This window comes from Musa acuminata, chromosome BXJ2-9 (assembly GCF_036884655.1).
Source record: "Musa acuminata AAA Group cultivar baxijiao chromosome BXJ2-9, Cavendish_Baxijiao_AAA, whole genome shotgun sequence".
Lineage (NCBI taxonomy): Eukaryota > Viridiplantae > Streptophyta > Magnoliopsida > Zingiberales > Musaceae > Musa > Musa acuminata.
In genome coordinates, this window is record NC_088346.1 from 47,199,321 (window position 1) to 47,322,804 (window position 123,484).

A 123,484-nucleotide genomic window follows, 5' to 3' on the forward strand; every position below is an offset into this window, starting at 1 on the left:
CAAATGTCTCTTACGAGCTCCAAAAGACGAATCAAATCGGTTTCACAATTCATTTTCAATTTGGAAATACACATAATGTCGAGTGAAAACCTATAATTAATTTATTAACCTGTTAGTGTCTCTGGGGAGTCAGCATGGCTAGGTTCAACTCTCGACGAGTAAGATTGTTCGGTCTAGCACTCGGGTCTCAGGGGTGGGCGTCGATCTTCACAGTCCGACATAGCCTTTTGTCTTCGAGTCCTCTATGCACAAGGTCTCCCACGTCGACGCTCGAGCGTCGGGTCGAGTTAGTTTCAAGCCTCATCCCCCGAGCGCGGTGTTCTCTCTTAGCAAGTGCCCCGCTTCTCCATTGTTGAGCTCCTGCACGTAGGTCCAGATCGGGAGGGAAATTTTCGAACTCAACCCTCTGAAGATTAAATTAGCTTTATATGGAATGAAAAAGAATTGAGTGTTCGAGAGGAAAAGCCTTGCAAGCGATGAGTTTTTATACCTACACATAGGGGTCGATTGTATCTAGCTTGTTAATAGCCACCGACCTCTTAAGCAGCGAACCCATACTCTTCATGCACATATCGATAGACCTGCAAGGATGTGATAGGTTAGGTTTGCACTGGGAAATATGTCATATTTGATCCTATTGTTCGGTGGAAATCTAATCAATCAAATCGTGTTTGTCTTTAAGATTGGGTTTGGCTGGGATAGCCTGGCCCAAGCTAGTATTAGCATCACATTTGAGCAGTTCGTGCACCTGTCAACGTTGAAGTACGTATATCGAACTAATCCACACATCAAACACAAGTCTTTCAATCAAGTTAATGCAGTGCCATAAGGGTAATGCAACGTAAGAATTCATGCGATCAAGGAAGAGTAGAGTAGTGATGGTCTGCGAGACAGCGAGCCAGAGAACACCGAAACCGAAGAAGCAACAACAGCCATGGGGGGAAGAGATCGCAGGCGATCAACACCAAGTGTTCGCCAATGGTTGTATCCCAGCACAGATTTCAGCGCAGGCGAGTAGAGTGGGAAGCTATAGGCACTGTTCTCGGCCTTCGATGTCATCGTACCAAGAAGGAAGGAGTCAGGGGTTTGATAACACAGAGAAGTGGACGAGGCTAGGTTGTGTTGCGCCCTCTCGACTCCTAACGATGTGCGTAAATGATCTATTCGAGTATTGATTCTGGAAGAACTTTCTTTGGAATATTTGTGCCTAATTTTGTTCGAGTTGAGATGGTATCTCCTTAAAAGAGTGGGCTGCGTTTGGGTGTCTATGAACTTTGATCACCATGGCAGTAGCTTATATGCTGGTATTGTTGATATTAATGTGTTGGTATTTTATGAAGCGTTAGAGACAATTTAAAAAATAAATTATTAATTAGTTTTTAATTAATGGGTTATGGAGAAAATATTTAGAAGCATTGTTGTAATTTTATATTGAATGAGAATAATTACGTAATTTGTTTGCCTCCTTTTATCTTATAATCCAAATCTAGTTCTATAAATCCAATATTCTTCATCATATAGTATCAGAGCCAAAGTCATTCTCGAAGACTCAAGTTACTAGGAAGAAAAAGGTTCATGGAAGATCAACCCTTTCCGCAAATGATAGCAACTCAAATATCAACATAAGACTCCGATGTACTAATTCGTAATGATGAGAACTATGATTTCTGATTCGTGATGATGAGAACCACATTTCTTTTACTTGATTTATGATATTTGACTGAGAATTTTTATAATGATTCTGATAATATGAGAACCACAATAAGAGATCAAATAATTAGATTAAAAGAAAATTAATAAAGAGATGTAATGACTCTCAGTAAGATTCAATAGGGTCTGTCTTTCAGATGTAATCTTTCCTAAGATTATGAGATCTTTTGTAAAAAAATTCAAGAAGATATAAAAGTTACAGTTATCAAACTTCAAACCTTAAAAAGAGAGTTAGAGAACATGGAATGAAAAAGAAAGAATGAGATATTGAATGACTTCTACACAAAGCATTGTTGGCTACTTCATTACAAAAAGCTTCATGAAAAATAAGAGTAAACCTACTTTATACACTAAAATAGGAAAAGATTTAGGTATAAGTACTGTTGCACTTTATATTGATGATTATAGGAAACAGTACAAAAATGATATGGTGAATAAATATGAAATGAGTGATAAGGGAATGCTAAGTCACTTTCTTGGCATTGAGATATATCAAGAGAAAAATGATGTATTTATTTCTCAAAAGAATTATGTGGATAAGATTATGTAGAACTTTAATATATCTGAATGTTATATTGTCACAACACCATTAGTAGTTGATGAAAACCTAAAGATTGATGCTACTCTTTATGTTTTCTAGATCCTAATAATTTATTTTGGAGCTGTTATGCATATTTGATTGTAGGTTATAATTTTGCCATCAATGTCAACAGCTAATCTTTGTGAAGTAACAGTAGTTAGAGAGAGATTGTGCAAGGTTTTGCAGGAGTGCATTCTAATTATTTAAGTTGAGGTTGACTCCACTCATCGCTTGGTGGACATCCTCAATCGCAAGTGTACTCTTTCTTGATAGTTCTTAATGTAATTAGAAGATATTTTTAATTTATTATCTTCTTTCGATGATGTTTATGTTACTATATAAATAAAAATTTATATAGTATACTCATCAGACTCATATAAATCAATTATATATTTTTTTTTTTAATGTAGAACTAATTTAGGTGTTACAAAAACTTATCTTTATTTGAACAATAAAAACACTTTTTTCCTAAACAGCTGTGGAATTCCAACTGAACTGAACCCACCTGCAAAATAGAAGACAAATTAACACTAATTTGGGTCACCAGAAAGCATATATATATGCAATATCTCATTCTTTCTTTTTCATTCCATGTTTCTAAGAACAATCTGAAGCCAAAACCAGAAAGCATTAATGTTTCTAAGAACAATCTGAAGCCAAAGGCTTTCGCCACTGCCAATAATCAATTAGTTTCTTCACCATCTCTCCTCAGTAGGATTGCATCAAGTTGATCCCACGTTATTTAAGGATCTTTGACAGAAGGAGACAAAGAGGACTCGATCCTCCATGAACTCAACATAGTTACATGAAAGCATCACCGCTTTCCTGTTCAGAAAACAAAGGCTTCAAAAAACAGCTACGAAAGGATCACGATCGAACACCTTCCAGTGCTCGCCCATCTCCATTCATCAGCTGAAACCTCGAGGGCTTGGGCTGGAAGTTCCTTCGCCGCCGGAGGTCGTGACTCGAGGGGTTGATGATCTTTAACAGCACAGCCCTCACTGACCTCGCCTTCGCTTTCGCTGCTCCTTTCAGCTCCTTCACAGAATGAGCCGTCGACTGGCTCGATATCTTCCGAGTGCTTCTATGGAGGTTGCACCTGAATGACCCCGGATGCGTGGTCGGAGCGCAAAGGCAGGTCCGGGTAGAGGAAGAGGTACTGCGAGGTGGTCTGGAGGAAGGGGATGAGTAAACCGAAGCCATAGGCAGATTTCTAGAGCTTGTAGTCATTTATGTGGCGTGAAAAGCAAACTCCGTGGGCTTGGTTTGGGGTGATATATATATGAAACTTCCATGGATGGGCATGACGACGAAAATTAGAGCCGCCGCCATGACTTTTTGTAAAGGAAGGTGAATCGACTATGACAGGAAATGAGTCACTTGGCACACTTTCTTTGTTGGCAGATGACGAAGACTCGGCCTAATCATTTGTCCTTTGCAAAGATCCACTGTTATCCATGACATCAGAGTTATCTAAAGATGTTTCTAGTGGATGAGGACGAATCGAATCAGACAAAGAGCAACATGAAGATTTCATATACGGAAAATTCACCTCCCAACAAGTGGAGGCCCAAAGCTATCCATATATGTGAGACGATCAAGTGCCTCCAACTTGTGGAACTATCATAACACCTTCAGCTCGTGACCGAAAGTGACGACGCCTTGAGCATTATCCCTTGGCTTAGCAAGCAGCGAGACTACATGTTCATCCTCCCTCTCTAGGACAAAAGAAACAACAAATTAGCAGGCTCAGGTCCGATTGACATGAGCTTCCTTCTACAACTCTCTCGGGAGGGTAACACACAGTCGTCTCCTTCATGTGATGGGCTGCGCAACACATTGGATCTTGACCGGTCCGCGGTCAAACGCCAACTGATGCAATGCACCATACGGTCGAGAAGCTGCTCGTTAGGACGGACGCATTAGAAGCTTAAACGTATGGCGACGTGACGGCCATTTGATAAAGACCGATCGTTGGCACGATCAATACGTATAATATTCGTCGACCCTAACTAGTCTTCGGAGATTACGTGTCTTGATAGAGCTGATTGAGACAGCATCCACGAGTACCACATGGATGGCTATAGTATTATATTCTATAACGAAGGTCTGGATGTGGTGGCTGCCGTTCCAATAGTAGCAAAGAAGAGAGAGAGAGAGAGAGCATGTGTTACGATCAAATTAAGCTACCTAAGTCAATGCATGGGTAGCAGCACATGATTATGATGAGTTGGTTTGGAGATCCATTTTGTTATATATATATATATATACATATATATATATATATATGTATATATATATGTGTATATATATATATATACACATATATATACACATATATATATATACATATATATATATATATAAATATATGATTCGGCTATTAATTCGATAATTTTTAAGTTGGTTTATATGAGGAAAGAAAAAGATAACTATCTCACATTCAATCAAGGATTTAAATCTCAAATAATATAACTTTTTAACAATCAATATATCTATAATTAGAGTATCAAAATATGGAATGACATATAATAAGTTAGATTTGGATTCCTCAAGATATAGAAACTTAGATTTGGATTAAACTCTTGATATTATCACAAGTTTGGATGTTAGGAAGATAAAAGGGTTTGACATATGACTAAAATTATATCAATTCATTGATATGCTTGATAAAGGTTCATTCGATGTTTAAGTTAGTAATAAGTTAAGAGGAGTCGAAAATTACGAGAGGATATTTTCTTAAACAAGATCAAGGATGGATCATTAGGTTTAGAAAGTGTTAATTCTATAAAATGATTAAGTAGAATAGTCAACCGTCATTCAATCATAATATCACGATCCAAATCATAAAGTAACTATTCTCGTTAGCACTAGGTTACATTAACATTAGGGATCGACTAAATGAACCATTCTATTGGTATATGACTCGTCATCTCAATCAGATTATGATTCAACTAATTAGTAAGGTTGTTTATATGTTAGAGACTTATGTATAATATCATCAATAATATAAATAGAAAATAAATAATAGTTGAATCTGAATGGCATTGATAAATATCAATTTTGGATAGCATCGATAAATATTGGTTGATACATATTACTTCGATCATATTTAATATCTTAAAGATTAGGGTGAAATGCCACAATTACCCTTACCAAAGCACTTGTCAAAATTTTGGTAATTCACCTACAAACCCATGAAAGAAAATTATAAGATATTTATTTAAGAGGGAAAACACACATGTCTTTAGAAGAAATCAAAAATTAAAACACAAAAGTGGTTGTGTTCTTGAGAACATGCAAGATTGTAAGGAATTGGAAGCCATCTACTAACTCGATGGTGGGACTTTAGTGAAATGACATCAAAGATTTGGGTTCATAAAGAAAGAAGTGGCAATTCAATTTCTAAGCAATTTCCTGAACATAATGGAATTATATAATGTGCATAATTTTTCCTCTTTTTTTGTCCAAAAGAAAAAGTAGAATATATTAGCTCAAGTCATGAATATTTTTGTATTATTTTTTACATGTATGAATAAAAAAATAAATAGTTACTAGTTTTTTATTTTTCATGATAAAAGATAAATGATGAAGACTGAATTCGAGGTCGAAAACTTATGATATAATATCAAATCTTTATCGGTCATACTAGTTAATATTTTAATTTTATAATTCTGCACGACCTAAGATAAGCAAATTAAGCACACCATTACCAGATTAATCATACTATTATATTTCATTAAAATAAATTAATTGCATAATCACTGCCAACCATAAGAAGAAGATTTTGATTTCAAGTACTGCAGAATTTGCATAGCTAATAATATGAGATCAATGTGTACAAACTCAATTGAAAATTCTTTTATGGTAGGTAGGTTTGATATTTTTCATAGAGACTGGATGTTGATGTCAATTCAAAAGTAGCATACTTCAGTTACACATATTATAAGCTTATTTAAATGTTTGAATAGATATAATGAAATAATTCATTTGGGTACCTCACTACTTAAATGGTGCCATGGAGAAATATTTGATACATGATCATCATGTAAGCCTTTTTTAGTAATAGTACGGAGAGGCCATTAAATATTTTGGGTTTTTCATATCAAAGTTACTCATGACAGTCACTGCAATGACCTATTTGTGGTCATCACATATTCTTCATGAAGACTGCATTAGACAACTCTTGCTTTATTCCACTTGAGAACATCCAAACAATATAAATAACATGTACAGAAAAAGAACATATATATACTTTGAATTCATTTTATTCAGCTTGGGTGGAAGTCTCTTCACCTCACAAAAATGCAAATGCTGAATAATGTCAGCTTGGGTGATGGAGACTTATATAAGTAAGAGGCAATAGCGGAATAGGCCACCGCGGGAAAGAGGCAAAGTTGGTTCGACCACACCGTCGCTTTCGGGTCAAATGCAATCGTATGGGTTCAATCCAAGCCCAACTCATTTCATGGCATTGTGGTCTCTTTCGGGTGCCTCCGATCCTTGAATCGACCACACCGTCGTGTTGCTTTGCTTATGAGTTCGGTTCGGAATGTGGCGCTGCCGCCACCATCTATTTATTTATCCGTTTATTGGTTTCTGAGGAGAAGAGAAAAAAGGCGCCCTCTCCTCTCCGCTTCTCTCTTACCCCTTTTTAAGGTTTCCCAGCTTCCTTTACCTTTGGATCATTATCTAGGGCCAGAGCCAGAACAAGACCCAGAACGAGAGGAAGATTAATGGAACCTACGGCCGCTGCCGCCCCCTCCTTTGCCGCTGATCTCTACCTCCGCAACATCTCGTTTCTCCTCTCCAACATACTGCTACCCTCAGGTAGGTGATCTACAGCAATGTTCCTCCCGTTATGCTCGAGTAATGTTTGGTGTAACAAACTCAGACGGCGTTACCGTTCCCGGCGTGCTCGAGTTCCTCAAATGGCGCGAGGGCGGCGAGTTCCTGCGCTGGATTGGGGGCATCTGGCGGGAGGTGCGGCCGCGGGCGGTCGCGCCGGCGCTGCGGGTCGCCGTGGCCGTGTGCTTGGCGATGTCGGTGATGCTACTTGTCGAGGTGGTCTCCATGGCCGCCGTCAGCCTCGCCATCAAGCTCCTCCGCCGCAGCCCAGAGAGGCGCTACCGCTGGGAACCAATCGCGGCCAGGGATGACCCGGAGGCGGCCAGCCTCGCATTCCCCTTGGTGCTCGTCCAGATTCCCATGTACAACGAGAGAGAGGTAGGCCGGTGATGCAAACGGGCTCGTACGAATTTAAATTCGTTTGTAGTTTAATGGGATTGACGGTGTGAAGAAATCCGCAGGTTTACAAGCTCTCAATCGGGGCCGCCTGCGCGCTCTCCTGGCCGTCCGATCGGATCATTATCCAAGTGCTAGACGATTCCACAGACCCTACCGTCAAGGTATTGTTACTGTTTGTAACAGTTTATAACGCTTTCAGTCTCTTCCTGTGGTGATTATTCATGTACGGGCATGGGTGTCTCGGTTCGCCGGTAAGGGACGGTCCATCGTGTTACACATGTCAGCATGGACAAAAAGATACAAGACAACAAATAAGAAAATATTCATAATGGCTATTACTAAATATACTTTTGACTTTTAGTTTGACAGTTTTAATAAAAATAAACAAATTTTAATTTTGGTATAACCAAATTTCACGAACATATCTCTGAATCTTTATTGTTCTGATTAATAATTAATGTTTTTAGTTGCTACGATGTTAGGTTTCGCAAAGAATGATTATTATTTTCCAGTTTTATAACTGTTATAATGGTAAGCTATGAAAGGTTCTATTTGGTATTTAAAACTATACTTTGGCAACCCTACGGACGGTATGGGGAATATTAATTTATCGAGTGGCTGTGGATCGAAGGCCAAAGTAAATACTGTTGTGCTGTTTCACATGGAAAGCGTTACTGCTACACTGATCGGTCATTCCACGTGAGGCTGGTGGCCCATTCACGTACAGGCTGTGTCTTGGAGCGGAGAATACTCTAGTTTTTGGACTTCGGTGTTCGTGCACATAATATAAAGTAGGAGTGGATTGGCGAGCTCTGGCACCTTCTACCATAGTTTTTGGACTGTCTTCGCAGTCAATTATCATACGATTTGGCGAGATCTATCAGATAACTGGTGCGAATTACGAGACATTCTACTTCATTCTTATTAACTGTTAGTTAATTATTATAGATGAATAACTGATGCATGCGGCGGTTGTTATTTTCATATATGCATTTAGTAACGCGGACACGAGGGAATACTCTGGATGTCGCCACGTTGATCAGCACTTGAAACAATCTTCCATTGTATGAAGTCTTTAGAAGATGTATGCTATTGGCGTACCGGGTAGTAAGCTGAATTTTCTTAGTATTAAAAATAATAAAAGAAAATACTATCAGTCTTTAGTGGGGTTGATAAATTCTGATCTGTAACCGTGCAAATGATGTTTGTAACCATAGTCATCAGCAGCATATTGATTCATGAACCATGACTATATTAGATAGTAAGCCTAATGTATACTTGATCATTTAGTTGCTTGGATAATATCCTTGCTTTTGTTTTGCTTGAAATTTTGCTATATATTATGCTTTCTACATATAATATATATTGGATTTGGATTAATCAGTTTCATTAGGTCATAGAATTGGAATTGTAACTAGGAGTGGTCAGCGATGAATGATTGGTAATTATCGGATCCATGGTATCGAATTAGATGAGAAAAATAATTTAAAATTCAAAAATATAAAATTACAAAATTAAAAAAAAGAAATTATAAATTGTAAATTTTTTTTTTATAAATATGTAAAAGCACTAAAATAGAACATGTAGAAATATTAGTACTATGTTAAATTTTCATGATCATTTATTTGAACTATATCACATAGCATATTTGTAAACAAGTTGATAGATTGAATCAAATTATAAAGCATAATATTGGACAGACTTAAATGCCACAAAAATCAAACTGTTTGCAATTTTAAAAATAATTTAAACATTTTTTATTTTGTTCTTTAACAATAAAATATTTAATACAGTATTTTTAAGATTATATAATTTTTTATAGTAAAATATTCTATTTAGTCGTTTTAACAATTTATGTACCTTATAGTATTTCTAATGATATAACTATTCTTATAAATGTTTTATATGTTTTATATATTAAATTGTAGTTTTTGAATCTTCGTTTGTTTACCTTCTACTATTTTTAATGCCCAAGAATGGTATTGCTGCACCAAGTTATCTTATGTTGCTGCCATTTATTTTCACTAGTATTCCTACATTTATTTTTGCTAAATTTTCATTTCAGGACATGGTGGAGGTTGAATGCAGCCTTTGGGCAAACAAAGGAATCAATATAAACTATGAGGTTAGGGAGAACCGGAGAGGGTATAAAGCTGGTGCCTTGAAAGAAGGAATGGAACATAGCTATGTCCAACAATGTGAATTTGTTGCTATCTTTGATTCTGATTTCCAACCAGAACCTGACTTTCTTATGAGGACTGTTCCTTTCATGGTGCATAATTCAAAGATTGCACTTGTTCAAGCACGGTGGCAGTTTGGTAAGCCTGTATTCGATTTAAATATATTTAAATAAGAGGTTGTTTTACGTTCTAGGGCTTTCAACAATTTTAATTTATTTCACATCTTTTTAGATGTATTCACCTTGGGTAACTCGGCACATTCAGTCTAGATATTTTACTGGTCAAAATGAATGGTTCCTATATAAAATTGGGCTAGAAGACAAGGTAGAAGATACTTCCAGCAAATTTGCTCCTTTAGATCAACCTTGGTTTGTATAGTCAAATCTGTACTAGATTCAAGCAAATTCAGTCAAAAGAAGTTTAATCCATATCCGTAGAAGCATGGATGCGTTGACAGCATATGATATAGCTTAGAAGACCTCCCCCAAGTTGAACTAGGGATCCCACATGGGGTGTTTGATCATTTCGAGTAGAAGGGGACTGAAGCAAGGTTGCGATTGATAGACAAGAGTGATACTATCACTACCTTGCACGGTTCCTGTGATGAGCCCTTGAGTCTCCTTTACCAGTTTAGTAGAGTAATGAAGTGGGCAGCGGAAACACCACATATTAGGTCTATTTGATTGTTTTTCCATTAATATTATGTTATTTAATGGATTATTCTAAGCCAGTTGACATTCCTAATTAGATTAAGAGATTTACGTAAATAGACAAGCATGTAAGCTATTAAAGTCCATGTCTTGGATTGTTTTCTACTTTATTACAGTAGAAGTATCATTATCTAGAAGTTATCTGTTCAGGTTTTTTTAACTACAATGAAAGATTGGCAATCTTTGCTAATGTTGGAAAAATAGTTGTTTAACACGTGGCTAGTTCATTTTACCTAAGTTGATTCTTTCATTTTTTAGATGCTATAAATATCTGAAATGTGTGATGATATATCTTATACCATACAGAATCCAATTAAGATAAAAAATAACTTATAAAATGCTATTTGGTTTTAGATTGTCAGTGATTAGCACAGATAAGAAACTTAAGCTATTTATATATAACAAAGTCGTATATATTTGGCAAACTTATTGGCTGTTCATACTGAAGGATGATATTATCTGCTTGATGACACTATTATTTAATTGAGCATAGAGTGTAGTCCTTATGTGGACAATCGATGTTAACACTGGTAGCCAGATAAACAGGATTGGAAAAAATCATTATAAAAAACTGAGCTGCCTATCAAAGAGCAAAAAAGTAAAAACAAAATTTGATATAACAGAAAAGAAAAAAACTGCGATTATTTCAGATGATAAGCTGGAATGCTATGCTTTAAAACTTTCTATTAGAAAATATAAGTCTATTTATTCTGATATGTCCTCTTCCATAATGACAGGAAGTTGCTGACGTGGCATTTCATGGACGATTTTGCAGTGAATTTCAGTGACTGTCTTATGACAAGGATACAAAAGATGACCTTGGATTACCACTTTAAAGTGGAGCAAGAAGCAGGATCATCCACATTTGCATTCTTTGGCTTCAATGGTAAAGCACATAAACCCATGACACCAAAAATATCAATTGTCATGTCATCATCCTAAAGATTCTCTTCGATCTATTTATCAATTTAAATTACACCACGAGTTTGATTCGAAATTTTCTGGCTAGTGTATATCAAGGGAAGTTATTCATTCTAATAAAAAAGTACTATTAGCTAGTATTTGTTTTACTTTTCTAAAAGGCAGTAGCACAACCTTGTTTTCATTCTCATGTTCATTAAAACACAATTTGATAGGGACTGCTGGTGTTTGGCGAATATCAGCAATTAATGAAGTTGGAGGTTGGAAAGATAGAACCACTGTCGAGGACATGGACTTGGCCGTACGAGCAAGTCTGAAAGGCTGGAAACTATTGTATGTGGGTGATCTAAAGGTATTCAGTGGTCACCTTTAATGGCCATTCAGATCTTATCTATGCTGCAGAAAATTTAAATGAACTTTTCTGGATTGTAAACATTGATGTATTCATGCCTGCATAAAGTGCTTCACAAAATCATCTACAACCAGATAAAAAAATGAGACCAATAAAGGCCTCCTAGTTTACTACATGAAGCTTTTAATGGTAGCCTATTGTTGCTATTGTTGTTGAAATAAGATGGTTTCAGAAGTTCCTACTTGGGATATCACTCATTGTTGTACCAGGATGGCCATAAATGAGCTTCCTTTAATCCAATCTTACCTTTAAACAAACCATTTGTTATATTGAAAATCATCTCAAGTATGCTTACCATGATTAGATCCTGACTACAGGATAACTTGTTGATTCTTCAATCTATTATAGGTCAAAAGTGAATTGCCAAGTACTCTCAAGGCATACCGGCACCAGCAGCATCGTTGGACTTGTGGAGCTGCACACTTATTCCGAAAAATCATAGTTGAAATTTCAATGGCCAAGGTAGTATTTATTTGAGGCAGTGTAAGAGAACCATTATGGAAGCGTGCACTCTCTATCTAACGTTTTCCTTTATGTCAAGCAGGAGGTATCATTTTGGAAGAAGTGTTATCTGATCTACAGTTTTTTCTTTGTGAGGAAGATTGTGGCCCACACAGTCACCTTCTTTCTATATTGTATTGTGATCCCAACATCTGTTCTGGTTCCAGAAGTCATCATCCCAACATGGGGAGTTGTGTACATTCCAACAACAATTACTCTTTTGAATGCCATAAGAAATCCTAGGTTAGATACTGTTTAAATTTCTTCAGATCCTTGCCTGTCATTCTTGTTTTTCTTCTCATTAACTAGTCTTCATTAGTTGCTTTTGGAAAACATCATTCGAGTTACGTAAATATAGCCATTCAAATACTATCATGCTTTCCTAACTACTCAAATTTATATGCTTGTCACAGCTCTATACATCTTATGCCATTCTGGATTCTGTTTGAGAATGTCATGTCTATGCACCGGATGAAAGCAACAATGATTGGTCTATTTGAGGCAGGAAGTGTAAATGAGTGGGTCGTGACTGAGAAGCTGGGTGATACTCTCCTGGAAAAAACTAAAATCCCGATACTTGAAAAGCCATCGTCCGGGCTAAGGGAGAGGTAACAACAAAAGCTTGTTTGACGTGCACTTCTGGTTTACATAGAGCTAATATCAGTGTTATTGATAGTCTTTGTTTCCTTTCCTCAGAATACACTTACCAGAAATTGGATTTGCTGTCTTCCTCTTTCTTTGTGCAAGCTACAATCTTGCCTACGGAAAGAATTCCTTTTATGTTTACATCTATCTCCAGGCTGTTGCATTTTTGGTAGTTGGTTTGGGTTATGTCGGCTGCTTCATCTCCAACACATAATGATTTTGATGCAATTTGCTGTGCTTCTCTAACCATCAACTAACTTGCTTTTTCATGTGAATTCAAGGCGCGATGATAAAAAAAAAGCTGCTGTCCTCGAACAGGTTTCATAGGAAATTCTCACCCAAATCCTTTTTAGAAATATGTATTATGTCACATTATGATGGCCAAGGTTTTGTAGAGGTCTCATTGTATCAATTGTACTCAAATATTGAATTACAAGATTTTACTGATTTCATGGGACCCTAAATTTGGATCAAGCGCCAGAAAAGTCTACGTTGAATTGAAATTTGGTATTCCTGTTAAAAGTATCTTTCATTCATCTCTCATATTGCCTGACTTGGTAGCTTATTCATGTTGGATTTTTTAACTGCAGCTCGTTTAGTAATACCACAATTTCAGCTGATCTTTGTAAAACATGCTTTTGTGGTTTGCCTTATTATTTGCATGAAAAAATTAGTCTCATTTTTAACTATTTGTATTATCACTGTTTGGCAAAAACAGTAAGATAAATTTTGAGCTGGCTGGAAGTCTTCCGAGGTTAAGCGAGAGTAATACTCCTTGAGAAATTGGGAAGTAGATGCAAAATAAGAAATACTCCATGGACTCGATATAAATGCTTGGAAGGTTTGACGATTGCGAACAAGCTGCCAATATTAATATTATATTGTAACATTGTATTCGGTATTGGATAAAAAGTTGAAAGAACATATGTACTAATTGTAGGATAGTTTCTGTCATGTGTTGGAATTTTTTTTTTCCACATGATCACATTATCCTAGAGTCAAATAAATAAATATTTTTTTTATTTTATATATATTATAAATATATATTATAAGTTAATTATTTATCAAAAATAAAAGTAAATAGATAGTTATAAACTTTATTCAGAAATATAGTACTAAAAACTTAAAAATAAAATTCAATCGATTATACCTAGTGATAGAGAAAAGTCTACTCTCTATTAAAATTTGATTTAGTACTATTAAAAAATTATTTCAAAAAATAAAAAAAAATAAAAATTTTCAGTAATATGAATCTTTATAAATCAATTATAAAATAAATATATATCCAAAAGTTAATTATCCTACTAGTGTATATTAAATACCCGAGGAGCATTAGAACGAAGACAAATCCATATCATACTTGTAACGATGGATAAGTGGTGTTTCTCATTTACCAATGTAGAGATATGTTTCTGGCGTAGAGGAACTATTCAGTCGTTATGTCGTTACATTTGACGGCTCGTTAATCTATAAACAAAATCACCTTTGCCAAAAAAATAAAATCATCACATACTAGTCATATCTATATCAAGATGAAATAAATATTGAAACATCTCAATTTATCTTTCAAGCATCATTAATGTCAAACATTTAACTGGTTAAAACCACTTGACTGGTATAATTTAGATTATATTGGGATGCTTGCCCCATTTAGGGGCTGAGTTGAGCTAGTCTATGAGCTTGAGTATTGGACTTGACTTGAATTATAATCAAAACATCTAATCATTAGCATTGAGTAATTAAAATATAATAAATAATAATAGATTAAAAATATAAAATTACATAAAGAAAGAAATAATATTTTTAATCAATTATTGTATAAGTCTAATAGAAATCAAGTATTAGTAAGCTGAAAATTTTAGAAACTACATATAAGATGAATAATTATAATATATTTTATTTAAAAATAAAATTTTAAATACTTGAACGAATAAAAGAAAATTTTAAAAATTACATATAGCATGAATAATTATAACATATTTTAATCCAAAAATAAAATTTTAATTACTTGAAGGATTAGAAAAAACTACATATAGCATGAATAATTATGATATATCTTAATCTAAAAATAAAATTTTAAATAAAAATATTTATTTTTAGGAAAGATAAAATAATTATCTCTCCTCAATTTTTTGTTGGCTTGATTTGGTAAGAAATGAAGAATAGAAAGAGGTGAGCCATCTACCTAAGATAATAATTTTTTTATTTTTATTTTTATATTTATTTAATTTATTAAAAAATAATATCACTCAATTTAAAATATTAAATATTTATTTTTTCAATTTTTATTAATAATAAAATAAAAAAATAAATATATTTAAATTGGAGGATTTGATTACGATTTTAGTATATTAATAGCTAAACTTAAATCGAATGTTTCCATAACTTGTCTGGGCTAAGATCTTCTTTGGATTTGCTTGAACGATTCTAATAGTAGAGACAAACCAATTACCTTCTACCTAATTAATTCTAATCTTCAAGCAGTGGATGATCTATTTTTTATTTTTGTCGTAATTATGACTTGGATTACGTCAGCAACTGCGCGACGCGCACCTGTTACGAAGAGAGACAGGGTCCACCCTCACGTGTTGGGGCCCGCAGCGTAGCAACCCACCCAATTCTTTAACCGTTCCTGTCCAGACTTCCGATTACTCGCTGAGAATTTTGCTTGACGAGACGTGAGATGGCGGCCGCCTGGAGAGGACGCGATGAAGCGGTGGACGACTTCGACGAGTACGATCCGACGCCGTACGGCGGAGGATACGATCTCAGCCTCACCTTCGGGCGCCCCCTCCCGCCGTCAGAGGAGATCTGCTATCCCATCTCCTCTGGTGCCTCCGGCGTCGACTACGAGAGACCTCACTACTCCTCCGGCTCCGTCCCCTCCGCCTATGAAGCTGACTACGGGGACCCCTACGGTCGCTCGAGGCCCAAGCCGCAGCCGGCTTACGGCTTCCGACCCCAGCAGGAGGTCGAGGAAGGAGGAGTAGGCGATTTCGGCGCCTACGGTGGTGGCAGGCGCCCCCAGCCTAGACCTGAGTATGGCGACTACGGATCCGAGTATGGTGGGAGGCCCAAGCGCGACGAAGAACCTTCATACGGATACGAGGGCTACGGATCTTACCAGACCGACGAGTATGGCTGCGGGGCGCAACCAACATATGAGAGGCCCGTTTACGGCGGCGAAGAGGAGACCGGAGGGTATAGTAGGCCGAGCAGATATGACCCAGATCAAGGTGAAGGATATCGCCGCCCTAATTATGTAAGTCCTGCTCTTACCTTGTTCGGTCCTGGAGAAGTAACCTATATATATAGTTCCACTGTTTTGTGCTCACATGTTCATATGCTCTTTTGTGATAGTTTCTGTTCAATGATTGCTCATGGATTCTTGAAGTTTTCTGCACGACCCTCCCGATCGACACTCTTGCTATAACTTTGACTTCCCTTTCTACCTGTCCTCGTAACCACTGTTTTCATGGATCATCTTCATATGCAACCTTTTCATATAATTTCCATCATATGAAATCTTTTCATAGTGATTTCTTCGTCTGTAAGAAATTGGCCTTGATAGGGAGGGGTAAAGGATGAGTGAAAGAATCGAAATCTTAGTTACTCATTAAGGTTTAATTTGCTTCGATAATTAGAGTTAGATGGGAATATATAGTTCGGAGGCATCAAACAAAAATTTGTTTATTTGCTTCAACCTTTAGAGGAGCTCATTCAAGACTTAGTCGAACAATTACTCAATAGAAATGAGAGTTTTGGCTTCCTCTCATCGAGATAGAGGAACATAAAAGCAGCTGAAATCAGCCTTCGTGAGCTGATCTCCAATTAAAATGGCTGATCCGAGTGGAGGAGGTGAATAGGGGAAGCACAAAGAAGGTTGATGACTAATAAAACATTTACAGGTCATAGTTTTTTGGTTGGTCAACAAATGCTAGTTGATTGTTTGCCAATCATTCCTTCACAAATGGTTTGTCATCAATAGGTCCATCGATGTCATCGATTAATTAGTTACCACCAACATATTCAAATGATCATAGCGTGTTGGTGGCAGCTTCATGCTTGAGGTTCATTCTATTGCTACCATATCTGATAGTTGACTAAACAGGGGTGTCTGCCTCGGTTGACCTAAGCTCTCAAATCGCTTGAAAACTGATCAAAGGTTGGTTGATTCTTGGCGACTTTTGACACTCTTTTACATGGATTATACTAATAACAATTCTTACATCTTTGGCATGTTCATCAAGCCAACAAAGTGAACACTGCAAAAAACAGACTCTAGTTATTTGAAATCTGAAAATTTTGAGACTCAAATTCGTACCAGCAAAAAAATGTATCGATGCTTCAATGACATTACTTACACGATAAATGCTTTATAGGCAAGGTGTCTTCAATTTTTTTCTTTTTATTTTAAACCTCATAATTATTTCAAATCATAATGAAGTTATTTTATTATTGTTTAAACTAAAAACTGTTCATTCATTCATTCATTAGGAAAGATGGTTAAGAAAAACAGGTACAGAAGGTACAAAAATCGGTAGGTAGAGAGATCATTTCTGTAGGAATGACAAGTACCCTAAGCAGAACAAAATGAACCAAAACATGAGCCTCCATGTTAGCCTTATGTATAAATGGCCAGCCGATTACATTTGTAGGAGACATTTTATGATTCGTTGTTGTCACTGTATTTAACTTATATTTGATAGAATTAAGGTTTTGTAGCTGTTTTTATTTGTTATGGATGAAACTTCGTTTGCATCGCAACTCCGGCGTAAGGTAAATTTAACACTTGAATTTTGGATCCTTAAGCAGGGTGATGATTCTGATGAGGAAAAGAATCACAACTATGGTAAGCATCACCATCACCGCAACTATGCTGATGATGAATGAACGGTTAATACTGTTCGCTTCGACGTCCTCAACACTTAATAGTAATAAAATGAAGTTGAAAAATCTGATGTGTTAAATGGTTCTTATTGTGAGACGTTGGGACCAATGTCTTCTCTAATATATGTATGTTCTGTGGAGGCACTCCTCATATTTGCTAAGGTGATTGGACTTAATATTTACTTGAACATGCTTCATGTTGCTGTTATATATTTGCGTTTGGTCATATTCCGTCTATTGTGATTGGTCTTAAATAGATGTGAACACATCTAAAATGTTCGTCAACGTTTCATTTTGTCTTATAGTGTTTCAGTTTTTTTTACTTTAAACTTAATGCTGAATTGCGAATTTCTATGGTTTTAGTTAGTTAAACCGACATCAAAGTTCTGAGAACTCTAAATTTAATGGATTGTTCAAACAGTTGACCACAAGCAACACGTCAAACTTCTATGGTTGACCAAACGTGCCACAAATCTCTTTCGCAACCAAGACAGGAGGATTGCACAAAAGATTGGTCAACCACACCCATACGGTTCAACACGATAACTTATATGAAATGAGTATATCTTCTTTTTTATTTGAAAAATATGTTTAAGAATATTAGAAGACAAATTCTAGCGTCAAATAGTTACAGAGAGAGTATAAAGGATTTTTCTGTTTCTTTATTTTTTTTATTAGAAAAATTCTTTATAAACATATCAAAATTTTGTGTTTTACTAACTCCCCATTCTAGTTTATTTATGTAGAGCCCCTGATACTAAATTAATTGCTCTAATCCCACCACCTCCCAGTACCTCCGCCCCACCATCACAATTCTTCTCTCTCCATGCATCTTTCTCCTTGATCGAATCTTAGCACCATTGGCTCCCCTTCGTGAGTCCTCCCCCTCCATCAGATCTTAGCACCACCAGCTCCCCTCCTCACGTCCTCCCCCTTCGTCGTATCTCGACACCATGGGCTTCCCATCGAGCTCGCAACTTTGTCTCTACCATTGCGACAGGAGCAGCGTCGCCATTGTCCATGGGCCTCACCGCACAGTCTTCGACTATTAGGGTAGCTTTGAGAGGCATGATGGTGAGGGATATGATGGAAAAATGGACATAGTGGGGGGAAAGAGGAGGACAACATGGGGTTTGCAAATGATAAGGGGAGGGGAGGGCAGTGGCTATCATGGCGATACAGAGAAAAGAGTCGATTGACGATGGAGAGGTTGCTCCTACTGTTATGGTGAAAACGTGACTACCAACTCCATGGGGAGCCAATGCTGCAAGAGTCGATAGAAAGGGAGGACACGTGAAGGGCCTCCTTAAAGAGTCAATTAGATAAGATTATGTGAAGGACCATAGACGAGGTATTAGATTAGATAAGATATATTATAAATCAAATGATATTCTAATTATGGTTATCAATTAACAGAATGGAAGTCAATAAGATTCCTTAGGAGATGACTTGATATAAAGGACTTTCTCAATTATTTATTTAGACTTTCTGCTTTTGCTTATAAAAGGACAGCACCTCCTAGGAACTTAGTATAAATATATGAATATGTGATATTATTGACAGATTATAGATCTATCTTCTCTTATCTCCCCTTACTCATATGAACCGGTTATTGAGATATTATAGATATTCTCTCATCTCTCCTTTATCCCTAATCTATCGAGGAGAATGCGAGTCTAGTTATTCTTATAGATCGACATCACACTATAGCTTTTAGATCGGATGACGATACACTCGCATATCAAATAAAAGCTTTTGTATCAAAAGATAAATATTATAAATTTGATCTATTGTTATTTGACTTTAGACTTTGACATTATTTAACATCTATTTGTTAGTATCTTTTGCCAACTAAAAGGTGTTATTCAGTTTTTTATTTATGATCCATTTTTTATCTGTTTTTCTATCCAATCTATCCTATCGTCTACTTACAAGCAATGTGAGGTTCCTTATGCTTTATTGATAGACTACTGATAATATCTTACTGTTGGCAATAGTATTATTAAGGGCGATAACATTTGGTGGTCACCAACCTAATCGTGGGCAATGATTGTGTACCTAGTGAAAGTACTATAGGGTTCAGCAGCCTTGCGGTGGCTACGCAGCGCCACCATGTGCGATGGTTATAGGAATCACAATGATCCGTTATTGTTTTCACAAGCTATAATAATTCTAAAAAGTGATGATGTAATAAAAAAAGTTAAAATCAATACGTCAGAATAGTATTTAAGAACTCATTGGATTGCCTAATAATTATAAAAGAGTCTATTATATAAACATACCTACAATTATAATATCAAACGATATAACGAATTCATAAAGAATTCATCGATTATAACAAGATATTTAAAAAAAAAAATTAAATGAATTCATTAAAAATCATTGTGATATTAGTGGCTCATTATGATTTTGAGTTAATCATATGATATGTAAACAAGTTTTTTTAATGGGGCCTTAGATTTATATGGCTTAACCTAATATATTTATAGAGAAAATAAAAGAAATATAGAATTTGATATATAAATTTAATAAATCTATTTATGACCTTAAATAAGCTTCTAGATAATGGTATATAAAATATCTTGATATCATTACTTTCTTTAGATTTAAAATAAATACTATTGATTAGTATTTATATTTAAAGATTAGTGAAAGTAAATTTATTATATTAGTCTTATATATAGATAATATTTTGTTTACCAATAGTGGTCTTAGTTTATTATACTAGATAAAAAAATTTCTCATTAAGAATTTTAAGATGGTTGATATGAATGAGATATATTATGTTATTGGCATTGAGATATTCAAGAATAGATCTTAGGATTATCTTATAAAAGATATATTAACTAAGTCTTGGAGAGATATAGTATACAAATTTGTTCAATAAATAATAAAAGTAAAAAATTTTAATCAATACAAGTATTTTTAAATTAAGTTAAAAAAGAATCAAATTAAAAAATATTATTTGTGTATGTGTAGTTTAAAGTCTATTATATGCTCAAACTTATATTAGATCAAATATCAGTTTTATAATTAAAATACTATGTTGATATTAGAGTTATTTAGAAATAAAAATACTAAATGACTATAAAGAAATTAATAAGATATTTAGAAGGGACAAAAGATTATATGCTCATATATATGAAATTATATCACCTTAAAATTATAATATTTTCATGCATTGATTCTATAAATTACCTTAATAATAGGAAAACCACTTTACGGTTTATATATATATTAATTGGAGGGATAATTTATAAAAATAATATATTATTATATTATTAACAATAGAAGTTGATTTTGTAAAGGTTTCTAATTAAGCTTTATGAATGTAAAATTTTATCTCTGAGCTTAATATAGTCATACTTAAGTATTAAGTCGCTGAAGATATTTTGTGATATATTATAGTAGTGTTTTTTTTTAAGAAATCTTACACAAAATACTTAAGTATTCTGTGAGGTCACTGATATATTATAGTACTATTGAAACCTTATATATTATGAGATAAAGTACCTTATGATTAGATAAAAAGAGTCCAGATATAATTAATATCAATTAAATTTTTTAATTCTATTGTATTGATTGTTGACCCATTCACTTAGAACTTATAGCCTAAAGTATTTGAACAAACATATTTTTATGATTGGGTTTGTGAGCAATGATGAAGTATGTTTGAGTGAACATTATAATTAACATTATTATTTATATAATTAAAATTATTTATTTTTACTATCTAGTATTATGGTTGAATATGAATAATATGATTATTTTGATAAGATAGTCATTTTGGACTATTTTAGAAAATACTAATAATATTGTATAATATACAAGGAAGTATAACATTGATGACATACGATCGACTCGTATTGCTAATAAGATTTATTACTATTACATTTATTAGACTTATTGGCCCTTTTTTTAAAAATTCATGTATGTATAAATTATTTTCAAAATTTTAAAATTTATTTGGGTAAAATTATTTTTAAATAAATTTATTTTATTTATTATTTATTTTGAACCCTTTTATATTTTATCAATTAATAGATAAAGTGGAAGAATATTATATTATGTGATTCTATCTAATTTGGTACGATATATTATAAATCTGATTGGATTTTAATTATGATTATCGATCAATAGAAAGAAAGTTCAATTATGATAAATTTTCTTAGGAGATAATCTTGATTGGAGGAACTCTCTTAATTACTTATCCTAGACCCTATACTTTGTCTATAGAAAGTAGAACCTACTCATCTTCCATTTATATATATATATATCTAGAGACGTGATATTATTAAAATATTATATATCTTTTCTCATCTTCGCTTAATCATGTGAACCAATATTATAAATCTACTCTCATCTTCCATTTGTTCCTAATCTATCGTTCATAATGGCTCTATGAAAAATAGAAATATAGAAAAAGACGAGTTTAGTTTACCTCAAATTAGATAAAAGCTTTCTGAATTACGTGGAAAGATACGCATTATAAATTTGATTTATTATTATTTGATTTGAGATATTAATATTAAAATTTTGTATATAGCAATAGCATAAGGATGATTTTTATGCTAATACTAAAAGTTAAGGATGATTTTTATGCTAATACTAAAATATATTAAGAACAAGATGGACAAAGATGTGGCAATAGTGATTGATGAGAGGAGAAGGCCATTGGGCAACAAGACAGATGTAGTGACCTACAAGATGTATGTAGGTTAATGATAATTTCATCTTTTATAAAATAAGAAACATTATGTATGAAGAAAATAAAAAAGAAATATTTTATCAAAATAAGTGAAAAATTAAAGTTTTTTGGAAATTTATCCTATTTTATTTACATGATATTTATTGCTTACATTTGATATCTACATAAACCATTTTAGTCATAAAGAAATTTAAAGATCTTTCTCATATTAACCTTAATATTGTATATTTAGTATCTTGATATTTTAAAACTTTAAACCCAAGAGAGTTGAATTGAGTCCAAGTAGAGTTTGACTAGTTGGTACATTTACATATCAAGTTCCACAAACTGACCATATAGAATACAACCGTGTTGGAATTCTATCTTACATACCTATCTTGTCACCTAAGATCATAAATACACATGTGGTCTTAATAGCTTCATAAAAATAGAACAATGTAAACATGATGGCTGCTCGCCAACACGGACAAAATATTATTATGGCGGCTCGTCAACAAAATTACCCTGTTTGACCTTCCAAAGGTCAAGTCAAGAGACTTACTCTTTGTAGAATGGTTGTTTTGATTAATTTGGTTGATTGTTAGGTGACACTGTTACTGTAACTTAGTAGACTTAGTAAATGTTGACTAAAGTTTATCATATCAGTAAAATATAACATAAAATTAGGAGTAAATCATGCTCGGCATAGATATGAATGCATGCAGCAAAACATGTACATCTATCGTATGTGTATGTTGAGTAGTAAAATTGGTGATGTGATCGATTAATTAGAACTTGGATATTATGGTCACTTACATGCAAATTAAGAACTAATATAACAGGTGATTAATTAGGTAGGTCTTGGGTTCCTATATGCACACTGTACAGAGGTCTTCAAATATGTATCATACGTATGTTCATAGTTCAACCTTTAATTGTCTCTTCTATAATAGATTACCACTTTTCACAGTGAACTAAAATGAGTTTTTTGACCACCCTCAGTATCTTTATCTGAATTCTTTTGTTGACAACATAGGCGAAAAGATCATTTCTCTCTTTAATAACCTTCACAAAAATAGTAGAATCAGTATGTCCATAAGACTCATTAATTTCTTCCAACAGTTGATGATTCTTATTGATTCCACTGTCTACATATGTATCCATGTCAGGAAAGTAGAGGGAGTGATACAACAAATCTATGTAATAAAAGAATACATTAATTTCCTAAAGTACATGAATCTACAAGAAATCAATAAACCATTCCCGAATTTGATTTCTGATCTGTTCATCACGATTTCATGTGAACTGCGGACAGGAAGAAGTGATCAAAGTTTCAGCTGATTTGATGCCACCCACACACATCCAACTTTGTCACAGAGAACGGCGCCAATATGATTTCAAGGCGATTTCACGCTTGGAGATCGTAATTCACGGAGCCGTCTCTCATCTGACAGAATCGTAGCAAACCTTTTGAGTGCATCTTCGTTTGTTCCTTCTCCGTTTCCCACTGGCTCATAGATGCCCGTCTCTAAGTTCACCCTTGAGACCGGCTTCTTCAAGAGCTGCTCTCCTATGTTCACGAGATCCGCAAGGTTCTCTTTTGTGGAGATATCAACGGACGACACTGTCCCAGATAAGGTGTCATCCTACGAAGAAGAACATCATCATCAGTAGTGTCAGGTATACCAGATTGAATTCAGACAACACCAAGAACAGCTCATACCTCGATGCGAAGGTAATTCGATTTTGATTGGAGAGCTTGAAAGACGACCGAGAGATGTATGTCAACCATGTCAGCACTCGATTGCATGAACACATCAAACAAAGGATTCGATCCACTACTAAGCAGCCAACCCAAAACTCCCCACTTGCTCGCGCGTTTCGCGCTAAACTTCCCTTCGACCTTGGCCGATCCCGTACCTAACGATATCAGCAGAATCTTGCGGTAATCCATGGGCTTGTAGGGGAAGTAATCCGGGTTCTTCTTGTGTAGCTCCTTCGTCACTTCTCCGACAGCAACCAGTGCCTAGAAAATCCAGTTTGGAGTGATTAGCACTAGTAATTTCTACGCGGATGAATGTCGAATGATTCAGGAGGAGCTCTTACAGGATTGTTAGCGGCCACTCCACCGTCAACCAGGTGGAACTCCCTAGAGCTTCCTTTAGAACATTTGGTTTCGAAATAATGGGCTGGGAGGTAAGTAGGAGCTGCAGTTGTGCCGATACAGATGTCGGAAAGGCGAGCATCCAAAATTCTATTACGCTTCACCTGCAAGAGATTCAGGACTTCAGATCTCCGGCGAAGGTTGCCGACGAAGTGCACATCCATGCACATTCTAACCTTTGTTTTGTGTTGTTGCAGCATGCATAGACTGGTAGTTAAGATTGCGGCTGCGGTTTGCAGCAACTGTAGTTTTATTTATTATACATTCATTGTCACCATATAAGCTATCTTAAATAAAGAATAGCAATATATATATATATATATATATATATATATATATATATATATATATATATATATGAATCTAGAGTTCATACCTCGTAGCTAGAGAAGATGATTGGGTGGAGCTGCTTGATATCGAAAGTTGGAATTATCACGTTGGTTAGGGTTTGATGCAACCTTACACCTCCTAGTTTTTCCTTGATAAGCGAGTGCAAATACTTCCCATTGTACTTTGGTCCCCATACAGCTTGAAACATCCTTCTGACTCCAGCCAGTAATCCTCTGAAAACGAAACATAAAATAGTGAGATTTGTGATCAGAACCACACACACAATCGAATTCATTCGTTTGAGATAATTCAAGTACCCAATCTGGGGAAAAATTTTCGAGCTGTGTTCCAAGTAAAACGATTTTATGTCTTTGGCTGCGAAGAGCGGTCGATTGTTGTCATCAGGTGCAGTTAACATTGCCGTAACGAGACCTCCAGTGCTTGTTCCGGAAATCACGTCAAAGTAGTCTGCAATCCTTGCATCCTCGCCATCAAGTTTCTGCATCGGTTATTGAGCGAGTTGTTCATGGTAATCAAGATTACAGTAATTGAATTTGGAATCGATATGTCGACTGATGTTTGATGCGTTTCATACCTGAAGCTCGGACTCCAAGAAGCTGAGGATGGTGGCAGGGATGATTCCTCTTATGCCTCCTCCATCTATGCTTAGAATGGTGATCAGGTTCCCGAAAGTAGGGGCCTGTATCTGGTTGATCTTTGATTTTGATTTCTCCATGAACACTGAAAGCTGTTGATGAGCAAAGATCTGGATCGACTCCGCGAACCTGCAATTTGTTCCAATCGCTGCAAGGCTTTTTCTTGCAGTGATAGATTTACTTTTTTTTTTCTTGTTATCAGAGAAGAACAAGATGAGCATTTATATAGGGGAGAGGGGAATCGTCCATCAGGCTCCTTTAGGAGTTCCAGCTGAGGCAAACTATGAGCTAGTACGAAATTGACTTGTCGAGATTTCGATGAACCTTCATGTAAACGTGTAGTCATCGCCGCCAATTCATGATCATTCCAATGTAGCACATCCACATCCAAAATGATTTCAATGATTCTGAGAGGTAGAACGAAGACCAAAGAAAGTGCTGGACTTGCAGGTAGATAAGACATTGCTGGACGTTAGGTGGCCTGCATGATGTTGATTTGGGTCTTCAAATGATAACGTATGCGGTTCCTCCCTCATCTGAAGTTAGAAGAGTCATTGCGCAACTTGTGCAATACCCCCAATCTCTTTGCTGCCTTTGATCATGCTTATTCAAATCAAGCAACCACAGCTGAAGCCACCCATGCGTGCAAGGCGAAAGAAATCATAAAACACATTCACACATCAGTATTGTTTTGAGATTTAAAAGAAGGACTCTTCTTTTAATTCCAGGATGAAACTGTCCTAAGCATTTTGAAAGCTTATTCTGAAGATAATGTTCTGAAAATAATATGGGAATTATCTGTAAGAAGAATAATAAGTTCTATGTTTCCTCTTGGAAGTTTATAGCACGGCTTCTGGAACAAAAGAAGAAAGGTCGACAGTCTTGTGGGAGATTCTGTAGATGTTACTGCTAAGCTACATGACAACGAAGAAGACCAGAAGTTGGATCGGGTCTTTCTATGATTTTTCTCATCGATATTTCCTTTGGTTTATTTCAGTGTCTTCTGAGGACCGGCATGAACAGTTGATTTTGGGTTGATGTTTGTGGATGCATGTTGGTGTTAGGGTTTTAGTGTGACTTGTACGGGTGCTGAAGATATTTAGTTGTGTTAGTGAACCTTTACATCGTGGTATCGTGGTCGAGGTGTCAGCACAGCTTAGTCCGATTCCAGATGTGCAAGATTACTCACACAAGGTCACTCACTTTCTTCGTAAGAACGAAAAAAGTGAGATATAAGATACACGAGTGTTTTTTGTTTCATGCTAAATATTCTTCCACTCACAAGTCATATTCTCCATTAATTTTTTAATAATTATAAAAGATTTTGATCGCCGTTGTCTATTTATCCGTATCTATGGTCAATAATATATAGCTGTATACCTATTTATTCCGCGTTATTTATCACGTGGACGTGTCATGGCTCGATGAGTTCTGATACAAGATTTCTTTTTCCTTATTAGCCACGAAGGAGAGATCGGTCAAATAAAAGAATAAGATTTAGATACAAGCTGTTCATCGTCAGCGGATGGATCTATCTCATACGTATCTTTGATCGGCCACACCATCTACGGCCGACGTACGAAGGCAAGCACGACCCATGCATGGCAACCATGACAGTGCCTAATCATACCCTTCGATCTAAGATATCAATAAAATAATTGATCCACCCAATGCACCATTTAGACTATGCTTGTTGTAACATTAAAATCATGAGTCTCTTTCGAGACATCCTATATAAACTTGAAACGATATATATAGAAGATTAGCATAACCGTACACAAATATGACATGCACAAATCAAAAAAATGATCTAAAATTTTAGTAGGTATTAGCTTGCTTGATCATTGTAAGAAAAACATTATGTTGTTAACACAACGACCGACATGTTTAGGAATGTTGTATGGTCATATTTGCTAAGATGCTGATACATATACTTTAGTCACCAAATAGGAAGTCAGAAGACTCTTTCCATGGGCAAACAAAGAGCCTACTGACACACTTCCTGAGATGCCACTGACCGATGTAAGTCATTAGAATCATGAAGAATAGGTGAAGACACACCAGTTCATGAAAAGAACCAACGGTTCTTTACAAGAATTCAGATGAAATCGGAGTTTCATAATTGCATCATACGATCAACGTCAGCTTACACACAAAGAAAGACATCAACTTTTGGAAAGTCATCGAGAATATCGTCATACATTTAGTGCTGCTGTCCAAGTATTGAAAAAGTGCATCAGGATTGCCCCACTTGATAGATAACATTAGCTAGCAGACGACATCAGCCTAGTCTTGCTTCTCTACGGAGTACCTGAAAGAACACGGAGAAGTATGGCTGATATCCATTCAGCTGAAACTTTAACGTGTAGCACAGTCTAGCCATCTTGGTTCAACCTTCAAATAGATTCACACATTCTCCGTAGTCACATGATATCTTATAGCCATTGACATTCTTAATTTCGTACTACCATAATTATGATACATCTTGTTGATTTCTAGGAACTGTGTTATTTGTTAATATTTTGGTATATAAATTTCTTGCTTGCAAATGATATGTAGTATTGGGCTTTCTTTTTTCTCATTTCCATTATTTACAAGAGCTTTTGTTGGTAGCTTTAGATTTTTCATTTTTTTCATTTCTCTGATTATGCATTCAGAACATCTAAATGAGCCTTCAGTGCTATACGGAAATGAAGACTATAGGCATCACATTCTGATGAAAGGAAGTTCATAGCAAAAGAATGTGTAACTGACCTCTTCTGCAAACTTTATCAAAATTGTAGTTCGTGGTCGCTGTTGGCCCTCCATAGGGACAAAGTGCGCCGTCACGACAGCAGGAAAACCTGCATTATCTAAGACACCCTTCGTAACAATCAAAAAAAGAATAACAGATAATTAGTCACTGCTTACAATTTAGTAAACTAAAATAAAATACTATTCAGCAGGGTATCATACCTTGACAATTCCAGCAACAAATGCCCCACAATTGAATGCTCCCATGTCCTTTGGTATGGATATAAATCTTATAAACCAGTACAAAATTCGGTTTAGTTTTCTGTACTGATGGCAGGCAGCAAAAGAGCCACAATAGTGATTCATTACCGGTTGACCAGAAGCTCCTTTTCGCTTATCATGTACTCATCTTCGTGTTCAGTTCCTTTCTCAAGCGAATCAGCCACCTAGTTGCATGATATAGGAATTATTATGTAAATAAAACAGTGAAATTTCTCGCTCAAAGCCCAAACAAAAAGATTTAATATGTTATTCTGAAACCTTCATAATCACCTCATCATTTTATGATAAGTCAATTTAACAATTTAAAAACATGTAATAGGAGGATGCAGCTTTTTGATAAAACCAAGGAATACCCTGGGGTAATCACTCAATCATTTTATGATTATGTCATCCATCTTGTCAAATAGAAACTCCAGTTACATATCAATATTTTCCTTTTTTCTCTTTCTTTGTTCTATCCTAATGCTTATTTTTCTCACTATATGTTTTTTTATTTATTTTTAAAAGGAATTATTATTTAGGTCATATGGTTGTCCACATATGTGCCTTTATATATTTGGGCATCATTTATCTACAGATACCTACCTCTATCGATACCAGTTTCATGGTGAAAATTAAAGCAGCGATGCAACACAAAAAAATTTAAAAAACTTAGGTAAAAGATAAGTTTTGGGAAGGATTTTAGGATGATTTGGAAAACTTAAAAAAAAATTAAGCCTACCCACCTATGTCAGTACTCTAGGCATATGGTTAAGATTGAATGGTGCACTAATATTAATTAGACAACTGTCATATGTTAAGCAATTAATCCAAGAGTTAACAATGATATCATAAAGCATTCTATACATAATCAATAGAAAAATGGCATCTTAAGTATAATTATGTAAAATTTTTCATGATGGAATTACAAAAAAAAAAAGGTATATCTTAAACCTAGATTATCTTTCAATAAACAGACATTTAAGAATATTTAAATTTGTCCACCGTTTTTAATGTATTCTAGATTTTGCATAACGCTTCTTTATACTTATAAACCACCACTAACTCTGTGATTTAACCTGTGGCTATTGCAAGCACCATGTTGGCTGGTTAGAGTTCATTCTACTTTTAAGTATTTTTAATGGTTTCTCATATCCTCATCCATAAGCCCTCAAAGATATATACATGAGTGTGTTTACGAGTCAGCATGTCAGACACCCTATCAGCTTTATAAAAATACTATTTCTATAATTTTTTATTCTAAGCTTTTATGAATAGAACTTCCATTGTTTCACATACAACTTTAGGTCATCATATTGCTGTCTATTTAAATTATTCTCCATCCAAGTGTTTCCATATGTCCCTTCTGTCTCCTTGTAGAATAACTGTGCATTTGTATGAGATCCCCCATGTCCTCATCCATGCAACAGCGGTGAAGTGTGCTTCTAAAGCTCTAATCACCATAACTCAAATTTCAAAAAATTTCTTTGCATAACTATATCAAAAAATCTCTTCAGAGAACAACAGTCATTAAACAAATAAAAAAGGTTGATATAGCTACCTTTCCGAAAAGCACCTTCCAAACTGTGCTATGCACAAAAGATAAAATCCCAAGTAATCGTGTCTCCCTTCTGTTACCCTATATTCAAGGTTAATACATAGTCAATAAGATTACTTGTACCAAGTAGTCATACAACAGAAACAAAAAGTCAGTATGTCCCAATCAGTCATACATTACCGAATTGCTAAAGTTATATTTAATATCTCAAAATGAAAATCAAAAGATGAGAGTAAATAATAGTCCAAGATCAGATTATTTTCAGAAAATTTGCAGAAAACCTTTTTGCAGAAAATTTGCTAAGTGTACCTTCAGTTATTAAAGACTTTGCTAGTAGTGTATACCAAATTATTGTCATGGACAACTGCTTCATTGCCTAGGCTAATATCTAGGCAATAGGCACGTCCCAGGTAAATACCATGATTCATATTTACATTATCTTATTCGTTAATTAATAGCTTCTGCAAGCTACAATATATGGTGAAAATGCTAATTTTCCAAAATCCTAGAACACGCTCATGACAGCATGTATTGACTAATCAAGACGATGATGAAGTGACTGCTCCTTGATTATTTATTTCCTTCACTGCATTTACTGCCTACACGATCACTTGAACGTTAGATCATTGCCTAGGTTCATCTAGGTTATTTGACTACTAAGGAAAAAATATGGCCGAGATAATGGTTGCATATATAAAATATTTAATTGCACAATCACACAAATTATATTGCAGGTGAAGGGTCTTTAACATAATATGTTGTATATTGCCTGCTGCAAAATAATACAAAGCTCTGCCTGAAACTAAAGGAGAAGTTTCTTGCTTTTCCAATTCATAGAAGGTTCAATATGATGGAAGTATTCAAAACATCACAATTTCGTTTACACGGAGCCCACTGAGAATGAAATATTAGGATTATGAAAAAATCATAAACTATCTTTTATGTAGGTTAAAAAGATAAGGGTGAAGAATAACTTCAAGTGATGCTATAGTATTATATCAGACAATGAAGAATTTGGTGAGTTACAAAAAAAGCAGATGTATAGAAGACATTGGGATGGAAAAAATCTCATGAAACATCAGAATGCTTAAACTTCAAGATTTGTAATAACTGATGACAAAATTAGCATGAAATCCAAGATATCATGGTTCACTGGATGTGCCAGATCTAAATAAAAAAAAGCCGAATATTGGGGAATTGGCCAAATCAGAAAGTTTTGTTAGGTAATAACTCAATGAATGAGGTGGTGGACTGGAACTAAAACACAAAGGTTCAATAAAATTTAAACAAACTTAAAATATAGCAGCTTATCATATTCACATGTACTGATGTGAATGAATTCTTCAGTTGTTCTTTTATTGGCCCATACATGGTTTCTATTATTGACAGAAGAACCCATCCACGTCGGTCAAATTCAACTTAAAGGGCCAGTCCACCTGATCCTGCAGGTTCCAAGTATTTCTAGCTGCTTCTAGTTGATTCCAACTGATTCTAAATGGTCAAGGAGCATCTGTGGGCTACTGTTGTTGCTCTTCAGATTCTAACATAATTTTTCTGATTTCCTCAATTTTTATCAATTTTAGCAGTTCATATAAAATTTCGGCCAGTTTCATGCATATTCTGTCCATTTCAGGGCCAATTTCTGCCAATATAATGTCAACTTATAATAAATGAAAATTAGCCTTCAATATCTGAATCGAACAGTTAGATCAATCTGATTAAGCCTAAACTAATATGTCTATTTCCAATCCACTTCTGATTAGTGACACTTGCAATGTACAAACAAGGAATAGTTGTTCAAACTTGCATCATGTAAGACAGAGGTTTTCATTGCTAAAACTGAAGAGAGATCTTACGGCTTGATGAAGACCAAATAGAAACCCCAAATCAAGCCTACTTTTTTTTTAAAAAAAATATTACTATCTTGATCATCAAAAGGTATTGATACTATGATAGTAAGATCGCAGACCTAGGGTCACTAGTAGTTTGTTGGGAACCTCATTACTGAGTTTCTATAGCGATTGAACAATGTTGGAATTAGCAAACTTGAGGTTCTCTCGTTTGTATTTTTATCATTAGACAATTACAATGCTGATGGTTGCTTGATGAATCTCGTTTATCTACATTACTTTCATGGTCCACTTAGATGCTAAACAAAGGCAGGTCAATAAGACAAATAAGGTTATAATGATTGTACTCATAGAGGCAAACATTGATAACCTAAATTTGATAAATCGAAATTGTACGGTCGAAGTGCTTTCTGGTTAGTTTCTGAAGCTGATAATGGTCTACGTGATGTGTAGAGAAAAGTTGAAAGTTGTTAATTGCCGGTAATGACGGGTAAAGGGGGAACAGGTAAGAGCCAATCAGCATAACTAGCACTATTGAATCTACAGTGTAGCTTAAAGTGGGAACAGGTTTGGTTCTTGATGGGCATTTTAATAGCCTAAGGATAATGTCAAGACAAAAGGGAGACCAACAAAAAAGCCTTCACTGTTGTTAACAACAAAAACTGGAGAAAGAATTACAAATTCAAGTTGGTGCAAAAACTCAGTTGGGGAACTTACAACTGTGAGAGAACACCAAACATCTAAATCTACAACTGCAGAACTGCTATAAAATGGTTGCTTTTAGTCAATATTTTTTTAATAGAAATCACACCTTAAATTCTTATCAGTTTAACACCTTAAATTCTTATCAGTTTAATAAAAACTTTCTCGGCCTTTTGGCTAAGATCAAGTGTAGTATCTGTTCTTATCAGTTTAACACCTTAAATTCTTGCATGCCCTAAAAGAAATCATGGTGTTGCTAATGGAACACAAAATATTTCATAACACCAGCAAATCTAAAGTCATCTGTAGATGTAATACATGAGATTTCAAAACAGTTCAGCTGAAGACAATTTTACTTTTGGGGGTCTTACAACTTACAAGCAAAAAGAAACAAGCACATTATCGATATAACAGATCAGTTTCATTTTCATTTCCAGGGCTGTTTTAAATGCTTCTAAGAGATCCTAAGCAACTCTTCTAGTTAAAGGAAACACATCGTTTTTTATGTCATTGTTATGATCATATAAGAACTAAAATTTAAAACTAAATCTAATCATCAGAGGCACCGACAAGAAAATGTTGGAAGTTTCAAACAATTTCATAATAATAGGAATAACAAGATAAATCAAACACTGATGGTCCTTTCTCATATCTATATGGTTATTACAAATTAAACAGAGGGAAGAGTTCACAAATTCAGAAGAAAGAAAAAAGAAAAACACTCACAAAAAACCATTTGCAGACAAGCTTTTATCTGTGAAAAATATGCTTTTCTGAAGTCATATTAATCATGACAATCAGCAAAGTTTGTCACTCATCAGCATGAAGTTATGCTTTTATGTCCCAAACAGTTTGAGCAGAAAAGAAGTTTATATTCAACAATCTGAACATAATCGTCAAAATTACACATAACTCCTCTGAAACGGAGCATCTGTACAGGCACAAGGGCACAACTCATACCTTCTCTCTATGGCAAAGAAGCTCAAGAACTCTTGCACCAACAGCATAGCCTGCATCCTCAAGCCTGCAACATTTAGTGAAGTTCTTTAAGGATCACACATGATAACTGAAATTGACCAAAAAGAAATAACCACAAATGTCTAAAGAATAGCAAACAAGAATAGCTCGAAAATAAAGAATGTCCATATAGAAAGGTATAAAGAATATACTAATGGTGAGTGTTCTGTAGATTTTAAAACAATTATTCATCCATTCCATATAGTTTTGTTGTGTCCGTTCACCATTGTTTTCATATTGTTAAGGACACGAATTCTTAGTTTTTAATTTATCAACGAGATCATAATAAAAGGTAGCGTGGTTAAAAATATGAACCACTTCCATATATCTTGAGATTTTACTTTAGCATATGATTTGATTTTGTTCCTATTCATAACAAGATGTGGCTGAGAGATTATGGAAACGTTGTTAATGAATGACAGCAAAAGAGAAATAGAAGAGAAGAAAAAGAAAATATTTAGGTAACAACTTCTTGTGTGGGGTAATCGAGTCAAGTTACAGGTGAAACTGGAAAACTTCAAATGACATTCCTGTTGCAGAAAACTTGTATTCTGCAGAATCAGTCATTGAATATATTTTTATTCAACATTTTGCCCACTTTCCTGCATCAGTTTATTCTGTCAATTTTAGGGAAAATTTTGAACTCAGTCCTCTACTGCTATGTTTTGTAGCACTTGCAGATCATGGTAAACAAAAGTCACACATGGATGGTAAACAAAAGCTAATTTTCTTCTCCATGAATGATTACTTCTAGAGGATGTGTAGGATCACTAACTCGTTAAACTGTTGAGCCTAAACCATTGGCCCAAAATGTCTAAGTTATCTCCCACTTCTTATGTGGGTATAAATCAGGATATTGCACCTACAATTCATAAAAAAATTTAGCCTTTATTTTTAGAGACACTTCAAACAACAAATTGCTTGTACCGAATGTCACAATTGAGTTGACCACAACACATGAAGATCAGAAGTATCGTGCCTTAAAACTTATATAACCAATTTGTTACCAGCAGCAACTTCAAGTAGCATTTACCTTCTCTCTAGCTCTGCAATATTATCAACTTGAGTCTGGTTGTACTGAACTAACTCTGAGAACAAGAATGCAAACGCACTCAAGCTGACCTGCAAGAAACATATTTGGCTTAACAATCACAATAAATCACACCATACGCGTGCATTTCCACGGCATAGCGTTCGTTGAATCACAGTAGCTGCCCTAAGTTCAGTTGAATATTGGCTAACAACAAATGAAAAAAAAAAAGAAGCCAAATCTCTTCAGAAACTATTAACATCTTCCAGCACGAACTATGCCACACTCCTAGATCGTGCACTTTAACTTGCAAAATCACAAAATATCTATCTTGCGGAACTAATTGATCATAAGGAAATGAAATATTTAATGATCAAAGAAGACCCTTGAGTTCTTGAACTTCGAAGACGAGATCTGGATATAAGAGGGACCATTTCGAGGGTAGCTCGAGAAGAATCGACCAATGGTGACTAATCAATCAAAGACGAAATGAGGGCGAAAAAGATCAGGGGTCGAGAAGCGAATCTAACCTCCTGACGGCCTCTGCTAAGAGGCTTTTCGAGCACGTTGGCGTACTGCTTGATCTTTCCTACGCCGATCATGGCTCTTCGCCCTCTCTCTCTCCCCCTCGATTTCGTCTTCCAAGCACACAGAGAACACCGCCTCCTTTTGTATATGATCCCAACATGATCGACCCGGTGAAGGGTCCTTAACGAATAGGTTCACCTCCCGCTAGTTTCGGGTCGGATTGGTAGATTCGGATCTAACGTTAATCTTGGAACGATTCGATCTCGGGCCTAGAATCCGACCCATTACAGATATATTGCCTAGCAATCGAGTCCAAACGCAAGATGCTTTATTGCTATTATACACTTAATCGTAATGGACTATAAACGGGTCTGAATTGAGGTTGACCCGCCACTCCAAACCTCCGAACCTCTTTCTGATCGTGACAGGGGTAATAATATATGTTCAATTTTGAAGTGAAAATTTGAATAATTTTTTATAAGTAGGAATAAGATTTCATAATTATATATCTTTAGAATTTTTTAAAAAAAATTAAATTATTAATTTTTTAATAAAATATTTAGATCTCAAATATTTTCTAATAATATTACTTATTTTGGTGTTTCCCAAATAGTATCTTAATTCAAAAAATATATATTTAACTATCCACTTTTCACCATTGTCCCTCGATCATCATCGTCACTCCAATTATTCTTTATTCTCATTATAAGATTTCATTACCGATATAGAGAGGAGGACAAGGAAAGAGAAAAAAATGATACTATAAGAAATAATGAAAGAGAAGCGATGAAAAAAAAAAGAGAAAATAATTGATGAGAAGGAGGGGAGAGAGGGGGGAACGATGGGCTATAACGGAGGAGGCAACGAAAAAGGAGGGTAGTATGAGAGTTTTTGAATTAGGATATTGTTTTGAGAAATACCTAAAATATAGGTATTTTATTAAAAAAATTATTTTTTTATTTTCTTTCATTATTCATTAGTTTTCTTAATGGAATCCATATAATTTTATTACTGCATATTGGCAATGTAAGGTGATATCATTGAATTTTAAATGAGGAACTAATAAGCAATGAATCTGTTCAAAAATTATTTATTTTTATAAGATCTGGATTTTTTTGTATTTCTTATAAATTTAATGTTTATTTTTGCATGAAGGTAATATACTTTTGCAACTTTTTTGAAAATGTTTAATTATTCACTATTCTTTTAGAACAACTCTATTTCAATATCAAAAATTGAAGAGTGGCAAATATGATAAAGGATCCTATACAAATTTCTTAGATGGTTAAAATTATCATTTTATTGTTTTTAAGTTTTATATTAAAACAAATAAAATTTTAGTTGAATGTCTTACTAAATATTTAAATAAGACTAAGGTGAGACATTGGGGTATAGACTTTATCTTAAAATGAGTCATCCAACAATCAGAGTGCATATATAAATATAAAATAGGATAAATTTCATAAACATAACCTAAAGTTATGAAAGAATTGGGTTGCTTTCATATCCAACCTCATATGTGTTTCCTCTTACTAATTTGACTCACATTCATCTGATTTAAAAAGTTTAATGTCATATTGTAGCTAAGGTTCACCAAAAAAAATCATAAAATCTTAAAAAGTAAATTATCGTTTAGTTTATCCTTATGGATAAGATGGGGATGATTGAGTCATAAATGAATGTGGTCTTATAAGTACGGTATTGACAATTTAGTTGCATAGAAAATATTAAGAAAATATTCATGAGGGATATGATGGGGATATAAAGAGGAATAACCTTTGTATATGAACAAATACTAGAAGACCATAATACGCAGCGGAATAAAATGGAAACACAATCAAACAAAATACCAAGATATACGTGAAAACCCCTTCAATGTGAAGGGTAAAAACCACAGGCAAACTAGAGATAATCTACTATGAGAATAATGAATATACAAATCTCAATCTCTTGCCCAAAACCCTAGCAACAACCACAAGAGAATAACTAGGATATAAGGATTACGTCACTACCCACAATATCTAAAACCTCCCTAAGTAATCACAGCAAGAGTCTACTGTAGATTTGATCTAACCTGAGATGAGAACACTGCTAGATGATTGAGAACAGTCTCTCTGCGTTGTCCTTGTCTTCTTCCCTTTCTTCTCTCTTTATTGCTACGAGGATGTCAACGTTGTTGCCCACGTTGCTATCTTTTTCTGCCTATTTTCTGCTTCTAAAACGTAACCCCCACACCCCCCTTATATTCTTATATTGATCTAGGGTTAGGTCAAAGGGGTGTGGATTGTGGGCTGATAAAGCCCACCATGGGCTGAACCCACTTTGGGCTGCCAGCCCAACATGATGAAGCTTAAAGAGATAACTAACAAACGTCTTATATTACTTAAACACTATAAGAATTGACATATATTAGGAGATTAATGTCCAATGTGATATAATTCTAATTTTTTTACTCAAAAAAACTTTACTTATATGTTCTATACATGGTTACTTTTATAAGAATAAAAAATAAACAAGAGAAAGCTAAACTCAGAAATGGAATAGCATAGAACTCTTCATGGAACCTCAATTCTGCTGAGAAATTGAGAAGAAACTATGTTATTGGGTATAGTAAAATGTCTAGATCTAAAAGAAAGAAATGAAACCCAAAAACCATGAATATTGTTTTTACTATTTCTCTTCATGTTATTTTTTATCTTGTATTTTTTAAATATATTTTTATCTAGGGCTATTTCCCTAGAAAATAGCCATATTTTGGGTATTTCTCAAAAGCTACCACCTCTTTTATTTTTTCTTAAATAGTACCCATAATTTAAAAAAAAAACCCAAAATATCCCTATTTTTTTCATCAATTTTTTTATCCATTTTTATCAGTTTTAAATTACTAAAATATTTTTATTTGACTCATTACAGTATTTTAAATAATATTTATATTTTTTATTAAGGTATTGAAAATAATGTAAATGCCATTGAAGAACACTATTTATATTTTTCATCGTAGACCATTAAGGTATTACATTTTTAGGCTTATATAGTTGGTTTGATTAAGGTTAAGAGTCAATTTAGATCATTTATAATATCTTCGAGTAGAGATTATAGTATTTTTATTGTGGTGGCTAAAACATCGTAATAAGTTAATTTTTATTTTATTTTTTTTAGGTTCTGTTTTTTTCTAAACTATTATAAATAACTATTTGAATCGTAGTATGATATATCAAATAGTTTTTAGTATGTTTTTTATTTCATTTGACTTATTTATAATATTTGTAAGTATGTTTCATAGTATTTTTGTTATGGTAGTTAGAACATTGGACTAAAACATTGTAACAAGTGAAAAAAATTTTAAGGATGGTTTAGATTTTTTTAAAATTAGAGGTACTATTTAAAATAAAATAAAATATCAATTGAAAATTTATCTAAAATATAAATATTTTATGGATAAATCGCCCCTTTTATCTACAAGTAAAACAAGTAATATAAGGTAGAATACAATTAAGGTGCTGTCACACTCAACAGGACCGAACACAAAAATGGACTGAGTGCAGGTACTTCTCTCGGACATCAAAGGGTCTCCACCCCTACCTTTTTACCGTCCCATATTTTTCATCGTCATGCATGCATGAACGTACGTGATTTCTTCGTCATCTTTTTCTTTGCATGGAATCAGGCCATGGAAAGCCTTTCACATGAAAGGAAAAGAGACTCGATAGTGCATCATTGATGACTTCTCTTCCCTAAAAACAGCTCAGAAAAATTTGGAACTTCTTTTTGGTGAGGACCACGTACTCTTTTCGTGCTAAAAGAAGCACATCAGAAGGAAGTCACTGAGCTTAATGACTGAACTACAAGTCTGTCAAAGAACCAGTTTAAGTTACTATTGTAGCAGGCGTTGTGGAAATCACACTGATTTTTTCCTTTGTATGAGTGTTAAAATTTATATTCATTATAAAAACTTATATATGTGATGCATAAAACATTATGGTAGATCAGTAAAACCCATGGAACCAACTCGAACTTGTGTTGTTCCAAGGCATTTAGTTCGACAGAAATGAGTCCTGTTGGGAGAGGAAATGTCATGTGATTGCAACAGTACAAAGCTTTACAAAAATCCAAATGACTGGCGATCATTCTCAGCTGTAGGAAGACAAGATATGTAGCAGTCTAGCATTCATCAAGAAGTGTAGGAGGTTCAGCGAAAGAGGGATAAGATATTGACTGGTCGGAGCTGACCAGCGAAAGGATCACATGCATGCTACAGCATGTTGAGTGCCCAACTCATTAAGCTTTTACCAATGGAGGTACACTCTCGAAAGTGAGATTAAATGTCAGCTACTAGATTGTTTCGGACTCTCAGTGACAACCAGTACTCTTCTAGTAAATCTCCAAGTCACTCCACAACACCATCAGTACATTAGAAGACAGAGAATGATGTCTTTTACACCAAGAACATGGGTTGCATGGAAGCTTTGTACCTCCTCCACATACACTACATTTTATCTCTCCGGCGTATCCTGAATGACGTTGTGGGTAAGTAACTACAATTCTTGAGAGAGAGAGAGAGAGATAGAGAGAGAGAGAGAGACACACAAACCTTTTTACCTGGGGCAAGGATACACGGCACCTTTTGTAAGCCTGTGCATGGAAACAGGAACCTATTCATGGACAAGGATTTCCGTCCCCGCCGGTGCAGTGTCTATGTGCGCTCCTAGTTGCACCAACCAACCTTTATTCCTTGGTCGACTCTTCAAGTGTGGGAGTGTCATTTTATCTACTTGTTGTCTCGCATGGGGCCATTGTAAATAATGAAAGTTCATGTTCTTAATATGTATCAAACTCTGAGAAAATTGGTGAAAAATAATAATAATAATAATAATTTATAGGCACAAATTATTTAACGAACGTTACGTAAGCGGAATTTAGATCGAGTCGACCATTTCATGGCTACTTGGATAAGGTTGAAGGAGCCCCAACTTTGCTTCTGCGCTGCGCTGAGCTCGTACTTCCATGGCAGGAGAGAGCTTTTATTGTCAGGTTGTAACCGTCATCGCAGGGGAAGCAGCCATTTTTTCACCACGGTAAGAGACCACGGGAGAACGTTGCCGTTGTACTCTGCAGCATGGAACAATCCGTCCTCTTCCTGCACAACAAACACATCCGTCCATGGTAAGTGACCGCGGACACCCATGCGAGAGGCCAACCGGCTAGTGTTTGCCCCTCCTCACTCACCCCTCATTTTCTCAACTCCATTCGTTAATTATTGGATTATTTTCAGAATTTACATGCACATTTGATATATATATATATATATATATATATATATATATATATATATATATATATATATATATATATATATATATATATATATACTGCTCTGACCTCCCCCAAATTAACCGACGGTTCTTTCCAATCGTACGGTCCGAGTTGTTGCTATTCGAAACAGGAATGTGGGGCCTACAGAATGGCCACTCGGTGGCCCCCACTGTCAGGTACCCGGAACGCCGGGACCACCAGGGCCGTGGTCCCCAGTGGACGGCTGGTGTGGATTCCCCCCAACCACCACGAATCGCGTCGCGACCTTTTTAAAGCAAAGGCCAAGCTTCGTCATGATTACGCCTCTAATCCATCTGGGCCGTACGATCATCTAGACGGACGGACACGTAACGCACCTAACGGCTAGCGGGTGTGAAAAATGTCCTTAAAGCGGAACGACGTTAAGTATGCAATTATGTAACATCAATGCAAGCCGTTAATGTCGGTTTAAGTTCTTTTTTTCTTATGTTATTGTCGTCGTTTTAAATCGAATCAAAGTATGTCACAGGAAAAGAAGGGCACTTAGCGGTCGCGAACGTGTTGTAGCCGTTTGATGTGGGTTAGACGGAAGGAATTGCGCGAGTTCACTTGACCGGTTTAATCCCGCCCGATCCATACCATTCGCACGGGACTCTATGCGAATCTCGAATCAGCCGATGGACCAGAAATGGGCACTGACCCGCACACACGTCGCGTTCCACTTGTCTCAAAATCCCAACGGCAAGATCCTCCTAACGGTGCCGTAGCGCTACAATTAACGGGATGAGCATTCAAAAGTAACGGAAACCCAGCGGGAAGCAAACCTAACCGTCAAGTCGGATCAGAACACCTACTTCTTCGCCATAGTCCTCATTTTCAGTGTCAGAAAATTAGGGTGAGGGATGGGGAGGTACACGACGAAGTGCAGTAGAGCAGTCGATGAACTCGCGGTTATGGAGGTGACCCAGGATGTGGGAGCGAGGACGAGAGCGAGGACCCTGGCCCTCGCCTCCGCCGCGGCTGTAGCTGGGTCGAAGCGGAGAAATGCGGCTGCGCCGCCCCCAGAGGTGGTGCAGACGTCGACCTACCTCCAGCTCCGTAGCCGTCACCTCGTCATGATGACCCGGGGGAAGACGCAGCGACCGGCGAACTCTTCTGCCTCTTCAAATCCCGACCCCTCGGTGGAGAGGGTCTCCCGTTGCTGCAGCAACGCTTCCAGCGAGGTGGTGTTCAACGAGCAGGCAAGTCGGAAACGTAAATTATGGTGTAATTCAAACTCGTCGTCTCGAATTGGCTCAGTGCTCGTTTCTTGTTTTAGGATGGCGAGGTTTTGGATAGCTCGACGTGCAACTTCGATTCCAGACGAGCGAGGTTGGTGGCTTCCAATTCTTCAAAATTCCCCACCCCTGCTTCGGTTTACGCCATACTGCCTCGATTTCAGGAGGGAGATGCCCCCCTCGAACGAGGCGCAATGCGAAGCGGGTGATCTGGAATCGATGACGGAGGCGTGTTCGAGTTGGAGGAAGGCAGAGGCGACGCCGACGCAGGCAGAGATCGAGGAGTTCTTCGCTGCAGCGGAGAAAGAGCAGGCGCAGCAGTTCGCCGACAAGTAAGCTCCTCTCACTACAGCGCACGTTAGCAGGGCGGGACTCTCCGTTCGTCGTCATAAAATTGAAGCCTTATGATGCTTATTACTTTGCCCGTTCCGTTTCGCCGCAGGTACAACTACGACGTCGTCCACGACGTTCCGTTCGACGGCCGCTTCGAGTGGGTTCGAATCAACTAACCAAGGGAAGCAGAAAAATAAGGAAAAAGGAAAAGAACTTTTATCATTTTATCTCTCTTTTATCTGCTTTTTGTATAGCATCGCGAGCTCCACCTCCTGTGCGACGAGGCACACGGAGCGGAAGAAAACGAAGCTTCCATATTCTCTTGACAGACCTAATAAATTCTCTTCTCCACTGCCCCATCTTATTTCCATCGTCTGATCTCGATCGCACGGCCCTTTATGGCCGATTATTTTCGATAAAGGGCGGAGAAACCGAAGGAGGCACGGAAAGGGGTAGCAGCTCTCGGCGGGTGGTGGCGTGCCTGATCGTTGTGGGGCGAAGGGTGCGATGCACATTGTACGAGCTCTCAAGAAGACCTCCGCCGAGCGCCGCGTTCCGCCACGTGACGGCGATCCTCGTGGTGGAAGGCTTGGTAGAGCGCCGCGATGCACGTGGTGAGCGCTCCTTCCCCTAATCCTCTCGTCGCCTGCCTTTTCTTGTTTGTTTTCTCTTTCCGCTGGTTTTATGGCGACCGATTTAGCCGGATCTTTGAACCACTCGTTCCTTTGTTGATTTGCTATTCTTGGGGGTGCATCGGATCCGGTGCATGGGTCATCATGAGGTAGAAGAATGGCGGCCAGGATGGAAAGAGAGGGGTGGACGGGAGTGGAATGTTAACATCTTTGAAATTAGTGCGCGTCGCGTCCACCGAAGAATGAGATAGAAAGTGATGATTAAAATACAGAAAGATAGAGGTTTATCAAAGCAGAGAGAGAATCATGGAGAAGAAGACTGAGATCCGTGCTTTGCGGCGGGATATACCGCATCCGAGGTGATGAAACAACTTTGAGTTGCGGCATGGAGTTTGCCGTTGGACTTTTGGGTAGAGGCAGGGGACGACGATGATCCCTAAGACGCGTAACATTCCATGAATAGCACAGGATAGAATAGTAGCCTATATCTTCTTCGACGTGTTGACTCTGTACGCTGCTTCTCGATCCGCCAGGGGCCTCGAAAAAGGGTTCATTTCTCGTGTCAGTGGTGGTGACTGTAGCTTGATGCGTACAAATGGAGAATGAGAGCATCAGCAAGTTTACTGTGTGAGACAGGTTAGTTTGTCTATATCAATGGAAAATATATGACGATTGGGGGTGGGGTTGGGGGATGGTAACGCTGAGCAAGTTTTGATCAAATGAGTTGATTTGGACATTGTCGAGATGGAACTCATTATTCCTATAAATAATTGCGAGGTGGGGATTGTTACTTGTGGTAGTAAGTTAGATTTGATGGTCACTGATTAGCATATAGAGGAAAGAAAGTATTTAAAATAGGAAAAAAGAAAATAATAATCAAAGAAGCTGCATCTACTAAATGCATTCTAATTAGTAAGAAAGTTATGTAAAGGTTTTCTCCATTCATCAAATTAGTGTTACGTTTGGTTGAAGATTCCTTGGTGTTATGAAACAAAACAAAGATGATACACTCTTGCAAAGAACAACAAAGGTTTAGAGAGAATACAAAGATTGAGGAGTAAACAAGGATAAGATATTGAGATATGAATGGTAATGTTTAAGTGCCAATAAGAATCATGAATGTTCTATTTGTTGAATCCACAAATGTGGGAGAGGGCATCAATCTTCGTTGAATCCACTTAATTATCAAATTAAAAATAAAGGTCGAGTGGATTTTATCCTACTCATATCTATCCCAAATTTTATCTATGAAAGTCCTATTACGGCTTAAAGGAGTTGGATGACTAAGGTCTAGAAGAAACATGTTAAATAGTTCATCACATTTAGAAATAACAATAGAATTCTTCCAAATATTTGTAATTCATGGATGCGTACATGTTGCTTTATGGGCTCGTACAATGGGTTCCCAAGGAAAATTCCGTTAGGAATTATACATGAGCATCGTATACTATAGAATAGAGCACCTATCCACCCTGCCCAGATTAGGCATACAAGCGGTTTTGATGGGATCAAATGATTTTTCATGTATTTTTATCTTTGAAAACTCAACCAGAGATTCTTTTACTTGTATATATTTTCCCATATGATCAATTATCTCACGACATTGGGATCATATTTGCGTACCAACTTAAGATATGCATGTAAATACTAATACCATTAGCTATATTGTTGGAAGCCACAACACGTGACATCACATGTTAGATTAGCTCGAAATCGATGGATAAAAGATAATTTTGACAGCAATGATCATTGTGTTGGGAAACCTAGCACATTGCATTTGTTGTAATCCAAGGTGAGCTAAACAACAAACAAATCACCATCCAAGGTGAGCTTCTAACTCTTAAATCGCTTGGCCCACTAAGTTCTAGACATCATACTCCACTCTCCTAACTAGAATGTTATGATTGTCGTTGACATTCATCATATACACATACATCCTCACCCCTCATCAATATCACAAGAACACATGATCCCATCAATGCTAGTTCAAGGTTTGTAAGCACCATCATGTTGGCCATATGCAAATAGGCCACCTTTGTTTTCTTGAGAGCCCTTGAGATCGCCTTCATTACTATCCTATGGTCGATCACATTGCTAGTGCTCGGATGCGTCGATTATTCCTTCGACCACCTATTTGTTTCCGAACCCTTTCTATTGCAATCCATGTTGTGTTCACTCCTTTAATCATATAGAACTACTTTTCTTCCTTGCAACAACTATCATCGAGCTCCTGCGAGATATTAGTGGAAGGCTCACTGTTGTTTTGCGGGTGGTCCCAATGTAGCCCCTTCAGCTCCTCTTAGGATGGCTAGATGGAGATTGGCGGGTAGGTAATTGGTGGCATCGAGGCCATTGATGGAGTTGCTATTGGGATTAGTGACCAAGTTGAGGTTGGCGATGAGGTTGGCAACTTTGCTGCCATCCGAGTTCTTAGAGGTCTCAGGGGGTGTGGCTATACAGCTAAACTTGGTATTAGTTATGGAGAGGTACTTGGTAAAGCGATGGGTGAGAATAGGCATAGTGTAGTTGTGATGGGCATCGCTGTGGATTGGGAGGCACTGGGATAGACTATGATAGGAGCATAGTGGGGAGAGGGGTGACGACGTTGGCGTCGGAGCTAACGAGGTAGGGCACCTATGAGCCGACGTAGATAAAGGAGTGCCCAAGGCCCTCGTTGATAAGCTCCGAGGTCACAATGATCGTAGTAGTAACGGTGTCGACGAGACAATCATTATCCTGAAAGTAGTCGTCCTATCGTGATTTAAATTATCTTTTTTTTCTATCAGTTTTGTGTTAATCCAACATGCGATGTCATATATTAGATCGTTCATTAGTATAATTGACGATGTTAGAATATTTTTTTATTATATAATTATAAAGATTTTAATTTACTTTTTTAAAATATAAAATTCGTGATATTATATTAGTGTAAGTACATAGGATAACATGAAATTACGCTGGTATTTGATGATTATGTCTACATGGTATTCGATCTGAATCAGAGAATAGTGGGATTCGGATCTTCAACTCGATCTTATGATTCTTCCACTCGACTGTGGTCCGGAACCGTAGGTGCGTCGGTCTCGAATTCCACGCTCAGCCAGCCGCGGAAACACGGTGTCTCCGGGGACTTCTTTCTCGTGGGTGCCCAACCGGAATGGCATCACCTCCGCCCCATGTCGTACCTGTAATCAATTAACTCCCACATGTGGCTGCCTCACGCACTGCCCTTTTGTCACATTCAACTCAGGTGAGGCCCATCTCACGAGAAAGTTGTGCTCCACCGTCACTTCAGTGATTGATCGCTCACGCTACTTGTACGTTTTATCATTTTCTATACCATAATGGTTTGCCATTCCTGAAAAAAAGGCATTCTAGAGGGATTCGATTAAAAGTGGAGAGAGTTTTCTTTTGGTTTCCGTAAAAGTTGCAAATCTTTGCTAGAATCTGTGGCTTTCTTTTAACAATCGGATCCATTTCTAAACATAACTATGATAATGATGTTTGATAAAAGAATCGGATCCATCGTTTGATATTAGAGCCTTAATATTTTACTTTGATTTATTCACAAAAGAAAATAAATTGGGTATCCTATTAAGACTAATTATAAATTAATTTATGTAGTTAGTTATCTTTAATATTTTAGTTTTTATATTTTAAAAAATTATATTGATAACCTTATAATTATGAAAATGAAGTATCTAGGCCTTCTTATCCTAGCGATATTGGTTTTACTAATATAAATATAACAATAAAAAATTAAAAGATAATTTTAATATTCCAATTAATGATGACAAATGACATTAGTGGTGGTGGACGATGGTACTGCTAGGGGTCACGAGTGATTGTTGTAGATGAGAAGAGTGACGATAAGAGGTGAGAGTCACTCTATATCGACGTCGACACTGACATAGTTGCTGAGCAACTCTTTCGTCGCTCCACATCTGCGTTGATGTCAACATAGCTATCGAGTGATGAAAAGATCATTGATGCAAATGTCGAGCGATGCTGCTCAACAACTACATAGACGCTAACACATATGTAGAGCGGAATTACTCGACATCTACATCGATAACCTTTTCATTGCTTGACAATTATGCCGACACAAATACAGATGTTAAGTAGCCCTTTCATTACTAGACAATTACGTCAACATCAACACAAATGCAGAGCGGCCCTCACCTCTCGTCACCACTCTCTTTATCCACAACAACCACCCCCGATCCTTAGCAGCGTCACCGTCACTCTCGTCATGACCCCATGAACGGATCCATAGATTTCAATCTCTCCACACAATACGTCAGGTGGCCGAGGCCATTAGCTAACAACATGAATATATATTCGAGTTCATGGGAAAATATTTTATATGTTGTTTATTGCGATGAATAAAATGTATTTTTTTAAAAAAATAAGCATCAATTTTTTTTTCTCAAAAAATATCATCTTTCACTAGGCATATCGATTATAATTTTCAAAGTCCCATAAGGAGCATGAGGTTCATTTTAGGTTTCCGTGGGATGAATCTCAAACAGCTACTTTTTGATGCATACAACTTTCAACATTTAGAGGAACATTAGGCTCATTTTGTAACTATTTTTTTTATGACTATCAATGAATTTTTCCCACACATACAGCTGAATATTCTCATGTTAAAATTTTCTTAAAAATATATATATATTACTCAACTATTATAAATACAGAAAGAGATATGTTGATCGAAGAACAAAAATGATATGACTAGAATGCTACTCTTCTTTTAAAAAAAAATATAAATCTAATTATCCTTGTATATTGAGTTAACTAATTCCTCGCCTTTCTATACACTTGAAAGATTAAATAAAAATTAAATATATTTTAAAAAATATATTAGATATCCTTAATTTCATTACATAGAACCCATGGAGACGGGATTGTCTTGCATGACACCATAACTAGCATCTCGGAATCAGACTCCACATGAATCCTTTTGACTCCGTCTTGTACAGTCATATGAAAGCCATCTCTCATCACTATAGCCTCTCGACATTTCTGCGATCAACCGATATCATCTCTTAGCAGAAAAATCAATACCATCGGACTCACTATTCACTACAGAATCATCAGAGTTAAATTTGGTTCATTCGCAGTGAGGTCTATCAAAAGAAAACCTGTCTTTAAACTAAATCTTACCTACATAACCATTATGTTGTCTGGCTATGTCACCAAGTTAAAGTTATGTTGCTACCGAATTATAAGCAGAGAAGGTAGGCCAATGAATTTTGTTCTGATCGGTCTCTTACAAGCAATAATTCAAGCATGCTTCTCACATGACTCACTTTTGGGAGTTTGTGAGGAACACGATCACCAATAATTTTGATGCCATGGAGCCATACATCTCTCCCTATTCTTATCTTCAGATGATGCACGATGTTGATTCCTCCTGTCTCTTACTCAGCTTTATGCCATCTTATCCTCTTCCTGGTGTGTTGGTGCATGGTCAAGCTTTTTGCAGTCAATCCAAAGCAGTGCAGTGCAGTGCACGCATGTCTTTTCTCTCACCAGGCAAACTCAAAAGACACCGCAAACGAGTTCTTATTTTGCGCAGTATGTTAAAAGGAAAAAGAAGTGGAATTACCAATGGAGAAATTACAGCTTATGCAGTCAACATAGGAATCTGGATAACCTAGTGATCGTGAGATGCCCAGTAGGCCTTTGCATGGAGCAGTGTCATGCATGTCATGTTTCTTGGACATTATCAAGTGAGAATAAAGGCTCCGAGAATATTTGGTCAGGTGGTCACTTCAGTATCTTGTTCTTCCTGCCAGTTAACCCCCCTAGCTTGAGAACAAGCATAGAACTGACAAGTAGGTTTTCTGGTTGGCCAACATTATTTATGTTCGGTATCTATGATTTGATTTCACTCCTCCATTTCTCTCACTCACCTGTTAGCCAAACATTGTAGAGAAATAATATCCAGAGACAAAAGTAAGATTCTGTTGGGTTAATAGATCTAAAACTTCATGGAGGAATAACCTGAAACATAGTTAGAAGAATGTTGCAGGTTCCTTTTGGGATGAGGATGAATACATGAGTGGGAGCACTATAAATAAGGTCGAAACCAAAGAGCAGATCATAGCACATATACCACCACCACCACCATATATCTTTCTTCTTCGTTCAATGGCGACCGCTCATTTTCGGACTCGAGAAATCGTGGATGCAGTTCAGAACAAGAATTTTCTTCAACGAGCTGACGCTAACAACGATGGAGTAATAAGCAAGGGTGAGATCCGCAAAGTTCTCGAGGACAGACACTTCCATTTTAAGAGCATTAGGACTCACTTTGCGATGAAAAATGCTGACCTTAATGGTAATGGTGTCATCGATAGTGAGGAGGAAAAGCACAAGTTTTTGGAGTATGCTGAGAAGAAGCACTTTGCCTAAGCTGTTTACGTTCAGCCCGATCAAGTATATCGTCTACGACGTAAGACTCTCTATCTCTATCTCATGCAATAGCGTTTAAAGGAAGAAGGTCATATTCCTATGTATCATTAGATGTCGAAGTGTACTTTGTGCTTCTGATACAAAAAAATAATCCAAGGGCTGTTCTACCTTTTCTCACGTGTCCTATGGGGAAATCTTTGTTGTGTCTCTCTATGAGTATTCAAAATCACTTCTAACATTGGATTGGGTTGCTTCAATTCAGGAACACCAATCTTGAATCCTGTAATATTGGATTCCTTGATTGGTTTTTTACTTTCTTTCGAAAAAGAAAGAAGTTCTACAAAAGTTCAATCTAAATATGACGTAGATGATTGATCGACGAAGCAAAACCAATGATTCTAATGGATGGATAGCAATGCTTGACGTTGTGTTCATCATCTATTGAGATGGTTAAGAGCCCTAAATTCCATTTGGCTACATGGTGGAGAATCTTAAGGTGCAAAAATCACAATACTAATAATTTGATATCTTATTAAACTTCTTTTCTGTAGTTATCTAAGTCCAAAACCAAGAAAAAATACACTAACAAAAGTTAATCATCAAAGGATTGTGTAAACAACTTGTAGGCATTCCGAAAAGAATAATTTTACATTTCGAAAAAGATCTAGAAATCTTGAGATACAAATATGCTATGTTATCGTCACCATATCGTATTGGAGTGACACACTGTGAAGTGTAATGACAGATTTTGATCTATATTTTCTCTTTTTATTGAAGAGCTATTTTTGGCATCATGATAAGATTATGATGACATGGGAATTTGGACAATAGAATGACGTAATAATATGCTTGATATATAGTCATGTGCATGAAGGATTTCATATGGGTTATATTCCTTGTGAATTATCAAATTGGCACTCATAGAATGAACATGTTCAAAAAAAAAAAAAAAAGGGGAAAAAATAGGACTTTATATTAATCTTTAACCTCTTTATTGTTATTTGATCTAATAGGTCATCATGATAATAACTATAAGTATTTGTATATGTATTTATTGGTCATCAAGCAACTATATACCATTTGATGGCCCAATAAAATTATACTTGCCTTCACTACTCTTTCATCTTTTCTTCGATTTTTAATTTTTATCCTTTTTATTATAAAGAATAAATGATAAAGACGAAAATGAAATTTAGGATATTACGATAATCTGTCAAAGTCTTTACCAATTAAATTAAAATAATCAGCATGTTCAGATTATTCCTTGCTTTAGTGAAAATATTTCATTAGCATATTGAGCGGCTTACCTAAATTAGAATTTTAATTAGACAATTTTGTATGCATATGAATACTAACTCTTCGTCTTTTCAATCTATCACTTACCCTTTGCCAATAATAATAATAATAATAATAATAATAATAATAATAATAATAATAATAATAATAATAATAATAATAATAATAATACTAATAATAATAATAATAATAATAATAATAATAATAATAATAATAATAATAATAATAATAATAATAATAATAATAATACTAATACTAATAATAATAATAATAATAATAATAATAATAATAATAATAATAATAATAATAATAATAATAATAATAATAATAATAATAATAATAATAATAATAATAATAATAATAATAATAATAATAATAATAATAATAATAATAATAATAATTGAAAGTCCGAGGTTTCCAATATACCGCATTAAATGAACATATAAGTAATATAAATGATAGACATGATGAATAATCTGAATCATGAAGTAAATACAAATGTAATCAGTGTTGCAAGTAGATATCACAAATACAGGAAATGGTTCAGGGCAATGCTATTGCTGAGGAGGAGGGCAATCGGCTCAGCTTCATGGTTCTGGTCATCATTGCCATGAAATCATCCATGCCCACGAGCCCGTCGCCATTCTTGTCCATTTCCTTCACCATTCTCCGGCACTCCTCCAAGCTGCAGTCCTCGCCAAGCCTCCCCATCATGTCCTTTATCTCCTTGGCGCTGATTTGTCCGTCGCCATCTTGATCGAACATCTTGAAGGCACTCACTATGTCGCTCGTCCACACGCCTCCCTTCCTGTGCACCGCCATGAAGTCGCCGAAATCTACGGAGCCGTCTTTGTTCGAGCCTACCGTCTGCAGTATCTGCTTCGCCTCGTGGGCTGCATCGTGAACCTTCAACCGTTCCAGCAGCGCCTTCATATCTTCGAACTCGATCTTCGCCTTATTGTTCGACATTTTGTCGAACACCTGCTTCATCTCATCCTCGTCGGGCTCGTACCTGCGCATCAGCCCCAGGTCGGAGACTTGCCTCTCTCTGGTCGACATCATCTTTTCCAGCCTCAGATTAGGCTTCTTGGACAAGGTTGACCGAAGATTAAGGCACAGGATCATCAAGCATGACATTTGCCTGTCTCCGATGAAGGGGAGATACAAATGAATTAGCACCTGCTGCTGAAGTGATGAGCATTTTTAGTCTCCATCCATATCCATGAAACATATATGTGATTGGCGATAGAGTAGGAGTCCTGAAAGAAGCATAAAGGTTGAGGATTCTTGTCCCGTGCACCAAGGATGACAAGTTTCCTTAAAGCTCGCGGTAGGATGAAACATGAAGCATGCAGATATGGAGGGCAAGAATAAGAATCTCTGGCAGCCTTCAGTAGCTTCGAGGTTTCTTCATGCCTTTCCTCTACTTAAATGCCAGTTCCGCAAGATATAGGAAGGTAGAAGATGTTAATCCTCAAAGATCATTATACAGCATCAGTTATGTTCATAGATCTGCAAACTCTCCATTGGCATGCAGCAACGTATGCATCAAACTGGTGTGGAGCCTTGCATCACCTTGGAATCCTTGCCACTTGTCATATATTATCTCTGTAAGGTCTCTTAATTCTATCAACTCTTTCTTCATCCTTAAATCCCAGCAAGCAACCAGGGAGATTTTTTTAAGTTTGTGGAGTCGACGATCATTAACGGATCACTCGTTGGTAGGTATAAAAACTAATCCCCTAACCAATATCAATGGGAGGATTTTGAGCACTCAACTTCTTTTTACTCCGCTTTACACTAACGAGATCTAATAGAAAAATCTCTCTCCTCGATTTTGACCTATGTGTAGGAATTTAAGGACGAAGTAGACAACCGCCAAAGGAGAAGACTAGCTTCGGAAGATAAGGCTTGAACCCAACTCGACGTGACGCTCACTTTCACTATCCAAGTATTCGCATGGACAACTTTGTACATCTGGGATTAGACCAAGCTATGCTAACACCTCGGTCACAACGTAAAGATTTCCTAACACTAATCAACATGTACCCTTGTAATGCATAAAAAAAAAAAAAAAGATCGAATGGGGTTCTTTGCCACATATTAAACTCTTATATTATAACAAATGCAGAGATATATAACTATTCTAACAGCAGAAAAAAGAGTAACACAAAATGACAAGGAGATAAAAGATTTTGTTAGATGAGACTGTTATTTCGTGATTACTACTCTTTATTAGCCAATAAAAGAACAAATTCTCTTATTTAAGTAATTAACCAAATAACCAAACCGTTTGAATTTTATATTTACTCCTTATATTTAAATATAATACATTTATTCCTGCAAATCACAGGAAATTGCATATATATATATATATATATATATATTTATTTATCTACATATACTGTTGTAGCAATTCTCGGTGCTAAAACAGACATATTTGAGACGTTAATTAATATTAATTCCCCTTCAAAATATCTCTTAAAATATAAGAAGCGAGAATACACAGTGAACGAGAGGGAGGGGGATGCCGATCGCTTCTACTACTCTACCCCCGTCTCCCGCCCCAATGGAGCCGTGCTCACCGCCCCTTAACCCCTTTGCTGCCGCCGCCGCCCCGCGGCCCGCCTTCGCGTCGGCCTTGGTGGGGGCGCCTACCGCGCTCGCTCAGGGGAAGCGCGCGTTCGCCCTCGCGCTCTGTCCGGACTTCGTGGCAAAGACGCTCGCCGGGACGGCGATGTACACCGTGAGCATTCGAACAACGAGTTCGTCCTGATTTCCGACCCTAACGATAGCCTCCGGTCACTCGGGATCCTTTGCTCTCGGCAAGAGGATGTCCAACTTCTTCATCCTCTCTTCATTCTCGGTATCTTCTCCTTTTAGATTCCGTCTCTTCTTTGCTCCTATTCTTGATTTTGAGGTTCTTGATGTTCTGTAGACGTGGAAGCTCTCTTAAAGTTTGGAAATTCCTTTTATTTCCCCTGGTTTTCCAGGTTCAGCTTCGACAGCCCATTTTGGGTAAGGGAGCAAGAGTCGTGGCCTTGACCCTCGATCAGGTTATTTCTTAGTCCTTGTTTGTTGATTCATATTACCAAGATCAATCTTGTTTGCCCTGCTATGTGATTTAGTTGTTCTAAATGTATTTTTGGTCCTTGAAGTAGAATGGCATTTTGTTGATCGATAAAATGTGACAAAGAAAGTACACTGTCTTTTCTGGAAACATGATTGTTCTTAGGGTGCAAACACTAGACTTCTGAGTTTAGTTATAATGGTTTAAATTTCCGATGTAGTTACTTGTTCCTTTTCCTTTAACTATTTTAGGAAAATTGATTGTAGTTACTTGAACTTGAATGATTATTTATATCTTGTATTTTTTTTTTGGTTCAAACTTCAAACACATCAATGGATTGTAGATGGATAAAATGTAAAGGATTATCATGATAAGTAATGAACCTAGAAGCTTAAAGTAGGTTCATGAATTGGTACAGGGTGTTTCCTTCACATCTGCTCATGTTTACATGATAGGGGCTTATGGTTTATCAATGCTTAAAAAATATGTTTTCATAAGATTGTTCAACCATTCAGATAATCTTTGTAAATTTTATGTATCCACTCCTTTATCAAATTTTCTGAAATTTAATAGCTACTTGTTTCATTTTTTTGCTAATGCAAGAGCATTAATTTTGTTGAAACAAACAAAGGGAACCTTCCCATAGTTATTTTTAACAGATTTTACTGTATCTGTTCTTTTAAACTGCAATTGTTTGTAATAAGTTTTGGAAGGTTTTCAGTTGGACATAAGTTACTTTTCTGGTTCTTTTAACTGTATATTTTTCTGCTAACCTTTTCACCTGCACTTTATCACATACTTATTATCATTACATCTGGTAGGTTTATATGCTAAAGGTTGAAGGAATTGGATTTCGCTTTTTACCTGACCCTCTTCAGATAAAAAATGCTCTAGCAGTATGTTTTTTGCCTCAGTTTTACCTAATCTTATGTTAAAATATCTTCAAGTTACCCAATTATGCTAATTTCAGCCTTTAATGGTTACATTAGACTTTTTGTGAGATTTACAATCTTGATACCTAAATTTTGTTTTAAATGGTCTAATGTAACATGTACATTTGGTCAAGGTATATATTGTATTTTTACTGCCTATTGCAATGGAAATAAATGCCTTTTTGTTACATGTGCCTGTTTTATTGCTTAGCTTATTGAGCATGGTTCATTCTCTATCGTTATTTTCTTGACATATTTATTCTTTTTTTTATATTTGTCTTTTTTATATACTCATCCTACTATAAAATGTTTATAGTTTTCTTCTTTTATAGTTTTTTTTTTTCACTTTTCTAAACTAAAAGCTAGCATGGAAGCAAGCGTTGGAAAATATTCTAGAGTTAGTGAAGCACCATTTCTTTAACTTTATAAAATAATATAAATTATATTATAATATTCTCATTTAGTATATTTTTTTCAATACTATAATTAACCCATTAGCTTGGTGAATGTAGGATCTCACTTCATGCTCTATTACTCTTATAGAGCTGTGTGAACACATGACTTTTACAATGAGATAAACAATACATGCAAAATGTTAAGCACAAACATAATATCAAATCACCAACTGGCTTACTTTCAACACTTGATGACGTGGTAGAATATAATTAAGAACCGAGATTTGTATCTTTTGGCTTAATATATATTATAGTGGTTTAAATAGGTGCCCGAACGCTCAGGTGAGGCGAGACGAGGCCCGAGCACCTTAAGGGTGGACCAGGTGACACGCTTCAGTGATGCGCCACCTGGGCGCTCGCTTGAACCCAAGCACCGGGACCTCGGGCGAGTGCCTGATTCAAATGAAGCAACCGAACCAAACTTTTAAGTCTGGTTCGGTTCAACAGTGGCTAGTTGGTTCAATTGAACCAACTAGCCACTTTCTTACCTGCAAAAGTCAACCCCTCGCACTCCCGCATGACCCCGAGCCATCAACCTTAGCGCAGCTTCTGCTTCTACCGTCGACGCTTTCTACCGTTGCCTCCGCCATAGACGTAGCGGATCGAGGCTTCCTCTGTCGTCGATGAACATGTATGACGTTCTAGTCTTCATCTGCAACTTCCTTTTGCTGTTGCTGCTTCCTTTTGCAGCTCCTTCCACCATCGAGGGAGAGGAACAAAACTTCCTCTGCCATCGACGAACACCTATGAAGCTTCCTCTGCCCACGATGTCGCCGTTCGTAGATTCCGCCATTGTTGCCGTCCAGAGCTTTCGTCGCTATTGTTGTCCGTAGATTTCGCCGCTGCCGTTGCTGTCGTTTGCAACTTCCTCCATCGCCATCACTATCGTCCTAAAGTTCCATTGTTGGTGACATTTTTCCCCCTCTTAGCAGTTCTTTTCTCTCACTCTAATTACTATTAATAATAGTTTAATATTGTATTTTTATTTCTATAATTATATTTATCAATTATATTATATATTATTTATATTTTAATATTTCAGAGCGTCTCGCTTTGCTTGAGTGAGTATCTAGGCAAGCGCCTAGTGCCTCAGACATCTTAGGACTTTAGCGTCTTTTAGCACATAGTGCTTTTTAAATCACTAATATATAAATAGTTAGGGTCATCTTGTTCTAAGCTACAACAGGTGTCCTTGTCTCGTTATAAGTCCTTTTATTATGTCCACGGAGTTTATAGTACCACTAGAGTCAGGAAAGCCATCTTAGGACATATGTCTAATAGTCAAATATTAGAATAATTTGTTTATGTTTTTATGTTATGCTTCTTTAACTTGAAGGTTTGCCTCTTTAGGTTCTTGTTCCGTTTCCTTAGCGCAAAATTTTAATCCCTTTTCACCATTTCTTTTTAACAGATTTTACTGTATCTTTTCTTTTAAACTGCAATTGTTTGTAATAAGTTTTGGAAGGTTTTCAGTTGGACATAAGTTACTTTTCTGGTTCTTTTAACTGTATATTTTTCTGCTAACCTTTTCATCTGCACTATATCACATACTTATTATCATTACATCTGGTAGGTTTATATGCTAAAGGTTGAAGGAATTGGATTTCGCTTTTTACCTGACCCTCTTCAGATTAAAAATGCTCTAGCAGTATGTTTTTTGCCTCAGTTTTTACTTAATCTTATGTTAAAATATCTTCAAGTTACCCAATTATGCTAATTTCAGCTTTTAATGGTTACATTAGACTTTGTGTGAGATTTACAATCTTGATACCTAAATTTTGTTTTAAATGGTCTAATGTAACATGTACATTTGGTCAAGGTATATATTGTATTTTTACTGCCTATTGCAATGGCAATAAATGCCTTTTTGTTACATGTGCCTGTTTTATTGCTTAGCTTATTGAGCATGGTTCATTCTCTATCGTTATTTTCTTGACATATTTATTCTTTTTTTTATATTTGTCTTTTTTATATACTCATCCTACTATAAAATGTTTATAGTTTTCTTCTTTTATAGTAATTTTTTTTTTCACTTTTCTAAACTAAAAGCTAGCATGGAAGCAAGCGTTGGAAAATATTCTAGAGTTAGTGAAGCACCATTTCTTGAACTTTATAAAATAATAGAAATTATATTGTAATATTCTCATTTAGTATATTTTTTTCAATACTATAATTAACCCATTATGGTGAATGTAGGATCTCACTTCATGCTCTATTACTCTTATAGAGCTGAGTGAACACATGACTTTTAAAATGAGATAAACAATACATGCAAAATGTTAAGCACAAACATAATATCAAATCACCAACTGGCTTACTTTCAACACTTGATGATGTGGTAGAATATAATTAAGAACCAAGATTTGTATCTTTTGGCTTAATATATATTATAGTGGTTTAAATAGGCGCCCGAGCGCTCACCTAGGCGCTCAGGTGAGGCGAGACGAGGCCCGAGCGCCTCAAGGGTGGACCAGGTGACACGCTTCAGTGATGTGCCACCTGGGCGCTCGCCTGAACCCAAGCACCGGGACCTCGGGCGAGCGCCTGATTCAAATGAAGCAACCGAACCAGACTTTTAAGTCTGGTTCGGTTCAACAATGGCTAGTTGCCTCCATCGCAAAAGCCACTTTCTTACCCGCAAAAGCCAACCCCTCGCACTCCCGCGTGACCCCGAGCCATCAACCCTAGCGCAGCTTCTGCCTCTGCCGTCGACGCTTTCTACCGTTGCCTCCGCCACAGACGTAGCGGACCGAGGCTTCCTCTATCGTCGACGAACATGGATGACGTTTTAGTCTTCATCTGCAGCTTCCTTTTGCTATTGCTGCTTCCTTTTGCAGCTCCTTCCACCATCGAGGGAGAGGAACAAAACTTACTCCGCCATCGACGAACACCTATAAAGCTTCCTTTGCCCACGATGTCGCCGTCCGTAGATTCTGCCATTGTTGCCGTCCACAGCTTTCGTCGCTATTGTCGTCCGTAGCTTCCGCCGCTGTCGTTGCTGTCGTTTGCGGCTTCCTCCATCGCCGTCACTATCGTTCGAAAGTTCCATTGTTGGTGACATTTTTCCCCGTCTTAGCAGTTTTTTTCTCTCACTCTAATTACTATTAACAATAGTTTAATGTTGTATTTTTATTTATATAATCATATTTATCAATTATATTATATATTATTTATATTTTAATATTTCAGAGCGTCTCGCTTTGCTTGAGTGAGTATCTAGGCAAGCGCCTAGCGCCTCAGGCATCTTAGGACTTTAGCGTCTTTTGGCACATAGTATTTTTTAAATCACTAATATATAAATAGTTAGGGTCATCTTGTTCTAAGCTACAACAGGTGTCCTTGTCTCGTTATAAGTCCTTTTATTATGTTCACGGAGTTTATAGTACCACTAGAGCCAGGAAAGCCATCTTAGGACATATGTCTAATAGTCAAATATTAGAATAATTTGTTTATGTTTTTATGTTATGCTTCTTTAACTTGAAGGTTTGCCTCTTTAGGTTCTTGCTCCGTTTCCTTAGCACACAATTTTAATCCCTTTTCACCATTTCTTTGTTCTCCTTGGAGTGTTGTGCCTTACCTCATATTAGCCTTGAATCTTCAGTCCAGCATGCTGCAAATCCTTGTTTCCTATGTGATATTTGAATTCCAAGTTATCTGCCTACTGTTTTCTTCTAGTGGTTCTTGCTATATATTTTTCCTGGCAAAGATATTTGTTCCTTTTTCCCTTCGTCTTTGAACAGCTTGCTGATAAGTTGTTTGGATGTCAGTTAAAATCTGCAAATGTCTCAAGAAGCTTTGATGGAGTTCCTGTTTTTCAGGTATGCATTTTTTTTTTCAGCATATTTGATTGTTGATGGCTCTTAAAATAGATGAAATTTTGGAGATTGAATATTGAATCCAGACTATGTACATAGTAGAAATTAAACCATGAAATAATTTCTAGATATTAGTTATCATGATTGATAGAAATAGCAAATGAAGAATTTGTTTAGTTGATCATTTGTAGTTTGTAAAGAGTGTTGGTTAGAAATGTCATTTGAACCAGGCAGCCTGGTGGTTGTGCACCCCCGGTTTCTTTCCTCATATCGAGGATTTGAATCCTCGCTTTGGCGCATTGGTGCACTAATCCTCTCCCTCTGTGGTAGTATCTCTCCCCCTTCGTGGGGTCTGATGCATCAAATTGCACAGAAAAAAGGAAAAAAGAAAAGAAATGTTATTTACAATGTATGACATTTCTCTGCATGGTAATAACAAGTCTTAAAGAGTTTCGTTGGATACAGGCCTTATGTCTGAAGCTAAACAATAACTAGATTATATGGTGCTTATTCATGATATTAAAAAGTTCAGCTGAGCTCCATTTTGCTTAATTTCTAATAGTGCTTGAAGCTGCTGTGTTAACAATTTTAGATTCTGTATAAAAGTGCAAATTATTGAAATGTTCAGTAATATGCTTAGAACTTTTCAAAGTGCTCAAACCTTGTTATTTGTACAGTCTGCTCCATGGAATGCAATCTCATCTTGGACCCTGTACTGGTCCTAGGCTGGACCGGTATGTATTGGCAGTACCAGTGTACCGACACTTGGTACATGGGTATGTACTGAACAGGAGAAGAGGAAGAAGAAAGAGAAGAAGGAAGAAGAGGAGGGCATGGAGTAAAAGGAGGAAGAAGGAGGAGGATCAGGAAGAGAAAAGAGGAGGCGGTGGAGGAAGAAAGAGGAAGGGGAAGGAGGAAGAGGAAGGAAGAAGAGGAGGCAGTGGAAGGAGGAAGAGGTAGGAAGAAGAGGAAGTAGTGGAGGAAGAGGTAGGAGGAGAAGAGAAGGAAACATACTCAAAACCATGTTGGTGGCACACGATGGGCAGTGAGGAGGCAGCCGGTGACAGACTGCAATGTTTCGTGCCTGGAGAAGGAGAAGTCACGAGCCCCAATCACGAGTTCTTTAACTTTAAACAATTTTTTTAGTGGATCGAATGTAATGCTCGAAATGAGGACGGTCTGAATACTGGTTCATGCTTGGACCAGTAAATATACCAACAGGCACGAACAGGTCCGGACAAAATTGTAATCATTGATCTGCTCAGTGCTAGGACTTCTTTCTATGTAATTATGGGTCGCAAGTCAGCTTATGTTTATGACTTATTCCTGTAGTTCATGTTTGTATCCCAGAAGTGACATCATATGTTTTTGGTGTGCAGTCAGACTTTCTGGTTAAGGAAAAGAACAAGCAGTATTGCCCCCCATATACTTCCAGAAGGTTGGATATTTCGACTGCAGTAAATTATATCGGGTGGGAATCTGTATGAAGTAGAGGAACTTGATCAACTTTTTTCTTAATGCAGGAAGATATAGAAAGAGAGCTTCTCAAGGTTTCCAAGGCATCAAGAGGATCAGAATTTTCTCACGACATTATGGTATGATCCTTTTGTTAATGTTTTAGTTTTTTGAACTCACATGACAATTTTGTTAATGCTTTATCCATGCAGGTGGAAAGTCTGGAAGATGTTCTGAAAAATTGGAGGTAAGCAATCTTCACTAGTTATTTTTTGAACCACTTCTTTAAACTTTTGCAGGATCCAATTTTGTTTCAATCTGATTGCAGATGAATGACAAGAATTCTGGATGAGATAATTTGATCTTCATTCCGCCTGGTAAAAGTTGCACTGAACACATTAATGAGGTGTCAGCATGATGCGCATCACACAATAGTGACACATGGCTCAGAGTACCCTGATGTGAGTTGTATGTATCCAACTCCAGTTCTTTACATATCAGGTCAGACATCACCTCTAATCTATGATCTGACTGATTTTTACTCGCTGTAAAATTTCAATTTCGAACTTAAATGGTCTGAGTTTATTCTGGAGGTGTAGAACATGGTTTGGCAACGATACTTGATTCCAGGAGACATTTAGGGTATATTATACTGTTTCTTTACAGGAATGAATAAATCACATTCTTTTTTAGTTTCTTTGGTTCCGTAATTTGTGCAGATGCAGTCTTTTCTTCTATGATTATGACCAGAAACTATCTTATTATGCAACAATTTGGCTTCAATCTTATCTCAACTTTCTGCATTCAATTTGGACAAAGGGCATTCCTTCTATTGTGAGAAGCTTGTGATAGACAAATGTTGGGTTTTCATAGACCAAGCTGTCTTTAGAAGCTAATTTCTCCACCACAGCTTTTATACTTGATATGCTGAAAATGTAATTAAGATCTGAATATTCCTTTGATCCTTATTTTGCCATGTACATGATTTTGCCATATACAACAATGATATACTGAAACTGGGAATTGCTGGATATCCAGACAAAGTGATCTGATCAAGAGCCAATTGGACCATTATTCATGATATGGTAACAGCATGCTCTAATCATTGCTACTTTTGCAAACTGCTACAATGCTTTTACTTGTGATAAGAAACAAAGTTGAGGCATTTTCCAAAGATGAAGATTTGCATTGGCATGTGGAGAAAGGGTTCAAATGTCTGTAAAATCTGTAGTTGCATACCATGTGAAAAGTGGTCATTACTAGATGTGTGTATCTGTGCCATTCATCTTTCCCTGCTTGCTTTGCAATTGTTCACATGGCTTTCAGCTGTTCCTAGATGCCATGCATGTCAAAGTGTTGGGGGATGTGATCTATCCCACAAATTCTCAAGACATTGACGTTTCCATTCTGTTGATTTATGTCTTGGTTAGTGAGACACTTCAACTAGGCAACCTCTGTACTCTGTTTTTTTTATCAATTTTGATTGAAATGGAATAACTGGCGTTGCCTATGAATCATTTCTCTATCATTGAAGACTAACATAATACTTTTATAGGATACTACTCTTCACGGTGAGGGACCATTTTGGCAGTATCTTCGCTGCTTTCTTGTTCTCGATGACTTATCTCGACAAATGTGATTTCAACCTCTCCTAAGAGTTGCCAGCCAGCAGTTTCAAGAAGAAAACGATGGGTGGCTCACTGCAATTGATTTCTCCTCTTCATTTCAGGTCTTCTTGCAAGCTGGAGTATGGAAAATTGGTGGCAGTATGCATCTGGAGAGCTGTCACTTACTAAGCATACTTTCTGGACCTTCTTTCTACTGGCAAACCAACTCAAGCGCCACCTTGTTGTCAGCTAATACTGATTTCTGCCTTCCCTGGTTTCAAATCACTCTCTCATTCTCACTCGCTGCATCATTTAAACAAATCGAGATGCTTTAGGCTACTTAAAATACAGTACGATGTTTGGTAGGTAGCCATCCGGAGCTACAGGGTGATGTAAATTTAGTACATCTGTTCCAATGTTCCGTGCTGTTAAATGGATTGACAATTGCACAGGAAAAGAAGGAAGGTGCTACCTTGGTGTCTTTATGCCTCCCATCATTCTTGCTATATAATTCAAATTCAAGTTTCTAACATTATGCTTACTCCTGAATTTTTTTACTTGTGTCTGTATATATACAAGCAAATTCACTGGTCAGGTCAGTGCATCAACTAATTAAATTTTGTGTGGTGTTTTCTTGATGGGTGATAAAAAAAACTTGATGAACATCATCTAGAACCATATTCTTATGTTATTTAATAAATGTGTCACTTTGTCACAATGGTGGAGATTCTTTCAACTAAATCTATGTAAAAGATAACAAAGCATGTTAGCATATTGTGCTTATATAATTCAATAGCACTCCACTTGACCATGTGATCACATGCAGTGACATGCTTTTCTTCTTTCTCCCCCCCCTTTTTGTTTTTTTCTCTTCATAGCATGATCCCATCTCGCTACACTGAGACCGGACAGCTCTTTTTCTTTTTCCCCTCGACAGCTGAGGAGAAGAGGAGTTCAACCGGAAGATGATCCATTCATTGCTTTATATCTTGGTTTAGATCGTAACTGTGTTTACTTGGTCAATATAAGACTATATTTTGCATTAGACTATGTTATTTGTGTTGACTATCGATGTTTTGATCATTCTAATGTGATTCATACTATGTTATTGTATCCCGAAAGAAAAGTATCGTGCTCTCGAGGTATATGAAGATCGAGTTAAGAATTTGAGATGAATTTAAATAGTTTAAAAAAAATCTTTTATATTGGATTTAAGATTTTTTTAATATTTTAGACGATGACATTTTTTTTATAATTGTCTTTCTTGAATAATGATTGATAATGAGATTTGTTTTTTTGTCTATTGTGAATTTTCGTCCGCAGATGGACAGACGATTTGGCTGATACATAACAATCACGTGTTAGATGATAAATGATGGGAGATTCCCTATCAAAACCGAAACCTCTCTCGATCCCACCACATCAAGTCTGGAAAGCGTTTACCAATCTATGTGCTAGTTTTGGTCAAGAACGAGTCCCCCCTTGCCACCCTTCAATCCGTGTCGGCCGACCGATTCCTGCCTGTTTCCACTTTGCCGCCTCTTACCACTGCCAAGACTTTTCTTCTCGTGAAATCAGTCATGCTCGATGAGGAGGCGATGAGGTTTGGCCATTTAAGGTGCGGAGAAAAAAATTTCATTAATTAAAATATTATTTCGTACATAAAAAGATTCATAGAGCCTTTGAGACATGACAATTATTTTTGTTGAACTCAGTCAGTTGTGGCGTCAGTTTCAAATTGAAATCTCTCTCTTAGTATAATAATACCTTTGATCGGGTTGCCATATCTCATCGTCACACTTGAAGTCTCTTGGACTTGTCACGCATGGAATTTACATGCCGAATGGTTGATGGTTTCACCCGTCTCCCAATAATGAATTGGTCAACATTGTTCATTCATTAACAACGCGGTCAAATCCCACAATTTTTCTACTCCGATTGCTTGGAAATCAGCCAGCTTTGCAAATGGAATCAAGCTTGAGCTGCACTGCGCAAATCCAATCAACATCACAATCATTGGACTATCAACATGCAGTAATGAAGATGGTTCACATCGGCACGTAATCGCTTTGAACTTGCATTTGATCAAAGCCACCTTACTTTGATTCCCAAATGACCTGTTCTTGGGAGGTTCGGTGGCGGCCTCCCACCTCCTGCCCATAAATTTCTTTCCCGTTGTTGACGAAGCGAGCGGTGTCGGAGATGAAGCGGATCTGAAGGAAGCGGCAAAGCAGCAGCTGCAGGGTAGCGCCGAGCCACCGGAGGAGGACGAGGAGGAGTGCTGAGCTATGAGGGATAAACTCCTCGGCGCTGCGGCGGGACGGCCACTTCTGGTGGTGGCTGCCCTAACGATCGTCCTGCTGCTCATCTTCCTCTCTGGAGCTACTCGGAATCTGCCGCTTGATCTACTCACTCGTAGTTACTCCGCCCCAGAAGAAGGTGAATTTTCTTCCACTTCATTCATATCCTTCTTGCTTTCGATCGAAACCCGGAGGCTTAGATCACTTTCTGCTACTTAGTCGACCTCTGTTCTTTGTTGGCATCCAATCGCACCAAAAGTAGGATCTTTTAGATTTTGACCATTGATTGATTGGGGGAAACCTCTGTTATAAATTTCATCTGCTTCTTCATCATCATCTATAAGTTTCACTAAATAAGAGGATCTCTTTCAGCATTCCTCCTGTCCTCTAAGATCTCAGACCTCTTGTTCACTAGCTTCCTCATACGATCTCTACTTAAAAATGAAACATATGATTTATAATGTCTCTGCTGCATCTTTGCTCAAAAGCTAGATAGATAAAAATCGAAGCTACATCTAATCAGAAATAAATTCCAACCTTCTGGTTGAATACAGGGTTATTGTGCCTGACCTTAATCTAAGAATATTTGTGTATAGATTTGTAGCAAATCTGAAAGTCTTGTGGCACAACTACATTGATGGCTCATGTTTGAACTTAAATCAAATATCCCGTAGAAAACTTTAGCACAGCTGACCAATTAGGGAGCCCACAATTTACCTATTATAATGTTTAATGATTTGAACATCCGGATGTAATGTTCATAGGAGGTTGCTCGAAAGTGGCCCATAACATCGGCACCCGAATGTGGTGTGGTGTCAAGTAGGCAAAGTAACTTCGAATATAAGAACACTTAAAAGGGAAGGGATAATAATTGGTATCAATTGTTACAAATATATAATAATAATTATTAAAGGTAGCAATTTTATTTTTATTTTTTCATTCACTTGCTTTTTATTCTTGTCTCTGATCTTTTCTGTTCATATGATTCCCCTTGACTATTTCTTACTCGGAGAACAAATTAATGTCCATTTTCTCACATTTCATCAACACCATCTCCTAAATGAATGTGTTATTCATGAATCTCCTGTGGTCTCTACGGCGGGCTGGGCTAGAAGGTATAGAGCAAATGAGAATAGAGTTGGTAGCAATGGGTTATCGGCTTTTCCCTAAACTACTACCTGCATATGACCAGCATAACAATAGAAGAAGCTTCGATGAATGGTGCAATCTAGTCGATATCATTTTTTTTCTTATTCTGGTGGTAATTCGGATTTGTTAGAAAATATTCATATATGAAGAGAGATTAAAAAGATGGACTAAAAGAGTACAAGAGAGTCGAATGATATATGTCCGAATCTAGTCCACAATCTATCAACTAGGACTGATGTTTGACTCAATGTATGTTAATTATGATGCTGATTTAATTAGAATGCAGTCTGTCTTAGTTAGGAAATAATTATCAGATTTCACAATTAATATGTATGATGTCTCTAAATTGGTTTTATCTAGTAAGATTCTGAAAGAGGAAGTAAATCAAATTTAAAAGGGAACAAATGATGCAGAATGAAAAAAGAAAGAAGAAGAAGAAGAAGAACATAACAAATCAAATGGATTTCAAGAGATTCTGAAGGAGAACATAAGGTTTCAAGAGCCAACAATCCTGCCAGACAGAAATGACAATCTATTACTTCATTTGCTGTCAGATTTCTTGTTGTAGATTAGCCTGTGTTGGAATGAGAGTTGGGCATCAATGTCTTCTGCACATATCTAATGTGTTTTTGGTAAGAATGGTGTTGTAGTCTACATTTCTTTCATAACCACTTCATGTCTCTCTGCAACATCCCATTACTACATCTCATTCAGGTTATGTGTACGCTAAAACATTGCCGTCCGTGTTCTCAAATCTCAGGTCCCCAGAACTGCTCATCGGCATCTCCGATTGAGCCAGCCAAGGACAAGCTCCTTGGAGGTCTACTGAGCCCTGCATTCGATGAACCCTCTTGCCTGAGCCGCTACCAGTCCGCACAGTTCTGGAAGTCATCGAACCACACGCCATCGCCGTTCCTCTTGCAGAAGCTGCGAAGCTACGAAGCCCTCCACAAAAGATGTGGCCCGCTCACCGATCTCTATAACAAGAGCATCGAGCAGCTCAGATCCAATCGCAGCACAGGGCCTTTGGAGTGCAACTACGTGGTGTGGCTGCAATCCGGTGGATTAGGCAACAGATTGATGAGCCTGATCTCCACGTTCCTCTACGCGATCCTCAACAACAGGGTGTTGTTGCTCAGTGTTCCTGATGACCTCCATGACATGTTCTGCGAGCCATTTCCTGGGACTTCGTGGGCTTTACCTTGGGATTTCCCCATCAAGAAGTTGGAGACCCACGACTTTTATCGCGCATCTCCTCAGAGTTACGGAAACCTGCTGAAGAACAAGGTGCTCAGCAATGGCATGAACACCACGCTTGCTTCGCTGCCGGCTTATCTCTATCTCCACCTGATGCACGATGCCGATGACTCCGATAAGATGTTCTACTGTGAAGATGCTCAGCCGCTGTTTCAGAGCTTCCCATGGCTGTTCCTGCGATCAAACCAGTACTTCGCGCCCTCTTTGTTCCTCATGTCGCAGTACAACGACGAACTACAGAAGCTCTTCCCGGAGAAAGAGACCGTCTTCCACCATTTGGGCAGATACCTTGTCCATCCTACTAACTCGGTCTGGGGCTACGTCACAAGGTACTACGAAGCTTATCTAGCCAATGCGAAGGAAAGGGTGGGCATCCAAGTCAGGAACTTCCCGAACGCGCCGGTTAAGTTGGAGCTCATGCTGGATCAAGTAGTCAATTGCACGCTGAAAGAGAAGATACTGCCGGACATCAAGGTGGAAGTTCCTGCGAACCTGACGACAAGCGGAGTGAAGCCGAAAGCTGTGCTCGTGACCAGTCTGCAGACGGGGTACTTCGAGAAGCTCAGGAACATGTACTACGAGCATTCGTCGACCACCGGAGATGCGATCGGCGTGTACCAGCCAAGCCACGAGGAGCTGCAGCGCACGGAGAACCAGAATCACAACACGAAGGCTCTCGCGGAGATGTATCTGCTGAGCTTCAGCGACGTGCTGGTGACCACTGCGTTCTCCACGTTCGGCTACGTGGCGCAAGGTCTAGGCGGACTGAGGCCGTGGATGGTGCTGAGGCCGGACAACCAGAACCCACCCTGCCGCCGGGCGCTGTCGATGGAGCCCTGCTTCCATTTCGCGTCGGCGTACGACTGCAAGGCAGGGAGGAACATCGACAAAGGGACGGTGGTGCCGCACGTGAAGCACTGCGAAGATTTAGATTTCCGCTGGGGTCTTAAGCTGTTCGATTGAAGGACGACGGGGTGGCAGCGAGAGAGCAAGTAATCGATACTGTAGATTCTATTTGTTACGTATTTTTGTTCATCGCTGAAAACGCAAGGAAAATAAGAAACGTTAGCCGAAGTACTGTTTCCGTGAGGTTTAGTACAAATTACTATTTCTTGTGGCTGCCCTTTCGCTTACTGTCAGGATTTATTTGCGATCTTTGTATCCACGAAGTTCATGTAGCCGAAGAATCCACATCAAAATATGTATATTTCCAAATGTCTGTCTCGATTTTGATGTCATGTGGAGGCAAAGATTGAAAGATATGCCAATATCCTGAGGAATAGGTGGAGAAGAGAGATGTTCTACATTACATCTCAAACTATTAAGTCTGGTGGTGGTGTTCAAATCGAATTAAACGGGGCAATGATTTGGACCCATCTCTTTACGAGAGTGGTCCGTCCATGCTGTTTGTAGATCTAATGAGAAAAGAACAAAACAGTACTTTTTACCTCTTTCTGTCCTCACAAAAGGACGTCCTCCGCCTTTTAATCAATAATCTTAGTTCAAATCATTTAATGAGATTATTTTTGAGTAATATCTTTAATTAATTATTTTTCATCAAAAAATAAAACATATTTAGCTCAATAAAATGATTGTAATATCTTAAAATCATGCTTTAGTTGCATTATCGTGTAATTCCCAAAATCCAAATCTCAAAAATTAATTGGGCCATCTAATATTTTAATCCTATGATCATATATTTTAACATGTCCTTCGAATCGTTACTCCGATATCATATTTATAAAAAAATTAAAAAATTATTATTTTATTATTCAGAAGATACTTTTTTTCATGTTTAAATTCAAATCCCTATCTTTATAATAGCAAATCTTATATTAATAAGGAAAAAATAACACATCTTCTTGGAATGGCCGATGAAAAAGTCTCTTCCACCCAAACCTTAAATCTATTATAAAATAGTAGATTATTTTAAAAATAAATATAAAATAAAAACATATTAACAACCATAACCTTTCAAAAATCATAAACATAATTTTTAATATTTATGAAATATATATATATATCAATAATTTAATATGAAATGATAATATATCAATTGATTATAAAATTAATGTATTTAAAAAATAATGATAATTTTTATATGATAAATAAAATCATGCATTAATCGCATGCAACATATATATAATAGTCAGATAATAAAGGTATATATCACACCCGATGGTGCACTCTCCCAACAACGGATGAAAAGAACTCATATCGTATCTCCAATAATGGATGAAGTGATATCTCTCACCTACCCAACAATTGATGAAAGAATCATCTAACTATCATGTCTGACGATTTGCTAATCTTTAAATGAAATCACCCTACATGCCCTTGGTAGGGATACATATACAACTATGATCATTTATTTATATTCATCTATTCAAGAAATAGTATTATAAAATATTATGAGAGACCATGCTTAATATATGATCTACTAGACTATGTCCATTGGTGGCTCCACACTATGATAGACTCGTAACTCCTTTCATAATTTACACTTTTAACGTGGACCACTAGCATAGTTATATATATTGTATGATAACAAACATATTAATATTATAAACTTAAAAAAGTAAAAAATTGATAATTATAAATGACACCTTCGGATAAAACTTTGAACTTCATCAAATCATAAATACATGAGATCAATCTCTCAATGGTCCTCAATCAACCAAAACCCTAATTGGAGTGTTATAATTCATTTAAACCAAACTCAATTAAATTAAAACTTAATGGAACCAATCTCAAATCATTATAGGACTACTCTAATTTAGATTTTATTAAATTCAATTGGGTCAAATAGGTTTAAACTAGTCAAGTTAGTTTGGAATTACCCTAAACAAGTTTGAACCGATTAAATTAATAAGCTCAAACATATAAAAGGAGGTGAGTCTTAGATGGGTCATGTGTGACGTACATGCTTATCCCAAGTAATAAGTTAGGCTGAGGTACAACAAGATGGATAGAGGAGCGACGATGTGTCTAGCATCAATTACATAATTGGGTGGGCTTAACTTTACATACCGAATTGAGCTTCACTCATAAGTTGGGCTGAGCTTGATTACTAAAATGGGCCATGCTTGGCTTGCAGGTTAGGTTGTGCCTAGACACATAAGTTAGGGTCGTGTATGATCATATTGATTGAAGTGTACTTGGCTAAATGAGTTAGACCATGCCTAGTCACATAGATTGGGTCGTACAAGTTACATGAGCTGAATTGTACCTAACTACATGGGCTAGGTCGTATATGACTATAAGGGTTGGATCAACCCTATGTAATATATCACCCTGACTCAAGTCAAACTTGAGTAAGATTTCTCTTATCAAATTATATTTTAATATTTTAAATTATCAAAAAAAAAAATTAAATTCATAAATTAAATAATTTAAATTCATGATCTTAAATTTAAAACTAATTAAATCATATAAATTCATATATAATTCTTAAAATATAGATATATTTAATTAAATAAATTAGACCTATTTTAATCAGAAAATAAGAATTTTAATAATTAAATCAATCTTAGATTCATTTAATCTTAAGAGATCATTATAAATCAAATAATTAATTTAACGTCACCAATCAATTATTATTATTTATTAATCATAAAAAAATTAAAATTAAGATATTATTATGCATCATAAAATTATAATAATCCTAATATCAAATATTTTAAAATATAAATCAAGAAAAGAAATAGATGATCTTATCATCCTGGAATTCTCTCTTTAATCCTCGTACTATCGAGCTTGGTAAAAAATGAGAGAGGAAAAGCCTATTTTATATAAGAGAAGATGAAAGATAAGTAATAATTTAATTTATATTTTAAATATATTTATATTTTACTTTTATATAAAAATATAAAAATATAATATTTATTTCTTATGATTCATACACAAAAATAGAATATAAACTATTTACTTTCTAAAAATCACATCATTAGGAAATAAATTAATCAATAATTTAATTAATTGATAAAAAAATTTAACTAACTTATCCATGTGATTAAGGAAATCAATTTTAATCATTTCCTTAACCATACTACACAAACAAAGAAGTTAAAATATATTATTAATTTATGTCAAGAGAGAAAATTATTGATGATTACAATTGGAGTGGCAGTGTTGAGTGCATCCCAAAGATTTTTTGCAAGATCTGTTATCGAATTCATTTATCTTCCAACATCAAGTTTTTAACAAAACTGGAACTCAAATAATGATCGATACTAAAGACAACTAAATTCTCTCCTTTCATGTGGCCAAATTCATTTGCTAGTGCCACCATTATTAAGGATGGTTATGAGTCGTTCTTTTCAGATACATGTACTTTTTTTTGGGATCCGCTTAGTTCAGTTTAGGGTAATTCTAGTTTTAGATATGGAAGGATAAAAAGAAAAAAAAAAAAAAAGAGTTTTTGGGTGGGATTCGAGTCGATTACGTCTACAAGAAATCTCAATCGATGCAAATATCTTAAGAAATGTAGTTGATTTCCTATCAAATCCATAAGAAAAAAACGTATATTTCTACGACGGATGTAATGTATGAGCTTAACACGTGAGAAAAAAAAAATATTGAATCTCGAACCCAACTAGTTCAGGCCGAGCATGAAAAAACATGATCGATTAGCTCGAGTCGAATGAAATTAATTAACTAACTAGATCAGGATAGTAAATTACATCTGATCCAAGTGCCCAAGCCCACTCGACCCTAGGCTATATCAACTAAGCTCAACTCGAACCTAAGTGCCACCCAAGCTCGAGCCCCAAAGTTTGAATTTGACTCGACATTACTCAATTGTGGCTCGACCCTAAAACCCCTTACCTGAGCTCACGCATTGGATCAAACCCGAGCCCTAGGCTAAGTTACAATCTCGATGCATGCGACTCGACCCATGCAAGCGCTAACTAGGTTAAAGCGTCCCTTTATGTGCGATGCATCTATCCAAGGTAAAAAATATTTAGCATGTTAAATGCGATGACCTAATCCAAAAACTCTTTCTATGCATTATATTTTTGCCTAGGACAAAAATTTATTTGAAATACGATTGACTAGGCTAAAGGGTTTCTCTTTATGCATGATATAGTGCCGGATGAGGTTGATTTAGCCGAATCATTCATCGCCCGTGATACATCCATCCTAAACAGAAAAAAGAAAAAAAAAAATCAAAAGCACTTATTAACCAAACCATTGTATCTCTCTCGTGCGCAATGCATCTGATCAAGATTAAAAAAAATATATTTGAATTACATTGATATGCTACTATCAAAATCAAAATGTCTTCCTTAGATACATTCATTTATGCGAAGCAACCAACATCATTATCCAGACAAAGACATCTCCTGTTAACTATATTTTGACACAGACAAAAAGAAAAAGGTTAAGATCTCTAGATGAACATTATGTTTCATTTACAATATCCTTTTGATCCTTATTGGTTTTAATATTTTGCTCTTATCACTAATAACAATATAGAACTTATGGCTTTATGCCATAAAAATCATCTCCTCAAACTCAAAATTGATAGTGAATTGACTAATTATTTTTTCCATCTATTAATATTGATTGGACCCATGCGCAACATGCCACATGGCTAGTTATGTAACATGCATCGACCCTTATCCATAAACGAATTGTTTACTCAGTGCAGCACATCGTTGGATCAGATCCTTATTTCGCTCGCCAATCAAACTTCAACTTCGATCACAGACGCATCGGATCACAGATTGGTTCGGTTTAATTGCCCCGCAACTCACATTTTAAGCTTGTATTGGACCGGACCGAACCGAACCGGGTTTCGATACGTATACGCCTACCCGCCGACACCCGAGTTTGAGATCCGCCCACCTTTTATGGCAGCAAAGCGTCGCTTGTCTTCTTCCGGCCATCGATTTCTGACTTGGGAGGATGAACGAGGCAAATGGAAGACGTACAAGTCGGGACGGTAAGAGTTTCGAGGCGATGCCAATCGTATTCTTAAACAAGAGGCATTGGCACCGACTCCGTCATCACCCCCGAGAACTGTTCTTCTACTCCCAGGAGAAGAATTATTGAAGGAAAGGGACATTGAATGCAGTGTCGCGGAGGGCGGCAGACCCCCGAGATTGCCTTCCATGGGCGTGAGATTAATATATTCAACGTGGGATGCTGAGGTTTTATTTCTCCGATGCTGAAGCGGGAGATGCGGTGATGGAGATGAAGCAGATGGGAATGCAGCAGCAGCATATGCCGCCGCTCGCCGGGCGACGGGAGACGAAGGACGAGGGGAGTGGCGGAGCCCATTTGGTCGCTGGGTTGGGCGTCGTGAGGCCGCTTGTCGTGCTTGCCTTGTGCACGCTCGTCCTGCTCCTCACTCTACCCTCAGTGGCCCATCGCCGTCACTCACTCGATCTGCTCCTCTTGCATCGCCCAGCAGCATCACAAGGAGGTTACTTTCTTTCCCCTCCACATTCCTTTTACCGATGATATATTATATCATCCTTATATTTCTTGTTTCATTTTTCCTGCTGCTTTCTGGGCTTTTCTCTGTGGAATATCCATCCCATGTCCGTTTCATTCTTTCTTGGTGGAGAAACGAAACCAGGAAAGATGGATAAGATTAGGATTCGTTGAGCTGTGAATGGAAGACTAAATTGATTCTCCGAGTCTGAAAGACTTGCAGTAAGTTCATGATTTGGACGAATAGTCAGTAGGATGCTGGCCGGAGGCCTTCGTCTCCGAGGAGAAGACAAGAATGGAAGGTGGGGTTGGTGATTTGGGAACGAGAGGCACTCCGAAGGTCGACAAGCAATAGTTGGACCCAAATTGTTTGCTTCCGCCGTAGACCGACTGCCACACCCACCAGTAGACGAGCTCCCGTGGACCGGGGCCCACAGCTGGTCCGGGGTGGGCGGGCCGACGGCGGGGCAAGTTAGAAGCGGGTAGATAACACGCTGCGATTCGTAGCCAAATTGGGGAAGAGAAAGCAGGATTTGGGCTTAATCTATGCTTGAGATCGATGATGAAAGGGACGACAGAATTCTATTCTACGGCGCGTGCATGTGCTCGGTTCTCCCGTTAAAACGCATCATCGGTTAAACTATACTCTTTAAGCACGATTTCTAAGGCATGAAGTCAGGGAGGGAGGAGGAGGCAATCTTGTCAGGACAAAAATACTAAAAAAAATAAAATACTAAATGTAATAATACAAATTGATAGGACAAGAACTGGTCAACTTAGACTAATGGGCAAACTAGTGTTAGAACAATCGATTACTTCATGACAAGAAGAATTTGCTGAGAGTTTTCTTCTCAGCATAACTCACATAATCGATAGTGGAGGTGGTGGTGCTCTTAACAGTGTAAGACTATGAGTAGAGGAGATAATTTGTTGTCAGATTGTGAAATCTAGATCATTTTTGGTGATGAATGAGGCCTTTTTGGTCGTTGGAGTTGTTCATATGTGCTTTGTATTCCAATCATGTGTGCAACAAACATAGCATAGAATGGCCTAGAGCTGCACCAAGGATAAACAGAATTCATTTGGATAAAATGCATCGATCAAGCATATACATAAATGTTCTGTTTGTCTTTCTCTCAGGGACAATGTAATTAACTGATGAAGTCAATATTTTAGAATCTTGTGGTCCTTTTACTTGATTACTTTGTGCCTCCCCAATGTAAAAAATTCTCTTAATTTTGCCCACTAGTCTTACAATGGGGATTCAATGGCCAAGGTTTTCATCCTTAGCATGTTAGCCATTTGGTCAAGCATAAAATGGCTAAGGTTTCCATCCTTTTGGTCATGTGAGTCATATTTGTGATCCACATTCTTATCCTCACAGGATCAGGAGTGGGTCGAGATAGGTCATTGACAGCTCTAGTTCAATGGACTCTCTCTGCTAGAGGGTCAGTATACAACATTACTGAATTGCAAGTAGGTCTTCTCAGACATCCATGATGCATCCCTTGTAGTGGATGAAAGCATTTTGCATTGAGCTTAATTTGCTCGTGAATTTCATTTCAATCGGAGAACCATTGTGCCATTAGAAGATATTACAAAATTAGTAATTCAGGGTTCTTAGCTAACCATCTAAATGGATTTAACTTTCTTTTGTTCTCCTTAGTTATCAAATATTTCCTTCTCTGATGGTGTCTCAAAGAAGTCAACCAATTGCGAGCTACTTGGCTAACATCAAGACAAACTTAGTTGTACACACTTAAGTGCATTGTAGTGAAAGATGTTAGCTAAATTTTCAATATGATGGATAGAGAAACTTTACATAATGATTATGATTGCTAAGGCATCATCGCAGGGAATCTTATGTCCATAATCCTTCTAGGTTGTTAAATGAGATGATGGTGTCCTCAAACCTTAAGCATGTTACATAATGGAGTATGACATTAAGTCCGTAGTTCTTCATCCCTTGAGCTTTCACCCAAAGAAGCCAAATTCTCCTTGGAGATTTGGGGAGCAGTGATAATCATGGATACACTTAACTGACTTTTTCTTTTGTGGTACATTTCCTTAATAAGAGTATAGAGGATCTGACTTTTTCGAATCATCCTTCACCTGATTAGCAATCTTCAGTGTCATGATCATGACCCTACTGAAGTGTTATTACTTTCATAAATCCTTCTTGTTGTACATTGCTTTATATACTCTTAAGGCCAACTAATGGCCAAGCATCCTGCACTAAGCAGAGTGTCTTAAATGGAAAACAAACTATAATTGATGTAACTATCAACACATCTATCTTTAGTTATCTGCCTCCTAATTACTTTCTCATTTCCCTATCAACGCATAAATGTCAGCATCGACATCATGAATTTCAATGTGCTCAATTGTATGGAAAGAAAACATATCCATAGATATCAATTAGTTACTAAATTCTTTGTCTGTATATTGTTGAAATGGATATTTACGATGGACATCAACATGCATCAAATATGTAACATGTACATATTTGAGTCAGTTTTGTATACAGATGTGATTTTTCTTTATGTTTAACCATAGCAAATTGGTCGAATGATTACCACCATTTTAGAAGATAAAAAGAAAATAATTAGAAAAAATGATGATATGCTCCATAGAATTATTGAAGGGCCCAAAAGGAATCTTTTTTATACTAACAAATCCAGACCAATAATGGAATTTCTTACTTGGTACATGTAGTGTAATATCTCATGATATTAAGAGACAAACTTAAAGATTCTCCTAATTTGAAAAAAACTCTTTTGTTGCAGCCTGCCTCATTCAGATTGAGTGAGCTCATATTATGCTTTTTCTTAAAGATTTAACTTATTTTCTGTCTGGTTAACTAATATGAATACTTTCTTTTTTGGTATTCTGCGCTCAATATTCAGTCTCCAACAGTAGTTGTTTTGCTAGTTCTTCCACCATTGAACATCCAAAAGACGAGTTACTTGGAGGTCTGCTTTCCCCGGTATTTGATGAAGCTTCCTGCCTGAGCCGCTACCAGTCTGCATTTTACTGGAAGGTTTCGAACCACACTTCTTCAGCTTACCTTGTGGAGAAGCTCCGAAGGTATGAAGCTCGCCACAAAAAGTGTGGCCCTGACACCGAGCTCTACAAGAAAGCTGTTGAACAGTTGAAGTCCAATCGCAGCACAGGGCCAATGGAGTGCAACTATGTGGTATGGATGGCGTCTGATGGCCTGGGAAACAGGATCTTAAGTATTTCCTCAGCATTCCTCTATGCTCTCCTTAATAACAAGGTCTTACTGCTCGACCTTCCTGAAGACATGAAGGGTCTATTCTGTGAGCCATTCCCTAACACCACATGGGTTCTCCCTTCCGATTTCCCTATCAATAACCTTAAATGGGTCTGGAGGTTCGAGAAAGATCCATATCGTTATGGAGATATGCTTAAAAAGAAAGTGCTTAGCAATGACATGAACCCTGCAAATGCTTCATTTCCACTACCAGCTTATCTCTATCTCCACCTGGTTCATTCTAATGATGACTTCGATAAGATGTTCTACTGCCAAGAGAGTCAGCTCCTACTTCAAAAGTTCCCTTGGCTATTGCTAAGATCAAATCAATACTTTGTGCCTGCTTTGTTTCTCATTCCTGAGTTCAAGAAGGAACTGAGTCTGCTATTCCCAGAGAGAACGACTGTCTTCCATCATTTGGGAAGATATCTTTTTCATCCGTCCAACTCAGTCTGGGGCTACGTAACGAGGTATTATGAAGCTTATCTTGCTAATGCAAAAGAAAGTTTAGGAATGCAGATCAGAACATTTGCAAAGGTCGATCTTGATAGCCACTTTAGCTCTATCATGGGTTGCGCACTGAGTGAAAAGTTATTGCCTGATGTTGATCCGAAAGATCCTGCTCTTCCAACCATCTTCGGTGTGAAGCCAAAAGCAGTTCTTGTTACCAGTTTGAACAGTGGGTACTTTGAGAAGCTAAGAGACATGTACTATGAGCATGCAACAACGACGAAAGAGGTGATTGGCATCTATCAACCGAGCCATGAAGAGAAACAACACACAGAGAAGCTCAGTCACAATATGAAGGCCCTTGCAGAGATGTATCTGTTGAGCTTGAGTGATTCATTGATGACTAGCCCATATTCAACCTTTGGATATGTGGCACAAGGTCTTGGTGGTCTAAGCCCGTGGATTCTTACAAGACCTGATAACAAGAATCTTTGCCTCCATTCCATCACCATGGAGCCCTGCTTCCACTTTCCTCCATCTTATGATTGTAATGCTAATAAGAAGGTTGACATAGGATCGGTGGTTCCATATCTGAGGCACTGTGAAGACTTCCGTAAAGGTATTAAACTGTTTTATTAGGATATGAGATTGCTGTAATACATGTATAATGTACATTTCAACAATTTCTTCTTATCTTGTGGTGTTGAGAAATTTGACACTGGTTCTTGATGACAAATTTTCTTAGATAATTTTGAAGCTATTAGTTGAGCATGATCTGAGGAGTAAGTCTTTCGAATGGCTGATGGTATACTGAATGAAGGTCTTTAAAACCTTGAGCCATGTTGCATTTGCCATTACTGTGATCAATAAGTTTCTTGCTTTTGAAATTGTTTAATGTCTACTTTTAAAATGAGTTGTATGATTGTGATAGCTGTTGCCTCTGCACTACTTTGAAGCATAAGGCGACTTACTGAGTTCAGTATCTACGAAAGTCTGGATGTTGAAGAAGGGATAAAAGATCAGCTGATGAACAATGAATGACCAGCTTCCTTTAGACCTGTTTGTTTTCTGGACATATGGAACTCTTCTCGTCTGATTGATAGTAAGAACAGTTGATGGTTGGGATTTGGTTTTTGGCTTACCTACATTCTAAAGTTTTGTACATTTTTGGTGATAAATATAAATATAAATACTGTTATTCACTCATAAATATAAATACTGTTATTTTCTCGAGGGCCATACTTTTCATCAGTACAAGTCACGATTTACATCTAATTTACAAATATTTTCTCAAGGGCCATTTAGAAAAGCCCTAAATCTTTTTTTTAAGTGCCCTTCTTTTGTTTTATTTCCATAGAGCATTTCTTATTTATTTTCTAAAAGATGAGATACTCTTAGCATCCGTTTCATCGATCGATCGTCCGTCACCTTTGCCCTGCTATGATCATCTTCATCCCTTATTCGTCAATATTATTATGCCTTTATTGGTAATCTCGATTTTTGTCCATCTACTCTTAGCATATTATCCTCATCCTCTTTTGTCACTCTTGGGTGTGTTGATGTATGTGCATGGGACACGACATGACAGGTATATAACAATGCATCATTTTGTAAGAAAATTAAGATATCGAGGATATATATATATAACATGAGTTTTATAGTATCTATACATTTAAAATTTATAAACTCAGTAATATAAACAAATAAATATCATCACACAAGTTTAAATAATTAAAATAATACAAATATAAATATCCATCTAAATTTAAAGATTCACGATCCAACTAATCTATTAGCCAAAAATAACTATGTAAAATCTGAAACATAATAATAATATGCTAAAATAGGTTAATGTTATGTTAACACTTTAATCAAGAGTAAAAAAACCAGATTAAAAAAATAAAAAAAGGTTAATAATATGTTAATAATCAAATTAAGTTTTTTCAAAATAAACAAAATTAATCTATCGTCGTCGGACGCCGGACGTCTCTGACGAAGATGGTTCGCGGGACGCCGGTTAAGTCGCCGCGGGCCCGAGAGCGCGCGACGACAGCGCGGTCGCGGCAGAGAGGGGCTTGGGGCGGAGGGTTCGACAGCCCGACGGCAGCGAGGGGCTCGGGGCGGAGGGTTCGGCAGCGCGGTCGCGGCAGAGGTGGGCTCGGAGCGGAGGGTCCGACACCATGATGGCAGCGCCCGACGGAAGAGAGGGGAGCTCGGGGCGAGTGCTCGACAGCACGGTGAGGAAGAAGCGTTCGGTCCGGTGCTGCGGTACTTAACGCCGATCCTCCCGGAATCCGGAGGAAGAAGGATTCCAGGCGCCTCCCGCTCGCGGTGAGAAATCCTGGTTTCACGACGCCTCCGCTCCGCTCCGCTCCGCTCGCGGTGTGGAAGAGTCGGACCGCCAAACCCGCATCCGACTTAATTAAAAAAAAAAGAAAAAAAAGAAGGAAAAATGATTCGGCTGCGTTACGTGTCCGACCGGTTCGATGACGAATCCGTGTCTGACACGTGACACGGATATGCCACTGAATCCAGCGTGTCCGTATTTCATAGGTGCCCACTCATGCGCTTACCCTCGTCAGTCACTCGCGTGGTGTTACAAGGCGATCGCACTCGCCCATACCCTCTCGACTTGCTCCTTCTTCACCTTCTAGATTTAAACCTCCGATACTATAAGAAATATATCGTCCCCGCCCGTATTTGCCTAATTTAACACTGTAATTTAGTCACTTCTCAACTTCAAGACTGTAATTTAGTCACAAAATGTCTAATTTAACAAGTAAACAGATTACTTGAAACAGACAATATGAATCAGCATAATACCTGACACCGAATTCCATGGGTTCTATCGACGTCATGAAACTAGTTGCAGCATATTTAGCAGGTCCTACATGCAACACAATGCAGAATTGCAAGTGCATTGCAAGATGTATGTGCTTCTGTCTTACTTCAATGACTGAACCTTCTTTCTCGCTAGGAACGTGACTATCCGGGGAAAGAATGATCGTGGCCTCCGTTCTGAGTCAGGCATGGCATTTGTTGTGTTTGATCGTGCCATATGCACCCTCGGACTTCTTGTTTGACTACCTGCTTCACTGGCAATGCTTTCAGTGTCTCCGAGGGCGACAAGGTTCGAAGAATCAGAGAAGCTTCGACGGATGCCACCCAATCTTCTCTGCTGTTCATGATCAGCTCTCCATGTTCGCAACTCCTGCTCCACACCCAGCTTGCCCTCCCTTGCCTTTTTAGCCTTGTCTACTGCAGCTCTTTGTGCTTTCTTCTTCTCCTTGATCCTCTTATTTGCTTCCTCCAGTTGTATTAAACTCCTTGACTCAGATTCTTTGGCTGCTTTCATTTGCTCGATGGCAGAAATTACCTTTTTGTTAGCAATCTCCTCGGCTTCGTTGGCTTTCTTGCTCAGTCTGTAGTATTCTTCAATTGGTAGAGTTACTCCATTTGATGAGTCCTCACACTCCATGCTTGCTTGTTCACTTTCTTCCAATGCTTTGACTGCTGAGATGGCCAATTTCTCTGATGCTTTAGCTGCCTCGATCTCCTTAAGAGTAGCACTTAATCTTGTCTCCAGTGTGCTAGCTCCAGCTTTGGCATATTCTGCTTCTTCCTTTGCCTTCCTCAGATCTTCACGTGCCAAGTCAGCTATTAATTTAGCTTGGTCTGCTTCCTCAGCTGCTTGCTGCAGTGCCTTTGGCAGCTCCACCAATTTTTCTCTGGCTTCCTTCTCTCTGATCAAAATTAGTTCTAGTTCAGTGTTTATCCTAGTGAGCTCAGCTTCAAGAGATGAGACTGATGCAGATGCCACGCCTTCCCTCTGTCTCATCGTGGTCAGAGATGCTTTCTCTCTTTCCAGCTCAGACTTTAGTGAAGAAACTGCAACTCTTAAACAGTTGACTTCATCATTAGCGTTCTCAATGTTGAACCTTACTTCCTCGAGTTCCTTTGTGGTTGTCGCTAATGCAGCTTGAACATTTGTTTCTGTCTCATTGATGTCTCCTGTCTGAACTATCGGATTCAGTTCTCGTGTGCTATTGACCTCCAGATTTAGTTTTGACTCCATGTATAAAGCTAGTTCAACTTTTAGACTAACCAGTAATGAAGAAGCTCTATCTAGTTTTGACTTGAGATCATTTGTTGCAAGGAGTTGCTCATTAAGCTGTTGTAATTCACTTTCAGCTTGTTTCATTTCCTTTTCCCAGTTCAATTTATCCTGCTCCAATGCCAAGGCTGCACCAATTCTTTGTTCTTCGGCTTCAAGATGTGCGGAATGAGCAGATTCAAGCAATTCCTTGGTTGTGATGAGCTCGAGTGTTAGGTCCTCAACAGTCTTCTCTAACTTCTTTGATGCAGAAACAGATTCTTTAGCTGTCCTTATTGCAATGTCCTTTTCATGAACTAATAAAACATACCTTCTTTGCATTGAGTCCAGCTCTTGCTTTACTGATATCAACTCAGCAACTGCACTTGCATGCCTTTCTTTGGCGACCTCTAGTTGTGTCTTGGCTACAACACTTGAATTATTAGTAATTCCTTTCTCCATTTCTTTCAATCTTAGATCAGCAAGTTCGGAGTCCTGCTTTGCTTGTGCTTCCTGCGTTTCTGCTTTCTCCAGGCTCAGTTTAAGCTCCTCTACCAGTCTCTTTGTATAGTCTAGCTCCTTCAACACTTGTCCTTTAACAGCTACAGCAGCTTCATGCTGTTCTTTGTACTTCGGAATTTCTTCTTGTGCCTTCTTAAGTTCAAATTGGACTTGCTTGCGCCTCTGTGTATAACCAAATGAAACAATTTAGAACCTCCAGTAAAGGAGTTTATGCTAATATATGATACCAGAGGGAGAACACATCAATTATTCTTCTTTCAGAAACTATTGCAAAAACACCACTACAGGATTATCATTGGAATAAGAAGACTCGTCCATATTTACATAATACATATCCAGTAATTTTACTGTTGCTAATGATATCCTTTTTAACATTATAAAAGATATATAGCAAGTCCTAAAATTACATAGCCGCTCATTTCTAGATCACAGAAGCAGAGCAAATATTCTATAAAGTTAAAGTAACATTACTACAGAGCATTAAAATACATAATGATGTCAATAAAGCATAACAAGTAATTGAAATTAGTAAAACTGAGTAAAGGACTTCAGAATTCAAGTTAAGCCACAGATCTACTTCAAGTGGATCCTATTATGAGAGAACAATATTATCATCACTGAAAGAAATACTTTGCTATGAGTCATGAAAATATTAATATCAATGATAAAAGAAAAAAAATCAATTGCTAGATCAAAATGAAATTTACCTCTGTGATCAAGGTCTTCTGTGCTTTCCAATCAGCAATCCCTCCAAACTTTGTTGCAGCCTCTTTAACAGATTCAAAAGGTGCTGTAGTATCAACAAGTACTCGGCTTGCATCATATTTCTTTAAATTCTCTGATACGCCATTTTGTGGTGTCCCAAGCTCATTTGATTCATTGGAAGAATAAGGTTCCAACATTCTATGAACATTGGGTAAATCAACCCTTACACCCTCAAGTTTAATTACTGGTTTATTCTCTGATACAACATATCCTCTTTGGTCTAGAGTTGAAGTGTTCAGATCATTAGTAAGAAATGGAATTTTGCCATTCTTGTCTAATGCTCCATGCTGTCGATTCCCATTATCCTCTTTAGAATCTGGAGCAGAAGAACCATCTGGTGATGAGAAGGAATTGGCAAGATAAGAGTTTTTTTTGGTGTCCATTGCTTCCTCCATTTGAGGACAGTCTGAGTTATTTTGACCAATTCCTCTGCAAGAAAATAGACGAAGGCTAAGGAGCAAATGACTGAGACCAGAAAAGTTAATAAGAAAATTTACATTAGGATTGTAAATTTGCCATGCATATTTTCTATGATGACCATACAAAGGAAATTTGAAGTTTCTTAGCATCAACTAGAAGCATGAATTTATGATATTTGGTGATTGAAATTGATACAATAGATAATTATGTGATAGCCACCAAACCATATAAGATCGTTTGTAATTTGAATAAAATAGTTCAAAGAGCAAGCAGAATCACAATCCACTCAAATTTCACAGGCACATGCATCATGTGTGTCTAAAAGCCAACAGAAATGAATCATTGCTAATGAAAGAGAATTGATGATATATCAGTGGTACATGGATATAGATAGAATTGTATAAAAGTGGGCAATATTTTACATTTCCCCGACACATGAAAGATGACACAGTAAATGTAGATAGATCAGGAATGTGTGAATATTAACCATCATAGCTTTGTCTTTATTTTGATAAATTACTTAAGATTGTAGATTGTAGTCTTTCAATTGAACATGGAAGCGAGTCTGTAGTCCTTCACTTAAACGTAGCAAGCAAGATTCATTTGCTTTCCTAAGAGGCCTCTCTTCATGAACTTCTCCAAATGTCCACTCGTATATGTAATATGATATCATTACATCCTTCTCATAACCTATTGCAACAACATAGGACATGTTAAGTTGTGGACTTATGAATCAGTAGTAATTGGACAAGGACAGATACTTCACCTAAGATCTTCATTCCATATATGAAGTTAAGCTCATGGATATGATGTGTCTATTAATATTTAATGATATGACAATTAATTAACATGATGTAACTTATATTGGCCTTTGTAGTTCCCCTTGATGGCATTTTTAAACAAAGGAGGCATAGTACAAGGCCTACTAAATGAGAAGAAAAATATAATCAACTAGATAAATACAGTATTCATTTTATTAGGAAATAAACCTTCAAAAAGTTCTAGTAGAATTATGTGTTTAAAAGAGTAAGGAATAAGGAGTATCCACTCTTGAGGTATATAAATCAAAACCATTGTCAAACAGAAGTTCAAATTATGTGTATATATTATACTGTCGCCAAGCGAGATTAATTTAGACACAGAATGTTCCCTCGAGAAAGAAAAAGAAAAGGAAAAGAAGTGAATCTTTAGCTTTTGACAATCTGTAACAGCAGTGATATTGCAGTTCTTGAAGCACCTAAAAGTGAGAAACTTTTCGACTCAAATTGGACTTCTTAAAATCAATTAGGAGGATTGAAAACTAAGAAGTAACTTAACATGCAAACAATGAACGCCTTAATTCAAAGAAACATTTAGGAGGATAAATCTAAAGTTAAAAAAAAAGAAGAAATAGGAATCCAATGAAGTTCGTCAGAATATACTCCGCAATGATTAATATTTCATCCGCGACTAATTCGACATTATTAAGAACATACAGCACTAACAATATTAAATATAAATTGAGAAGAACAGAAAGAAGGAAAACTCACAGGAAGTTTTTGTTTCCACTTTTAACTCCTCCGTCAGGAGATCTGGGAGCAAAATGTGGTTGCTGGATTGCACAAGAAGGGAGAGAAGGGGAGGAGAAGTAATCATTGAGATCAGCGGACGCCTCAGAACTCTCTGTATTCCAAGTCTCTCTCTGCCTCTGGGCCATGAATATTTTATCCTTTTCTTATGGCTTACAAGCTCCTCCTTTTATTCGCACACTGAATTCGCGATTTGTTCGAGGTGTTACGAATCCACCATCTCATAATATCTTTTAGAGTATATGGATCAGAAAGGACATCGAAATCGGGAGAGGCATTTCACGAATAAAACAAAAGTATACTTCCATATTGAGATGAAGCGAGGCAAAGGAGAGGCCAGGCGTTCTGTTCGGTCTTTGTCCTGTTCCAACGTAAGGTGCGTATGGTTTCTGGCCATGCGGAATACAGGTACAGCAGCGCAATAGTCCAAACCAGGCGCGGGCTCTCCATCTACCGATCAAGCTCGGAATTTGATTCGATCCGTCAGCGGACCTGACCCATCGGGTTGACGGGTCAACCCGATCCGTCTCCCTGAAGCCATCCCCGGCGATCGAGGCAAAGTTGACGACGGAGAACGGCAAGGAGGAGGGCATCGGTAAAGTGGGAGGGAGCTGAGGGCGACTTCGGGCGCCAGTCGACGAAGACGGGAGGGGGCGGAATAATGGTCGGCACGCGGCACGGTAGTGGCAATAGCGGTACTGGCGGCGGAAGGGGCCGAAGAAGCGGACAGTGGAGGAGGAATGGCGTCTAAAAAATCTTGGCCCCTATTTAACCTAACGGGTCAAGGGGACGACCGAGCCCCGACCCGTTTCAGTAAGCCACCAGCCCTTTAACAGGATCCGACCCGTATAACCGATTTCTTCTTAAGCGGACATTTGAACATTAGTCCCGTCGGTGGGTGGATGCGTGTATAGATTATACATGATGATGTGTAATATGATGATAGAAAGGTAGGAATCAGATCAGTTCATGTCAGTCAAATTGTCCAATTGTTTCATCAATTCCATTAAATTATGAAATATGATCGTTAACATTTATTTATATGCGATACTAAAGTGAGATTTCTTTTTCGTAACAAAATTAGGGGTAATGGTTCTCCTATTGTTCTCTCGTTGACTTCATGTCATGCATGTTAGGGGCCTTAACTTGAGAATTGAAAGGGCAGTAGCAACAAGAAGAATTGAAGCCAAGCAGAAATGTTCAATACAAGGAGCTAATAAGACGGGTTTCGAAACTGATGCAAGCAATCCATAGAATCCGACAAAAAGTGTTGACTCGTATTACAGATAGATGCCAATGGCAAACATATGCTAAAGAAAGAAAGAAAGAAAACCTCGATGCAGTTTAATTTACAGACATCGAGTCAGATTATATTACGAATTCCTGATTGAAGCTTTGTCACAATTCTATGCCTAATTATTTGTAAAACATAAAATCATATTATAGGTAAAAGACTCGCAATTTAATAACAGAAATGGCGATTCAAGTCAACACTGAAATGGGGCACACAGGATTTAATCCGAGTAAGAATGGTTCCACTAAAAAGATCTGAAGCAGCATGACATATTGACCAAAGTATGCAAATAAGTTAAATTTAAATTCCGTAGTCCATGTTCTATAAAAGGATCAAGCAAAAACAAACAAGAGGATAACACAGTCCTTTTCTTAATATTCCTGCACAAACAAGATGACACACCAATTGAAATTTCAGTAGTGTTTTGATGATACTCATGAAAAATTTGTGCTGAAACAGCAAAAGAAATAAAATGCAAATAATAAAGTGGCTTATGGAAGATGAACTTCATTATCACTATAAAGTCCATTATATGTCAAAAGATATATAAGATACTATTAGCTAACATATGATAGGGAGGTAAATGATGGCATGTGATGTCACTTATCATGCACAACCAACAGTATTCTAAAAGAACAAGCCCTTGGTAGCTCAAGAAACCTTTCGACTCCATTGTTATAGACATCTTGATGTTAAAACCACTAGCTGGATCTGCATGACCACAATCAACCATAATTGACAACCACTGTTATGAGTGTCAAATGATGTGATTATAATTTCAATCTCATTCCGTCATCCAGTGTTCTAGTCCTCTGTCATTGGAGACACAGATCATTGGTTAGTCAAGATTAAAGAAACTATCCCTCCATCTGAGTCACAGTTCAACCCATAAATTATTTTCTTCTGCGTACCACAATATTCTTATTTCATATCACACATGCCTCACTCATACCCAATGATACTGCTTCTTATTTCATATCACACATGCCTCACTCATACCCAATGATACTGCCATTTCATATCACACATGCCTCACTCGTACCCAATGATACTGCCATCGATAACACAGATGATTAAACTTACTCATCTCTGTCCCTAACTCAAACACTTCAACCAATTAAACCTGGAAGATGCAGGAGTTTTGCGAGTCCTATGATTCTTTTCTTGGAAAAGTAAGTTTTTAAGACTTCTAGAACACTATCCTATATTTAAAATATAGTTCTGTGTCTTATTACATATTTACGTGACTATGAATTTGAATGATATTTGAATATCAGTCATCATAGAATTCAATTCATAAAGTGGATTCCCCTACAAAAGTACATGAGTCTTAGTATTTCCGGTACCAGTAGCATTGAGTCGCATATTGTACATCAGTCAAATATGCTCCTAACTTTCATTAACATTGGCTATTGTTTGAGCATCCTTACTTTAAGTTCAACATTCAGTCAAATCTCATATATAGTATACAAGTGCATGCAATTAACTAGTGCAATTTCGCATAATTCATACTGAATTCAAATATTCACATGTGACAGTCAGCATTTTGTGATGATACTTCTTTCCTGATAAGTAAACTGGGAATTCAAGTGACAAGTTTCATCCTCAAATAAGATGTTGCCCTGAAATACTAACCCTGAAGTAAATATCAACATAGGTGTCAACCTAAAACATCATGATCAGAAACAGGTTTCTCAGGATGCACTTGGTCTTATCTGGAAGCACTATTTGTTATTTTTTCAATCATAATGCAAAAACTTTTATTCATTTTTCAAATACTTTGGTTTTGTGTTACATGTGAGACAATAAGAACAAGATGAACAAACAACTAAGAAAAATGAACAATAACCTGACATTTGATTTAGATGCCAGCCAAGAAAAATCTAAATAAATTTCTGAATCTTATTGATGTTATCCAAATAGATCTTGTATTAACTATTGCAAATTGATAGTTGATCATAGATGTCCATCTCATCATGGCAACGGGCATGATGCATACATCAATGAGATCAACTAATGACTTCTCAAATTTTAGGTGAATGCTATGAAGCCTAGCACAAGACAGGCCTCATGCAGGTGATTGGCGTTAATGTGTAACTGCTATTGTAAGTATTGATCTTCAGAAAACACATACAATCAATGCAGTACTACCTCAAAATGACCTCCATAAAGATCCCCCAAAGTTAATCATTGAAGAAAGGATGAAATGTATAAGCATTATTTTCTTTAAAATCCATAAAATGTATAATCCATTCTACAAAGCTATTACTAGGCAACTTTTTGCATATAACTTTCAAATCCATAAAACCTGTAAAACATATACACCATTCTATAAGCTATTAGTTGGCAACTTTTTGTATATAACTTTCAACAAAGATGTAGCAATGAAGCTACAAGACAGTGAACCTAGATGCTTCTGAGTTGGATAGTTTTTTCACTTAAGATGAGTGCGGCGCATATTTCATGGCCAAGTTCTGAATTTCAGTCATCATAAAGTAATGATTGACAACTGGCATGTTTATACAAGATCTCAAGTGAGGAAAAAATGGATAACTTACTGACAACACTAAAATGACCATATTTAATTTGCTTGACTGATATTGGAAGGATAAAAGCTTTCTTTAACGTAGTGGGACAACTTTGAAAGATATAAATGAAAGATCATACAACTTAAACATAATATATTACCAGAATGTGATATATAGATATCCATAACATTACTAATCCACTCCATCATGGCTGCAAATTCGTTAGATTTCCCATATATCATTAAAAAAAAAGATCTGGACTGTTAGATATTTTATGGGAATATTCTTTCAACCATGTGTTTTTCTAATCTAATGGATATCTTAATTAAATTCATATTTTCTCCATAGATAGTCCAATTACTGAATCTTTCACACTTAGAATAATAACAATGTTAAGAGTCTAGGTAGGATAAGCATTAATTAGTATCAGATTTAGCAGTAAAATCATTAAGCTTTATTATGAATTATTTTAGTGAAAGAAACCTTAGAAGTGCTATTTACTTTCCATATTTTTTTTATTACAACCTAGTTCCCATTGCAACAAGGGTAATAATTTTAATATAATCTTTACATTGTTTGATTGCAATAGTTGTGATGTTGTTGCCTTTGTTCATCTTTTTTTAGTTTCCTCTACATGGCAAGAACTTGTAGTTGTGAAAAGTAATAAAACTCACAATATAAAGTAAGGAAGATCTTATGACCAAACAGGAATAGAATTTATTGTAAATCTTAACACTCCAACACAATCATGTAACTGATTAAATAAAACAAGAAACCTAAAGATTCAATTTGAGCTGCAAAATAAGTTACTAGAGGACATTATGAAGAAATAATCAATGGATATAATAAACTTTTAATGCATCATAAGAATATGCAAAACCTATCCATGTTCAACCTACTCATATAACATTACTTGGTTCCATGTCTGATCCTTCCATAACAGGGCCATAAATCAAAAAGCGACGTTATTTTATTGTCCATAAAGAGAAAAGGACGAATGAGCTTCCAAATTAAAGCTTCGAAGGTTTCGGGAAGATATCTGGAGTGAACTTCTGCGCTGCACTTATACTACCCTTGATCTTCATAGCTCCCCTGCAACCAACAAAAGAAACACACCAAGAAATATCAATAGTCAAGCAAATGTCTTTCTTTTTTCCAGATGAGAAAGGAAAGAAATTATAAAGGAACAACTAATTGTAATCACCTAATGAATGCGATCTGCGGATTCATCTTTCCTGTAGCAATAGAGAGGAAATCCTTATCGGTGAACGAGAAGGTCGCATCTGGTTTTCCATCATACGGGCCTAGCATAGACAAATCACAAAAACAAATACATCAATTCTACGATCTCTATTAACCAAACAAGGAGGCAAGGAAATTGAAGGGGAAGGGGCAAAAGGCGAGACCTTTGGTGACCTTTCCTTGCTTGAGGTCGACGACAAAGATCTCCTCATCCACCCCAATCTTCTGCAGGCCCCAAAGAGCAGGAAACAAAATTTAGGGTTAGCGTTACGGTTTCCAGCAAAAGGGAGCATCGACGTAAGAAAAAAAAACATAGCGACCTTTGGAGCGATGTTGAGCTGGTAGACGAGGCCGATCTTCTTGGTGACCTCCTTGCCGGCGTCGGTGGAGAGATGGATCTTCATCTGCTCCAAAAGGCCTGCCGATTGCAACGAGCTCTCCATCTCTTCTTCCTTCCGCACTTACCGAATTCCTCCCCAATCGAAGGACCGACCGATCCAGAGACGCAGGGAAGAGGTGGGCAGCTTTGCTTGCGTTTGCGTGTAGAATTGTTATTGGGAGGGAGAGGCGGAGGGGAAGGGGGTGGAATTAAATGCGATGGCGATGAATTGCCAACCGGCGCAGTAGGGGGCGACGGACTGACGGGTAGAGATTCGTACCCACTTAGCTACGGAAAAGGGACTCACCTCGACCGGGCTGGGCGAACGAAGGTTAGATAAGATCGTCTTAAAGCAAGTAACTAACTGTTGTCCTACCCGAATCCGGACACGATCGAATATTAACATATTTATTGTTTAATATTTTTTATTATTTTAATATAGAGTTTTTGATTGGTAAATTCAAATCTTATTTTTATCACATACTATAATAAATAAATAAATATTTGAATATACTTAAATAGTGTCCGCAATCGTTTAGGAAAAGCTGTGATATATTTGATCCTTTAGATATGGTGTGTATCGTTTGTTTCAAGATGTTTCTGAGAAATGTGATTGATAAATTTGAATTAGCTTCCTTATTATGTATTCTTGATTACTTCGTATCCACTGGTCCTAAGCTTATTCTTTCCGGACATGTATGGTTATCCAATCTAGTATAGTATCCATTTGATATTGGAGTCTGATTGGAAGGCTAAGTTGATTTTGCACAATCTAATCCATCTTTTTATCCCTAGTGATTATTAGAAAAGATTTATGGGCTGATACGATCAATTTGAAGAGAGTATTCAGTTTAACGAATCTCTAACATTATATTCAACTACAGCGAAAGTGCCATATATCTCTTTGCAATTAATGATTTTTTTGTGCTTTAGTTAGGACATGTTGAATAAATTTTGAATTCCAGGCACAGACATGTATAATGACTCACCACCAAAATCTAAAGCCAATATGTGAATTCAAGAGATGACTCTTTGCAATGTATATCACACTGGGGGGGGGGGGGGGGGGAATGCTCATAGCTTGAGGGGGAAAATGGCCCTTTGAGAGCAAACAAGCAAAACAAGATGGATGAGAAATTAATTATACAAGATCTGGATTCTACAGCAAGAGGTGCAATTCATATACACAACTGCTCTATGAGCTAAAATACAAGATATTCTGGTTCAACAACTATCATTTTACACATACACATAGTTCAATGAAGAAAAAAAATCCATTTAGTCGATCTCAAATAGTTTCACACCGTGGGTTTTTATAGTTTGATTCACCTATTGTCATCAAGTCCCGCTTTACCATGGACCTGTTCGTGTCCTCCTCAACCGTTGTTTCTTTTGTCCGTGCTGCCGCTTGATCACCTGGAGGACCTGATAGTTCCGACTTTAACCTTCGTAAGTACATTCATTTTCCATAGCTATCGAATGTGAAAATATATATTTGAGAAGAATTCAGAATAGAAATATATGTATGCAAAGATAAAGGGCTTTAAAAAAAAAAAGCAACAAATAGCTTTTTCTGAGATGCTCTTTCCAAGTTACAGATACATGTGGATTTCTGAGTTATCATTGTATCTTAGAAGGTATCCATTATCACTGTCTGTCAAACTACGGAGGATATTAAATGTTGCTTCCTATGAGACTATTATTTAGTGCGTCACCTTATTACTCCATACCCCGGTGAAATAGAAGAAAACTATATGGTGGCAGACATTGGAACAACTGCTTTGAGAAGCAACATAAAAAAATCACACGTTTACAGTATAACATTTTCTTGTCATGAATGCAAAGAAGTTATTATTGAATCGGATAAGCAACAAAATGTACTACTCTGTGCCATAGTCATTCAAGTATAGGCTTTAAGTCGCACCACTGAGCAAATTTTGAAGTACTATCATAAACTTAAATTTAACTTAGAATAAAAAAAGCATCAACCTATGAAAATTCTGTTCGATAGATCAGATAGCTTAAACGTAATAGAAATGTAACCTATAATTCTGTGTGTCAACTTAATGATGTGAAGAACCTTGTGACTTTCATAACAATAACTTCTATAAAAACAGAAAGCACTAAATTGCCACAAAGCCAAGATTAGAGCATGAAATTTCTATGTTCATTAAAAACAATAAGAATATAGGTATTATGCAAAAATATAAAAAATTAAGCTTTAAAATAGCTCGCCTATAAATCCTGCAAGCAGCAAAAAAGGATCTCTTTATGGTGCTGACCTTGTCTAGCATGTTTTTGGCTAATTTCTCACCTTATAATCAGAAATTCGGCAAAATTAAATAGGTCAATCCAACTTAACTTGAGTTGGTCGATTTAACTCAACTCTATGTGATTTCAAGCTTACAAAGACAAAAAGGAAAGAAGAAGTAAACGGAAATAAAGGAGAAGAGGCAAGTCATGTGGAAGGAAGGCAAAACTTCAACCATCACCATGAAACAAGATGCCATAGCTATTATGTTCTCAATTTGCTGCAATTATCATATTTGTTAATTATCACCGTTGTTGTAAAATTGTACACTTACCAATAAAACAAGAAAAACATATCAAGGATAAATTGTTAACCTCTACCACAAAAATGAAGGGAGGGTAACATCTATCAAGATTCATATAACACAATGAATTTTGCAATTTTGGATCGAGCAACAAAATGATACATGTTTCTTTAATGATGATTCCACACATCAATACAGGAACAGACTTGAGAACAAAAGTTCTAATATGAAGTCACCAAATCATCTTTGTAATTCTTGCCGCAAAATAAGTTACAGTCAGTGCCTTACAGTTGCATGAAAATCGTCAATCACATTAAGCAAAAGTAGGGTGAAAAATGTCAAACCAATCAATTTTCCTTTTAGTAGTAGAAAATGGTCAGATACCATTTCCACAAATTTAAAAAATGGTTAAGACGAATCACTGGTGATAAGGTTTATGCTGGGTGCCAGGCCACTGAAGATTTATGCTGCCAACTAATGCCATTACAGAACTCTCAAAATATTCTCGAAGAGCTCCCAAAATAGTTTACTTCATTCAAAAATCTATTTCTGGTAAACATGTTGATTATGTCAGATTTAACTCTTTTACATTACAGATTGGCATTCCTCTTCTTGATGAATTTTGTCACCCATGAAATACTTCATAGTCATATAGAGCAGAGAAACTTAGATTCTGGCTTAAATCATAGCCATAAATGACGTTTTCGAACAAAAATCTAGCTTTTGCCAACTATTTCAAACAAAACTAAGATCAAAACTATAACTTTGAGATAAGGGCTAAATGGTTGCAAGGGAAATTGTGGAGAAGAATTTTTCAATGATAAATCTTCTCATTAAAAGATTAATTAAACTTCTCTGGTTTGTCGGAAAGGGAAATCAAATCTTTTGCTTTTTCTTTTCTTAAATTTGGAATGCAGAAAAAACTGAAGTTAGCCTCTTTTCTCAGAGTGTTGTTGGAAAGTCATAAGAAGATTTAGGAGAGCTTTATTTTCGTTTTCCAGAGAAAAAAATCTGAAAAAAAAATATTAAATTGTCCTAGAGATCCAGAAAACTATCTCCGCCTTTCCTGTTTACCTGTCAAACAAACATTGGAGAAGAATGTTTCGTGAACTACCCATACCGTCAAACATAATCTCAACAATGCAAGCATCATGTACACTAAGACATGATAAACAATGACATTATTTAGAAATCTAGTGGTTATAAGTGATATTGAATAATAAATGTGAACAGGGGAGAGAAGGGAGGTTAGAATAGGAGATAACAATAAAATAGATTCACTGAGAGAGAGATAGATAGAGAGAGAGAGAGAGAGAGAGAGAGAGAGAGAGAGAGAGAGAAGCCCTTTTCTAATTAAAAACAGCAAGCAGCATTTACTAGTTCAACAATATCGCAGGTATCAAGTCAATCCATGAAAGGGTGCGCAGATCCTTGCTTGACTCATACAGAATCAACCAGTATAAAAAAATTGATTCCTTGGCCTCATACACTGTTCATTCTCTGTTTTGGGTTTCAAGTTATAAGAACTTAAACATTTTAGAGACAGTAAGGACAACAAAATAAATGATTTATCTGTCAATACTTTGGATATTTCCAAATAGATATGCAGTAGAGAAGGATCAAGGACATATGGGTGTTTGATGTTCCATCAACTCATGTGTGGACTATTCCTCCTCATAAAATTTTCTTTATTGTTTGAAAACACAAGTCATCTTATTTATGTTTTCCCCAAATTGCTATTCAACGTCATATAAAATCAGAGAATAAAATAAGTTAATACAGTGAAGAGAAGCATATCTGAAAGATATTACCTTCAGTCTAGTAACTTGTATCGAAAGCTTATCCAATTTATAGAGAAGAAAATGTTCCATCAATAATATAACATAAAAACTGCACAACTAGTTGTCAAGAAAAGAATGCAATGCAACTAGAAACTGCCAAAGTTATCAAGTTAATCAACTATACATTCAAAACAAAAAATATATCAGAAAAATTGTAAACAGTGAACAGAAATGGCTGAATGTTGGAAAGAAACCTACATAAATAATCATTATAAAGTGAAAGAATTACCTGATTCTTCTTCATCTCCATCATTTCCACCTGCAAGCATCAAAGAGTGTCATCAGAAGTTCAATCTTTCATTTTGCTCTCAGAATTGTAAACATAGTCTTCATATTGATCTTTTAAGAAAAGTACATGTTGTGATGCTGAAACAGAACATACATTGATATGAGGCAGCAAAGCCAACACAGAAGTAACGTTCATAAAAATCAATGGTTATGATGAAAGCGTCAAGGTGAAGGTTTTAATCGTGACATTTATTCATCATTTATCTTATTATGGAACACAATTACCATAGAATTGATGACAACATCCAGTAACATTTGGAATTTGGTGTTTCTAAGCCACAAATATCAAATCAGGATACCAAAGAAAACCTTGAAACTATCAGTCTTAATTTGATCTCTACCTTTTAATATCCCTACCACAAATGGTTGCATAGAATCTGTAAATTTGGTCTCATAAACATTCAAGTGCAAAGACAAGGGCAATGCTATTATTGGCAATTTTACAAAACCTACATGAAAATTGTGATGATAGGCAAAAAGAAAATGTTGGGACCCCTATTTTTATAAAAGGATTTTGATGAAAAAATGAACAATGAATTTTGGTTATCATGAATCAGACATGTCAAAGTACCATTAAGAAGAACTACCTGTTTTTTCTGCAATTCTTGGTTTAGCTCTTTGAGTTTTGCCACTTCAGCTTCCAACTCCACAGTATAAGCCTAACTCAAATAAAATGTACATAAGTAGAATGTACACAGGAAAAGTCATGAATAAAGCTAATTATTATCTACATAATATCTATTTAAGGGCAACAACCACCAGAACTCCCTTTTCTCTATTTAAATGAAAAAATAATGATAGAGAAGAAGCATGGCAAATGTATGATCCTGAAAGTTCTACTGTCCTGTGTGCCAGAGGTTCTAACAGCTTTATTGTTCTATAGCCTCAGTTATGTTTACAATAACAACAACATATTCACAATTGTGGGTCAATCTTTTACTTCTTTTGTCATGTTATTTCCAAAATCCATATTTTGAACAACATATTCTTAAGTCTCAACATCTTAGAACTATTGACAAATTAAATCTAGTTAACCTACTGATCTCTTCCGGTAGTATTATTTGAAAAAATAAGGGAAAAATGTGACTCTCAAGTTGGCAAATTTAATTTAAGTATTTGACATAACCATCGTGCATGACTATCAAGCACAGCATTGTGGAGAAGTGAATGTGTTACAACGAAAGGAAAAGAGAAGTTTTGTTTATTTTTCTATAAAAGCTGTTTTGTAAGCATGTTGATCAAAACATACCTCTCCAAGGAATTTGATGAATTAAGATAAATTTAGATGAAATGCCTTCCAACAAATAATAACTCATCATAGTTTGTCACTGCACTAGGATCATGCAAGTCATCCATCTTTTAGAAGAATGTTGTCAATATTGACAAAGAAAGAACAGAAACTAATAATATGAAGTGTGCTAAGATAAAACCTCACTTTCACTAGCATTTCATGGTTGGTTCGGAATCCTCAATTCTTTGAAATTACAAGAAAACCTAGGTAGAAAGATAAACGAAGAGCAGCAAAAGATGGATCAAGTTACGAAAACTGAGATCAATGAATTGCCAAACAACAGAGTCTCATGAAATTCACACAGAGAAGAAGTCATCTAACTAAACAAAATAATTCTATGTAAATGATACTATTCTACGATATGTATGAGAAACACAGAAAAACAAGGAAAACTATATGCAACTACGCTAAATAGCATAGGCTATGAATTTAAACAATTTCTAGAGAGCATAGAAAAACAGATCACCTGCTTCCGGGCACGTGATCTAGCAGCTGACTCCCTGTTCTTGATCATCCTCCTCTGCCTCCTTTCCACAACTTTATCCAGACTCCTATTACGCTTCCTTTCCCTCGTCCCACCATTAAACACATATGGAACAGGAGATAAAGAAGATAGATCCCCGTTGCCTTTAACAACTTCATCTGAAGACAGATGGTTTTTTGGCGACCCTGACGCTCCCATGACTCCAGCTGTGCTCAGACCAACCATCCCCGTCATCAATCTGTTGTTCATCCCGACGTGGCCAAAGCCGCCAAGTTCTCCGCCTCTCATGCCCTGCGGGCTCACCAAGCCCATGCTAGCTCCCAGGGGAACTGGAGGCGCAAAAGGTCTCGCGACAGTGGATGTCACCCCCAAAATAGCAGCTGAACCGTGAGCAATTGGAACGTTTGCCATATTTCCATTGCTTCGACCCGGTGCCTGATTGAACTTGAGTTCCAGCCCAGCCGACGTGTTCACGGCCGGCAAATCTCCATAGTAGAAATTGGTGTTGTTACTTTTATTGCCAATCGGAGTCGGTGGTCTCGGCGAAGGAGCCGTATCCTCCCGCACCACTCCGGCCCGCACCAAGAACTCCTCAAGGGTAATCTCCCCGAGGGTGGGTTGCCTCGGGAAGTCCGTGCCGCCGCAGCTGGCGGCCGCCCCTTGGCCGGAGGAGGAGGGTTCGACAAGGCCCCGCCAGACCTGGTCGACAGTCTTCTGGCTAAGGGTTCTGGGCAAGGTGAGCGAGGCCTGCCGCTGGAGGCCGGCCCCGGCACCAGAGCCACCGCTGCCGTCGCCGAGGGCGGCGACCATGGCGTAGCTCTCCTCCGCGGTCCATATGTTCTTAAGGAACTCGTCCATGTTCATCGACCCGAAGTCCTTGCCAAGCCCCCCGCGCGTGCTCTGGAACTCGTCGAACGTCAGCGAGTAAATCGAACCCTGCCGCGACAGCAGCGTCGGCGGCGGTGGCGGCTGCGCCTGTCCATCGTCTCTTCCTACTCCCAAACTCTTGGAATTCATCCCTCCTCACCTACTTCAATCTTTCCTCAAAAACCAATCACACCAACAAAATAATCAAGATCAGACTCCATACAAGTCTCCAACAATCACAACCAAAACCCAAAAATTCCCACAAAACACAGACAAACCAACAGCACTAACACCTCCTGCCACAATATTTTACACATATTGGCATCTTCAAATATCGTCCTTGCCGAAATTGACAATACACAAGATTCTTATAATTTTCCTAGGGAGTGCGCGCAACATATTTGTGCAGATGCGTAAGAAACAGAGAGAGAGAGAGAGAGAGAGAGAGAGAGAGGGGACGACAGACCTGTTATGTCTTGATACTTGGGAAGGCAAGGAAACTCCGCAGGCGATCTCGCGTTGGAGGACGGCCAGGTGTCAGGACGCAAAGTTGCGCGGAGATGTTGAAGGCCGAGGGGGAATCGCATTAAAACAGTGATGGACTCGCGCGACGTGGCGTGATGCGGAGCCGGGAGCGAAGCCTGATGACGCTCCCACCCAATTGGAAGCCGCATCATGGTGCGATCTACACCGTCGGTTCTGCGACACGACAAGGGCGCTTTGGACGGTCTGATTTGTACTCCAAGTTCGTAACTGGGAGGATGACCCACAGGCTGAGTGGACTCGCAGGACGGGGACGTGCACGAGTTGTCGTCCTCCCTACGACCATCGGACGGTGATGCGACGTCTTGTCGGGTGGTGATTATAAATTGTGATTATAAATTATGATATCTCTATATAATTATGAAAGTAAAAAATATATATTTTATTTTTCGGTGATTCTATTGATGTAAGATATTGTACTGTCACTTGATGTTAAAAAATATATATATATATATTTATTTATTTATTTATTTTTTTAAATAATAATTTTACATGAGAATTACTTATGTAAAAACTTTACTATCCTCCCATTAGGTGGTAGAGAGTTATCGATCTTACGTAAAGTCGAACGCGTTAGATACGATAGCTAAGTAGGAGAAATAAGACATTGCAAGAGATGAGAATCGTTGCTATTAGGTAGGCCATCCGGAAGGATAGCAAAGTTGAATAAGAGAATAATAAAGTAGGAGAAATGGAACGGTGTAAGAGATGAGGATCGCCACCGGTACCACCGTTCGGTACGCTATCCGAGAAGATAATAAAATCGGAGGGGAGAATGAGCCAGAGGAAGGATATCAAAACTTTCATAGAAATTATCCTTATATGAAATTAATATTTTTAAACGATAAAAATAGTTGAATTATTTTTTATCTATATTTTTAGTGTTATTTCTGCATGTGATAGAACGTATAGTATTAATCGTCAGTAGAATCGACGACATGAGGAGAAATAAGGTTAAATATTTCACTTTGATAATTATAGCGATACTAATATAACTTTCTAAAATATAGTAATTGAGATACTAAAGGTAGCTAACTACGTATTAGTGATATTGTAATCGGTTGATGTTATTAGTGATTTAGATTTTAGAGTGAAATGAGGATCCTGTTCTTGACCTTTTGGTACTTAAGCTTTTAGCTGATTGCATATAAGTGTTAGCTTTTACTTACGTAGGTCAACGTTCATGATTCTTGTGGCAAAAAAAAAGTCATCATGCACCAGCTATATTGCAAGTAATAGTAGACAATGATCTCCACGGCACATCTTATATCTCAGCACAAACTCATCAACGGGAATGTGAGTGAGGTGGAGAAGAAACACTAAGGAGGACTTAGATTGCTTGAAACATACCAACTCTTTTCATCTAAGCCCTGCTACATAAGTTATATCTAAATAACAATAATAATAGTAATACCATTCCAATGGACGTAGTGATGTTTAGATTCACTTGACTTGGTTCGGATTCATATGCATAGAAGTCCGACATTGTTGAATGAGGGGCTTGAGCGTTCGTTACATAGACGATCTGCATAAAGATCGAGATCAAGTGAGTTCCTAACGAGTTTCCTTCGATATTCTAGTTACTTCAGTTTTGAGTAGACAATAACTAACAATGATTATTATGTTGTATGTGATGGAGTATAATGTGGATTTCGTCATGTGGACACGACCCCCAACCACATCAATGCAAGCGCAGAACCTCAGGAGGAAGACGCGATGCCACGTCGGATATGCCACTAGAAATTTGGGACGATAGTCGCTTCCCTCCCACGTCATCTGAGGCCACACGAATTGACGTCATCCCGACAAGGATCGTATCGGGAAGCTCAGGACGACACCACATGGCATCGTTCCACATATACCGGGCGATGATTATCCAAAGGTACGAACTCGCCGTCCAGGGAGTTGGCCACCGTGCGAAGATTGCATACGGTCGCCCCTCAAGCACTAGAACATCTGACAAGGGACAGATGATCTTTGATAAAGAATTCCACTAACTTAATCTTTGGAGCGGCCTAAGTCGGGATTTCCCTCCCCATCCCGACCTAAGCCAATGTGCAGGAATCTAACAGTGATAAAGGCAGATAAGCTCACTGAAGAGGCGCATTCCAACCAACCCTAAGCTCAACGCGAAGATCTTTTCCCCGAGACAATCCGGTGGTTGAGACTTTTCTTCGAGATCATTTCAAAGGCACTTTTATGACGTAACTCCAATTTCTCAGTCTATGTCTATTGACTTATTTTATTTTGGTTTTCTCTTAAATTTATGTTTTAGAAGGATTGTGAAAATTATATTCAATAATAAATAAATGATACAACATGATAAGTGAAGACAAAAAATAATACCTCTGATTTTTCGATAAATATAATTTTTCTCGTGAAGCATAGGTGGACGAATGCCGGAATGCCTTGTAAATTTACTATATAAGATATCATTCTCTATAAGGTATTACTCCTAATTTTAAGAGAATCGAACCTTGATGTTAATTGATGGAATCGATAATTACAGTAAGAGCGGGGGAAGGAGAGTCATGGCAAGTGTGTCTTGGAGAATTTGGACCGGTTGATTCAATAGTAAAACACACATGATTTAAGGAGGTTATATAAAACCTTTTATATTAATTTGATCAACAAAAATAAGATGGAAAAGATGTTGACATGAAAACAAAATGGATATAACGAAAGTCTATGATCTCAAAAAAGATGGAGAGTGAATATAAATTAAGAATTTCGAACCAGTATCTCTTCACTTGTTTTATTGTTCATTTAGATAATTATTTATGTTTTTATTAGTTTTATATGTTTTTTTTATCTTATTAGTGTTAAGTTAGATTTTGATTGTTTGATTTAGATATTGATTCAGAGTCAATGGATGTTCTTTTTCGCTTTTGTCCCGAAAGATCAATGATCAATTTGTCCTTATGCACTTGAAACATGTAAAATTATGTCGGAAGTATTTTCGACAAAGCCTATTTGAAACTTAAGTTAGTAAAGAATTCAAAAGATTCAACTATTGTGTATTTTGAAATGCAATTGAAGAGTTTTTTTGATGATGCACTTCTCCCGAGCTTAACTATTATCATAGTATATCGAATCCCAAATGTGCTAACGTCCATCGTAAGCAACACGTGCTTATGTGCTAATCACGTGACGTCGAATGTCAGTCACATGACGCCAAGATATCAGCCTTATCATTATTCTCATATTAGTTAGCTTTAGAAAAAAAAAATTAAATACACTTACAATAATTTAATAAATAAAATACACACAAAAAATAAGGAGGATATACCAAAAGCAAAAGCAAAAGCTTTGATAGGAAACTACATGATGGCTATCAAGAAAGTAATAGAGAAGGTATTGGGATGAAAAGCCAAGAAAAGCCAAAAGCAAGAGACAAATAAAACATTTTTATCTCATGTATATGGGCAAGTATTGTAATCACATCAAATATTTAAGTTATGATTTGATTTTCTTTCTTTACTTATTATTATAATTTAAGAAAATCTTAATCTACTTCCTTGTTTGTTAATATGAATTAAGGAAATAACTATTAAGTATTCTAAATATAATGATATCATATTTGTTAGTATATTAAATAGAAATAATTTATATTAAATAAATACAAAAATTAAAAAAAATTTCTCTTAATAGAGGCTCATCTCCTCCTATTTAAAGGGAGGGAATTCTCTCCTTCATTCCTCACCTAGTCGAGCTTGGCAATGGGAGGAACGAAGAGTTACACTCTGTTGACAAGAGGTAGGTTTCCCTACCTTTCTTAAAATTAAAAGTTTTAGCTTTTATTTTAATTATTTAAATGTTGAAAGTTTTATAGTTTAAAAAATGTATCAATTCTTTAAATGTCAAACTTTTTGCATTAAAGTAATTAGTTAAAGTTTTCATAATATTCTTTGACCTATGATTAAGGTTTTTATTATAGAGTCAAATATGTTAAAAATATATTTGTTTTATATGATATTTCTTGTATTATAGTTTATCTTTAATCTTGTCTGGATTAAAATCTTGTTAGATTAAAATATGTTATCTAAAATTTTTTTTTGATATTCTTTGATCTGAAATTTAAAATATATTATTTTGAATGATTTTTATTTGAATTTAGAAGGCTATTTCCTTGTATTAAAACTTATCTCTCAATCCCTCTTTTAACGTCTTATGATTTCTAGTCAAATTTAGAACGTTATTTCTTTGTATCTTTCTCCTCATCTATCTTTTAATGTATTATTATGTTTTTATTTATATTGTTAATGGGTATATGCTATGATATGAAATTGGATATTAATTGAAATGAAATTGTTCACAGGCCAAGCCCAACCCACGGGTCAGGCCTTGGCCCGTAGGCTACCCCAGCCCAACCATTATGGGCGGTCACATGCGACGCACATGACTAGTCCATGGGCCAGGATTGGGCTAGTTTTGTGTAATGCATGCTCAATCATGTATAATGCACATGACCAGTAGATGGACTGGCTCAATCTAGCCCAATGTTATTGTTGAACTTGAGCTCAAATGTTGATTGAACTAAACTAGACTTGATTAGTCTAGATCAATTCATGGTGATTTTGAATTGATTGACTTATTCAAGTTAGTTTAACCTAAGTTGAATTTAATCTAGTCTAAATTATACTAGTCTAGGGTGGTTCCATACCAGTTAAATAAGGATTAGAGATTAGTTTAGTTAGGCTCTAGTAAATCGAGTTCAATTGAATCGATTAAACTAGAGTTCAAGTCAATTGAGGGCTAATTTATATTACTTGATATTGATGATATTTGAAAGAGATATTTTAAATATGTTATTTCATCCCGAAATGGACATGACCAGTATGAGATTATATTATTTTCCTACCGAGAGCAGGTACGACGATTCCCTTCGGGGATTAGCGGGCCGTCAGACGTGGCGGCTGGACGGTTCCTCCATCCGCTGTTGGGAGGAACGTGTCCCCACTTTGGCGGGTGTGGGACACCACTCCATCCGCTGTTGGGAGTGTGATATGAGTTTGCCTCCATCCGCTGTTGGGAGAACACAAACTCATCTCGTAGGGTAAAGCCTCTCCATCCGCTGTTGGGGGAGTGCTCCTTCGGGTATTTGATATACGCCAATGGGATGATTGATTGAATTTTGATCATATATACATTTTGAGTTGACTTTTGGGGTTCCTACTCAGTGTTGCTGAATTTTCTTTGTTTTTGATTTTCAGAGCAGCCTCCCTCTAGTACTAAATCGGATTCCAGTGGAGAGCGGACCTTCCTCTACCGCTAGGTAGAGTCACTTGGATGATTCTTGAAGTTAACATCACCATGTTTATTTTTCTATTTATGATTCGATGAATAAATGGGTTGTAATAAATGAATTGTAATAAATATTTATGAATGATGAATAAAATGATGTTTATCTATTTGGCCTAAATGTGTGAAAAGATTAAAAAAAAAAAATCGAGGATCGAACAAGTATAACATGAGACATATGAATCTCAAATTAACAATGATAACTCTAAAATTTCCTAAAGAAAATTTTAACTAATCCCATAAAAATTCATGATAAGGTAGATACAAATTACAATATTACAAATTAGTTGCAAAAAAGATCATATTAACTATCAATCTCAGATGGTTATATTAAAAATGATGAGGTCAATAATGACCGATTGATCTTCAACTTATTGTATATTATGTATGTGAATAAAATAATTCTTTTCTCATTTTATTAGTTATGAAATTTAATATCAAAATATGTGGATTTTGTGTCCTTTTCTTTTTTTTTTTCTTGTATGTACTCACGTAATGACAAGTGAATCACATCAATACAAACCTTTTATCATTTTTCCTTTTGTCACATCAATCTTAGGTTATGAACAACTAGAATTCGTTATTTGATTGCTTTGTTTGATGAGTCTTGAGTGGCCAAATAATATTCACATGAATCAAGTAATGCAAATGCTCGTGGGAAATGCAATAAGACCTATTTGGGAAATGCAAATGCTTGTGGATATATATATATATATATATATATATATATAAACTAATATTAGAAAAAAATATTTGCTCCAATATAAGCTCAATATAAGATAGCGCAATGGTACAAGACATGTCTCCTTTGTCCGCTCACATCAATGTAAGCTTAAGAGAGGTGGTTATAGATTGTCTTCCCTTATTGTTTATATGGATAAAAGTCTATTGAGGTAATTATGCGTTATCTCCGCATAAAATTTTTCACAAGATATTTTATCTCATTTTACTTGGTATATAATGCTACTTTCGGCATGATAAGATGCACATGTGACGATTATAGGGCTTGTGGGGAAGGAAAGAAAAAAGATAAAATCAAAATTAGTGAGGTTATAAATATTAAAAATATTATTTTATTAGTTTTTAAAAGGGTTATGAATAATAATGAGTTGTTAATAGTGAAAAAGGCACAAAATAGTTGTTAGAGGAAGAATCAATGATATCTCGATGAGCCCGTTGTAGTTCAATTAAATGAGTGCTCATGAGATTTGAGGATGACCTACATGAAGATGAGGTTGGGTATAGGTTTCTTAACCCAATTCCTCTAATAATAAATTTATCTTATATTTCCAAATCAAAAAATAAAGACATGTAAACTATTAAGCAAGGTTATGCTAATGATAATTTAAAAGGAATTATAATACTAAAATGCAAACTAGTTCAAATAGAGTCGACATATAAATATCGATTAAAAACGAAGACAAGTACAATCATTTGCATATAAGAAAAGTTCAATCTTGACTTGATAGATTCAATTAAAAATTGGAAGTAAAATTATTTTTCTTCAAAGAAAAATATCTATTAAGTCTATTGGTACGAGTTTAATAGAAAGGTTAGTATTAAGAGAAGATAAGTTTGAAATTTAGGTTAACTTGATGTATAGGATTGTTGCCTTCGAGGAGAAAATATAATAGTTATTATTAAATATCTTATTTAATAATAATGTAATCATTCTCATTAAGATTCATAATTCATTATCATAAATTTCTTCATTTATTATAGTTTAAATGATTTTAATTTTTTATTCATTATAAATAAAACTATTATTATTAAATTAAATATTTAATATCATTAAAATTCTTCATTATGGTCTAAATATTATAAATTTGAATTAATTTTTCAACGTTATGAGTTGGTGATAATAAATGTTCTTGATGGGAGAACATGTATATAAACGAGGATTTTGGTCCCTAGGCTCAACATCTCTTTGAAGTCAAAAGAATTTCATACATCATTTAAAACGAGAGTTCTGAGTTGAGAAGTGCCAAAGTTCAATAAGAAACCGCTGTAAAAATTCTTGACAATAATGGTTGGAGATACGTTATTTCATTTCCGCATCAGTTTTTATTATGTTTTTATTATAATGATTTAGAAACACATTTTAGTATCAAAAAATTTTACAGAAAACACTAAGCTCTCGAGATAGTTGTTGAAGAAGTTGTATGAGGTGTCACCTATATAAAAACCAAGGTCATGAGAGGATTTTTGATCCGATCCCTCCAACATCCAAATTAATAACCATATATGCAGTCATAAATAGTAAAAAAATGACTACTTAAATATATTAAAAGTAAACTTTTGTACCTGATAATAGAAACGGTATATTTTATAGAATATTCTTTCAGGATAATTTTTAATTATCTTTAATAATCTCGATTTGACCTCTTTTCCACGTAAAAATAAGGGTGAAGACAACACATAATTGCATATCGATGTCCACACGGGAGTGGGCGACATCTTCTATCTCTTTTTTTCTGTTTGGATGCCAAACGAAATATATATATATATATATATATATATATATATATATATATATATATATATATATATATATATATATATATATATATATATATATATATATATATATTAGATTGATTGACTGATAATATTATCAATTAGTATCCAAAAATTAGGAAGCTTCAACTCTTCGTCCACAAGGAAGCTGGAATCTGTTACCGTGTTCGGCAATAATACATGACAAGAGATTAAATTGCCCAGGAAAATAGACAAAATTAATAACACTCACTCACATTAGAACTAAACCTTATAATGCCATCTCCAAAGCCTTCGACCTCTCGGGCCATGACGTCTGATTGCTGATGTAATGAATGGCCTCCAATGCATCTAATTTGACACACATGTTTTGTGTGCGTTCGCTTTCAATCTTTAATGATCCTCGATGATAGCTCTTCTTCAACCTACTTAGCATCTTCAACTTCACAGTTCGTACATCCAGCAGCCATCAGACCTCCCCTTGCGTCCTTAATGGAATGAAAAACCATCACATTTAATGAAGTGAATGGAAATATCGATTAAATCTGTAGTACAAGCTGGATGGAAAGATAGAACTCATGCTAAAAATATAGAAAAACAACATCTTTCTTGTTCTCATATATTTTATCATTAAGATCAGAGGTCATTCTTGCAAACCATTCAACAAGTAGGTGCAACAGATCTTCGAAGATTACACAACGGAACCGCTAGAATTGTTTGAGGGTAGACAACATAGTGTGATCACATAATCCTCTATTTTAAGTACCAAGAATCAGGGCCTCAACTATTCTTGATGGATGACATGAAACTTCTCCATGGCTGCAGCAACTTTAGCATGCAACCACACCACTGGACTACGAGTCCTACGATAACTTCATGGCAACCTTCACAAGATTGCCATCATAAATATTCACATATACTGTATTCAATAAACTCAGTATACCAGTCTTGGAATTGGAATAATTCATATATGCAGTCTTACTCAACCAATCATAATTAATGTGAAAAAAGAATAATTTCAAGACAAAGAATGGTTAAATTTTATAATACTAATACATAAAATCAGATCTGGAGATGGAAATATTCAAGTTTCAAAGCCAGGGAAGATGTGTTTCGCCTGGTCAAAACAAGATAAAAGAAGGTGTTAAATAGTCAAAAAGAATCGGTCAAGCAAACAAATGTGATCATATTTTATATCAATGGTCAAAAGAAGCTATCGAGAAACCATGCGGCTTGTGATACGTTACACGCAACTCCAATGTGGATGCTTGGCCTGTTCTCTAGAGATGCCAAAGAGCCAAATAAAGAATATATCCCCTGCGTGTAACACGGGGTTCATATTCTAAAACAATGGCTTATGCACAGTGTTCTTTTAGTTCTCCCATAGGGCAATTCCCTTAGCAACTTTCTTTTTCTTGGATATATAAACCACGTTTATACCTAAGATTCATCTTTATAGCCTGCTTATATAAATGGGAGCGGGTTAAAATTTTTTGGTATTCAGGATTTTTTTTTTTAGATAGAAGTACAATTTCAGATATCTCAAAAAAATGAATTTCTTATTCTTTTGTCATTCCTATAGGGTATCTTCTAGTATCGTCCTCTGATCATCAGTTAGCAATCACGTTACAGCCAGCATGGAACCTCGGAGCCGACATGGTGCACGTGCGCCAATGTGGCACCTCGGATCCTTGTGAGATGGTAGACCATGCCCGCATCACTCGAGGCTGTACGAGATGACGTCGCACGGAACCACCCGAGAATGCACGAAACGACACCACATAGCACGGAACCATGCAAGTCGATCCGCACAGTGCGGAGTGTACGAGCCAATAGCCCGAAGTATCGATGACCATTAATAGACTATATACGATCGACCCTCGACCGTAGGTATAAAGACGACCCCTTGCCCAACTTCAGGAGATCGGACCTCTGACGCTAAAAACACCCTCAACTCCATCTCATACTGAATTAAGTTTCGGAGGGGTCGAGTTAGGAATCCCCCTCCCAACTTCAGACTTGTGTGCATGAATCTAGGATAGAAAAACCCACCTCATACTATTCTACCTTGGGTTGATCCGACTGACGATGCTCCGACCCGACTAGATACCGATCCTCTCGCCTTAAGAATCCATGTGGATGATATTGTGCCTTAGGATCGAACCAAGCCGTGTGGACTCCTTGATCACGATGTAAACACCAAACACGAAGAAGAGATGGCAAAAGCTTGATGTTTAGTTTTTTTTTCGAATTTGTGATGAGTTCATATGTTTAGAAAATAGATATTCTATACGAATTTAAAGTGAAGTAAAATACATGAATGCTATGCGTGTTTGTTGCCTTCCCTAAAAGTCAAGAGGGAGCGAGAGAGAGAGAGAGAGAGAGAGAGAGAGATTAACCTGTAATCAACAGGGATGCATGCCGTGGTTGACGGCAGCTGGCGGTGGCATGTAGTGGAACACCAACTCCTTCCAAGCTTTCTTCTCCTTCATCTTCTTCTGCAGATTGTTGCGTGCTTCTCCTCCATTTACCCTGCAACTGATGCACCACCCCAGCTGGGATTCCACGGTTCACCATTTGGAAGAATGGCTGGTCTCCGCCATGGAGGATACACACCCGGGCACCATGGCCCGTCGCCGGCGTCTACGACGACTGCGATGCCCGACCGCTCGTGCTCCGAGCTCATGAACTCTGTTGCCGGTGGCCACGGAGAGATACGCCATCTCTCCTTGAGGTTAAGGGGTTCCGAGCTGCTGCTCGCGGATTGTACTTACGGTAGGACTCAAAACTTCTTACAGGAAATAGTGTTAATCTCCTAAAATATCACTCTTACTGCGTATCAGACTATTTCTTTTCTTAATTTTCTTTTATATTAATTAACATAGTAAAATAAATAGTTTTGTTATATAGCAATCTTGCATTGTAAAATACAATGTATCTATTTCTTTATGTTGTATACTAAAAGCCTATTATGATTTTTGAGCTTCATATAAATAAAAATATATCGGATGTTGGATGAGATTTAGAAGCTCAACTTTTGATGAGTGAATTTGAAACATCACCGTTAGATTGATATTTTATATTTTATTTATCTATTAACCTTTAATTTGTTTTAAAAAATATATTATTTTTCAAATATCTCAAAAATAGAGAATTTTATAATATTTTCTAGAAAAAAAAGATTAATCATATGATTTTTTTTTTCCACATATAGTGTTATATATATAATAGTTCTTTTTTTGTGTCACAAAATTTGAAACCTTAAATTGATGTAAAGTCAATAAACAATGAAACTGAAAAGACCGGTCCCGATGTCACAAACCCACATAAACTCGGGCCGGTACGTACTCCCCACCGCCGCACTTCTCACCAGCTCCGACGAGTCAACGCCAACCCAAGTCAGCACCAAACCACCCTCATCTTCCCCTTCTCCACCTAATGGAGGGAGGCTTCACACTGCATCCACAACGCCAATGCCAACATCCTCTTCGCTCTTCCTCCTCCTCCTCCTCTTCCTCTTCCTCCTCACCGGCGACTCCCTCGCCGGCCCCGTCGCCACCGAGTTCCTCTACCCCAACTTCACCGCCTCCTACCTCAACTTCGTCGACAACAGCGGCGTGTTCCTCGCGTCGCCCAACGCCAACTTCGTCGCCGCCATCGCCAACCCCGGCGGCCAGCAGTCGCGCTTCTACCTTTCGCTTACCCACTCGGCCACCAGAACAGTCGTGTGGTCGGCCAACCGCGACGCGCCCGCTCCCAGAGACGGCACCGTTACGCTCTCTACACGCGGCCTTGTCGTCTCGCACCCCAACGGTTCCGTCCTGTGGTCCACTCCCCGCCTCCCCTCCCCCGTGCGCGCCCTCCGCCTCCTCGACTCCGGCAATTTCCTCCTCCTCGATGCCGCCAACGCCACCCTCTGGCAGTCCTTCGATCACCCCACCGACACCCTCCTCTCCAGCCAAGTCCTCCCCGCCGGCTCCTCCCTCATCGCCTCGGTCTCTGATAATGACTTTGCTAGCGGCGATTACTCCCTCGTCCTGACCACCGGCGATGCCATCATGACCTGGAAGGGCGGCGCCCAGCAGTACTGGAGCCTGTCGAAGGACGTGCGCTCGTTCAAGAATTCCAATTCAGGAGTCGCCTACATGGCCACCAACGTCACCGGCCTCAACCTATACTCCACCGAGGGGAAGGTCGTGTTGCAGGCGTTCCTGCCGACGTCGGATTTCCGGATTGTGAAGTTGGACCCCACGGGGCGGTTCCACGTTTTCAGCTACTCGGCCGCCAACGCGTCGTCGATCCTCGACGACGAATTCACCGCGCCGACCAGCAACTGCGATCTCCCGTTCCCCTGCCTGTCGCTCGGCGTTTGCACCGCAGGAGCCAACGGCTCCACCTGCAGCTGCCCGGCTCGCTTCGTGCATTTGGAATCTGGCAATTGCTCACCGGCCAACGGATCTCTACCTCCCTCATCCTCTTCCTCGTCTTCAGCCTCCTGCGGCGGCGATTCGGATTTGGCCACCTCTTATATACAGCTTGGGAGCGGAATTGACTACTTCGCCAACAAATTCGCGAGTCCTGCGACCTCCGGCAACGATATCTCAGCGTGCCAAAACCTCTGCACAGGGAACTGCACATGTCTCGGATTCTTCTATTGGAATTCTTCCAAGTCCTGTTATCTCATGCGTAACACACTTGGTTCTCTCTTCAATAGAAATGCCGGCGAGACTTCGAGCTCCATCGGCTACATCAAGACGCTGGTTTCAGGATCGTCGCCACCGACTTCGGGCGGCACGTCGAAGACCCACTTGATCGCGATCTTGTTGCCCACTGTAGCGGCATTCTTGCTTATTTTCGTCGTTGTCTCGGCGGGGATCATATGGTGGAAGAGAAGCAACGACGCGAGACGCCTAAGGATGGGAAGGCCATCAAAAAGGCTGGCAACGAAGGAGATAAACTTAGGACGCCACAAGTCGTCCAGGACGCAGTCGTTGGTCACCGATGATGACGAATCGACCGATGAGAACGATGGCGGAAGCGACACTTTGATACCGGGCCTCCCGACCAGGTTCACCTTCAAGGAGCTGGAGGCGGCGACAAACTACTTCAGGAACAAGATAGGCTCCGGGGGGTTTGGGGCGGTGTACAAGGGGGAGCTCCCGGACAGGACGACGGTGGCGGTGAAGAGGATCGAGAGCGCGGGGCTGCAGGGGCGGAAGGAGTTCTGCACGGAGATCGCCATCATCGGGAACATTCGGCACGTCAACCTGGTGCGCCTTCGCGGGTTCTGCGCGCAGGGGAACCGGCGCCTACTGGTGTACGAGTACATGAACCGGGGCTCCCTGGACCGCTCCCTGTTCGGTGTCGGCCCAGCGCTGGAGTGGCAAGAGCGGGTGGACATCGCGAGGGGCGCGGCCCGGGGCCTGGCATACCTGCACGCCGGCTGCGACCACAAGATCATCCACTGCGACGTGAAGCCGGAGAACATCCTTCTGCACGACGGGGGGCAGGTGAAGATCTCCGACTTCGGTTTGGCGAAGCTGCTGTCACCGGAACAGTCGGGGCTGTTCACAACGATGCGGGGGACGCGGGGCTACCTGGCGCCGGAGTGGCTGACCAACGCTGCCGTCTCGGACCGGACGGACGTGTACAGCTTCGGGATGGTTTTGCTGGAGATCGTGCATGGGAGAAAGAACCGGTCGGGGGGGAGCGAGGAGTGTGAGGAAGAGGAGGAGGCGAGTGGGTCAGGATGGTCATCGGCGGCGGCGGCAGGGGGCGGTTACTTTCCCCTGGTGGCACTGGAGGGGCACGAGGAGGGGCGGTACCTGCAACTGGCGGACCAGAGGCTAGAGTGGCGGGTGAGGGAGGAGGAGGTGGCGCGGGTGGTGAAGTTGGCACTGTGTTGCCTGCACGAGGAGCCCTGGCTGCGGCCGAGCATGGCGGTGGTGGTGGGGATGTTGGAAGGCAACATGGAGGTGTGGGAGCCGAAGGTGGAGTCGCTAAACTTCCTGAGACTCTACGGCCGAGGGTTCATGGAGCCACCGGCAGCGGTGGGAGGCGGTGGAGGAGGATCAGAAAGAGTAGAAGGGGTGGTGGCTTTGGCTGGAGGTGACGATACTGCATCACGTACGAGCGCCGTCACGGGGTTTGCGGTGGATGGAAGCGTGTCCTCCAATAGTTGCTGCTGATATTTTTTTCTTAATTTCTTTTATTATTGATTTGCTTCTATAAATTATGCAGATAGATAAATATATATTGATTTCATAGTTGGGAAAAAGATTAGGGGAATTAGTTTGGGTTAGAAGATGTCTTGAGACTGAAATATTGAATATGAAATGCATAGAAAGAAGTAATTATTGTGCAAGAATGAATTTAGATTAGAAAGGTATGATGCTTCATAATCTTAAAAGGCAATACATGTACCACTAAGTTTTGGAATTCATGAGGTTGACCTATATCGGTACATGAATACATCGATGCCCCTTATAGAGGTATTGCATTCAAGCAGCTGTACCAAAGATGTTCTCCCTCGAAAGATTGATGTTCACTTTTTCCTTGGATCTTGGAAATGCATATTTGTATATCATGTCAAAAACAATTTGAAACGAGGCAAATTTCATCAAATTATCTGCATCAAGCAAACTCATATCAATTTGACATAGAATCTAATCTATAAGACTTGGGTTACATGGCAGACAAAACTAAGCATTTAAAACCACAAAGGCTCATATGCACAAAACCACCTTATCATTATCCAGATCATCAATTAACTGGTAATAACTATAATTCGAGAAGCAACTAACAACAATGCACTAGCAAATGTACACAGCAAAATAGGACATAAATATCCAGAAGGTAATGATATTAAATTTAAATAGGGACATAAATATGTACAAAACCAAGGGTTATTATAGAATTTACACATGAATTGGAAGGCTGAAAGGTTCATTTTGAAAATCAAACTCCCAATTTATTCTCATAGAAAACTTATCCTCCTATGCCATCACTTTCAGCATCTTCCGATCGACAAGTTTGCTTACCGCATGATTAAGAATGCACCTTTGTATTAGTCTTTCACTAGAGGCCTCACAAAATGAATGATCTATTATACATTTACTCTCATAAGTCTTGTTTCCCACGAGAGAGTTATACAAGAAACATGACAAGGAAGTTTGCTTATTGTTGTTATAGTAGTCAATCTGGCTTTCAGAAGATTGCTACATAGCAAGATTCCTTCGCTTAACCATAAAGAGGCCAACAAGTCATACAAGCTTCCAAATCCTTGGGGATGAGCACACTGATGTTGGAAAAAATGCATAATGATGTGAACGGAAAAGATGCTAGGCAACCATATGCCAAACACAATTGGATTGATTATGGAATGCATAGCTAAGTCAATGTAGTTAAATAAATATTCAATGCACACTACACAGCATAGAAAAGCTGCCAGACATCCATAGCTAAACACAACTGAATAATGAAAGACACTGTAGCAATATATAATCTTTTGCATTTGCCTTTAGGTTCAATGACTACTGAATTATAAATGATTACCGGATCAGTAACTAAACAAGAAGATTGCAGTGACAGGAAAATTGAAGCATAGAGAAAGAAGTATCACACACCCAAATCACAAGTATGGGTTCTGCTAAAGCAATATAAAAGTCTTACGTTACTAGTTCAGTACAGAAAATTGTCAAGATAAAGGACAACATAAGCCATCTGTACTACAGATAGATGTGCTTGCATCTGCACATTTATTTATCCAAGCATTTATAAAGAAAACATATAGCACAACTCGTAAAATGCAATTATTATGCAAAATCTTGATCAATCAAGATTTATCGACGTTTAAAACTAGCAATCAATTGCTTTTTTAATTCAACATACAAGATGAACCTCTTGATAAATCAAGCATTCAGCGGTTTACCAACACATACAATGTCAAGACAGATAACTTCTTACACACCACAATTATTAAGTGAGAAAACAAAGATAACACCGACCACTTAATATAAACAGAGAAAGAAAAAGAGGATAATTTTAGCTTACAAGTAAACCCTGCCCCCAAAGCGGAACTATACCTTTGTATAATCTGCAATAAATAATTTCGAGGATAAATAAAGTAATTACAAAAGAATAAAACAGAGTGAGAAAGGTAAAATGACAAAGAAAGAAATCATACCCCAAAACACCTTCAGATTTTACAAGCTAAGGTAATCCATCACGCAATCCCCTTGCAAATCCAGGCTGTCTGGACCCGCACCTTCACTGCCTCGAAGGGTCAGAGAGAAACATCAGCAATCACTTCAGCGGAAGTAAAACTCGCAAGGTAGATCAACATCTGATACTTGGTGGCATACTCTGGGCCAGCTATATCTGAATAGTACCTCTTGAAAAACTGAGAAAACCCAATCTTGCACGCCGCTAGCGCACTGTACCAAAGCAGAGTAGGTGCCCATCCCCTGAAGAAACCCCTGGCCCCTTGTTCTTTAAGCACGACCCCAAATCCTGAAGAGATGCTCTGGTACTTAGCTGGGTCGATCTAAAAAAAACTCCAGCAAAGACTTACGGTCCAAATGATACAATGAATAAAAATTGAGATCAACATCAACCCTAGTCAACAGAACTAATTCATTTCAAGAACGTATTCCCCAAATAGAAGAGTCGAGACCTTAATCCAGCCCTACCGAATCATTTTGAACAAAAACTGTACATTTGCTGCTAACACATGAAGACGGTTATGATCTCACAGAAACAGAGACATTTGCACCAGAATAAATCACAAGAACTATGATAGAGACAATAAACCAATGTTGCCCAAATCCAAGGCATGCAGCAACCAAGTCGATAAATAAAAATCCGATGGCATGGATCAACCATCCTAGAGAAGCTCAGATTGCCGAAATCCAAAACCATCAATACGATAGCATTTAAAAAAACAAAATCTTGAATTAAATTGTACAAGATTATATCACGACATTTAATGTTCTCATTCCACAAAAAAGAATAAAAGAAAAAGAAAAGAAGAAATGAGTGGTGGTGGAAGATCTTAGTAATCCGCGAGAACAGTCGAGGAACCTACTGGACTGGAAAGTAGTAATCGCCAAATGCAAGCATCAAGATCTAAGCGCACAACAAAGGCTCCCGGTTCTCACCTTCATGTTACACTTCACAAGGTCTAACGGGTGACGGCCATGTGGGTGAGGCCGTAAGCGGCGATGCCTCCGGCCGTGCAGGCGGCGGATAATAAGCGCAAGCACATCTCGGACTTTCCCGGCTCGATGGGCGCCTGAACAACAACGGAGATCGGCGATGGGCCACAGCCCGCCTCCGCCGGCGAGGCGAGGCAAGGGTCCGGCCCAGGACCAGGCCCATGGAGAGGGAGCGGAGGGAGAGTAAAGGAAGCTCGGGAGGAGGGATCAGCGAGAGCGCTCAAACAGATCCAACGCGGAGGCCAGACGAGCAAAGAAGAGAACCCATGCGACGGCTAACTTCCCGCCCCTGCGAATGGGACCGATTCCAAGAAGACTGATCAAAGCCGTTCCTTAAGGTTGTCGGTGATGTTATTTACACTATTAAAATAACAGAAAAACCTCTCAGATCTTCACATAATTACGAATTATATGGGTATTATTTAATATATCAGCATCAGAGAGAAAAGTTAGGGATCGAATATATGATAAGTTATCATATCTATAATTCTAGATTTTGGATCGAGTTAGTTAAGGGTAAGGTTTGAATTAGAAATTGTTAAGCTAAATATATTTATTTTAATAAAATATTTTATAGAGAAAGGAGTATCGATAAAAATAAAATTAAATAACTATCTAGCAATTAGCAATTAGGGATTGGCAATAATGAGAAGATATTTTATTTGATTCAATTGAATCAAATGATTCATCCAATCTAATTGAATCGATTTAAATAACCACTTTAATTGAATCATAATCGATTGAATAACAAAAGCTTGACACCTGACATCTTAGCTCACGTATTAATGGATCGAATACGAATACAAGTATGAGCATGAAGTGGGGAGTGTTCTATTACGAGTGACTCCGGTACTCATATATGGGTATAATTGACATCCCTTATATTTTTCTCTTTATTTAATGAATAAATAATTTTATTTTTTAATTAAATTATTATTTTAGAAAATTAAAATAATAAGATTATATATATTAAATTCCACTATTATATAATTATTTGAGTCTTTAAGTTAAATTGATGTCTAATATTATATATGTTAATCCTGATCAATTATCACATAATATTAATCATATTGAAATGCCTATTTATATCATCTTAAAATTTACATCATAAAAATAATATTTATTCATATAAACTCGTCTCGTAAAGTTAATGATGAGTTTCTTTTCCATCCTGAAAAATATATCCGAGTTTCAAAATGAGATGGACGCATGCATTTAAGGAGTTTAAAATTATTTTAACATTTTTTTATTTTGTTTGAGGAGTTTAAAATGTTACAAGTGATCAGAAAAATAGGTTAAAATTTATAGGGGCAATAGTTGTAATCTTTTTTGAGCAATACGTAGATTTCTTTAGAGAAAATAGTGATATGGATGCAAATAAGTTATCCTAACAATTACATGATTTCCTAGGAAATTTTTTCTATAAGATGTTATATTATATTTCAAAAATTATGTGTGTGTCAAAAAAACAAGAGGTAATTTGAAAAATAAAAAATAAAAAATAAAAAGCCTATTAAATATTTTTATAGGATTAACTATAGATTATCCTATGTAATTAGTTATTTTTAATATATCAGTTCTTATATTTTCAAAAATTATATTAAGATCCTTATACGTAAACATTTAACCTCGTTGTTTCAATAAATTTTTTTATTTTTAATTTTATAAAATTATCTTTTTAATCCTTATAAAAAAATTCGATATTTAACTTTCATTAATATAAAGATTTTAATATAATTTTTAAAAATATTAAAAATAACTCATTACAAAAGACAACCTACAATTAACCCTACCTCCATACCTCTCAAGCTGGATGGATAGATTATAGCATGGGAATGGATCTCGTTATCCTCTCTCTCTCTCTCTCTCTACGGGACACAATCTAGTCCAAAAGAGAAATCCAAAGCGACAGAGACTGCACGGCCATGGCGGCCATAGAAAGCGGCACCCACGCGCGGAACGGAAGGGGGGAGGACGATGGCGGCAGCAACGGTGGTGGGGTTGGCATGGAGCAGATCACAGTCAGTTGTATTATTATAACCGGCCTAAGCTCGTCGAGGTGGCGAGCGATGTCGATGTCGGCCACCAGCTGATGTCCGGTCGGCCGCGGCCTCGACAAAAGTGCTTCTTCCTATCCTGGTTGCAGTTTCGCAGCGCCATCATCAAACAAGCAGTGCAAGCTCGTCTTCGACCTTTGCAGCTCCATCATTTCTCTGTAGAAAAGGCTTGATGCTAGAACGAGTGCAAGTTCGTAGCCCGTGGCATTTGCTGCTTTGGCTTCTTAATTTTTATTGAAGCTTTTACATGTTATTAATTATATCACTTCGAATATCTAAAAATATGTCACATATATCTCACTCCTGTTCTCGTAAATCCACTAACTCAGGTTAACCACCTATAAATGTGATGATCATTGAGTTTAAAATATTATAATATAAAATACCTTAAAATATCCTTTTATACTACTTCATCGAAAACTTCAATATAAATGGATAAATACAAAAGAACTATTAATTTGTGATAATATTTGTACTATCTTTATCCATATTAATGTCATTTGAAGTGTCAGCGTCTTGATGTTAACAACCAATCAACGAAGATTAACTACAGTCTTTTTGTATAACTTTTTTTATTTTTTGGGGATATATATATGCTAAAATTAAATTTAGATGAACACACACTTATATATATATATATATATATATATATATATTACCCTATCAAGATTAAGCTGAAATCATACTGGACGCATCAACTCTTAAGTTATCATCATCATAAAAAAAAAGTAATCTGTTAGATATGAATTTGTACTAAAATATGCCATCAAAGCATAATTATCAAAACCAGATTGAATCGGATGGTCAAACCAAAAAAAATTAAGAATCAGACCATTACATGTCCGATTTAATTACTGGATCAATGTATTCAAAAATCGAAATGAATCCATTGACCTCATTGGTCTTTTGATAACTTGCATGAAATGTTGGACTATATAAAACTGATTTAGTTTTGTAATATAACAAAAATATTTAAAGATTTTTCAAATAAACTTTTTTATATTTTTTCAAGAAGATATTTTCATCCATCATCAAATTAGAATCGATACGCAAAATAAATAAAAATTAATCCAACTTTCGTGTAATACCACCAATGTTAGTATTATCATTCAACCTAGTTGATATTATCATTTTTATTATTTTTTTAATATTTTAAAAAATTTATTATACATAATTTTAAATTATCTATTATATTTTAAAATATTTTTAATTAAATATATTATCATAGACTTAGCTGATTTTACGTAAGTCATGAGATACCGTTGTGAGTTCGTCCACAAAAGGTTAGCCTTTTCGAAACATCTTATTTCAACAAATACTTCATAGATAATAAAAATTATAAACATAAACTTTACAAACTCTGCACAGTTGCGCGACAAAATGTCCAAGGTAATTCATCTCGGTCAAAAGTCCCCATAAGTGGCCACATAATATTATTATGGAACAAGACAATGAATCGATCCTAGACACTATCTCAAAAGCTTATCCAACCATATGCCACTCGGGTAGCTCTTGGATATTGTACTGGTTAATACTCTACATTACTCTATGAAGCTAAAAAAACCCCGAAAATAGCTATCTATATGGTTTTTTTTATAAAATTTTACCTCTATACCACAACTGTACACAACCTATGTTAACAAGCCTACAATAGTCGCAAAAGCCAACTAAAATAAAGTTATAAAGTCTATTACAAGCTCAATATATGCTGTGCAAAGCATGAACAAAATTGAAAGATACAATCTTACATGAGCATTCTATCGAATACAATATTTATAGTCTTGTCCATGATATTCTCCCCCACTTATTCTTTTGACATCCTCATCAAAGTCTTTGTGAACATTGCATTTTCTTGCTTTTGTTGAATCTTCAATCTTTTGCTCAAAATACAATGTGCCTCTTAGCTCTTAGTTGCTCTTCATCATTGTTATTTAGTCAAATTTTGATATGTCATGTTGCTTCAACTCATCAATGACACTGATTCTAGTATGAGATCGATTGAGTTATGTTGATTCTTGTTGGTTCATACGGATTATTTAGATGAAAGAAAAGACATTTTTTGTTATGTTCCAGTCTCATAAACGTCTCATGTCGCTTGAACTAGGTGCATGCTTATTGGAGCTTTAACTAACATTACCTTATAGACTTTGAGATTTTTTTTTTGTCTTTCCTCTATAAATTAATCGATTAATTCCTCTTTCACTTAGTTATCATCTCTAGTAGGTTTACATCACTTCCACTTTCGATTAATATTTTATTAAAAAATAAAGTGAACTGTCTACTCTCATACCACTAGTCACCATTGGCAAGGATTTGACAATTATTATCTTCCACTAAGTTTTTTGGAAGGATCTTCGAACCTATGCAAAGCTCCTCTGTTAGATAAATAAGATAATTATAATACTCCATTTCACTCATTCTCTTAAGGGTTGAAAGGCAAAGGTTACTTGACTTCGCTCGTCTCCTTGAGGGTTATACTCCATATATCAAGTTAGTTACTAGCCTTCGTCTACTCTTTACTCACACTTTTGAAGCACCTGAAATGTTTGCACTCCTTACGATGAGTTAGTTACTACAATTCACCTTTTCATTACTATCGAACTTATGATATACATGAATTTTTACCCTAAAAGAGTAAAGTTTTACCTTGACTTAGAGCAAGTCTATAATAGTTTTAGTTGCCTTTGAGATTATACCATCTTCTTCATCATTTTTATCACCTAATCCTTTGAGTATGAAAGATATAGCACCATGTACTATCTACTTTGTTCCTTAGTCGAGCACTCTTGCATCGACCCAAAGTTCCTCACTTCTGACTATTTTGATGAGAAGTCTGTTAACACTAGTCTTACGAAGCTCTATATACTTGGCCTTATCTCGATACTTAGAGATTGACTCTACATTATCCACCTCCTTTGCTTCTTTTATGATCAAGCGCTCTCCTGAGAGCAAGGAATTAATGACTCTATGAAAATCCTACCTTTATAGTATTATGATGCTGTCATGCCGATGGCCCTACTATCTATCGTCTCGTATATGTGTCTTTTCTTCACAATTGGTAGATTCACCTCTGTGGTACTGTGGCACTCATTCGAATCTATTTTCATTTTAATTGATGCTTGGTTTTGGATAGCTAAGTCCCTCTATGCTCGTTGTTACTTTCTCGCCCCTTTTGACCAGTTGCTTTAACACATCTGTGTTCTTTGAGTAGTTCCCCTTAGTCGATGGAAAGATAAACAACAACTCTCATGCATAGGCTCCACTTTCATGTTATAGGGCTCGCACCAATTTTATTCTCCTTTACTTCCTTGATAACAACATTTGCTTATCTAGTATTGTCCTCTAATTTACTTGGTGCCCTTGAGCAAATATAAGCTTTAGAGTAGTTCAATTTTCTAGTCGCTCCGATCATGCCTTTGTATATCAAGCCCTCTCCCATGAGACTCACTTGTACTTGCACTCAGAATTCTCTCTCAATGGTGCACGCCCTCATATGCTAATAACTAAATTCTTCATTTGATGCAAAATTTGATACATGCATGGAAGACCCACCTTTGCAGTATCTAACACTCATTTATTGAATTCATAACCCTTCTTATCGTTATGTTTTTCATTAAGGTGGAGCTCTCAATAGCTCTCGATTATACCTCAGTATGGTTAAGCCTCTCGCATGACTCGGCCCATGTGTGACGCATTACTTCGAACTGTTCTACCATAATTCACTATACCATATCCCCTCCTGATGATATTTTCATTATATTATAATCTTTGTGAGATGAACTCGGACTTTGATCTCTCCATATATGGCCTTTGTTAGCACATCGTAGGGCCTTTGCTACTTTTGATTATGTTAGTTCCTTTGGCAATTAACCTTCATCTACTAGCTCTCAAGTCATACCCTAACGAAGTATAGCTCTAGGATAGTCCGTTGCCTAGCAGCTCTCAAAGTCTATCGACTTTGTTGAAAATGGTGTGACATTGGTTGAATTTTAGGGTATCGTCCCCCAACACAATCTCCACTATGCACCGTTTCCTCCATGGTAACTTGAATAGCAACACTATCATATATTTTTCAAAAATACATGCCTTTGCATCCTCTTGCACTATGACAATGCGTAATGAACTCAACTTCGTCTCCACAAGTTGAGTCTCCTTAACTCCTCGATCAAATATTTTGTCGAGATAAGATGCATATAACTTGAATCCCCCTTCTACTTTGGCACCATACAAGATGTGTGTGCTCCATCAGAACGAGGGACCCATAGAATAACACGATATCACTCTTGCCTTTGCAAGAGTTCATGTCTTTGACCTTTGTTCAATAAAAGATTTGCACCTTCGCTCCATATTTTATCTTCTATATTGACTCCTTTTATGTAGCTTGGGCATTTTACCAAGTTTCACCCAAGTTACTCTACTCCTTAGTGTGCATTGAGTTACTCTACCCAAGTTTCACCTACGCCCACTATTCCATGAGCCAACACTTCATTGAGTTCGATCTTTACATTGACTCTAATTGTGCCTTTACTTAGTGTTACCTTAGTTCACTCCCCAACTTGAGCTTATAGTATCTCCACCAACATATTACCTTATATGAAATCATGCGACAACTCCTCGCTACTTGTTCGATCCATTAAGCTTTATAGAGTTGTTGTCTTGAGGTATCTCTCCTCAACATGTGTAGCTCATTGCACATGATTCTCCCTATAGAAAACTAAAACTTATCACTCTTGGGCATCTATCCCATTAGAGTACCTTTTCACTTTATATCCTTCCCTCTAGAAGTTTTGAAGACCAATATTCGCTTGGATTACTCCACCTTGCTGAACAAACTATGCATTGTTTTGCCCCCGTGAATGCACTTGCTATATTGTGGCTCTTCGCTAATACAACTCTTGATGCGCCTCTCAATGTTTAGCAATATGTTAAACTTTCTACACACTTCAGTCTCATACAAATGTGCCATTCTTATGCCAAAGAAAAAGTTTTAATGCTCTATAGCATCGAATTCGATCACCTTGGAATGACCATAGATAATATATCGTCTACCTATAAGCCCTTTTATAAGTACCAATTTTTTTGAATTAGTACTTCTCCTCACATCCGTAAGATTTGCACAACTCTTTCAATCGCCGAACAACTCATCCTCATTACACAATCTTATTATTTGCTAAGTGCTCCGCTTGCCTTGAGCACCATCAAGTTTAGTTGCCAACATCGAGTCGTAGCTCGAACTTAGCCATCATAACCTTTGTGCACTATGCGTTCTTTCTAGGTCACTTATCCTTATTGTGTCTCTCACACGAAAGATTAGTTATTCATCTGAATGTCAATCTTAGATACCCACTCATTTAAACAACTCATTTTCCTATATCTCATCCCATGGTCGTGTGTAATGATTGCCCTCAATGCAGTCTCGTTAAGTCCCCCATGTTTGCATGCTAAGTGTTTATAAGTGTACTTGTTTTATTCTTAAACTATTTATCATGGACTTAACTATTTTTACCTAAGTCATACGATACTATTGTATTTCCATCTACAAATGATCAACCTCCTCAAAATATCTTATGATCCCTTAAAAACCTACAAAAGAGAAAACGGGTTAGAGAAAGCATTTAACTTGGGATCCAATAAGTAATCATTTCAATAAATACTTGATAGGTAATATAAATTATAAATATAGATTTTACAAGGTCTAAATGATCATACGACAAATTATAATAACTATGTATCTGGCTGATATATTCACATATTTATACCAAAGATATTTTTAGTGATTAAAACCTATACGTTTCTAAAATTTTATCACTGAATATCTTCTCCTAAGCATTTCATGATTAATAATATGGTATTTTTTATGTTGTTTTTTAGCCTACTATAAAGAGATGGTAAATAGTGTTTAATCCTAATAGTAGGAAATGTGAAGAAGGTATGGCTGACGGTGGTAACACGTCACCACCAAATGTCAATTCCCTGTTGAGACTATTTAGATTTCTATGTTTCTTTGGTTGCTAGATTTAGCTACATCTTTTTTTTGTCAAATAAAAGCAGAATAATTGATGATGATTCTTTATCACCAAAGTCAGAATCTTGGAAATGCATATCCAATCTTGCTAACCCTGTTCCACAGATTTAATGAACCCTTTTCCCGTATTGGCTTCAAAATGTCAGTATGCGGTAGGCACTAATTTGCAGTGACATACGAAAATAATCATATATCGTTTTCCATTATGATCCTCATAGAATCAAATGACAAATATTTAGAACATCATGCTATTTGTGCACTTCTCATCCTTGTGGCGTTTGCTAGATGTGTTGTCGTATTTCTTTCATATTTGATTTGATTTGATTCTCGATTTGTGTACTAATGTCCAAACATTTTCTTGGTGACCACATAATGCCCATCTCTGAGTTAGTACAGGATTCACGGTCGGGGCTGCCAATCTCATCACTATCTCCTTGCCGGCGACGTTGTCCTCGCTACGGCCACCACAACATCAACTCTTCTGCATCCCACCTTCTCATTGATGGAGAGCGAAGGAATCTCGCAGTTTACTGGTTTCAGAGAGATAAGCTTCATATCCCCCTCATTACAAACTCCCCCTCACCAGCAATATGGTCCCTCCAATAATACTGTCCTTGCTAGCGACATAGCAATTAACATGATGACACCATACTTCTTTGTACTCCCATGTCAACTCTCCCTCTTCCTTGTTGGCTTCACCATCGACATCAGTCGCCCAAAAAGTTTCTGTTTAATCATATTTTTTGAAAGAGGGACAGACAATCTTATCTTTACGGGTCAAGGAGGTTCTTTTCATCACTTTTCAGGATGGGCAAAAATTTTCTCTCCATCAGAGAAGGGTTGTTCGTCTATATGGGGATGGATGAAGTCGATCCTACCACACACGAAAACAGAAGAGGACATCGAGATCTTCCTCTCGCACTGAATTAGAAGGTACTCC

The 123,484-nt window shown here is 37.2% G+C and overlaps 12 protein-coding genes, 1 non-coding gene and 3 pseudogenes across 17 annotated transcripts; 9 read left to right on the forward strand and 7 right to left on the reverse strand.

Annotated features, from left to right (window-relative positions):
• The first annotated feature begins 6,892 nt into the window (after window positions 1–6,892).
• LOC135623703 (probable glucomannan 4-beta-mannosyltransferase 3) lies at window positions 6,893–13,449 on the forward strand. 3 transcript variants are annotated; one of them, XM_065126952.1, is made up of 10 exons: window positions 6,893–7,120; window positions 7,185–7,516; window positions 7,600–7,698; window positions 9,603–9,855; window positions 11,203–11,313; window positions 11,564–11,700; window positions 12,109–12,222; window positions 12,305–12,504; window positions 12,675–12,869; window positions 12,958–13,449. In XM_065126952.1, exons 1-10 carry the CDS (start codon window positions 7,027–7,029, stop codon window positions 13,118–13,120), a joined length of 1,698 nt encoding a protein of 565 aa, XP_064983024.1. In that variant the 5' UTR covers window positions 6,893–7,026; the 3' UTR covers window positions 13,121–13,449. The 3 variants fall into 3 exon arrangements, with proteins under 3 accessions (XP_064983024.1, XP_064983025.1, XP_064983026.1); XM_065126953.1 differs by lacking the exons at window positions 6,893–7,120; window positions 7,185–7,516 and adding exons at window positions 8,169–8,428; window positions 8,535–8,641 and having other exon boundaries at window positions 7,617–7,698; XM_065126954.1 differs by lacking the exons at window positions 6,893–7,120; window positions 7,185–7,516 and adding an exon at window positions 8,169–8,428 and having other exon boundaries at window positions 7,617–7,698.
• Window positions 13,450–15,545: 2,096 nt separating this feature from the next.
• LOC135623704 (uncharacterized protein At5g39570-like) lies at window positions 15,546–18,022 on the forward strand. Of its 2 annotated transcripts, none has more exons than XM_065126955.1 (2): window positions 15,546–16,168; window positions 17,719–18,022. In XM_065126955.1, the coding sequence occupies exons 1-2, from the start codon at window positions 15,590–15,592 to the stop codon at window positions 17,797–17,799; spliced, it is 660 nt and encodes a 219-aa protein (XP_064983027.1). In that variant the 5' UTR covers window positions 15,546–15,589; the 3' UTR covers window positions 17,800–18,022. The 2 variants fall into 2 exon arrangements, with proteins under 2 accessions (XP_064983027.1, XP_064983028.1); XM_065126956.1 differs by having other exon boundaries at window positions 15,547–16,168; window positions 17,722–18,022.
• A 5,727-nt stretch (window positions 18,023–23,749) lies between these two features.
• On the reverse strand, window positions 23,750–25,868 carry LOC135621949 (patatin-like protein 2). The gene is made up of 6 exons (XM_065123581.1): window positions 25,573–25,868; window positions 25,295–25,476; window positions 25,024–25,210; window positions 24,590–24,751; window positions 24,207–24,509; window positions 23,750–24,129 (listed from the first exon to the last, which is right to left on the reverse strand). The coding sequence occupies exons 1-6, from the start codon at window positions 25,852–25,854 to the stop codon at window positions 23,881–23,883; spliced, it is 1,365 nt and encodes a 454-aa protein (XP_064979653.1). The 5' UTR covers window positions 25,855–25,868; the 3' UTR covers window positions 23,750–23,880.
• A 1,478-nt stretch (window positions 25,869–27,346) lies between these two features.
• Window positions 27,347–27,453, forward strand: LOC135624081 (U6 spliceosomal RNA). The gene has a single exon (XR_010491586.1). It is a non-coding gene; the product is annotated as a U6 spliceosomal RNA (small nuclear RNA).
• Window positions 27,454–27,730: 277 nt separating this feature from the next.
• LOC135623705 (uncharacterized) lies at window positions 27,731–35,463 on the reverse strand. The gene is made up of 8 exons (XM_065126957.1): window positions 35,315–35,463; window positions 34,788–34,876; window positions 33,698–33,761; window positions 30,189–30,266; window positions 28,736–28,812; window positions 28,589–28,655; window positions 28,388–28,495; window positions 27,731–27,944 (listed from the first exon to the last, which is right to left on the reverse strand). The coding sequence occupies exons 1-8, from the start codon at window positions 35,384–35,386 to the stop codon at window positions 27,915–27,917; spliced, it is 585 nt and encodes a 194-aa protein (XP_064983029.1). The 5' UTR covers window positions 35,387–35,463; the 3' UTR covers window positions 27,731–27,914.
• Window positions 32,895–33,014, forward strand: LOC135624073 (U2 spliceosomal RNA; annotated as a pseudogene).
• Window positions 35,464–41,449: 5,986 nt separating the features above from the next.
• LOC135623706 (cyclin-dependent kinase inhibitor 1-like) lies at window positions 41,450–42,573 on the forward strand. The gene is made up of 4 exons (XM_065126959.1): window positions 41,450–41,845; window positions 41,923–41,975; window positions 42,046–42,213; window positions 42,324–42,573. Exons 1-4 carry the CDS (start codon window positions 41,507–41,509, stop codon window positions 42,388–42,390), a joined length of 627 nt encoding a protein of 208 aa, XP_064983031.1. The 5' UTR covers window positions 41,450–41,506; the 3' UTR covers window positions 42,391–42,573.
• An 8,535-nt stretch (window positions 42,574–51,108) lies between these two features.
• Window positions 51,109–51,702, reverse strand: LOC135622105 (calmodulin-like protein 30). Its single transcript, XM_065123744.1, has one exon. The coding sequence runs from the start codon at window positions 51,700–51,702 to the stop codon at window positions 51,109–51,111; it is 594 nt and encodes a 197-aa protein (XP_064979816.1).
• A 1,350-nt stretch (window positions 51,703–53,052) lies between these two features.
• On the forward strand, window positions 53,053–62,438 carry LOC135623707 (protein TIC 22, chloroplastic-like; annotated as a pseudogene).
• A 1,491-nt stretch (window positions 62,439–63,929) lies between these two features.
• Window positions 63,930–67,738, forward strand: LOC135623708 (galactoside 2-alpha-L-fucosyltransferase-like). The gene is made up of 2 exons (XM_065126960.1): window positions 63,930–64,338; window positions 66,109–67,738. The coding sequence occupies exons 1-2, from the start codon at window positions 64,188–64,190 to the stop codon at window positions 67,566–67,568; spliced, it is 1,611 nt and encodes a 536-aa protein (XP_064983032.1). The 5' UTR covers window positions 63,930–64,187; the 3' UTR covers window positions 67,569–67,738.
• A 4,745-nt stretch (window positions 67,739–72,483) lies between these two features.
• LOC135623709 (galactoside 2-alpha-L-fucosyltransferase-like) lies at window positions 72,484–77,519 on the forward strand. Its single transcript, XM_065126961.1, has 2 exons — window positions 72,484–73,035; window positions 75,953–77,519. Exons 1-2 carry the CDS (start codon window positions 72,753–72,755, stop codon window positions 77,407–77,409), a joined length of 1,740 nt encoding a protein of 579 aa, XP_064983033.1. The 5' UTR covers window positions 72,484–72,752; the 3' UTR covers window positions 77,410–77,519.
• Window positions 77,520–79,491: 1,972 nt separating this feature from the next.
• On the reverse strand, window positions 79,492–84,940 carry LOC135585516 (protein WEAK CHLOROPLAST MOVEMENT UNDER BLUE LIGHT 1-like). The gene is made up of 3 exons (XM_065126962.1): window positions 84,100–84,940; window positions 82,093–82,579; window positions 79,492–81,547 (listed from the first exon to the last, which is right to left on the reverse strand). The coding sequence occupies exons 1-3, from the start codon at window positions 84,264–84,266 to the stop codon at window positions 79,715–79,717; spliced, it is 2,487 nt and encodes an 828-aa protein (XP_064983034.1). The 5' UTR covers window positions 84,267–84,940; the 3' UTR covers window positions 79,492–79,714.
• A 3,839-nt stretch (window positions 84,941–88,779) lies between these two features.
• LOC103999166 (sterol carrier protein 2) lies at window positions 88,780–89,891 on the reverse strand. Its single transcript, XM_009420830.3, has 4 exons — window positions 89,523–89,891; window positions 89,367–89,427; window positions 89,165–89,264; window positions 88,780–89,052 (listed from the first exon to the last, which is right to left on the reverse strand). Exons 1-4 carry the CDS (start codon window positions 89,643–89,645, stop codon window positions 88,971–88,973), a joined length of 366 nt encoding a protein of 121 aa, XP_009419105.2. The 5' UTR covers window positions 89,646–89,891; the 3' UTR covers window positions 88,780–88,970.
• An 804-nt stretch (window positions 89,892–90,695) lies between these two features.
• Window positions 90,696–97,507, reverse strand: LOC135580776 (bZIP transcription factor TRAB1-like). Of its 2 annotated transcripts, XM_065126964.1 has the most exons (5): window positions 97,374–97,507; window positions 96,023–97,077; window positions 94,853–94,924; window positions 94,207–94,236; window positions 90,696–91,006 (listed from the first exon to the last, which is right to left on the reverse strand). In XM_065126964.1, exons 2-5 carry the CDS (start codon window positions 97,055–97,057, stop codon window positions 90,932–90,934), a joined length of 1,212 nt encoding a protein of 403 aa, XP_064983036.1. In that variant the 5' UTR covers window positions 97,058–97,077; window positions 97,374–97,507; the 3' UTR covers window positions 90,696–90,931. The 2 variants fall into 2 exon arrangements, with proteins under 2 accessions (XP_064983036.1, XP_064983035.1); XM_065126963.1 differs by lacking the exon at window positions 97,374–97,507 and having other exon boundaries at window positions 96,023–97,352.
• An 11,133-nt stretch (window positions 97,508–108,640) lies between these two features.
• LOC135623710 (G-type lectin S-receptor-like serine/threonine-protein kinase At5g35370) lies at window positions 108,641–111,724 on the forward strand. Its single transcript, XM_065126966.1, has one exon. It carries the CDS (start codon window positions 108,721–108,723, stop codon window positions 111,433–111,435), a length of 2,715 nt encoding a protein of 904 aa, XP_064983038.1. The 5' UTR covers window positions 108,641–108,720; the 3' UTR covers window positions 111,436–111,724.
• On the reverse strand, window positions 111,663–114,750 carry LOC135623711 (mitochondrial phosphate carrier protein 3, mitochondrial-like; annotated as a pseudogene).
• Window positions 114,751–123,484: the final 8,734 nt, after the last annotated feature.

Coding starts and splice junctions, on each gene's coding strand:
- LOC103999166 (XM_009420830.3), bottom strand. CDS start 89,645: ATGGAGAGCTCGTTGCAATCGGCAGGCCTTTTGGAGCAGATGAAGATC. Junction 89,265..89,366: donor GCAAGGAAAGGTCACCAAAG/GTCTCGCCTTTT, acceptor TGTCTATGCTAG/GCCCGTATGATGGAAAACCA. Junction 89,053..89,164: donor CCGCAGATCGCATTCATTAG/GTGATTACAATT, acceptor TGTTGGTTGCAG/GGGAGCTATGAAGATCAAGG.
- LOC135623703 (XM_065126952.1), top strand. CDS start 7,027: ATGGAACCTACGGCCGCTGCCGCCCCCTCCTTTGCCGCTGATCTCTAC. Junction 7,517..7,599: donor CCATGTACAACGAGAGAGAG/GTAGGCCGGTGA, acceptor AGAAATCCGCAG/GTTTACAAGCTCTCAATCGG. Junction 12,223..12,304: donor TTGAAATTTCAATGGCCAAG/GTAGTATTTATT, acceptor TATGTCAAGCAG/GAGGTATCATTTTGGAAGAA.
- LOC135623710 (XM_065126966.1), top strand. CDS start 108,721: ATGCCAACATCCTCTTCGCTCTTCCTCCTCCTCCTCCTCTTCCTCTTC.
- LOC135623706 (XM_065126959.1), top strand. CDS start 41,507: ATGGGGAGGTACACGACGAAGTGCAGTAGAGCAGTCGATGAACTCGCG. Junction 41,846..41,922: donor AGGTGGTGTTCAACGAGCAG/GCAAGTCGGAAA, acceptor TTCTTGTTTTAG/GATGGCGAGGTTTTGGATAG. Junction 41,976..42,045: donor TTCGATTCCAGACGAGCGAG/GTTGGTGGCTTC, acceptor CCTCGATTTCAG/GAGGGAGATGCCCCCCTCGA.
- LOC135580776 (XM_065126964.1), bottom strand. CDS start 97,057: ATGAATTCCAAGAGTTTGGGAGTAGGAAGAGACGATGGACAGGCGCAG. Junction 94,925..96,022: donor GATCACGTGCCCGGAAGCAG/GTGATCTGTTTT, acceptor TATTTGAGTTAG/GCTTATACTGTGGAGTTGGA. Junction 94,237..94,852: donor AAGAATTGCAGAAAAAACAG/GTAGTTCTTCTT, acceptor TGATGCTTGCAG/GTGGAAATGATGGAGATGAA.
- LOC135623704 (XM_065126955.1), top strand. CDS start 15,590: ATGGCGGCCGCCTGGAGAGGACGCGATGAAGCGGTGGACGACTTCGAC. Junction 16,169..17,718: donor GATATCGCCGCCCTAATTAT/GTAAGTCCTGCT, acceptor TGGATCCTTAAG/CAGGGTGATGATTCTGATGA.
- LOC135622105 (XM_065123744.1), bottom strand. CDS start 51,702: ATGTCATGCTTGATGATCCTGTGCCTTAATCTTCGGTCAACCTTGTCC.
- LOC135585516 (XM_065126962.1), bottom strand. CDS start 84,266: ATGGCCCAGAGGCAGAGAGAGACTTGGAATACAGAGAGTTCTGAGGCG. Junction 82,580..84,099: donor AGTGGAAACAAAAACTTCCT/GTGAGTTTTCCT, acceptor ATTTTCTTGCAG/AGGAATTGGTCAAAATAACT. Junction 81,548..82,092: donor AGAAGACCTTGATCACAGAG/GTAAATTTCATT, acceptor GGTTATACACAG/AGGCGCAAGCAAGTCCAATT.
- LOC135621949 (XM_065123581.1), bottom strand. CDS start 25,854: ATGCTCATCTTGTTCTTCTCTGATAACAAGAAAAAAAAAAGTAAATCT. Junction 25,477..25,572: donor TCTTGGAGTCCGAGCTTCAG/GTATGAAACGCA, acceptor TAACCGATGCAG/AAACTTGATGGCGAGGATGC. Junction 24,752..25,023: donor TCATCTTCTCTAGCTACGAG/GTATGAACTCTA, acceptor AATCTCTTGCAG/GTGAAGCGTAATAGAATTTT.
- LOC135623709 (XM_065126961.1), top strand. CDS start 72,753: ATGCTGAGGTTTTATTTCTCCGATGCTGAAGCGGGAGATGCGGTGATG. Junction 73,036..75,952: donor CCCAGCAGCATCACAAGGAG/GTTACTTTCTTT, acceptor CTCAATATTCAG/TCTCCAACAGTAGTTGTTTT.
- LOC135623708 (XM_065126960.1), top strand. CDS start 64,188: ATGAGGGATAAACTCCTCGGCGCTGCGGCGGGACGGCCACTTCTGGTG. Junction 64,339..66,108: donor TTACTCCGCCCCAGAAGAAG/GTGAATTTTCTT, acceptor CTCAAATCTCAG/GTCCCCAGAACTGCTCATCG.
- LOC135623705 (XM_065126957.1), bottom strand. CDS start 35,386: ATGATCGGCGTAGGAAAGATCAAGCAGTACGCCAACGTGCTCGAAAAG. Junction 33,762..34,787: donor ATTGCAGAGCTAGAGAGAAG/GTAAATGCTACT, acceptor TAAATGTTGCAG/GCTTGAGGATGCAGGCTATG. Junction 30,267..33,697: donor TTCTTTGCCATAGAGAGAAG/GTATGAGTTGTG, acceptor CCTTGAATATAG/GGTAACAGAAGGGAGACACG.